Consider the following 111,009-nt stretch of genomic DNA (forward strand, 5'->3'; position numbering starts at 1 on the left):
ACATTTGTATTAAGCGCTATATACAAATTAAATATTATTATTATTAAATACACTGTATTCTACTATATACTTAATTGCAAATGCTATTTTTATCAAATGTTGTCAAATGTAAAGATAACACCGATTCCTGCCTAAATGTAAATCGTATGGTTACAAACATGGAACCAAAAAGGATGTTTAATAGATATTTAATATTTGCTTAATTTTGTATCTAATGTACACACTGCCTGTGGATAAATTTGATATGATAATAATTACAATAATGGACATATTAAAATATAGATGAATCTTTATTCAAGACAATTTGTTACTTTCTAGAAAGAATTTTTTTTTTTTCTTCTTCAGAATAACTATCATATCTTTTGAACAGCATTTGCTTTTGGGAATTTGCAGTGTTTTTTTTTAAAATAATTTATGTAGCGGGCTAGTAAAGGTTGATTATTATAAAGTACTGCTTTTTCTTACTCTATTCAGGCAATCGCATTTGTTACTGTAAATGATCGTATTTGTGCTACTAATTGAATAAATGCCAAATTTTTCAAATATGTATGATCATGCCTTGAATATTTACACTTCTATGTGTGTGTGTGTGTGTGTGTGTGTGGGAGGGGTTTGTGGAAGGGTATGAGGTGTGGGGTGGGCGTGTGCATGCACATGTTGGTAAGTGAGTGAGTGAGAGTACCTGCAGAGTCATTGTTTTGATACATGGAACTCATTCATATAAAAGCTTCAATAGGTTAGTTTGGAAGAAAAAAAATCATATTCACCAACTATGTTATGTAAAATTTTAGAGATACTTCTGCTGTAGCATGCTCGAAATCTACAAGTAGGCTCTTTCAAAGATTGTTAGTGATTAATATAGGTCTAACTGTACATGAGGTGACCAATGTTTTCCTGTGGTTTGAACTAATAGTTTATACTAACATTTGTTGTTTTCTGTATGGAAGTCAAATAACCACATACTGATTATTCAGGCAAACGTGAGTTGTATAAGAACCTTGAAGAGTTAACTTTTCAAATTCTAATAAATTGAAACATCGATTTATTATCGATCCCACAGTGAATGATGCGGCTTTAATCAAATCACATTCAAGAATATTATGTGTTCTGTAATGTGATAAGATGAGATGAACACTAGTCATATAATTATTCTCTTCATTGTGTGAGGTGATTAATTAGTCAGTCACGGAACAAAAGTGACTGGATTACTTTTGATTTTGAGAAAGGGCTATACAGACACTTCATGATTTTAGACTTCATGATTACGAACAGAATGATCATAATTCCTGTCGATCTATCCCATCATGATGATCTCAGACGGAGTAGAAACATGAGCTTCAGTAGATTTTCGTAATAACGAGATAAACCTTTTGGATGATATTGCGATTCTAACATGTGAAAGGTTATTCGAAATTGTTTTGATTTTTTAAAAATGTTCATCTATTTCCATCAGTATTAATTAATGAATTAATTAATTTGTTTGTTTATTAATTTTTTTATAAATTTATTCTTTTTATCTATTATTTATTCAATCATTTATATTTCCGTATGGTATTTCCACTGAAGTCAACGAGGAAGAGAATTGATGGGTCCGTTTCTTAAAGCCTCACTGCACTACTTGTAGCTACTTACTCCCACTATATAGAAAACACTGCCTAAGCGGTGCCCGTTGGTCCCCCAGGATCCTCTCTTTCTCATGTTAATTGAGAGCTGAATTACTAATAGTTTTGTTTAAACTCCTCTCTGAACTAATCTGACTCGACAATCGAGTAGAAGTCGGTTGTATTAGTTGAATCAAGGACAAATCAAATGAAAGGTACATCGAAATATATCAAAAATGGGGGGAAAGTGATGAAAAAGTTGCGATAAGTCGATCACTCTATAGGGGAAAAGCCGCCTCTGAGCACAAAGCTTTAATGTTCGTGTCTTTATTTCTCTATCTGCGTTATTTTCTTGTTTTGTTTTGTTTTCCTTTTGATGTCTTCCTTCACTTCCTTCTCTATGATTGTGTTTAGTAAAATGTTCCCTTTAGGTCACCTTTTCCCGTTTTTTCTCGAGTCTCTTTCAGGACATTGCATTTGTATAATTGTACCTCCTCTCTCTCTCTCTCTCTCTCTCTCTCTCTCTCCCTCTCCCTCTCTCTCTCTCTCTATCTCTCTCTCCCTCCCCCTCTCTCTCTCTCTCTCTCTCTCTTTCACGCGCACTTATTGGCACCGTTTGTAAAAAGTTGGTCTTAGTGGAAGCAGACAAATCCGGGGGTGGTATATTACTGTTTACAGAAATCGAACAAAGAAGAAAGTCATAAACATTGACATTCGAGATGAAAAAAAACTTTCTCCTTGTCATTTTGGTCCTGATGTGTAATGCGTAGGCCCTACACGGAGAACTGTATAAGTTGTATTCACAAAATAAAAGAATTACATTTTTTCACGAATGATGTCATTGCCTTAAATGTTCTTAATTTGTAATGGGCGATAAACTTTTACTTTTAAATATGTCCCCTCGTGAATAAAAATGTTCCATTATTCTAAAATCCAGAAGAAAAAAAATCATTTAAAAATACTGTTCAATTGTTTACTTTGGATAGACCTATATATATTATATACCAGGCTACACAACCCAATTCTAACTCTAATCCGATATGTTTGTAGGAACATACCTCCACAGATTATGTTTAAGACGCAATTACATGTATAGATACCCAACCTCCTCAGTATATTTATATTTATCTCACTTGTTAATTCGTTCGATCACCTTTAATTACAATGTTAACTATTGTTCTGAATAAGATTAGTTTATAAAACAACATTCGATCCTCTGTTAATTTGTGTTTGTGCTTAATCATATGTTAAACCTTGTTTATTAACTGTTAATGTCTACATTTTTGTAAATTCATTAGTAAATGTTAATCTGTATAATTATGTTACACCAGTGAAAATCAAATATCCAGAAATGGACAATAAATACTAAAATTGAATTGAATTGTTACATCACCCTTTCCAGCCATACAATCAGATGAGGCGAGTTGGCTCAGTCGGTAAAGCGTCTGCCTGTCAAACCAAAGATCTCGGGTTCGAATCCAACCCAGGCGGATGACTGAAGCCTGCGTTGTGTGTTAACGTGCACATCCCCTTGTTTTATAGACGCAGTGGAAAACACTCCGTCCCTCAGATAGGGCGCTAAATGGAGGCCCCGTGTAGAGGAGTGTCACCACCTTTGCATGTTAAGGACCTACTGCACTATTCGTATAAGAATAGGGGGGAAAGACCCGCGGGTACAGTGATTCAGTTCGCTTTTCGCCCCGCAGTCAGGTGACGCCAAATACTTAACAACAATACTTAATAACAATGACTTATGGTGGGAATCCCCATGGATGATCTGTACACGATGATTGTGATATATCACTTGTATTGAGTAGTCAATGGTTCATTTTGCTGGAATAACTGACAGAAGTGCCAGTGCATGGTAGAGAGTTCTGATTTTATACAATTTATCATCGTCTTGATCTTCAGGGTGCATTCGTCGAGGTAGTCCTGCTGATAGACTACCATCACATCGTGCATTGTCTCTTTATAGATTGATCAGGTGTGTTGATTCTTTCAAAATGGCTGCTAGCACTAGTTTTGGAGAACGGTAAGCCAATCAATAATTTAAGCCAGTATATGATTCGGCTTCCAACTCTCTCTCTCTCTCTCTCTCTCTCTCTCTCGCTCTATCTATTTCTCTCTCTCTCGCTTTCTCCTTCCCTTCTCCCCCTTCTCCTCCCCCTTCTCCTCCCCTTCGTGTTGCCTTCTTTTTTTGGTGTCTTTATTATTATTATTATTATTAGTAGTAGTAGTAGTAGTAGTAGTAGTAGTTGTTGTTGTTGTTGTAGTAGTATTTGTGGTTGCATTGTCTCTCTGTCTTTCCTTTTCCCTGCTTCTCTTTCTTTTTCTTCCCCCCCCCTCTCTCTCTCTCTCTCTCTCTCTCTCCCTTCCTCTATCCCGCTCCCTCTATTTACAGGTCTATATTATGATACAATAGTGGCACAATCACAACATAAATAATGAGTTGTTTAATGATTTCATATAGCCTCCCCGCTCCCCCTCTGTGTTTCTCTTTCTTAAACATTTGTTATACCATGTACTAGCCTATGCGACATGGTGCAGTCATTGTAATACCTTATTCACACACTCAATATTGTTGTCGGTGAGCCATGGTGACTGATAATCGCAAATATGTATCACAGTATGCGTAATGACATTCATAAAGGTCTATAATACAACTTTATTATTTCATAGCCACTCGACGACAATAGACTCAATCGAACGGTTCCCTGTGCATGATCACTAAAATGTTGAGTTTTTCTTTTCAAATACTGCCGAATGTATAAATTCCATTGTCTATTTTTAAAGTTGTCTATTTTCGTGTTTTCCCCCCATTTTTATAACAGAATTGAAGAGAATGGCGATGAGATGCAATCATTGGCTAGTACGGACTCCGAGGTACGTCCAATATAATGTTTGTATTCATGCTTCATGCTTAGACAAAATGAATCATGTGTCAAATGCGCAGGTGAACGTAGTTATGTATTGCTTGTTTCTCCCACATATGACTTTGCGATTATTTGAAAGCATTTTCCGTGCCCCTCAAAGAATGATTTTTGATTCATGAAGATCAGCAAAATCGTACTTCAAAGAAAATATAAGAGAGTAAGATTTTAAAGAAAATATCGTTGTCATTCACCGTTTTTTTTTTTTTTTAAATTCCCTAAATATTTTCTCATATATATTTCCCTCATAGACAACAAAAACAAATTAAGGTAAAGATGTTTCGTGAATGAAGGAGCTAAGATCTGGAACATTTTGCAAGAAAATAACACATTGTGTCACCTTATTTTCATTTAAAACGTTTCTCAACAAATGCAATTTCCCGCTATCACTAACGGGATCTGTAAAGCTAATAATTTAAAGTCTAGTAAATGACTCTTTTCACCCTTCTCCCCCTCCCCCTCTATTCCGCCCTTCTTACTCCCCCTACGATTTATGTACGTATATTTCTCTTTGATTTTCTGATTTAGATATTTACATTATGTTTCTTATTTTTATGTTGTATATTTGGTTTATCTGTGATTGTATTGTTTCATTTTGTTTTAAATGTGAGTGGACCCCTATGAAAAGAAAAAAAACACAACTCTCGTGCTGATCTGGGGCATGTTTAACTGAAGTATAGGATTTCCCGGCCAAATTCGCGAGTTTGTCATTCAAATTAATTTGTCTTGCGTTCAAATTCGACGGTTTTAGTGCAGTCAGGTATATCTCGGGTTTATAATTCCCTTTTCTAGTTTTCAAATCTATGGAAATTTCGTTAGAATCTACGTATGTTTCATTCAAATTAATGAACAATGTGCTTCTTTCGCTATTTGGTCATTCGATTTGGCGCAACACGATTTTCTGACAACGCGACGGTGTACTTTTAGCATTCTAATTCATTTGTAGCATTCAAATTAGCACGTTGTGCACTTAAATTGATGGTCAATATACATTTCACGTTTATTACACACTTTTTATAGCTCATTCTTTTTCTTTCAAGATTGTTTTTTCATGTATATTTCATCACATTTCATTTTCTTGCATTTATACACCTGTACTTATTAGATTTATCTGATATTCATCAGCATTTAAGTTTGATTGTTAAGAAGAACCTGATGGTATATTTGTAAATGTTCATGTAAGGAAGTTGTTTGTCTTATGTTTCATCATAAATTTATCATAATTTCATCATAATTTCATTATGGAATAAGGCAACAATATTGTGACTGGGGTAGGGACTAGAGTCAACAATTTGAACATGATTCATTATTTAGCCATGTCTTTAGCCATCGATCTGCTGGCGGGCAAGTAAACTATGAAACTCTTTAAGAAAAACAGAGGGGTGTGCTGGGTATAAGAGACGATGTGAATTACTTTTGTAAAATTCCGAGTCTGTAGTAAAAAGGGGCGATTGAGGGTACCCACACCTTTCCCGGGTATATGAACATGTCCTTGCAGAAATGCCATTTCCCTTGATTTCGCCCCTTCTTTACTTTATGTCTGACTACACCCATCTGCATTGTCCTGAAAATAAATAAATGGAATAACAGCTTAGACCCCAATGGCAAATCATGCATTTTATCTGCATTATTTAAAAACTGTAAAAGTTTGTTGCAATTCTTCCCCCTAACATTCCTAACTTGAATACAAATATTACGAATACGAATGACAGGTGTTAATTTGAATGATAAAAATTACGCTTCGACAAGTGAATATTAATTTGAATGCTAGTTGAGCAGTTTCTAAATTGAATGACAGATCTATGAAACCCTTCGACCAAAATCCTAAATTAAATACAAAAACTGGAAAATTGAATGATAATTGGCATGGCAAAGCCGATCTGCGCTAACTTAAATGCAAAGTAAATGAATTCGAATGACAAACAGGAGAATTTGGCCGGGAAATCCTATACTAAACGGTATACTTACAGTCTTTCACACACAGCTAAAATTCATCGTATCCAGAGATGATTAGTATAAACATGTTTAACTCAACGGTTTTAAACACCTTTAAAGAAAAAATTTCCCTGTGTGAACATCGTTTATACGATGTTCGGATAAATACGAAGTCGCGATTCATACGCCCCTCAGCCTAGAATTTAAAGGGCTTTAAACTAATCAGCTATATATACGACATCATTCACACACAGAAATTTCGGTGCGATCGTTAATCGTTTCGTGATTAACTACTGCTCGTAAAATGCGCAGTAGTGCCATTGCGCATTGAAGGTAAGGTCATATCAAACAAAGCACACGCTCCATCCAGTTTAAACACGTCTGAAATATGTTTAAACACGAATAACCTTTCACACACAAAATGTCAAGCTCTCTAGATCCGAACTTCGTATCTGCAGCCTGCTTTGAGGGGCGTATGAATCGCGACTTCGTATCTATCCGAACATCGTATAAACGATGTTCACACAGGGAAAATTTTCTTTAAAGGTGTTTAAAACTGTTGAGTTAAACATGTTTATACCAAAATCCCTAGATACATGCATTTTAGCTGAGTGTAAAAAGGCTGCCTCAAAGCAGGCTGCAGATACGGAGTTCGTATCTAGAGAGCTTGACATTTTGTGTGTGAACGGTTTAAACGTGTTTAAACTGGATGGAGCGTGTGCTTTGTTTGATATGACCTGACCTTCAATGCGCAATGGCACTACTGCGCATTTTAAGAGCAGTAGTTAATCACGAAACGATTAACGATCGCACCGAAATTTCTGTGTGTGAATGATGTCGTATGTACAGCTGATTGGTTTAAAGCCCTTTAAACTAATCATGTTTATAGAATTTAAGCTGTGTGTGAAAAGGCTGTTAGTCGAACAGAACTTGGGATCACTGCGATGCGGCGTACACTAACACGGGAGCTTACTTACAATGAGTTATTATCATGTGTGCTTACACCACCGGTAAAAGGATATTTAGGGAGGGGTGCGATCGGTATGTCTCCCCCTCAAAATCACATTTGGCATACCTGAAATACGTATAGGCCTGTTTATTTGCAGGATTGTGCCCCTCCCCCTTACTTGCCGAGGGGTCGACGAAACGAGGGAGGGTCACCTCCCTGCCCCCCCCCCCCACACACACACATCGGGGATGATTTCTGCCTTTGAGTTTAAACAAAGATCCTTAATCTATAATTGGGTACTTCTTATCTTAGGATTATTTCTTGACTGCCCTATACTATAAAAAACGTTGTAGGAGCAAACGCTACGGGTAATGATTTTCAAAGATTATCATGATAGCAAATGAAATATTATTTTGTATTATCTATAGATCCATATACTGTAAGGAGAGAGATGTATTGAAAGTTAATTTTCTCTCTCTTTCTCTCTTTCATTTTTGCTTCTCAGTGTGCCTGCAACTTAGCTAGTCTTGGGCGAGGGAACAAAAATTTCTGTACCCATCTTCCATTTGAGGAGGTTAAAGACAGCGAATTTTTTCTACTGCTTTGTAGTCTGATAATCCATATAATACTTGTTATTTTACGTAGCAACCGCCGCCGCCGCCTGCTCCCACGCCGGATCGGATTATCAAAGCCTTCAAAGATGAGATCAAATCAAGCATTCAAAACAATATTTCACAACTCTTGATGACCGTAACATCCGGGATGTATGTTGGCATGGCGACCCCTGAAGACGGTGCAGTGTACTGGCTCACCCGCTTCCTTAGTGGCTTCATTTTCATCAACGCCTTAATCCTGCTTGTCTTGATAGGAGTCCGAACATGGGTATAAGGTTTTCATTTAGTAGTTGAACAACAAATATTCCTAACAATCGGTATGCTAAAACACGACACGGATTAAATCAATGATGATAATAACGATGCTGAGGTTGATAGTAGTGGTAGTTCCAGTAGTAGTAGTAGTAGGATTAGTGGTGGTGGTTGTAGTAGTAGTAGTAGTAGTAGTAGTAGCAGTAGTACATAATAATGATCATTATGATAACAATAATAATAATGATAATAATTATGATGACAAATTATAATGATTGTAATGATGATAGGGATGATAGCCATAATGATAAAACACCAATAATGATAATTGTCATGTTCGGCCATTAATTTTGTTCCCTAACAATTTTTACACTATACAACATAAATGTATATTGTCTTCGAAACTACTATTGTATTCAAAGTAGTTTATTTTGACTAAAACTGGGAGCGTGACAGAATATAAGAAGCAGGCTCGTTCGCAGGGGGGGGGGGGGGGGGGGGTTTGGGGGGTTACCCCCCCCCTTTGGTAATTTAATGTATGTAAACCCCCCTAAAAAAAAACCTAAAACATCCCCCCCTCTTATATATATATATATATATATATATATATATATTTTTTTTTTTTTTTTTTTTTTTTTTTTTTTTTTTTTTTATAATTACAAAAAAAAAAAAAAAAAAAAAAAAAAAAAAAAAAAAAAAAAAATTATTCCCACGACCGACCTAAAAAAGATGACCTTACCCCCCCCCCAACTGAGCAAAATGTCAAATTTCCAAAAAAAAAATTTGGGACCCAAAAAAAAAAAGTGACCTCTTACACCCCGGCTGAGTCGTTGACCGATTTATAAATGTTAACCACCCCCCCCCCCCCTTGAAAAAAATCCTGCGTACGCGCCTGATAAGAAGACTACTATTACTTCTACGATGATGATGATTGTTATTATAATTATAATAATAATCATATTGCTCCGGTTGTCTCATATTCGCTCGCTGGACGTATATAGCAGACGACAATCGGCGGATTAGACGACACTTGGTAGTGAATTTGTATGTGAGATTGCTTTGCTAAACAAAAATACAAGAACATTTTCCATATCTTTAAACTATTATTGATATCTGATAATTAAACAGTTATTAAAATAAACCTACCAAATAAATACAATGAAATACTTGACTTAAAGTAGGGGAGTTTGATGTGGTGCACAATAATATTGCACCCCTCTGTAAATAGTCGAATAGTCCATGGCGATCATGAATATTCATGTTTTTGCTTACCTCGGCAAAATGTTTGCTTATCGATCTTCAATGGAAAAATTACGGTGGGGGGGGGGGGTGGTTGAAATGGACACAATGAACTGATCAGAACTGATCAATTATAATTCATGCTTCTTATCCTTCGTGTGCTTGACCTAAAACCTTACAATCGCTTGGAAAACTGAGTCCAAAGTTCGACTTGTTTCACATGTGTATTATAGGCAATGGCGAGCTTGCAACCTATTTTGATCAAATTACGGTGGGTGAACTTTCAAAAGTCAATTGAACATGAGGGTTCCAATGAAAGAGCTAGTGATAACGTACGTCGGGGTGGATGTGCTTTTCGTTTAGACATTTTTTTTTTTTTTTTTTTTTTTTTTTAACGATTTTTTGGGTAAAATTCCATAGGGGCTAACATTTAGGCTGCTGACTCTGACGATAGGGGGCGTTGTAAAATGAGACTTAATGGAGCTATATAAATAATGAAAAATAATCATCTACGTTACTCAAACCCCTTTATTTCATTCTTGTTATTATCAGGCTTTTAAGACAAAGGATGGACAATGCCCGGCCAGGCCAGTGGAGAAGGCAAGTAAACTGCAGAAGTCCTACTGGTATCTCAGTGTCTTACTAATTGTTCTTCAGGTTCTCTTCACGATTGTGACCAGTGTGAGTGTAAGTCAATTCAAGGATGAGGATCCTAAAAATGATACATCAACGGTCACCATGGTAACAAGCACGATTGGCGAGTATGTCGTGAATAACACTTTGGGATGATGTAAACCTTGCAGAGTTAATTAATTAGCAAAATACCTAGAATTTGTATTCGTTTATATTATGTACCACTTTTTCTATTAAAAAAAAGATCTGAAACTTCGAGGTTTAAGCGAAGTCAAATAGGACTACTTCCTCCCCGTGTATCCGTGTGACAGCATAAAATGGTTACCTAAACAAAAAGTGTACCGTCACCAAATTCGCATATTGTATCATAGTGATTTTGACAAAATAATCTGCAGCCATCACGAAAAACAGAGCGACTCTCCACTCGGTCTCCCTATTTCCCTTTTTATAACACCTTCTTTTTATCCGATCAATTATCAGCGACAACAAAACAAAATTGCCGGTCGAATTTTAGGCCTTTGACATGAAATATCCGTCACAAAATCTGCCTGGCGACCTGAAAAAATAATGGTGACGGTACAAATCCGCCATTTTAGCAAGGAACCGTATATGCTGTCTCATTGGCCATTATTTCTGCCAGAATCTCTACAGGACACATTTGTATTCCATTTTTAATGATTTTCTGCCTTGTGGATGTTAACAAATGAACTGCCATTATTACCTCTTATGCAATAGTGATTCCAGTCGCACTGTCATGACTGATTGTGCCTTAAATATAAACTTGAGTTCTGGTATAAACAAAAGAAAATTAATCTTCACAGAATCAAACGAAACTTACACTGAATGTTCAAGATTACAAAAAAATGTCATATGCCAAACAATTTTGGTAGAAAATGTATACTGGCTGAGTAATGAGAATAGAAAGATAAGGAAATCAAGGTAAGTAACCCTGACTTTTTTTGATCCATTCTACACCTTTTCTGTTACAATGCAATCGCATGGCAGAACTCGACTTTATCTTTAACCTATAGCAGCTAAGTGCCACCATTTAGTGACTCTCTTTGTGTAAACAATCCGATCATGAATGCTCTGAATTACAAACTTAAGCAAAAAATGCGAAAATCATTGGAAAAATTCAGTCCATTTATGTTGCTGTCCATTATGCCGTTTATGAATAAGAGCGATTCAATCAAAAGTAATCATTTGAGGCTTTAAAATGGCAATGCAAGATGACAATTATAACCACTATACTTTCATGTATAAATTGGCAATTTCTTGTTAAATTGTTGTAATTTTCATTCACAATGATTGATTAAATATAACTTTTTTTTCTTAACTATGACACCTTGTACTCGTTTGTCCAGCATTTGATAACGGTAAGCAGTATGTTGAGAAATATTATTATTACAATAGACCTAACATTATCAAATTTCATCAGTTATTCAATATAAATTTTGTTTAAGAGTTAAAGAATTTTTCTAAATTTTGTAAAATCACAGCGTCGAAGTTTGGATTTTTTTCTCAAAGCAATAGACCCTTGGTATTCATGTACATGTTTATATTTATGTTTATATCTTTTTGTAGAGTAGTATATGCTGTTAGCACTGGAAAAATCATATGTAGAGTTTATAGTTTTACTTAAGTTTGTGTTGTTGCTGTTGTTGTTGAAATCAATTTATTGTGTGTTGTTTGCTGCCAAAAAAAAATTCTTTATTAAGATTTTGTTTTGACTGCCTAAGTTGTAAAATATCTTTGTACCATTAATTTTGTCTGTATTTCAACTTTTCATGCAAACAAAAACATTCATCAATTTGAGGAGGAAAAGCTGACTTATTCATACCTTCAGAATAATCCAAACTGCTAAATGTGTTAACATTCTACCTTTATACATTGACGCTGCGTCTCTCTCCAAATACACTGTATTCTATATGTACTGAAATACAAATGTTTTACTCAATGTTATCAATATATCACCGATTCCTGCCTAACTGATAATCGTATATGGTTGCAAACATGGAAACACAGAAGACGTTTAATTTATATCAAATATTTGGTTAATTGTGTATCTAATGTACACAATGCCTGTGGATAAATTGTATATAATAATAGACAAATTAAAATTTAGATGAATCTTTATTCAAGATAATTTGATATTTTCAGAAAATAGCAGATTTTCTTCAGAATAACGAATCTTTTCAACATTACATTATAGCATTTGCTCTTGTGAATTTGCAGTGTTTTTTAATCAGTTTATGGAGCGGGTGATAGTAAAGGTTGATTGTTGTAAAGGACTGCTTTATCTTACTCTATGCCATTAAGGCGATCGCATGTGTTACTGTGAATGTTCGTATTTGTGCTACTAATTGAATAAATGCCGAGTTTTTCTAATATGTATGATCATGCCTTTAACATTTTCACTTCTATGTGTGTGTGTGTGAGTGTGTGTGTGTGTGTGTGTGCGAGCGTGCGTGCGTGTTTGTGTGTGAGTGAGGGTGCATGCAGAGTCAATGTGTTGATACATGGGACTCAATCATATAAAAGCTTCAATAGGTTAGTTTGAAGAAAAAAAATTATATTCACCAAATATGTTATGTAAACTTTTAGAGACGGTTCTGCTGTAGTATACTCGAATTCTACAAGTAGGCTCTTGCAAAGATTGTCAGTGATTAATATAGGTCTAACATCATATGCAAAATGAGGTGACTGATGTTTTCCTGTGGTTTGAATGATTAGTTTATACTGACATTTGTTGTTTATTATATGGAAGGTCAAATAATCAAAGACTGATTATTCAGGCAAACGTGAGTTTTGTAGGAAGAAGAGTTTACTAATCGGATTCTGATATTTTGAAACATAGATTGATTATCGATTCTACAGTGGATGATGCGGCTTCAATCAAAGCACATTCAGACATAGTGTGTGATCTTTACTGTGAAAATAAATTATTTAAACCCCCCCCCCCACCCCCCCCCCAAACAAAAAAAAAACCGCACAGAATTTAAAACTTCCTTAAACCACTCAACTTGAATTGAAGAGTAATAAACACTATGAATATGACTGACAAAGAAAGCGGACAAAATATACAGTTCCTGAGGTAGACAAAGGAACATTCCTTCACTGCTATTATGTAAACATGTGTAGAACAGGTGTCACATGCATTTTCACCATTTTACATAATAGCAGTGAAGGGATGTTCCTTTGTCTACCTGAGGAACTGTATATTTTGTCCGCTTTCTTTGTCTGTCATATTCATAGTGAAAAAAGAGAGGAGAATATAATATAGGAGGTGCAAGAGAAAAGGACAACGAAATAAAAAATAACATCAGGAAGAAAGGAGAGAAATGGGTTATACTTTATAGAGTGCGTTATTTGTATGATTCAATTCAATTCAATTCAATTCAAGGTTTTATTTCGAAAAAACACAAGAGTACATTAATGCACATGCTGCAGCTTAAAAGCTGAAATGTATGTGTTTACAATGATCAAGGATACATATGAATAGAAAAGAATATCCATTAACAAACATATCTACATTATCGTACAACGAAACCATGACGGATAAAATACTGGTCTGGTTAAAAAGACAACTGTTCAAATACACAAATAAAAAAGATTGGGTTTGAAGAGAAAAACTTAAAACAATCAGCGAGTATTAAGAAGATCAATAAAATATGGTATTGCACTTTGTTTAAAACGAGAGGTTCTGCATTTATATTGACTATACTTGTGTTTATTTCGTAATGACATGCCAACAATTTTTCGTTCAGGAATCCAGCCTTTGTATTGTGGGTTATTAATTACAGATTCAGCAAAAACAATACATAATTTTCACGCCTTATTTGTAATTGTTCAAGCTGGCATCGCTTCAAGGCGTCTTCATAATTATTATAACTTTTCCCTAAAGTGATTTTACAATTTACATACCCTTTTCTGCATTCTTTCTAAACAATGTATGTGTTCTAAGGTAAGACCTCCATTAAAAACAGGTGCACAATACTCTAAAACAGGACGAATGTATCTAACATATATTTGAATTAAGTCAGGAATTGGTAATTTATATTGCTTAACCATTCTAAACATGTATAGTTTTCTATTGCACTTTTTTAAAACTTCATTTATGTGAGTGTCCCATTTCAAAATTTTGATGGATGTAGACTCCCAGAATTATTACAGATTTTACATATGACAATTGTGAGTCACCAATACTAAAAGTCTCATGAATAGATGGATTTTTCATAAATATAATTCTCATTGCAAAACATTTCTTAGGGTTTAGTTTTATGTGATTACTTTCTGTCCATTCCAATAAATTATCTAATACATGTTGTAATATTGATTGTTTCTGTAAAGTTCGATCATCAACATATTTAAAATATGATGAGACTATATGTTTATTCATCCTACTTAAGTTGCTGAGAGGAAATGTAATATATTTAATTATGTCTGGGATAGCGTTTCAAAACTTGAACCTTGAGTAGCGGATGTTATTTTGTAATACTATGGCTCTCTGCCTAGGTAAATTGGTTTGTTTTTCGGGTCTTGTTCCTTTTTTGTAAATAATATAATTTAGATGAAAGAGCTAACAGAATTCCCCTGGGAGTAAGTTGTTAGTACATAATTTATGTACACACGTATACATATGCTTATTGGTGTTTGTTAATATCGGTAAGTGTTATGTGTAATTTGTCTACACATATGGTCGTAATGACAGCGGGGCGAAGTATACCTGCAGTTATACGAATTATTTTGTTTCGTAGAGTGATTAATTTGTTATGAAAATGTATCCCCTTCTATTAAAGAGATAGTTGAGTTGTGTTGCAGTGGGCGCTATACAAAATAATTTTGTGTGAGATAATGAAAAACGGAATGTCATATTTGAAAAAAACATACAATTTAAATGACAGAATTATCTTTGTTTGATCAAAATCGGTTCAGAGACGGCTGAAATATCCATAAATATAACGATTTCTATTATGTAGAGCCTCACAAAAATTCGATAATTTGAACCAGTCGTTGAAAAGGCGAGGTAGTGCCTGATACGTTTTATTCCAGCCAGTGTCGATGTTCGCCTTTGTTGGCTTTTTCGTGTTCGTTATAATACGCACAACCAGCCGTTCAGTGTATTGTTATTATTAATTAATTAATTAACGGTCACCGTATGTCTTTAAAAGTGGAGCTGAATTGGTATGATCGTATTGGTTAATTTTTACACATTTTGGGGTCCAAAAATTACCTTCATAGCAATTTTAGGTTCTTAAAGAGCACTAGGGATGCCATAAGATAAGAATAAGAGCAATTACCATGTACTTTGAAGGCATTTGAAACAAGAACTCAACTATCCCTTTAAGTATATATTGGTTAGTTACTTTGTTTTTCAATTTGTTCGTAGTTTATAGGACAAAATTTGTTTCTAAGCTCCATGTGCATCCTGATGTTTATTTTATGAGTAAGTTTGAATGTAACGCAAGTGAAGTGCTTCATGATACTGAAGATGACTTAACAAGTCAACCATATGTTTATTTCAATAACATGCTCATCAACTAATTACATTTTCATATTAGGGGGCTTTGTAATCTTAATTGGTTAGCCTGCTAGCACACGGCGTGGAGGTCATTTTATATATCTGTCGCTGTTTATTGCTTACTGCCCTTGTAATATCTGAGTAACGTAGATCATGACTTAAACAATATTCACAATTTTTTTCCTCCACAGGGATTTTATTGATTTTCATTTTCATCAAATTAACAAATATATTCAAGGTAATTTACATTTATAACATGAATAGAATTGACCACTCAAGATACAAGTATTTGTTGAACAAAAATTAATATTAGCAGAGCGAAAAGGAGGAGGTCGGTAATTTACAAATTGTTCTGGCAAATTAAGCATGCTTATTAAGGTACGTTCCAAAACATAGTATGAAAACAATTGAACTTATCATTAGGGATCTGAATATACAAAATATATCAAGGCATCTGGCAGGGAATTAAAAAAAAAATATTAGTCTCAATAAACATTTGCTACCCATACTCCTCTGTGTCTCTGCATTGACAGACTGATGTGGCCTTGCATACATTATCTTGTAGCTCAATATTACAAGACGGAATATCATGAACAGAGGATGATATATGTATATATACAATTTATAAATATTTAATTGATGGTAGCGGGGGAGCATTATGTTGCTACAGAGACACAAATTCCTATGCAATTTCGTTGCCATACGTTCATTGGAATTGGACGAGCTGATGCATAGGCGGTCTATCCAATGAGCGTGTATTTGCATCTTGCACTTTCATCATATTAAGTTGAGCAATGATAATATTTCATTTTGCCAAAACACGTCTGTCATTGTTCGACGAACACTGAGTTCACGCATCGCGGGTGCGATACAATGCGATTTCCCAGAGAGGTTATTAACACCAGAAGATACTGGATATTCCCTATGGACCGAAAGTACGGTAGATTTATCTAATTTGGTGCCGGTTTGGGGGAGCTGGTTTTCACTGAGGCTGAATACAGCATGGAAGGAAGTACAGATGGGTAAGCAGATAGTTTTGGTTAATATTGCGAATTTGAATCTACATCTTTATGTATATGGCAGATGTCTACCAGTAAATTAAACACAATTAGTATTCCTTGATCGATGTCTCTATGTGTATGTGTTTATGTTTATAATGTACAGTATGCAAGTATAAATAAAATTCTCTCTGTCATTCCACCTTCTCGCCATCCCATCTTCCTCTCTCTCTCTCTCTCTCTCTCTCCCTTTCTCTTTCTTTCTCTCTTTCTCCCTCTCTTTCTCTCTCTCTCTCTCTCTCTCTCTCTCTCTCGATCTCTTCCTCTATCCCACTCCCTCTATTTAAAGGTATCTATTATGATACAATAGTGGCACAATCACAACATAAATAATGAGTTGTTTAATGATTTCATACAGCCTCCCCGCTCCCCCTCTGTGTTTCTCTTTCTAAACCATTTGTTATACCGTGTACTAGCCTATGCGACATGGTGCAGTCATTGTAATACCTTATTCACGCACCCAATATTGTTGTCGACGAGCCATGGTGATGATAATCGCAAATATGTATCAGAGTATACGTAATGGCATTCATAAAAGATCTATAATACAACGTTCATTATTTCATAGCCATTCGACTACGATAGACTCAATCGAACGGTTCCCAGTGCATGATCACTTCAAACACTGCCGAATGTATAAATCCCCCTATCTCTTTTTAAAATTGTATATTTTCGTGTTTTTCCCCCCATTTGATCTTGTAACAGAGATGAACGCGAGATCATGGCTATTACGAACTCCAGGGTAGGTCGAACATAGTGTTTGTATCCATGCTTCATGCTTAGATAACATGTATTTGTATTTTGTATTGTATTGTATTTATTAAACTTCATGGATGTACATCAATATTCTGTGTGTAAACATATAAATCAATTTACAATGTAATGTAACAAAACTTGAATCATGATTGTGTCAAATGCATAGGTGAACTTAGTTATGTTTTGTTTGTTTCTCCCGTATATGACTATGTGATTATTTGAAAGCATTTTCCGTGCCCCTTAAAGAATGATTTTTGATTTATGAAGATCTTCAAAATCGTATTTGTAAAATGTAAGAGAGTAAGATTTAAAATAAAACATCGTTGACATTCACCGGTTATTTTATTAATTTTCCCCAAATATTTTCTCATATGTATTTTCCTCATATATAGACAACAAAAACAAATCTAGGTAAAGACGTTTCGTGTATGAAGGAGCAAAGATCTGGAACATCTTGCAAGAAAATAACACATTGTGTCATCTTAGTTTCATTTAAACGTTTCCTTTAATACAAATGCAATTTCCGGCTATCACTAACGGAATCTTTAAAGCTAATAACTTAAATGTCTAGTAAATGACCCCCTTCGCCCTTCTCCGCCCTCCCCCTCTATTCCGCCCTTCTTACCCCCTACGATTTACGTATATTTCTCTTTAATTTTCTGATTTTGATATTTACATTATGTTTCTTGATTTTTATGTTGTACATTTGGTTTATCTGTGAACGTATTGTTTCATTTTGTTTTAAATTTGAGTAGACTCCTATGAAAAGAAAAAAAAGCCAGCACTCGTGCTGATCTGGGGCACCCACCCCCCCCCCTTCTGAAAAATATCTTGCCAGTTGCCAGCTTTATGTCCCAAAAGCAATCTTAGCAATGATTGTTGCTGTATTTGAACAATTATTATTCGCAATTTCTGCTCTTTAATACAACCATGACATGGAGTAGCAACTTACTCTGTCAGGACTCATGATAATTCTTCTTATTGTTCATCGTCTCTACAATGCTATTTGATTGGTAGGCTATAATGTTAGGCTTCCTGGGAGAATTTCAATTGTTGTAAACAATATTTTGGCTGGTAGACCCACTGGTTCTCGCTATTAACAACGATGTATGATAGTATTATTCGTATTGTTTATCGTCTCTACAATGCTATTTGAATGGTAGGCTTTAATGTTAGGCTTCATGGGAGAAGTTTCAAACAATTGTTGTTTTAAGTTGTTTCAATTACAAGATCGAGCACGCGATCCTATTCCAGTGGCGGATCCAGGAATTTCTTACCGGGGGGGGGGGGGGGGGGGGGGGGGGGGGGCAAGAGGACATGTATTTATTTTTTGGTGCCAAAAAAAATCGCAGTAGTGAGCACTAATTTTTTTTTCGGCCGGGGGGGGGGGGGGGGGGCACGTACCCCCTGTGCCCCCTGGATCCGTCCCTGTATTCTACTGGGTGCAGGCCACCGTGGACAAAATGGGATGGACGTGAGACAACGCGGGCGGACGGAATGGGCGAACATGACAGGCTGTGATTGCTGTGGTTGCCGGGCCAGATTTTTTAAACTGTTAAAAGATTTGCCAAGGCAGTCACGGTGTAGATATAATCGTCTATAATTTAGATATCAAAAACTTGTATAAAACAATTAACCATCTTATGAATTTACCTAAAGAGTTTTGCCTTTCGCAAGAAAAAAAAAACTCGTTCTCGACAAAGCCCTCTGGCCATCCGTTCGCCCTGAAAATGATCAGATCGGCCATCATCCAGTAAAGCATAAAATCTTTTTTTTTTTGTACTGCCTTGTGAGATAATTCATATAATACTTGTTCTTTTACGTAGCAACAAGCACCTGATCTAACGGATCGGATTACAACATCCTTCAAAGATGCAATCTATTCCAGCAGTACTTCGCAACTCTTGATGACCATAACATCCGGGATGTTCGCTGTCAAGACGACCCCTAAAGACGGCATAGTAGTGTTCAGGCTATCCCTCTTGTTTAGTATCTTAATTTTCGTCAACGTCAGCATCTTGATTTGCTTGATATTAGTCCGAAAAAAGGTATGAAGGTTTTCATTTAGTAGTAAAACAAAAATATATATTCCTAACTTATAGGTCTGATAACATATGACATAGATTCAATCAATAATAATAATAATGATGATGAGGTTGATAGTAGTGGTAGTAGTATTAGTAGAAGTAGTAGTAGTAGTAGTAGTAGTAGAAGTAGTAGTAGTAGTAGTAGTAGTAGTAGAAGTCGTAGTAGTAGTAGTAGTAGTAGTGGTAGTAGTAATACTAGTATTAATAATGATAATGATAATAATACTACTACTAATAATACTGATAATAATAGTAATCATACTTATTATAATAATACTAATTAAAATAAATATATGAAAAATAATACAAATAATGATAATGATAACAATTATTTTTATGATAATTATGGTAACAATACTGACAAAAACAACAATAAAGATGATTATCATGTTGGCAATATATTACCCAACATTGTTGTAACACTATATAAAAGTAGCCTATGTTGTGCGGTGGTGTTGATGATGATAATGATAATAAGAATAAGAATAAGAATAAGAATATGAATAAGAATAAGAATAGGAATATTAATAATATTAATAATGATAATGATAATAATAATAATAATAATGATTGTTGATATTATAATAGTAATAATAAATGTTATTAAAACTCCTTTATTTCATCCTTGTTATGATCAGGCTTTTAAGGCAAAGGATGGAGAATACCAGGACAGGACAATGGAGAAGGCAAGAACATTGCAGAAGGTCTACCGGTGGCTCAGTATCTCACTAATTGTCCTTCAGGTTCTCTTCACGATTGTGACCGGGGTGAGTGTTAGCGGAGTCATGGAGGAGGACCATAAAAATGATACATCAACGGTCACCATAGCAACAAGCACGATTGGCGAGTACGTCGTGAACAACACGTCGGGATGATGTAAACCTTGCAGAGTTATTTACTTAGCAAAATACCCAGAATATGTATTAGTTACCATTTTATTGAAACTTCGAGGTTTTATCGAACTAAAATAAGACTATATCCTCTCTGTGTATCCATGTGACAGTATAGTATTAATGACTGCTTTGAGAGAAATAGTTGTTTTTATTCGCTCAAGGGAAGGTTAGAATTATGCTATTGCCCGAGGCGTGCCGAGGGCAATAACCCAATTGTAACCTTCCCGAGAGCGTATAAAAACAACTATTTCTCGAATATTAAAGCAGTCATTAATACTTTTATATGCCGAAAAAATTATGACACCACCTTGGCCTTTTTCTAGTTTATCTGCACGGTTGTTTTTTATGATTGTTTCTTTGAGAGTAGACTAGATCTAGATCAGTACTAGTCTAAGCAAGATATTTTTACAATTTTGGGGGTGGGCCGGCCCTGTGGGGAATATGGAGAAAAACCTGCGCTTTCATATGACACCTCACTTATTGAGTATCACCTTCAGGATCACGAGCAATATTAGTTTGAATCTCTGGTAATTAAAACATCGACCAATCTAGCATGATCGAATGCGCAATGGCCAATGGAAATGCATAGGGATGTGTGTAATCTCTACGGATCTGCATCTGTCCGTGATGTACAAATCACTACAATCACCAGCATCTGGTTGTCGCGTACTAGAATCTAGATCTAGGGCTACTGAAAAAATTATGGAAGATTTCACGTACCCTTTTTGGTGTTCTTGCTGTCAGCATGTCTCGCATTTGATCCTCATCCAGAAGTCAAAATCTTGGGAGCGTTTCTAATTCAGCCATTTTGGCCTAGTACAGTCGGTCGTCTGCGCTGGCGCAGCTACTAGGGAGTCGGGCTAACTCGCCCCACGGGACATCTCGCCCTAGCGAGATATCCCGACATGATTTATCGATCGAGAGATACCAGTAGTCTGCTAATTAACGGCCAGGATGAAAGAATGTGAACAAATATCAGCCATATCGTCTAAAATGTACAATGAGCACAAACATATACACATTGGTATCTCTCGATCGATGAATCGTGTCGGGACATCTCGACCCAGTCTTTGATGCTGGGGCGAGATGTCCCGTGGGGCGAGTTAGCCCGGATTCGCTGCTAGTTGTATTACAAAATTGGTCAAATATAGCGACCAATTCTTCGCACACGTACGGTATCCTCGATCGCTCAGACCATTTTTTAACATGTAAACCTATGGGGTAACCATGGAGACTGAACTATTTTCCCAATAACCATGGTTACTGGGATTTTAGAACTATTCTAACCATGGTTACTGGGAATTTTACGGAAATAGTTGAAGTTTATGAATGCAATTTCGACCAATCAGATGGCTGGATTTCTTAAGTGAGGTATATAACATAAAATAGTCCTCTGAAAATGGATTTGTACCGTCACTAAATTGTATTATAGTGACTTTTATGAAATAGTCTGACGCCATCACGAAAAACAGAGCGATTCTCCACTCCCTACTTCCCATCAACGACAAAAAAAATATTACTAGGCGAATTTTAAGCTTTTGACAAGAAATAACCCTCACAAAATCAACCTGGTGACCTTGTGACGGTACAAATCCACAGTACAGCAAGGAACTGTATGTGCTGTCTCATTGGCCATTATTTCTGCCAGAATCTCACCATGACATATTTTTATTCCCATTTGGAATGATTTTCTGCCTTGTGGATGTTAAAGATGTAACTGACATTATTACCTCTTATACAATAGTGATTCTAGTCGCACTGTCATGACTGATTGTGCCTTAAAGATAAACTTGAGTTCTGGTATTAAAAAAAAGAAAATGCATTTTCACAGAATCAAACGAAACTTACACTGAATGTTCAAGATTACAAATAAATGTCATATGCCAAACAATTTTGGTAGAAAATGTATACTGGCTGAGCAATGAGCATAGAAAGTTAAGGAAATAAAGGTAAGTAACCCTGACTTTTTTGTGTAGTTCCATATACATCTTTCTGTGTACAAGGTTACTTTACCGAGACTAGGCCAAATTTATTATGATTTTGATGACTCCAAAACCTTGCAGTACACACCAATATTTACATGCTACATGATCAACTTTTTTGATCCATTCCACACCTTTTCTGTTACAATGCAATCGCATGGCAGAACTCGACTTTATCTTTAACCTATAGCAGCTAAGTGCCACCATTTAGTGACTCTTTGTGTAAACAATCCGATCATGAATGCTCTGAATTACAAACTGAAGCAAAAAATGCGAAAATCATTGGAAAAATTCAGTCCATTTATGTAGCTGTTAATTATGCCGTTCATGAATAAGAGAGATTTAATCAAAATTAATCATTGGAGTCTCTAAATTGGCAAAGCAGGGTTAAAATTATAACCGCTATACTTTCATGTATACATTTGCAATTTCTTGTTGAATTGTTGTAATTTTCATTCACAATAATTGATTTAATATACATTTTTTTTAAACCATGACACCTTGTACTCGTAGGTCCAGCCTTTGATAACATTCATAAGCAGCATTATTACAGTAGACCTAACATTATCAAATTTCATCAGTTCTTCAATATAAATTTTGTTTAACAGTTAAAGAATCTTTATAAATTGTGTAAAATCACAACGTTGAAGTTTGGATAAATACAAGTAGTTTCTTTTTTCTTCTCAAAGCAATAGACCCTTGGTATTTACATGTATATTTTTTGTATAGCGTAGTATATGCTCTTAGCACTGAACAAAAATCCTATATAGAGTGTATAGTTGTACTTGAGTTTTTGTTGATGCTGTTGTTGTTGGAATCTTGCTATCAATGTATTGTATGTTGTTTGCTGCCAAAAAAAAAATTCTTTAGTAAGATATTTCGTTTTTACTGCCCAAGTTGTAAAATATGTTTGTACCATTTCTCTGTATTTCAACCTTAAATACATGTAGTTTTTTTTTCTCAAAGCAATATACCCTTGGTATTCATGTACATGTATATATTTATGTTTATATTTTTTTGTAGCGTAGTATACGTGCTGTTAGCACTGACAAAATCCTATAGAGAGTTTACAGTTTTACTTAAGTTTTTGTTGTCGCTGTTGTTCATCAATTCGAGGAGGAAAGGCTGACTCATTCATACCTTCAGAATAATCCAAACCGCTATATGGGTTAGCATTCTGCCGTTATACATTGACACTGCGTTTCTCTCCAAATACACTGTATTCTATATGTACTGAAGTACAAATGTTTTACTCAATGTAATGAGATGTAAATATAGCACCGATTCCTGCCTAAATGATATTCGTATATATGGTTGCACACATGAAAACACAGAAGATTTTTAATATATAATAAATATTAGGTTAATTGTGTATCTAATGTACACACTGCATGTGGATAAATTGTATATAATAATAATGATAATAACAGACAAATTAAAATTTAGATGAATCTTTATTCAAGATAATTTGATATTTTCAGAAAATAGCAGATTTTCTTCAGAATAACGAATCTTTTGAACATTACATTACAGCATTTGCTCTTGTGAATTTGCAGTGTTTTTTAATCAATTTATGGAGCGGGTGATAGTAAAGGTTGATTGTTGTAAAGGACTGCTTTATCTTACTCTATATGCCATTAAGGCGATCGCATGTGTTACTGTGAATGTTCGTATTTGTGCTACTAATGGAATAAATGCCGAGTTTTTCAAATATGTATGACCATTCCTTTAATATTTTCACTTCTATGCGTGTGTGTGAGTGTGTGTGTGTGCGTGCGTGCGTGTGTGTTTGTGTGTGAGTGAGGGTGCATGCAGAGTCATTGTGTTGATACATGGGACTCAATCATATAAAAGCTTCAATAGGTTAGTTTGAAGAAAAAAAATTATATTCACCAAATATGTTATGTAAACTTTTAGAGACGGTTCTGCTGTAGTATACTCGAATTCTACAAGTAGGCTCTTGCAAAGATTGTCAGTGATTAATATAGGTCTAACATCATATGCAAAATGAGGTGACTGATGTTTTCCTGTGGTTTGAATGATTAGTTTATACTGACATTTGTTGTTTACTATATGGAAGGTCAAATAATCAAAGACTGATTATTCAGGTAAACGTGAGTTTTGTAGGAAGAAGAGTTTACTAATCGGATTCTGATATTTTGAAACATAGATTGATTATCGATTCTACAGTGGATGATGCGGCTTCAATCAAAGCACATTCAGACATAGTGTGTGATCTTTACTGCGAAAATAAATTATTTAAACCCCCCCCACCCCACCCCCCCCCCCCCCCAAAAAAAAAAAACCGCACAGAATTTAAAACTTCCTTAAACCACTCAACTTGAATTGAAGAGTAATAAACACTATGAATATGACTGACAAAGAAAGCGGACAAAATATACAGTTCCTGAGGTAGACAAAGGAACATCCCTTCACTGCTATTATGTAAACATGTGTAGAATAGGTGTCACATGCATTTTCACCATTTTACATAATAGCAGTGAAGGGATGTTCCTTTGTCTACCTGAGGAACTGTCTATTTTGTCCGCTTTCTTTGTCTGTCATATTCATAGTGAAAAAAGAGAGGAGAATATAATATAGGAGGTGCAAGAGAAAAGGACAACGAAATAAAAAATAACATCAGGAAGAAAGGAGAGAAATGAGTTATACTTTATAGAGTGCGTTATTTGTATGATTCAATTCAATTCAATTCAATTCAAGGTTTTATTTCGAAAAAACACAAGAGTACATTAATGCACATGCTGCAGCTTAAAAGCTGAAATGTATGTGTTTACAATGATCAAGGATACATATGAATAGAAAAGAATATCCATTAACAAACATATCTACATTATCGTACAACGAAACCATGACGGATAAAATACTGGTCTGGTTAAAAAGACAACTGTTCAAATACACAAATAAAAAAGATTGGGTTTGAAGAGAAAAACTTAAAACAATCAGCGAGTATTAAGAAGATCAATAAAATATGGTATTGCACTTTGTTTAAAACGAGAGGTTCTGCATTTATATTGACTATACTTGTGTTTATTTCGTAATGACATGCCAACAATTTTTCGTTCAGGAATCCAGCCTTTGTATTGTGGGTTATTAATTACAGATTCAGCAAAAACAATACATAATTTTCACGCCTTATTTGTAATTGTTCAAGCTGGCATCGCTTCAAGGCGTCTTCATAATTATTATAACTTTTCCCTAAAGTGATTTTACATACCCTTTTCTGCATTCTTTCTAAACAATGTATGTGTTCTAAGGTAAGACCTCCATTAAAAACAGGTGCACAATACTCTAAAACAGGACGAATGTATCTAACATATATTTGAATTAAGTCAGGAATTGGTAATTTATATTGCTTAACCATTCTAAACATGTATAGTTTTCTATTGCACTTTTTTAAAACTTCATTTATGTGAGTGTCCCATTTCAAAATTTGATGGATGTAGACTCCCAGAATTATTACAGATTTTACATATGACAATTGTGAGTCACCAATACTAAAAGTCTCATGAATAGATGGATTTTTCATAAATGTAATTCTCATTGCAAAACATTTCTTAGGGTTTAGTTTTATGTGATTACTTTCTGTCCATTCTAATAAATTATCTAATACATGTTGTAATATTGATTGTTTCTGTAAAGTTCGATCATCAACATATTTAAAATATGATGAGACTATATGTTTATTCATCCTACTTAAGTTGCTGAGAGGAAATGTAATATATTTAATTATGTCTGGGATAGCGTTTCAAAACTTGAACCTTGAGTAGCGGATGTTATTTTGTAATACTATGGCTCTCTGCCTAGGTAAATTGGTTTGTTTTTCGGGTCTTGTTCCTTTTTTGTAAATAATATAATTTAGATGAAAGAGCTAACAGAATTCCCCTGGGAGTAAGTTGTTAGTACATAATTTATGTACACACGTATACATATGCTTATTGGTGTTTGTTAATATCGGTAAGTGTTATGTGTAATTTGTCTACACATATGGTCGTAATGACAGCGGGGCGAAGTATACCTGCAGTTATACGAATTATTTTGTTTCGTAGAGTGATTAATTTGTTATGAAAATGTATCCCCTTCTATTAAAGAGATAGTTGAGTTGTGTTGCAGTGGGCGCTATACAAAATAATTTTGTGTGAGATAATGAAAAACGGAATGTCATATTTGAAAAAAACATACAATTTAAATGACAGAATTATCTTTGTTTGATCAAAATCGGTTCAGAGACGGCTGAAATATCCATAAATATAACGATTTCTATTATGTAGAGCCTCACGAAAATTCGATAATTTGAACCAGTCGTTGAAAAGGCGAGGTAGTGCCTGATACGTTTTATTCCAGCCAGTGTCGATGTTCGCCTTTGTTGGCTTTTTCGTGTTCGATATAATACGCACAACCAGCCGTTCAGTGTATTGTTATTATTAATTAATTAATTAACGGTCACCGTATGTCTTTAAAAGTGGAGCTGAATTGGTATGATCGTATTGGTTAATTTTTACACATTTTGGGGTCCAAAAATTACCTTCATAGCAATTTTAGGTTCTTAAAGAGCACTAGGGATGCCATAAGATAAGAATAAGAGCAATTACCATGTACTTTGAAGGCATTTGAAACAAGAACTCAACTATCCCTTTAAGTATATATTGGTTAGTTACTTTGTTTTTCAATTTGTTCGTAGTTTATAGGACAAAATTTGTTTCTAAGCTCCATGTGCATCCTGATGTTTATTTTATGAGTAAGTTTGAATGTAACGCAAGTGAAGTGCTTCATGATACTGAAGATGACTTAACAAGTCAACCATATGTTTATTTCAATAACATGCTCATCAACTAATTACATTTTCATATTAGGGGGCTTTGTAATCTTAATTGATTAGCCTGCTAGCACACGGCGTGGAGGTCATTTTATATATCTGTCGCTGTTTATTGCTTACTGCCCTTGTAATATCTGAGTAACGTAGATCATGACTTAAACAATATTCACAATTTTTTTCCTCCACAGGGATTTTATTGATATTCATTTTCATCAAATTAAAAAATATATTCAAGGTAAGTTACATTTATAACATGAATAGAATTGACCACTCAAGATACAAGTATTTGTTGAACAAAAATTAATATTAGCAGAGCGAAAAGGAGGAGGTCGGTAATTTACAAATTGTTCTGGCAAATTAAGCATGCTTATTAAGGTACGTTCCAAAACATAGTATGAAAACAATTGAACTTATCATTAGGGATCTGAATATACAAAATATATCAAGGCATCTGGCAGGGAATTAAAAAAAATATATTAGTCTCAATAAACATTTGCTACCCATACTCCTCTGTGTCTCTGCATTGACAGACTGATGTGGCCTTGCATACATTATGTTGTAGCTCAATATTACAAGACGGAATATCATGAACAGAGGATGATATATGTATATATACAATTTATAAATATTTAATTGATGGTAGCGGGGGAGCATTATGTTGCTACAGAGACACGAATTCCTATGCAATTTCGTTGCCATACGTTCATTGGAATTGGACAAGCTGCTGATTAGGCGGCCTATCCAATGAGCGTGTATTTGCATCTTGCACTTTCATCATAAGTTGAGCAATGATAATATTTCATTTTGCCAAAACATCTCTGTCATTGTTCGACGAACAATGAGTTCACGCATCGCGGGTGCGATACAATGCGATTTCCCAGGGAGGTTATATAATTAACTCCAGAAGATACTGGATATTCCCTATGGACCGAAAGTACGGTAGATTTATCTAATTTGGTGGCGGTTTTGGGGAGCTGGTTTTCACTGAGGCTGAATACAACATGGAAGGAAGTACAGATGGGTAAGCAGACAGTTTTGGTTAATATTGCGAATTTGAATCTTCATCTTTATGTATATGGCAGGTGTCTATCAGTAACCGTAAATTAAACACAATTAGTATTCTTTGATCGATGTCCCTATGTGTATGTGTTTATGTTTATAATGTACAGTATGTAAGTATAAATACAATTCTCTCTGTCATTCCACCTTCTCGCCATCCCATCTTTTTTTTTTCTCTCTCTCTCTCTCTCTTTCTCTCTCTCTCTCTCCCTCTATCTCTCTCTCTCTCTCTATATCTATACACAACACACCCACACGCATCACTTTTTTTTATAACTTTTTTTTTATTCCTCTAATAATGTAATACAAACATAAAATAAAATAAACACACACACACACACACACAACACACCCACACGCACACACACACGCAACCCCCACACGCACGCATTCCTCACACGCACCCCCCCCCCACACATATATCACGCTTATTCACCCTCTTTACCTGTCATTTCTGGCGCCTTTTATTTTCAGTAGCATTATTTTGTTTTCTCTTTTTTCCTGTTGTACCACTTGATTTATATTTAATTACTCATAATAGTTTAGGGACAAGCCTTTGATAGGCCTTTGGCCTTTGTTTGTCCCCTCACATTTTGATACTTCTCTTCTGCTGTGTTATTTGTTGGAATTTACTTTGTATTGTGTATGTTTGTAATTGTGATTTTGATCAAAATGTGCAAATAAAATGAATTGAATTAAAATGAATTGAATTATCACAACCCCTTGAACAAACAGCTTGCACGTTTTACGTTGTCACGTTTCTTTTTAAATTATCCCAGTATTAATCTTTCACCTCATTGCTCTCCCTCTCTATTCATAGTAGAGCTTTTAACACAAGGCCTCCCGATAGAGCGTCGCAAAATACGATGGGGCTGGGAGTATTTGTAATTTATAAAGCCACGGAATCTGGATGGATTTACACCAATTTAACCTTTTTTTTAATAGCTCGATCATACACAATTTCTAATCTGTTACAATTTTTCCAAGTATAACTATCCAGAGATATAAGCCTAATGTATGGTATAAACTAAAGTAGCGTATCCAATACTATAAACCCCTTTTAGTGTTACATTCTGTAGCTTCGGGTCTCCCAATAGGCCATTTTTGTAATGTAATCAAATTTAATCTGCAACAATTTGTTAAGTGCCTCGAAACTAATTATTTCATTCACCTGTAACGAATAACTGTATACATTACAATTAGATGCAGTGTTATTAGGTATAGGATAAGCCATAATGTGTGTCCTACCTAGCAACACAATAACGTATGCATTTGCATTCTGACTATTAAAATACATCTTTATGAAAGATTGGTCGAGGCTTGTCCGACATAGCAACACGTAATGCATGCAGAATGGATTCCAAGTATTGTAGTTCATTTATTGATAATATTATGAATGAATAGCCCGTCACTAGGTCCGCAGAAAAGAAATATCCATAAATTTGAATATGTTAGTAAACCGGTCTATTTATTTGGTCTATTTGGTATTTACCTTTGAATTATTACTTACCTTCAGAAAACCATTTACAAGGCAGTGTATATATTTTTTCATGAATATTGTAATCATTTTGACCCCCCCCCCCCCCACTCTCTCTCGCTCTCTCTCTCTCGCTCTCTCTCTCATCGTGCATGTGTACGCGTGTATATACATGGGTGTGGTTTGTATGAAAATATTCAACTTTAAGCTGTGTGAGTAAAACATAATTCATATTAATGATGAAAATCACACTATTCCACTTCTAAGGTTGCCATTCCAGATACAATATACATCATGTGATGTTTCCATGTTGAAAATGTTTAGAAAAATGATGTGGACAAAACTGTAACAATAATTATTCAGATCTCAATAAGGTGTAATTTTGAAGTGAAAAATGGCAGTTTATAATGCAAACGATAAAAAACATTTGTTTTATTTTTATAACTGCACATGATTTGAATGTAATGTTTCTCCTTCTATTACTCTCTTACGCAGTCAAGACAATGGCACTCCGTTGTCAGCAGTACTCGTATTGACGGTAAGTCCCACATGTTAACATTTAGCATGTCGGTGGTGTAATGGGGCCATTCCGAGGGAGGGGGCACCAATAATTCAAGGATCGCTTGTTGTGGGTTTTGCGTTTACAGGCATGAAGGGACGCATGGCCGAATGTTTTGCGATGCTAGAGGATTTGGAGCAATAGACCCCAATGCCCTCATTTTTTAACAGACAGAATGAGCAGTTTAAGCAGGTATTGAAGATTGATGCAATAGCTGGTCATGGATAAATCAGTCATGAATGGTATGCCTTTATGGAAACATGTCTTTACGGAAACAACAGCATAACATTTCGTAAAATCATTTTGTAAAAATGTTCAGAATCTCAAGCCTGATCGACAATCCTGTTACAATATATTGGATTATTTCGATCATTATTTTATTCGTTTTAATTGGGTGGCTTAATTATTTTCTTTCTACAATGATGCCGTTTTTTTTCCAAAAATGTAATTTAGTGAGTTATACGACACTGTCCAAGTTTTTAAAAATATATTCAAAACTGGATCAACTACTCTACCAGTCTACCCAACCCCAAAACTAACTCTAAACCTATAACATACACTATAATATCACCAATAACCCTAACCCAACTTTGAGGAATTAAAGCTTGGACCAAATATCATCGAAACATTATTTCGGAGCTTGTTTGTTTTATTTCCGAAAATCATCATAAAAACAATAACTCCATATAACAAAATCAAAGACATATATAACAATAATATAATGATAAAAACGGTTGGATAGTCCATTTCAGAGCGATTAACCTAATGGCTCTGTTCTTCTATGGATATTAATAATAATATGATAAGTAATGATACAACAAAATAGTAAAGCTTCAGAATACACTGTACATGTACTAAACTAAATTAAATTAAACATAAAACAACAAACACAAACAATCTTTAAGATCTATTCAAATATCCCCTCCCATCCCTAATGTAACCAAATACGATCACACCCTTATCACCCACCCTGTTAACAATCGATTTAATTAGTTTTTAAATATTTTACACAATATATAAATGCTCTAATTTAGTCTGTTATTACATTGATTATGTTCACGGCAAAAGCCAATGATTTCGATCGACTGGTTTTGCACAATACAGCTGATTGCGGGGTGGGTTCGAAGTGCAATCCTGTAATACACGTTGGTATTGTTCCCGCTATTCACCAACATAAACGGGTCCCGTATGGTTATACTTGTATTGTATGTTATGCTATAGGAGTCCACTGGGCCAGCGCCAGTGCTGTTGGTGCCAGTTTGCGCCAATGCAATTTACTGTGGCGCCTAGTGTCGCCAATTAGGTGCGTAGTGGCGTGTAGTGGCTCAAACTGCCTCCCAACTGGCTCGTGGTGGCCCGTAACGGCACCAAATTTGAATGTGGCGGCAAGAAAATTTCAAAATGTTTGAAATTTTCGTCGCGCCACTTGCATCGAGCAATCAGCGCCAAGTGTCCGCCAAGTGGCACCAAATGGCGCGAACATATCGCCCTTTGGCGCAAACAATCCGCCTATTGGAATCCACTGGAATGTAATGGCGCCAAGTGGCACCTCGTTTGCGCCACTAATCATCATCACCATCTTCTGATGGAGCAGCATCATCACTCCAACATTATCAAAAGCCTCAGACATATAAAAATTGTAAATATTTAATAGAGATGTTGTTCATACAGCAGCTGAGGAGGGTCTGAACCAGGTAGCCGATGACCGGTATTTATATAGTCGGCAAGTAGCGCCAAGCGGCGGCAAGTTCAAACCAATTTGGCGACCTTTGGCACAAACTAATCACCAAGTGGCGCAAAGTAGCGGTCTATTGGCGCGAATGGCGCCAACAAGGTGAATTTTGGAATCAAATGGCCGTGTAATGGCGCGAACTGGCGCAAACTGGCGCAACATTTTGGAGCAAGCCGGGTGGCGATTTTTTTTTCCGTACTCGAGAGAGCAAAAATCCCATGTGCGCATGCGCGTGGACTTATGATTTCTCTGCTACTTCCCATACGAAATGTATTCGCATGTACTGTGCACGATTCGCGTTCTACGAGTAAACGATGGCATAGTAGTCTTCAAACACAGACTCTGATTTGCCAGTTTGACAAATCAATATGCGTATGTGTCGCGATGTGCTTATTCAAGTCTGTGTAGTTGTATGATTCAGACCCAGTAGTGCATATGGAAATACATTGCAACTTGTATAGAATGGTATAGTAGTCTGCAAGCACAGACGCTAATCTGACAGTTTGACAACATACTAGTAGTGTGCTGAGAAGTACTTTATTCAAGTCGCCAACTTGTATAGAATGGTATAGTAGTCTGCAAGCACAGACGCTAATCTGACAGTTTGACAACATACTAGTAGTGTGCTGAGAAGTACTTTATTCAAGTCTGCGTAGATGTATGATTCAGACCCTACTGGTGCGTGCGTTAGAAATGCATCTCAATGTGTAGAGTGTAGTATAGTAGTCTGCAAGGACATAATAATATATTGTGTATTGATGAGTAGTGATTTTATGCAAGTTTGTGTAGTTTAATGATTCCAGACCCCATGGTAGGCCTATGTATTGTGCCACTGCTCTCTCACACTCTTTCTCTCTCTCTCTCTCTCTCTCTCTCTCCATATCTCTCTCTCTTTCTCTCTCTCTCTCTCTCTCTCTAGCCCTCCCTCCAGTATGCTCGCACTCTCTGTATTACTTTTATTTATAATCATGGTCTGCTGAGAGCCAGAAGGATGTTAACTCTTAACACAACGAATGCCCTTCTGGCTCTGAACAAACCCACACACCATGAGGTCATATTAGCGTCTGTGCTTGCAGACTACTATGCCACTCTGCAAGTTGAGATGCCTTTCCAATACACGCACCAGTAGGGTCTGAATCATAAAACTACACATATTTGAATATAAAGCACTACTCAAGACACTATGTTGTCAAACTGTCCGATTAGCGTCTGTGCTTGCAGACTACTATACCATGCTATTCAATTTGGGATGCATTTCTGTAAGCACTAAAATGTCTGAATCATACAACTACTCAGACTTGAATACTAGTACTATTGCTACGCACGATATATGCGTAATTGTTTTGTCAAACTGGCAAATCAGAGTCTGTGTTTGAAGACTACTATGCCATCGTTTACTCGTAGAACGCGAATCGTGCACAGTAGATGCGAATACATGTACATTTCGTATGGGAAGTAGCAGAGAAATCACAAGTCCACGCGCATGCGCACATGGGGTATTTGCCCTCTCGAGTACGGAAAAAAAATTCGCAGCCGGGTGGCATTTGGCGCACGCCATTATGGCACCCATGCAGTTTATTCCACTTGGCGACACATGCCGAGCGGACATTAATTCGGCGCCACAGCGAGCCACTACGCACCAATCACATAATCTTTGGCGCGAACTGGCACCAACTGGTGCGGGCCCAGTGGACTCCTAGCATTGTAAATTAACCATAACATTATTCTTGCTAATTTTGGTTCAATGGCTTCTATTGGTAAATCAATAATGATAAATCAAAATCGATTTTAGCAACTGTCCACCAAAAAAGTATATTCTAATCTCAATTGCATTAACTTCATCACATAGATTACCAACAGTTTATATTGTCTTTATAGCTGAACATTCACGATAGTGTGATTACTATTCCAATTTCTTCTCCACAGATCTTGTTCAGCTCTTCATTAAAATAAATTGTTATATCAAACTTGCCAACAACATCTTACTGCACTGTCATTGAAGAAACATTCGTTTACAAGCTACTCGAAACAAAAATTATGAATAGGAGGATGCGCTAAGGCCTATTTGCCCTTGACTCCTTAATGCAGAAATTATTGAAATCGCGAGCAGCGACTCTGCGAATGAATTTTCCTCATACTCTGCCATTTGGAAAATCACATTCTTAACTTGTATTCGTTCCGCAGTACTAGTATCTTTAATAACCATAGCTATCCCCATTACTTGAATATTGAAAAGTATCTTTAATTCAGATTAAATCCGTTCCTTACCAGGATGACGCTAAGGAGCAGGATGACGCTAAGAAACAACCAAGTGATCAAGGACCGTTAGTCAGACTCAAGTGCGCTACCGAAGCCTACACCATAGAAAACAGCACATGCTGCATGAATAATGTCGCTCACTTCCTGATGACGGGTTGGTTGACAGTACTCATTGCCATAGAAACCAGGGAAGATAGCAGGATATACGTGGCAGCTCTCATCTTTCACCTCTTCACCTGGGTCGTAACCGTCATTATGATCAGTATGATTGTCATCAGAAGGAGGGTCTGTGCTGGAAAGGTACTGATAACACGAACATTAAAGGCCCGCTGTACGTATTGTAGCTACTTGCTCCCTCCATATAGAAAACAATACCTAATCGGTGACCATTGGTGCCCCATGATCCTCTTTTTCTGATTTTAATTGAGAGCTGAGTTGATGAGATAACCACCTGTCCAGTGACATTGCAGGGCGGTCTAATCCCTCCTATAAACTAGTACAGATAAGCTTTAAGATTTTCAGGAAAAGATTAAAAATATTATATGTGAAAAAATAAATGCATCCATATTCCATGAATAATACATCTTTACCGTTGCAAATTTTCATTGATTTCTCTATCTAACGGTCATACAGGTACTCAGATCCGTTGATGAAGAGTGGCCAGAGGAAACGATGAATAAAGCAAAGATGCTTCAAAGGATCTCTTTTCGTCTCAGCATGACACTTGTATTTATTCACGTCATCTCTATGGTGGCAACGTCAGTTCATATCAGTGGTATACTAGGGAACAAACCAAGCAGTAGCTGTGCTCTTACCACGGGGTCCGGTCCCGATGGGAATCACCTTGCAAACAGTACACCAGACGCTTAAAGGTTACTTGCAAATTGTACGTCAGACGCTTAAAGGTTACTTGCAAACAGTATGTCAGACGCTTAATTTAACGATTACTTGCAAACACTTCGTCAGACGCTTAAAGGTTACTGTCTTGCAAACAGTTACTGTATGTCAGACGCTTAAAGGTTACTGTCTTGCAAACAGTATGTCAGACGCTTAAAGGTTACTTGCAGACAGAGCATCAGCCCCTTAAAGTTTACTTGCAAACAGTACGTATGACGCTTAGACCTTACTTGCAAACAGTATGTCAAACGCTTAAAGGTTACTTGCAAATTGTACGTCAGACGCTTAAAGGTTACTTGCAAACAGTATGTCAGACGCTTAACGATTTCTTGCAAATTATAAGTCAGACGCTTAAAGATTACTTGCAAATAGCACGTCTGACGTTGAAAGTTTATTTGCAAACAGTACGTATGACGCTTAAATGTGTTATGGGGTGATACTATTTCATCACACATGATTGTAAACGGATATAAAGTGCAGATGAATCTGTTTTCTTCTCATTCATTCTCATGGAATAATTTCAGTAGATGCTAGTGGACGCAGTCTTCTCCTTAAAGGTGTGTGGATATGAACATTACATTTGCGTATATAGACCTACTTACAAATGTTATGATTGCATTCAATGTGAAATAATGATATTTACTCCGGGCTAATCTCGATTAGCATGTTGCTATTTTGTTTAGCTCGCTCTAGTTACCAAATCATAATTATATACGTATATTGTATCGACAGTAAAATTCAATGAATGTACATTTTAGTGATTTGGTAATAAATTCAAACTCAACTCAACTCAAACAGATAATAGAGTGTGCGCCGTGCCTTCATAAGAGCAGTTTGTAATTTCGCACCACTTATAGGAAGGGTCATAAATTTTGATGCAGTCTTGACAAGCGCCAACAACAAGAAGGATAATGGTTAAATTTATTGTGTAGGTTTTTTTCGTCTGCAGCAGCTGATAAAAGATTAAATCAACAGGTCTGTTGTTTACAGGTATTAAATTATTGGATAATGCCCACACTTTTCTTTAATTACAAGATATTAGGAGATTGGTCACCCCGTGAACGTATTAAACCTGCTTTAGGGACTCGATGAAACACCTTAATCACAGTTCTGCAAAGACAACACTGAGAAGTTATTATCCTATGGAGAACATATAAACTGGATATTGTTATTGCCAGGCATTTCTCAATTTTTTGTTTTGTTTCTTATTGTTTCAAACGATGTCAAGGACTTTGCAATAAATCTACTCATATATCATTATCATTATCAATATCATTGGCCTAGAACACCGCATATCAAACCTGTGATTCTTATATTTTACCTATTATATGTTCTGAGTCATCTTTCTATAAGAAATATGATGACATATTGAAATGCCAGTAGAGTGGATTTCTTGTAAATATTTTCGTTTGTATTTTTTATATTTCATACCTATTTATTAATATTTTTGTATCCTATTGATCATCTCAGTATTTCTTTGCAAGTGTGCAGTAAAAAGATTTTATTTATTTTTGCTTTCTGTTTTTTTTTACACAATAAACGTCACTGAAAAGATATAGGGGAAATTTTCACGAGGTGATTTAAAAGTAACCTTTGTTAGATGTGGAGTGACTAATGACTCAATATGTTGGAGAATTCTTATCACTAGGCACCTCCTGTATAATGTGTATAAATTGAAATATTTTAGAACTCTTGAGATTTTTTCAGTTGGCATATGTTTATTCAAGACATACAGACATTCTCAACATAATGATAAAAAAGTATGATAATGATAATAATAATGATAATAATAATTTGTTTTATCCAGGGAAGCCTCATCAGCATCAATGCTGTTCTTCCTGAGGGCCCTGTAATCTTTATAACCCCAGAAATGTCCAGGGGGGTGTTTCATAAAGCTGTTCGTAAGTTACGCACGACTTTACGCACGACTATTATGTTCTTGTGCTACATGTAAATGATTGAGAATCTGATTAGCACCCAAGAACATGTTCCAGTCGTGCGTAAAGTCGTGCGTAACTTACGAACAGCTTTATGAAACACCCCCCCCCCCCCCCCAGGTACCCATTAACACCTGGGTGGAAAGTGGCATTTATGGATTAATGTCTTTCCAGAGGACTTTAGTGCCAACTGCCAGGAGAGACATCAGTGACGTATCTACGAGGGGGACGAGGGAGCGGGGGCTGGGGGCACGTGCCCCGGGCGGCACTTTAAGGGGGTGTAAAAAAGGGAACGAAAAATTGAAAAGGGGAGATAAGGAAGCAACTTATCATAATTACATGTCGAAGATGCATGGTAATTTGCATTAGATATTATTTTCTGCGGGTTTAAAATGCAAATAAATCTGAATCTATGCCGCTTCGCTCCGTAACATATTGTTTCAGGATGTCGTATTTTCAGGTCCAAATATAGGATTAAACGTAAAAAATTAAATCTGAACTTTCGGTTTCCCTTATAAAATGCTTATCAGTTGTTGTCTGTTTGTATGTTTATATGTTATTTTCAACGATGATCTGGAATAATATTATAAAATGAACTTTCACTGGTTTTAATCATTGTTTGTGATTACTATTTATTACTACGTAGATGATAATCTCTAACTGAGTATAGCTCCTCATTTTGTAATTATTTTGTATATTTGATGAATTTTTAATAATTCATTTATATTTGTTTCTTATATGTTAAATGGTATATTTGTTATTTGCATATTTGATGAATTTTCAATAATTGCTTTGTTACTTTTGTATATTATATCGAAGATCATGCAAAATTATGGATTCTATTTCATTAAATCTAAATTTGAATTTGAATTAGCATACAATATTATATGCTTGTCTTCGTGGCTAAAATCGTGGTTAAAATCTCTCTCTTTGTCTATCTCTCAAAAACTACAGTACTGTTATATCTTTTATCGCCATTTCGAAGAAATATCGGTAGGACGACAACCTGAAAAATGACAGACTGAAAATTATAATGTTATAAATATAGGGGTCTTGCCTCAGTGAAGGAATTCCTTGAGAAGTATACATTATAATTCCAAATGAGTTTCATAAGAAAGAGACAAAAGCATAGAACTTTGAAAATATGAAAACAGAGAGATTCAGAGAGATATATAGAGAGAAGGAAAAAATCGGAGAGAGAAAGAGAGAGAGAGAGAGAGATAAAGAGCGACTAAGCACCCATAGGCCGTAACCTAATTCTCACAAATTCACAGTTGCAATAGTCAACATCAAACCAATGGCGTATTTGAGGGAGTGACAAGGGGAGCAATTTCCCCCTCCTGCTAGATTTCCCACCAAAATTAGAAAATTTGTCCCCCACCCCCCATCCAAAACAAAAACAAAAACAAACAAACAATTCCATTCTATTATAAGCAGGTCAGGAATTAGTGTACACCAAGAAATGTACGAGTACCCTAATGATCACAAATAGATTTGATGTGCAATTTGATTCAAGTCATCAGAATTCGGGGCGATTGTTGTTACTTTAATGTATTGATAATGGATGGTTGTGTTTAAGTGACGATGACCCGCTGACGGGAGTTTACTTAATACTAGGTCACTATAATGAAAATGTCTGCAGACTTGGACTACGAAGGTGCATAAGAGCATAGAGAGGGAAAGGGGAGAGAGAGAGAGAGAGAGAGAGAGAGAGAGAGAACATGGGGAGGGTAGTGGTTCGCAAGGAATAAGAAAACTATCTCGAAATAATGTTTGTTTTATAGTACGAGAGGGAGAGAGAGGGGGAGAGAGGGAGGGGGAGATGAAGGGACAGGGATAGCCACGGGGTGGTGGTTCGTAGGGAGTAAGAGAGCCAGCATGAAATATTTTTGTTTCATAGTACGAAAGAGATATATTGAAAAGGTTTTAGTGAGGTAAGAATAAGCGAGATAGAGGGAGAGAGAGAGAGAGAGAGAGAACGTGAAAGAGAGGGAAGGGGGGCTGGGAAAGACATACACATTCACTGAAACACAGTTTAAATTAGTTTCTAATCAAAATTTTAAAAGCTTTTAGACTAATTCATAACGAAGATTGAGTGATTCACTGAGGCTACAGCCTACAGGCCGACAGTCCACCAGACAGACAATCAGTGGACTTTTAAATTTGCACGTCGACATAATGGTAAGGCATTCTAGTCTCAAACAAACCAACACCATTAAACCGAGTGCCAACACCATTAAACCATGCCCCAAATTTAGTAATCTTCTTTTGTGTATCGAAAGACCGAGGTTTCCCGGGGTTATTTAGGAAAATGGAAATTTAATACTGGTAAGATGCTAGAAAACATCACTAAATCTGAGATCGAAATATATCTCATTGATGAAACCATCTAAAGGCATATTATGAGTTTGTTGATAACGCCATCTTCGACGGCTTGCACCAAGTGTGTAGGACTTCTTCGTATGCTATCCGTGTAGGATCGACCTGGCGGCGCAGATTCTGGACTAGATCACTGAAATTCTGAAATATTTGCCGTCATCATGTCTGCAAAAAAAGAGAATAAATCTTTCGGAATGTGGAATACACAAACACCATCGTATTCTAAAGAAACCCAAGAGTTATTAAAAGGTAAATATCAACGTTAATCGAGTGTAGGGCCTCAATTTATTTAGAACGATATTTTTTCCAACGCACCAAAAACAAAACGCAAAAACAAGTTGTCATGGAAATGCCAAGCGATTTTTCCTTTTCAGTTGCGAAATGAAATGCACACCCGACGTTTCTAGTAATGTGTTTCCACCTCAGGGTCTTGTTGAATTGGAAATATTTGTTGTGGTAAATTTTAGTGAGGTGTAGACCTATCTCTCGTCGAAAAGCCTCGGTAGATTTTCAACTTTGAAGATAATTTTATTGGCCAGGCCCCACTCATTGTAAATGGTGTTAGCCTACTAATACTATTATGTTAGTGCAGATCCCACACGTCGTGTGCACACATAGCTGCATTACTATCCTGGCTGTGTATTAAAACCTGTTCTATTGATTCGCAACATTTCAAACCCCACTGTACAAAACTCAACTGATTTCACTCAAAATCGGAAATAGTAACAATTGATAACACCTAAACAGCAGTAAAATACAATTTTGTTCAACTTAGTTACTTACCGATGCTAGCTAGACGGAATAATTTGAAAATTCAAATCGTGAGTCTACTGTCATACTTGCTTACAGCCGCATCGGCATGATTGTGTGCATTTGTGTATTATGTGTGTATTGACTATTCATGTGTGCAAATGCTGCGTATTGTAGTGCAGCGGTCAATACGAGGTCAATAGACAATACGCATTAGCATTGACTCTATGCTGCTGGAGTGTTCACAGCAGCATTATTTTTCTATACTCTGTGTATAATAAATAAAATTGAGATTCTATTAAAACACTCTCTATTGATTCTCAAAACTCTCAAACACCACTGTAAAAAACTCGCCAGTATTCACCCAAAATCGACATGTTATTGACAACTTATGACAACTAAATATCAGTAAAATAGAGTCTACAATCAATTCAACCGACCGATGTTCAAAGATATACTTTGAAAATCTGAAAAAATAATCTATCATCATCAATCCCGGCAAAGTGCCACTTCATATTCAGTGTGTGTATTCTTAGCCAGTGTGTGTATACTTGGTCAAAGCACTAGAGGTCCAATGCTTGAATCTCTGAGATAACTTGACCAAAACAATCGGCCGCTAAAAACATTTGTTCCTATTGCAAACACAAAAAAGGTCCCAATTGTGAGATTTATAAGTTATTTGCTTGCAGAGATCGAGTCCTCTCTTTTCTAACAGACATATCCCATATCTTGTTGTTCTTTTTGCCATAGTAATGATGAAAGAATCAAAACTGAACAATTTCCAGGCAAGACAACTGCAGAAAACAATGAAAGGTAAGTCTACACTGATCTTTTTATTTGCAGCAAACAAAAAAAAACATTTAAAGGAAACAGGTAACTAATTCTGCTGCATCCAATTGTGCTATACATGTAGATGATGAATGCGTAATTGCCATGAGCTTAGAAGTGGACAATCAAGTTCTTTCTGTTTTGTGGGTCATTATTCCCCATTCAGGTTCAAATAATTCCAACACTGTTTGTCAGTGGTTTATTAGCGAGAAAAAAAATATCAAAAAGTTACCACAATTAATTAAAAATCCTGACAAAATGCATCGGCTTAACAGTGTGAGACAGTGTAGCACAAAACAATTGCAAATTCTTCTTTAAAAAAAAAATCAAATATTATTTTTTTTTCTTCTCCCCTTCCTAACATGATGAATAATATAATCTAATCCTAAGCCAAATTGAATTGGAATTTACGTTTTCAGATGGAGCTGCCCTCCCATTAGCATGTAACCCAACAACCAGTGCCAGACCAGCGCAGCCTCTTCTTCCTCAGAAGCCAAGCATCCGTGTGAATCCAAAGGGATACGGCAAGGGAGTACGCACCAAGGAGGATATAGAGGACTCCGGGGCCTATGAGAGAGACATGTACACGGGTGGTGGAGTAACAAGTAAGTTGGGACACCTTAAATAGAGTCTGTGAAAGTAGGAAAGGGATAGGTTATAGGGCATATCGTATGTCTGGAGCCAGGAGGATGTGACCTCATATGCTTTAAAGCCCCACTGCACTACTTGTAGCTTGCGCCCTCTACATACATGTAGCAAACAATGGTTAAGCGGTACCCGTTGGTCCCCCCTTTTAGTTATGTTAATTGAGAGCTGATTCGATGAGATAACCACCAATCAGTGACCAATCAGTGACCTCGCCAAACTAGTACAGACAGGCTTTAACACCTGTAGAGTTAACACCCTTCTGGCTCTGAACAGACAATATATAATGTAATGAAGCACAGAGTGTGAAATTTTATATGAACGTTAATAATATATTATTATAATTTCATGAAGGACTACCATTATCTTGAATGATATCTGCTTATGATATGTATTTACCAAGGCCATGTTTCAAAGCATTTCTCAAACCAGTGATGTTATTTTGAATAAATAAGGCATAGCGGTGCCGGTATAGCTTATATCAATTTCTGATATGCAGAAAGTAACTGAAATCAGTAAATTTTGTTTTGTAAATTAGAATCGATTTCTATTTTTCAATACATTTGTATAAACACATTTTTCTGTAGGCTTGGTGTCTACATCCATGTAAAAGGCAATCATGAATTATGTTCTTGTGAAAGATTGATTAGAAGAATGCTAATTACATTAATAATGCATCACAAATATAATTTGACATTTGTTGTAGAGTAAAAGTATATAAGTGTTGTTACATGTATTCCATTTGCCTTACATACAAACCTACAGGAGTGATATTGTGCATGGCTATTTGACATATATGGTTATAGTAGACAGAGTATTTAATTAGTTAAACATATTTATTTTTGTGTGTGCAGAGTCATTAGACAAGGAGAAAGAAAGATTACAGAACTACATGGCTTACGGTGAAGACATCCCTCCCATCTCTGAAGAGCGTAAACGGGAGGTCCTGAAAACCCCTGAACCTGAACCAATGATTGATAGATTCGCAGACTGTAAGTATAGCTTGGTGAAAGAAACTGGGCAGCGTTTCATGAAACCGTCATAAGTATAAGTTCACCGACATCCCATTGGAACCTGTGTTAAACCTAACGCACGTATTTCCATGGGATGTCGGTGAACTTGTACTTATGACGGTTTCGTGAGAAGCTGCCCAGTATGCCAGTAATTGGAAAAGGTCGTTCTTGTAGCCCATAAGTATTAGTGTGTACTGTGAAGTTGTGGAGTCATCAAAGTGATAAGAAATTGTCCCAGTCTTGAAAAAATTAAGTCATGTGTACTGTACACAGAAATGTGTATATGGGACTACAGAAGATGTGACATTAGATTGTGGTCCAGAATAGTATGGGTTTTAGCTGTTACTTGTCAGATATAGAGTATGAGGGCAATTGAGAAGCCGTCCTATTCAGGGGACATTATCATAATTAGAATGGAAGAGCTCACAAATTATTTGTCCATCTTTCCCAGAACTCATGCAACTAGCTTCTCTTTGTTCATTCATTCATTCATTCATTCATTCATTTTATTGCACTAGCAGCATAACAATGAAAACAGATGAATTTTAAAATGACAAGATGCATATGAGAATTTGTGGGAGATAGTGGTTTGCAAATTATTTGATATGAACCTTAATAAAGAGTTTGTATATAGTTATCTATCAGTTTTATCATGGACTTCCATTATCACGTACAGATGATGTAATAATAATAATAATAATCCGTTTTTTTATATAGCGCTCAATACACCGATCCAACGATGTGCCTAAGCACTTTACAGATATATTATGTATGGACTATTTTATCCAAGGCTATGTTTTTACATAAGTTTACCCACTGAAAAAGAAAAGATACATGTAAATCATCTGTACAGCCTACCTGTATGCTAATCTCTGTACCTCTGTTCATATATTTTCTTCATTTTCAGGCATGTACATGGACAATTGAATACCAGTTATGTATCTTTTTCACAGACAGTGATTTGTTACTGTATTGCATATATATGTCAATGCCCTGAACTAGGTTTTGATTACCAGGAGCTTATGGTTTAGAGTAGAAACTAACCTTTGTGTACTTGTATCTATTTTCTGAAATTTCTACCAATTTCAGTGGAAGCGGAGATTCAAGAGAGGGTGGAGTTTCTCGAGGACATGAAGAAGATGGGCAAGGAGAGGCAATACAAAGCCATCATCGGTACTGAGATATCTATGGTATGTTACTATCAGACAGTGATGATAATATAGAAATATCGACTGCTACGAAAGGACTGGCTGTTTTAATACGCTCAAGGGGTGATAGCAGCAGAGGCAAATTTCCCCGAGAGCCAGTATAGAAACAGCCAGTCCTCAAGTATTAAAGCAGTCGATTTTATTATTTTCCCGGTAAGTGGAATTTCGAGGGATTTTACTCTTGGACTATTAAATGGTTTGGGCATTTTTTGTTTCTTTATGGGAATGGCTAAAATCACGACTGCAATTTCGACCAATCAGATGGCTGGATTTCTTAAGTGAGGTGAGGAGTGAGGATGATAGCGATGATGATGATCATGATTGCGATGGTGATGATAATGATGGTGATGATGGTAATGATAATGATGATAGTGATGGCAATGGTGATGGTGATGGTGCTGCTGCTGATGATGATAGTGATGATGATGATGATGAGAAAGATGATGAGAGTGATGATGATAGTGATGATGATAGTGATGATGATGATTGTGATGATATAGTGATGATGATGATTGTGATGATATAGTGATGATGATGATGATGATGAGAAAGATGATGAGAGTGATGATGATAGTGATGATGATGATTGTGATGATATAGTGATGATGATGATTGTGATGATATAGTGATGATGATGATTATGATGATATAGTGATGATGATGATGATGAGAAAGATGATGAGAGTGATGATGATAAAGTGATGATGATGATTGTGATGATATAGTGATGATGATGATGAGAAAGATGATGAGAGTGATGATGATAATGATGATGATGATTGTGATGATATAGTGATGATGATGATTGTGATGATATAGTGATGATGATGATTGTGATGATATAGTGATGATTATGATTGTGATGATATAGTGATGATGATAATGATGAGAAAGATGATGAGAGTGATGATGATAGTGATGATGATGATTGTGATGATATAGTGATGATGATGATGATGATGATGATGATGATGATGGTGATGATGATGGTGATGATGATGATGATGATGAGAAAGATGATGAGAGTGATGATAGTGCTGGTGATGATGATGATGACGAGATAGTGATGATTATGATGGTGATATAATGATGGCACTAATAGTGATGAGGAAGTTGGAGGATGATATTGATAGTAACATCTTTGATATCGGAATATTAGAAAAACATCGTTGAAAATTAAGACTATAAATTAAAACTATAAACTTGAAATAAAAGCGCTAACACTCCTTGGTCACATGAATCAGTAGAAATACAGCAAATGCCATACAGTAAATTAAGAAAGTCTTTCCATTGAAGATTTTTGATGCAAACCGTATAATTCTTAACTTGACCTTGATTTTTACAGAAAATCCGAGAAATGGAGGTCATTGACAAACAGAGGACACAACAACTGAAAAAGGCGATGGCGGCGAAGGAAGCAGCACAAGGAAGCTGAGAGGTACCAGCTCATTCTACCCGCTCTGATTAGTTTATGATATTGTCCATTATATATTTGTACAGATGACCAGTGATATATTAAACATTCTTATTCATGTATTCAAACAAATACCAGTTTGAAAAAAGAGGGATTAGCTGAGACTGCTTATGTTGCACCTTTAGACTTAGGAAGTTCTTAAGGTATGTTGACCAAAGAGAAACCATGTTCCATTTAGATGCTGCTTGCTTGTAAGTGTCGGCTTGCATGGTGATGTAGATATACAGTAGGCTTGCGGGTCCAAGAAAGATTACCGAGTCCTTTTCAGGACTCCTCAACCCTCTCTCTCTCACATGGGGCACCCGCAAGCCTACCGTACATGTTCCATTTGTTCAAAAGATCAGCTACAAAGTCTGGTTTGGAATTTATTTGTTCATATTTCGTTTTATATTGATATGGAAGGCAGTTCACAGAAAGGAGGAAAAATACTTTTGTGATATGGAAGTCGGTCTACATCCTTACATAATGCAAGTGAATAAGCTCACCTCTCGATACTTGATGAAATATGTGCATACTTAGCATATACATTCGCATAGATTTCTATTAAATTTAGAATATTGTGAAATAGGTATTTTAGTAACTTTATGATTTTATGAACAATTTCATGTAATATATAATAGATATAGGTAATTGTGTCCCCCCTTTTGTGTAGACATGTATACGATTTGAAAATATTCAAATGAAGGCTTCATTTATGTTTCTTTGTAACTTTGTGGTAATTGTTGAATGATATTGCATGTTTTACTGGTGTATTTACTTGTGCAGATAGAGGTACCGTAGGTGAATAGTCAAGATTTGTCATTAAGTATGGATCAGTTCTGTGACTTCCAGCTACATGGCTTGTGCGACTGGCAGGTTCAATATTAGATATTCTGCTGAGAACTTGAGCGGGGTTTCACAAAACCGTCATAAGTACAAGTTCACCTCTAACCCATTGAAATGTGTGTATTGAATTCAACACGCGTTTCAATGGGATGTCGATGAACTTGTTCTTATAACGGTCTTGTGAAACAATGCCCAGAAAGCTGTAAATTCTTTTGTGAAAAGATCCAAGATTCTGGCTGGTATGAGTGGAAATGTGTTATTCAAATGCTCACATTTTCCTTTTTTACAAAAAAAAAAATCATCATCCCTCTCTGTCGTTCCTTTGTGGATAGAAAACATATACAGCCTTAGGCATTTCTACACCATTCATTGCTATTATTTGTTTAGACTGTAGTCATGGAGACTGGGGAAACATGCTCACACGTGCAGGGCTCATCAATGTGCTTGTCATGCAAACACTTGATTCGCACCATCTATTGTGGTGCCGCTTCGACCTCTTTACATAGTATAAATGCATTTTCTTATTGTAAATGTATATTTCCTCATTTTTAAAAGATGTTTTATTAGAAAATGTGCCCTCCAATCATTGTTCCATCTACAATTGATTGGAATTGTCTAATTATTGATGATTTAAATTAACTGCATATATCGTTGTAAGCATTCTGAATGTCACAAGAAAAATGTATTTATTGCTAGTGATATTTTGTAAATTTGGTATTTAATGAAAAATAAAAATGATGTGAAACTGTATTTTTGTTTACTGCATGTACTTATTAAGTTACTGCAGATGACAAACATTTGTTTTCTTTGAATGAGTAAATCTTTGAGAAGTAAAAGATATGTTTGAGTATTCATATAACTACTAGGGCGCTTTAGTAACGAGACGGTACGCACAGGAGACGGTAATGCGAGCGAAAAAAACAAACTGCGCATGCGCGATTCTGAATTATCTCCGTCCCGTCGATTTTCGGAACGGTACTCGGCCAACATAGCGTTCGTTCCCTAAACAGGACGTAAGAGAGAGAGCTGACAAATAATTTGTTTCTAGATCTAACAATGCAGGGCCCTACTGAAGATAAAAACAGGGAATCTACTAGTGTTTCCAATGTCTGTTCGGTATCTATACCTCAATCTACAATAAATTGATGGTTTGGCCGTTTAGGCCTACTTTGGGGGCCCTTTTTCATCGTTATGCATGACGTGCTGCACGCTGCGCACTATAGCCCACCGCCGGGTCTATTGCCCCAGGTGTGCAGTTCAGCGCGGCTTTGCGTCCCCGTCGCCTTTAGCAGACAGCGAAAGCGCTTAAACATCACGACGGTAACAAGAGTGCGAGACCCGTCACAGTTGGTTAAACACTCCGTCTCCTGTGCGTACCGTCTCGTTACTAAAGCGCCCTACTGTCCCTCGGAGAGGACCTAAAGCCGTCGGCCGTCTGGTTGCTTACTTACAAGCATTTATGCTTTCTGTAGCAGTCGGGTAAAATAACCACCATCACCATATGTATTCCAACAGTATCCAAATCATCACAGCCACATCAGAGTTTAATCTTTTATATATATATATTTATATGCGAACTTTTAATTAGAAGTCCAGTATATTTGCCATGTACACAAACAGAGATATGAAATCAGTTACCATTGCAGATAGATTGGGAGTATAAAATTCATACAATCATAATACATACTTACAGCATTCGCACAATACATTAGACTAGGCAGAAATTTGTTGACCCTTAAACAGATGAAATGCCATCGGGGCAAGATATAATGCTTTATTAAAAGCATGCATTAAGAAATACAGATGATTACTAGCATTAAGAATATGCCATGGAAGTTTAGTAAACCCAAATCGTTTCATAATATTTGAATTATGAGTTATTTTGATATCTAATGTACGACGAGTGATAACTACCTTTATTTAGTATTACAGATATTAGCCCTAATAAACAACATTGTCAAAATGTGATGGAAATAAATAGCCTTTACTCTTCACATTCATCCGTTAATCACATAAAACCCTCAAGACTAAAATTACACAAAAACGAATTACACAGCATAGATGCATAAAAAGAAAATGAAACGGAACCATAATAAAATACATATTATTTTAAAAAGCATGAAAGCTACTGAAGACAAAGCTTTAAAATACCTAAGAATCTCAAATATATAATAAGTTTAAAATACAAGACATCAAAATTGACAGAGGCAATTTATCTATTGTATAAACAAGGCAACATCACGTTTAATGTGTTCACTGTATTTTGGTAACTTTGAAATAAAATAAAACACTAAGCAAGCTGTACAAATATTTGTAAAATGTCATTTAACTTTCTATGCATATAAGAAAACAAGGCAACTCATAATTTATGACAGCATATGCCTGTACGATAATAAATAGAAAATGTTTTAAGTCACAGAACAAATGCTTTCTACCACTGAAGCATATAATTATGATTAGAATATATAAAAATCATAATGTAAATGTATAATGAAAATGTTATTGCATTCTTTTCTCTTTTTCTTTTAAAAACAGATACATATAGTCAATTTGACAATAAGGCAAAGAAAGGGGTACACAACAAGGTTATCTACTTCACTCATTTGAAACATAGCTTCATGTTGTGATAACTTCTTGCACTGAAAGAAGAAATTAGATTATGTCAATTGCAGCATTACTGTGACATATCTTTGGCCTAACCGTATAAAATATGCAGATGTGCAATGCCTGACCACAATTTGGCAATTATACCCTGGACTGTTTGAATTTTAAAAAAGTGTGTATTATCCTGATTCCAGTATTGAGATGTTTTCCACAAAGTAGCAAACGGTCAAAGGTCATTGGTTCGAGTCACAGCAAGGCATTAAACTATTGTCTTTTGACAAGACCTAATCAACATTTGTCACTCTCGACTCAGGTGTAGAAAATGGGTACCTCTTGGAAGGAAGTCCTGTCGCTAACGCCAAGAAAATTTTGGGGTGCTATGAGCACTTGAGGTGAGGTGAGTATGAGTGAAATACAAGATACGCAGAACAAATTATTTGTTTTATAATTGAAGAAGAAAACTGAATAAAAGCAGCCACTAGAAGAAAACAAATTGTTGATAATTTTTTAAAACAGCTATTCTTCTTTAGTCCCATACAGGCCTTCCCTTGTTACCACGAGTGCATGATGCTATCACACTCCATCTCACTCGTACCCTGCTTTGTTGGACAAGATTTTCTCTAAAAGCAGCAAATCTAGTTTAGATATACATTCAGTTGTTTCAGTAGTGCCTTCAAAGAAAAACAAATCTTTTCTGTAGCTTATGCACCTCATACAAACTTTCATAGGGGAGAAGAAGTAAATCCTGTCTAAATATAATAAACAGCTTATGTGCCTTGAGATGCATGACCTTTTTTCTATGATGCTGACAGAATTAAAACGCTGTGGCATGATGAAATATAATGTATGACAAAAAAAATTAAAATACTTCAAATATGTAGCTCCCTCTTGTGATAACACAACGTACAGTCATGTACCAGGTAGGTACATTGGGTGAAACCCAACTGACTTGAATAAACTTGAATAAAATCGACGCCTTTTTCACAAAAATGAGTTGATGGTAATTAAATGGTCACTTAAAGAGAAGGTCTGGCTTATAATCATTTAAAATATGTCACCACTTACATAACGTCTACAGAGTACAATAGTGGTTAGTATTAACAAGTTAAAAGAAATTCTTAATATCTATACAGCTCTTACTACAAGTATCATCCACTTTGTACATTTACATCAATATTATATTAAATTCTAAAGCTGACAAGAAAGTCTTGCATAAAACGAAACAGAATTCAACTGCAGATATGCAACCCTGCACATACATGTATACAAGATTAAAAGTTCATGAAACATTTCTAATATATAGGTGACAAACGAGCAGCGAATGTCCCATTTCAACGATTGATTTCAGATAGGAGAACAGAATGGACACACCTCTTGTTGAAAAGACACGTAACAATGGATAAAACAATGGAAGCACATACAAGATAAAGCTATTAAACAAAGGCATCATTTTCATCATCGAAAGGCCTGTGACACATGATGTATGAACAAGAATTAAGACTCTATTAATTAAAGAGCGATGACAACTTCACAGGTAATCATTTATCTTTTAAATAACTAGCAAAGACTCAACTTGTTATTACATATACCGCATACACATGAAATATTCATATTGCGAGAATGAGTGCATTTATACTGCTTCGTCTGCACTTTTTTCATCAAATTCTCAAACGTATTGCATGAACACAATTTGGTCGTTATAATATATTAATTTGGGAAATTGTGCATGTCTCTTTTCAAAGGATACTTGCTATAGCATAGACAACAAGGCTTGTAGCTCACTTTACAAATACAAGATCATCAACCTAAATTCTTGAATAACTTCCTCATTTTTAAGTCGACATAGGAAAGATGCCTACGTAATACTAAATAAACATAATCCTCATATATATTGAAATAGCAGCAAAAGTTAAGACACATATATCAGTATCGGTTAATACCTTGCATTTTCATGGGGCTAAATATACAGTTATTATGATATACATGTAGCTTCGCTTCGCGGAATAATACAAGTCACTTTTCCTTCGGCATAAGATGGAGTTGTTTACAAACAATCGCATCAAATTCTATAAAAAAACTCAAACATAGCTTGCTATGACATTAGTTCTCTCATTTGAAATTTTATTTCTTTAATTACTAATTCAAGATTAAGGCATCATTATATTCCATATTAGAAATACCAACTCACCCAACATTTGTATAAATATGAACCCCTTTATAATTTTACTGTCAACGACAGAAATGTGTCATTATTAGGGATTAAATGCAAGTTCCAAACTACTTGCTCCTTGCATTTTGCTCTATTGCAGTACGTAAATATGGTTCATTAAAAAATCTTGGGGATGCACATGTCTGCAATGGCTGTAAACTTCTTCAATAGTATAGTTCAATGGTGATCCTCTTCAAGAGTGTTATAATCTCTTTAACACTGCATCTGGTGGGTAATGTAAGGCTACAGCAAGGTGAGATGAGAAGAGATGGGGTATCCACCAGTCTTCACTTGATGAGACCCAGCTTGTGCTTTTTCTTGTGCTTCTTATCTTTCTTCTTGTCACCTGTAATAATAAAATTTAAAAAATGATAACAATATGAAGGATAAAATAAATAATCACTTTCAGTACAAATTTCACTGCTTATATCCAATTATATCCAATTATTTCCTACCTCCTTTCTCTGCTTTTTATCACCATCACCAACCATCATCTTCATTTTCATCTTCATCATCATCAACACAACACAACAAAAAAACACTACTACCATCACCATCACCAACCATCATCTTCATTTTCATCTTCATCATCATCAACACAACACAACAAAAAAACACTACTACCATCACCATCACCAACCATCATCTTCATCATCATCAACACAACAGTGGCGTACCTGGGATACTCCGTCAGGGGGGGCAAGCGACCGAAACAAACAAAAAAGGCGATGCTAATTTTCACTTCTGGCGAGCGAGCGAGCAAAACAAAATCTTTAAGTAACGTTTGGTATATAAACTGGTATTGTTGCAAGTTGGGGATGGGAACATTTACTTGTTAGCGACGTTAATTTAATTTTTTTGCAAACGAGTGTAGCGAGCAAGAAAAAAATCACTTCTTTTTTAAGAATTGCCACTTAAACTTGGTTCAATTGTCCCATGCAGGGCGCGGGAACAATATTGTGTTTAGGGTGATTTTATACCCATTTTAGCTAGCGAGCGAAAATACATCTTTCTCTCTATGAATTGCTGTATAAAATTTGTTTCATTGTTGCAGGTAGGGGGCGGGCACAATCGTGTTTAAGGCAATGTCAATCCCATTTTGGTGGGCAGGCAACCCCCTACATTTCTCTTTTTAATGATATTGTAGCAGGTTAGTGGTGGGCACATAATTCCACGAGCTAGCGAGCGAAAAAAAAATCACTTCTCTTTTATAGGGAAAATATGGTACATAAAACTTGGGTTCATTGTTCCATGTCAGGGACGTGATTATTAAAAGCGGTGTTATTTCTATTTTGGCGAGCGAGCGTAGCGAGCGAGCAAAAAAAATCACTTCTCTTTTATAGGGAAAATATGGTATATAAACTTGGGTTCATTGTTCCATGTCAGGGACGTGATTATTAAAAGCGGTGTTATTTCTATTTTGGCGAGTGAGCGTAGCGAGCGAGCAAAATTTTTGTAATGATAATTGGTTCATAAATTTCAGATTTTTTTGTTGCAGGGCAGAGCTTACACAATCATGTCTAAGGTGATGTTAATTCCATTTTGGCGAGCACGAACACCTCAAAACTTCTTTGAATAACGTTTGGTACATAATTATTAACTGGTTGTTGCAGGTTGGGGCGGGAACGTTAGCGGTGTCAATTCCATTTTGGCGAGCGAGCATATCGAGCAAGCAATAAAAAAAAAAAATTCTCTTTTAATAAAAATTAATAAATAAACTTGTTTTTATTGGTGCAGGTCAGGATGGACGCAATCGCGTTTAACGCGATTCAATTCCTTTTTGGCGAGAGGGCGAAAAAACTCTCCCATTTTTAATGATATTGTTGCAGGTCAAGGGTGGACACAATTTTTTCCAAAGCAATGTCTATTCATTTTATTCGCGAGCGAGTGTAGCGAGCGAGAAAAATGAATTAGTCTCTTTTAGTAACATTTGGTACATATATTGTGTGTTATTGTTGCCATGGTTGCAGGTTGGGGCCCGTCGGGGCAGGCACAATTGTATTCTAGGCAATACTAATCCTTTCTTTTTTCAGGGGGACGAGCAAGTGAAAACATTTAATACAAAATAGGCTACCAAGCAGTTCGCGCCAGCGAAGAGTTTCGAATTTGTTATATCACTTATATTTTCCTATTTTCATTTGTTTTAATTTTTCAGGGCCGTATGCGGAATATTTTTCTGGTGGGGGAGGGGGAAGATGCGTTAAAAGTTTTCGAAGAATCTCAAAAGCAAAAGGAGTGAAGGGAGTTCGAGCGACCGAACTGGTCATGAGGGTACTTTTGCATTTTCAAAAGTAGAATTGAAGGATTTGGTAATTAAAGGCGTACACTACATTTTCAGGAAAAAAACTGTACGTTTTCAAAATATCTGGGGTCAACTGCCCCCCCCCCCCCCCCCCGCTCTTGGTGCTTACGGCCATGGTTTTTTTTTTTTTTTTAAATTTCCCCATTTTTATTCCTTTCCTTTTCTTTTCCCTTTTTCTTCCTTTTCTCTTCTTCTTCCTTTTTTCTTTCCTTTTTTCTCTTTCTTTCCTTTTTTCTTCCCTTTTCCTTTTTTTTTTCTTTCCTTTCCTTTCTTTTCTTTTCTTTCCCCTTTTTCTTTTTTTCCCCTGGAGCCCGTCAGGGGGGGCACTCTGCCCCCCTGCCCCCCCCCATAGGTACGCCAGTGCAACACAACAAAGCACAACACAACAACAACCACCACCACCACCACCATCATCAACCATCAACTTCATAGTGTCCACTGTCATTACATTCATCATCACGATCTCATCTCCATATCACCACTATCGCCATTACCACAACTGCTTGCTACTCACCTCCAGCACCCATCATGGCTTCTATGTCTCTACCCTCGGCCTCCTCTCTCAGTCTGTCATCATTAGCAACCTAAGACCTCATTCCCACCACCCCGCCATCATAAATACATTCAGCACCACTTTCCTCATATTCCCATCTCATTACCAGTAAATGTACCAAAACCCTTAATTTTTTCCCCATTTCTAGTATATTCATATCCATTACCCATCATCATCTGCCTACTCCCCCATTAATCACCACCACTGCTGTCGCAACCACCACCACCATCACCACCACGACTAACATCACCCCACCACCACACCACTATCTCGCACATATCACTATCACCTAAATATCTTCATCCTTGCTACTCCTTTCCAGCACCCATCATGGCCCCTATCCCTTGCCTCCTATCTCAGTCTACAACTCCTATAACCACTACTACTCATACAAACAACACCACCATCATCATCATGTCTCCCCAGCACATGACTATCTCCCACCTCACTAATCACTTCCAGTTCCCATCATTGCTTCTATATCTCTATCCTCCGCCTCCTCTCTCAACCTATCCTCCTTCAATCTCTCCAAGGTCTGGTTTCTCCACCTTTATCGATCATCATCATCACCATCATCATCATTATCATCATCACCATCACCACCATCATCATCATCATCATCATCATCATCATCACCATCGTCACCATCACCATCAACATCATCATCATCACCATCATCACCATCACCATCATCATCATCATCACCATCATCATCACCATCATCACCATCATCATCACCATCATCATCATCACCATCATCGTCATCATCATCATCATCATCACCATCATCATCGTCACCATCATCATCATCTGCATCATCATCATCACCTTCATCATCATCATCACCATCATCATCACCATCATCATCATCACCATCATCATCATCATCACCATCATCATCACCATCATCATCATCACCATCATCATCACCATCATCATCATCACCATCATCATCACCATCATCATCATCATCATCATCATCACCATTATCATCACCATCATCATCATCATCATCACCATCATCATCATCACCATCATCATCACCATCATCATCACCATCATCATCATCACCATCATCATCATCACCATCATCATCATCACCATCATCATCACCATCATCATCATCGCCATCATCATCATCATCATCATCACCATCATCATCCCCCACTATCATCTTACACATACCATCACACACCGTAATCTTCACCACCATGCTACTCACTTCCGGTCCCGATCATTGCTTCTATCTCTCTATCCTCCATCTCCTCCCTCAACCTGTCCTCTTCCAGCCTCTCAACGATCTGGTTCCTCTTCTGGACCACCTCCATCAGCATCTCAAGGAGCTGCTCCTCCCTCGTGGCGTCGGCATCGATCCTCTCGTGCTCCTGCTTTTGGAGGATCACCCGGAGCTCAAACTCAATCTCGGCATGCTGGAGCTCTAGCTCCTGCTGTTGGGCCCTGAAGGGACACAAAGAGAGAAAAATCATCAATATTCTGGAGCGTACCGCCAGTGAACAAAAGCATACATGAGCAGGTTACTTGCGACCGACAAGTTTAAAGAGAGCTCTGTAAAATATGCTCCAAATATTCCATTGCCTATCGGATAATGATACTTTCAATAAACTTCTTAAAAACTTAACAGTTCACTGCAATAGAATCATCAGGGTAAAGCATGAACAAGGATTTCAGGCACATTCAGAAGTTAACACAGATCTCAAATTCTCTTTGAATCTTTAATCAGGAAACAGCTATATTTGATAAATTGATACACAAAAACATAAGTTCAAAGGTTCATTATTTCTTGTGCTTTTGTGTATTTTCTGTGACCTTTGACATTTGACCTCGTGACCCCAAAATCTAATCAGTTCATTGGCTCTGCAAGATACCGGTACATACATGACTCAAGTTTGGCGGGAATCCATCAATTGGTTCTTGAGATAACGCGATCCCAAGAATGGGACGTACGGACAACCCGAAAACAAACATAAAAATAATAATGATAACATTAATCTACACACTCTCTTTCGTAATTCTTGAAAGAGTTGATAATAATAAATATGCATTTTATTTGCACGAAGACATCAAAACCCAACTGTGAATACTTCACAATGTATCCCATTGCCATTTACATTGTATGGACACATGATCAGAGCAGGGACTAGCCTCTTTGACACTTGAACAGGTAATGAATCACATCAACACAATATTGGCAACAACATTTACCCCATCAATCATGATGAATATGGTACATGTCTAACAATGACAGAATGAACATCGCAAGCCAGGACTCAACTAAGGTCATCCAAGTGTCAAACTTTTAAATTCCAACACTCTGCACTTTACCTTTGAAAGTACAGTGAAACCTGTCTATAAAGACCACCTAAGGGAGATGAGAAAGTGGTCTTTAAAGGCAGGTGGTCTTTGTTTACAGGTGCCGATATAGTACATGTTTCAATGAGAAACCATTTTCAAGGGAAACAAAAAATGTGGTCTTTGTAGACAGGTGGTCACTAAAGCAGGTTTGACTGTATTTTGGTTTAACTAATTTCAATTAAATGGTCAAATACATGATTGTTTAAATGTATTTATCTGATGATAATGAACTTGATAGCATAGTGAATACACAGTGTGACTGTGAGACAAAATTTACACAACAGCAACATGTATATTTAAGAGGGAATTTCAGGAAAGACTATAAAATCACTAAATACATGGATGATGACGAATCTCAACAATTAGAACTGCTCACAAACAAAATGTTCCTAGCACAAAATCAAAAGATATTGAAATGCCATACTTAAATACGCTAAGAATGTCTTAGCTCTTGCAAGCTGTATGTAAGAGACCAGGGGACATGATGGAATCTTCATAATTCATAATTGAGAACATTTTTTTCCCTTTAGTTGAAAGCAGATAAAAGGACATAAATTTCTGATGAACAGATTTCCAAGTCTTAAAAGCTCTGCTCCAGACTGGTTATGACCATCTTCTTCCAAATAAAAACAAGAAAATCATGACTAACTCCACATCAGCTCATAAGATATTAATCATTGTGGTAACCACCATGTGGTCTTTTAATCGATAGCCTTTCAAGGAAATCCTACATGACAGTCACGGTTTTTAGTTGAACGGAAGCGATGAAAGTGTCCCCAGAGTTATCTAAGGATTAAATAAGTTACGTCATTATTGTTTTATGACTCAGCACCCTAAATCCTTTCAAGGGTTCATATATTGCGTAAATTGGGGTGGAACAAGATTAAGAGCCTGCCTGAACAAATCTACGAGAAAATTCATCCTTCACCATGTCACTAATGCAACCACTACAGCCACCTCCCCCCCCCCCCCAAAAAAAAAATGAAGAAAAAGAACATCAACAAAACAAAAGACCAAACAAATCTGAGATTGATTAATCAAAATAGACATCCGAGCATATTAAGTAAAACTTTTCAAAATGTACTTCCCACTTTAAATTTGTCTAGCATTTGATTATTTCAATGCTTCAAACTCTATACTTTGGCTTTCATGAGAGACTCGTTGGTTTGTTAAAAGCCCCAAAAAATCCAACAGAAAAGCTCTATTATCAACTGGCATTTGTGACTCAAAATTGTAATAGTTGGATGCAGCAGATGTGTTTATTGATTGTCTATGGGAGATAACGCCCTGTGTTCCTAAGAGGGATGACACTTTTGTTTAGGAAGAGAGTGGAATAGTGATACACTTGACAACTAACTGACTCAGAGACAACAAAAGTGTACAAACACTGCTTGGGCAGTGTGATTGTGTGATCTGAGATTAGAGAAGGCTGTGCCATGACCAATAACACATGTTCTTTTGAAACTGGACCGGTCAGCAAGACACACTGAATCATTAGAAATGTAATTGATTTAAGTTACGATTCTTTAATTAGAGGTCAGGAGTAATGGAATGTCATGTGCTCAAGGGGTTTATATTTATGTCAGGTCATATCTAGGACTGCTTTCTCCCATTTTAATGTTATTTGTCCACTACATAATACTTTGAAACCCATTTCAACCATGAATTCTGACTATACGTTAAACTACTTCTTGAATTAGATTGTCCAACTCCCTTCAAACTTTAAGAGGTCAAGAGATACTCCACACTGTATACATGGCACTAATTACATTATAAAAGCATATTAGTTTGATCAAAGCTTTTCTATAGTACTTACAACTTTAACTTTGTCGATAACATGTCGGATAAAATGCTTTGGGGTTGCTTTTTATCGGCAGTATTTAAAAAAAAGTCTGTGATGACAAAGATTAGACATAGAGGGAGCCCTTTTACTTACTGTGCGATGAGTTCTCCTTCTCTCCGAACTAGTTTGTTCTTCTGATTGACCACATCAAACCATTCAGCAAGGAGAGTATCATCATGGGCAGCATCATCTGAAATGAAATGTATCACAAAATATGAAATTTGAATATAAATTCTTGTATAAAAATCTTGTGCAGGAGCGGTTCTAGAGTAATGTTTATCTTTAACAAAAATATGTTTATTATTATTTTATTCTATTTATCATTATCATTGTTATAATCATTATCATCATATTTTTTTGTGGGGGGGGGGGGGGGCAATTCAGGGAAGCTTTGGGGATTGTTGCATTCATTTTCTACATGTGCCTCACAATTTTTTTTTTTAGGGGGACTTGAAGAAATTTTAAGGAGGCTTGAGCTTCCTCCCCTCTTCCTCGTTATAGCAAACATTTCTTGGAAACCATATTGACTGAATAGAAAAATACAGTGTTACATGCATGTTAAACTTTGTAAATAGTGTAAATAGTTCACTACAAAACTTTAGGAATTTTATTTGTCATATATTATATATTTGAAAGGTGTTGTAACGATTCAAGCTCTATTTGCTTATGTTTCATCACCTTTCAGAAAGCTCACTATCTTTCTGTTTCTTGTCTTTGTAGTCTTGATCGAGCAGTGTTAGTTTCGATTCTGTTTTCTATCATGAGCATAATGCAACCTTTAACTTGAGACATGACCATGATGGCTATAACCAGAACCAGAACCAAGCTGCTAATTAGGTTAACTTTGCTATTTTCAGGTTGACATTTGAATGTGTATGAGACATGGATACTTCATTTTAAAACATATGTCCTTTACATTGAATTCCTTTCATGCAAAATAATTAGTATGCTCATATTCATTACGCAGTAGGAAATGTCAAATTGCATGCCCTTTGGTATAGTTATAAATATGTTAGTTTTTGACAACATATGTATCAGAGCAATGAAAATATGAACAGGGCATTAATTTTAGCAATTAATATTGTACTTTTTTTGTTAAGTTGTTTTATACATGTACATAAAGGTGTATCCAAAAGAAGTATAAGTATTTTCCCCATAATTCAGACATTTGCAATCACTATACTTGGCCAAAATATACTTTTCTAAATAACTTCTTCTAACATCAAATAGACCAACAGTCTTGAAAGGGGTTATTTTGGAATTAAAATTAAGTAAATGTAAGTGAGCTAGTTCTGCAGGATAAATTTACAGCACCTCAGTATGAGAAAAATTTATTTGTCCTAATTTATGTTTCTTGAGAATGTGACATATTAAAGCTCACATCCAAAGGTATTCAACAAAGACCCTAATTCAACCAGTCCACCTTAAATTCATTCTTGAGTTACAATTTTTTTTTTTTAAATTAAAAAAAATTAAAGGGGTATGACTAATTTAGTTGTTGACTGTACATACAGGTTCATTCGCTTCTTTCAATTGTTATGCATTATAAAAATTAAAAAATCTAAAGTCCTGAATGTCTTGTAGACTCACCATCTGTATCTTGTCTGAGGTTCGTCTCCAGTTCCACACCTCTCTCCTCTAGCTCCCTCTGTCTCTTCTCAATGTTTATCAGCTCCTGCTGGATCAGGGACGTCTCGATGTGGTCCTTACCAACCTGCAGAATGGAGTAATTAGCAAGAGAAATATTTGTTACGTTGTCCGGTAAAATGCCAGTTAATAGTTGCAGTCTGAGCATGAGCAGATAAAGGTCATTGCAGACCAAATTGTGAATACATGGAGACAAAATACTGGATCATGCTCATGAAAGTTTTGTAATCATTATTCATTTATGCACAAGCAGTGCACTCCATGATACACAGGTGGAAGAATTCTTTCAAAAGGGAAAACACCAGGAGTGATTATTTCAAAATGTACAAAGTGGGACCTCATCATGTTTTGAAGATCTGTGGATATTCGGGGTCATTTGGGACATGTGCTAACCATGAACTGGTCTATTTGTAAAGACAGTAGGAAACAAAAAACAAAATATATAGTAACAGAAGAGAGTTATCAATTCTCAACATGGAAGAGTCTGTATTTGAAGATGACTTGATGTCATGAAATCTGAAGTTTTTATTAAAATTATCACAATACAAAACTGAAGCCACATCATTGCAAAAGAATGATTATCAAATGATGACCAAATCAAGAAGCATCATAATCATTAACACACTTGAAAATGTCAATTTGCTATATGGTAGGAATATCCAAGAGCCATTAGATTAAAGCAAGTTTACAACATTTCTGGCCCTTTTACATCAATATTCATGTGCATGGCATGCATTGGAGCATCATAAGGCGTACAAAAAAAGATGTTGTATTGTCCTTTGCGACCGACCCAAAAATCTTAAAATCTAGTCTATGGGTATTAAAGCATTAAAAACTGAGATATATCAGCCCAAGGAGGGATGAAAAAAGGAAGAAGATTTCTGACCGACCGACCCATGTTTTGGCACCTAAAGGGCAATACAACATCTTTTTTTTTTTAGGCCTAATCATTAACACACTTGAAAATGTCAATTTGCTGTATGGTAAAGCAAGTTTACAAGTTCATGTGTATGTCATGCATTAGGGGCCTCTTCTCTTGATCATCAACTTTGTCCGATATTCTATGATCTGGCGAATGTTCCCCATGTTGACCTTTTAAAAACTGACAGCAGGAAACATGACAGGCTATTTTCAAACCTTCGTTTGGACAAGTAAGACACCAATAATGTCTACATAGCCTCAGTTCTTGGTTTCCACTATGTCTGTTAAACACAATAGAAATACAAAATATTTGAAGAATGAATTAAAAGTTACCTCTCTCTTGATGGCCGGAGGGGCGGGCGCTTTCCTCTTTCCTTGTGAGTGTGCTCTGGATGGCGGGGCAAACTTGGGTCGCTCAGGCTATCGGAGGTAAAGGTCAAATGTCAATTAATTACACTGTGAAATATTATCAGCACAATGCTGTAATTACCTTCAGGTATTAAAAAAGACTGCAGAAACTAATTTGGATTTAGCGATCTCCACAGTTTTTGGGAATCATTTGAACTTTCACATCTTACTTTTCAATTCTTGAAATAGTAGATGCAGGAAATCATAAAAATCGCAATAAATGAATAAGTAAATGAAACCCTGTAACAAACAAACAAATTGTGTCAAAATTACATCAATGGAAAGAGCTGTCTGACTTCCTGTAAAATCCAAATTTCAAGCAAAAATGAAATGAAGCAAAAGTTCTTTAGAAAAAAAAGAATACAAAAAGAGTTGTGATCCGCTTTGCTTACAATAATTTCATACCGGTAGATAGTATAGAAGTCATGGCAGTCATAGTAGCAATCGTAAAAAGTAGTTCCTGCTATTCCAACCATTGCGCTCGTTGAAATTGAAATGAAATTGTTTCATAACAGATCCACTTAGGCTGCATGGTTTAAGCTGAGCTCAAAATATTAAAAAATCTCTTTTCCATACCCTCCCTCTTATGTCATCAAAACTAAAAGAATTGAACTAAGAAACTAAGAATTAAGAGATGTATAGATATGTTTATCTCGAAATGAGTCACTGGATTAATCCAAAAGAAATAGATCGTTTTTCCTCTGAAAAGATCCTAACAAAAAACTTGCATACATAAAATCAGATAGCTGTAATGATATCCTTACAGGATTAAAGATAAGAGCTTTGAAGAAAAAGCAAAATCATTGTCTTTATTTACTTGAGATTATTCTCAATTACTTCAGAAATTTCGTTTCTGTTTCATTTTTTAGTTCAATGTAGAGTTATAGTGCTGTAAGCCATGAGCCCAGGGCAAGCGCATGTGGAAATCAATGGTACATCGTTGCTGTGACTGATTAATCGCTGTCATATATTAAGGAGATTGGGCGTGATTTAATCGGCTGCTGATTTCATTCGGATAAGCCAATGGCCGCAAGTGTTTCCTGAATGGCCATGTAGTCTGTCTGACCAAACTTAAAACTAAATAGGCATGATGAAATATGACGAATATCCAATATTTCATTTCCAATATTAAAGCTGCTCATCTACACATAAACATTATTTATTCAACAATAATTGTTTATGTAATTAATAATTCTTTATTCAACATAAATGTTAAATGATTTGAACAATATGCCGCCGACTTGTACTACCTGAACTCAGTGGACAAGTACCCACACACAACTACCCCCCTTAGAATTATTAACCCCCCCCCCCCCTGAAAATTCATGTGTAAACCCTCAGAGAATTATCTACCAGACACTGGGGGTGTGGGAGGGGGGGGGGGTGTATTAGAGATTGCAGAGTTCTTGAATTTGCACCCATTTGACCAAAATTGATTAATTACTTCCTGTAAATGAAAGCAATCTCTAACCCACAACCATGACAGTGAAAACGATACGTGAACTAACCAAAGTTGCTTCAGCTGCTATGACTGAATGGGAAAGGAAATAAAAGATTGGCTACGTGCAGAATATACTTTTACGCTCACAAGCTCTTTCAAGCCCTTTGAGGATTTGCTAGAGTAAATGTGAGATCATCTTGAAACAATTTTCATGAATCTCTTGGTTTTCTACCACAGCTCTTTTTGAAGTTTTAGTTTCATGATACAAAGTGAACATAATAGTGTATCTCACTGATGCGGTAAAAATATGAAAATATATTGATATACTAAAACACATGTTTAAGAACACGTATTATCATTCTGCACTTGTTTATCCTTTTCTGAGTTTATTTTTTTTTTAATTTTTATTTCTGCATTTTTTCCATATGAAATATAACTGAATAACAAAGAACATATAAATGTAAGGTATAATACAACATAAATAAACAATAATTTCTTCATGTCAAAATTTTTTTTTTACATAATATATGTACATATAATAACGAAACTTAATATGTCCATAACATATAATCATAAATTTGAAGTATTAACTATTCTGTTGGAAAAGTGCAGGAGACCGCAATCATAAGCATAGCTTGACAAGTATGGCGGCCTCAAAATGAAAGAGACTTACCGTTACCAAAAACTTCTCTGTGATGATGAATTGTGATTTGGCCATCTTTATGCTTTGAAATGCACTTGAAAGCTTTACATGCATCATGGCATGCATTCAAATTGCAAACTGATAATGTTGTGTTTCCAGCAGAAGGCTGTTAGCAGGGGCATACTGAATAGTTTAATGTATTAGGAATTCCTCTGCTTACACCCTTCTGTCAGGGCACACAATAAGAAACATGAAACTGAAGGAAAAAAAATGAGACACTGAAAGAGAGAAACTGCCACTCATGAGAGAGAGAAAGAGAGAGAGGGGGAGAGACAGAGAGAATGAATAATAGAGAGATGACAAGACAGAGTGAAGAGAGTGAGAGAGAGAGAGAAAGAGAGACAGACTGAAGAGAGTGAGAGTGAAAGAGAAAGAAAGGAGAAATTTATTACTAAGTTTCTTCATGTTTTTATTTCCGGGTATAATATGTATCTTTTCACATTATTATGTTACCTACAAGTACAGGAACAACTACTGAAAAATGTATTTTCTTAATAGAATATAAATAAATGGCAAAACAAAATCCCATGTCAAAGGCACTGACAGTGGATAGGACAGCACAATCATGGAATTTCGCCAAATATACTATTCCTTGCCGCCAATCACCAATTACAAATGCACAATGCATCAAGTGCAACGGGTGGGACTACTGCAATCAATCAAACCTTGGACGAACCAATGGTCTGTACAATTCTTGCTCTGATTCCCTACTGGAATCAGCTCCAAGACAGGTGCTCCATTTATAAAAAACACTTCACCAATGAGAGGTAATTGTTGATATAATGCATGTATGTACTATACCGAAGCATCTTAATCATACCAAGGGGTGCTGAGAGCCACTGTAACAACGTAGAAGCAAAAAAGGTCACCATCAAGAGTATGGTAACATCATCTTGTAACAACATCAATAGGATAGCAAACCCAACAGTAAGTTTACGCATATGTATACAGGACATCAAAGAAGAAACAAAAAAAGATTAAGAACCCCCCCCCCCCCCCCCCCCAATCTCTGGAAAGAAGGTATGAAACGGGTATATGTATGGTCATTTTCAAATATTGTTGTACCTCCTTCTGCATTAAAATACAGAACAGAGGGAAGAAAATTTTCAAACAAATACATGTACCTGTAGCCTGGCTGTATTACAATTGTGTAATAGTCAAAAGATATCGACTTCAGAGGGCAAAAAGTGCATCTTCTTCACTTTTTTTTATCATCAAAATGGCTCTCAAAAGTGACACACAGCCACACTTCCTGTGTGACAGTTTAACCGCAAGATATTCTATTTCCCCCCTGCCTTCTCCCATTCATCAAATTTGAATTTAAAAAATATGTTAAACAGGTGGCAACAATCTAGCTCCTAACGTACCACTCATATCAAGTCTAGAAGCAGCATTCTAGGAGATAAGTATTCTTCAGAGCTTCTTCATACACATACTGTGTTATCTTCTTCTTGTATATAATGGTGCCATATTCCGCAATAGCTATAACCAAACCAAACTTGAACATGACATACAATTATCTGGACCTACTATATCTTCTTCTTATAATATGGTGCCATATTTATCTATAGCCAGTCCTAACTTGAACATGACGTACATCTTCATTATCTGGACCTACTTATCTTCTTCTTCTTATAATATGGTGCCATATTTATCTATAGCCAGTCTTAACTTGAACATGACATACTTCTTCATTATCTGGACCTACTACATTGGTTATAATAGCAGACTGACAAAAATATGATGCACAAATATACACATCTGTCCATTTTTGTTCAATTTTCCTCCTAAAACCTCCTCACATAAAAAGTAAAGTAGCCACGTCAATTAGGGCCTCAATGAATCTTTCATTCCTATCAGGAATGATCATATTTAACAGTCAACGACAGAGAATGTGACATCCCAGAGTTCAAGAAAGATAATATCCTTAGAAACATATTTGCCTCGCCTACTTCCACCAACTGACGTTAAAAACAATTACTCCACTTCCTACTCCGGCCCAGAAGGCTGCCAGCAAGGGGCTTCACCAACCCAGAAATGTATGACTAAGTCGAGGAAGAGAAGGAATTGCCACGGCTAGATTCAAAGGTAATGAATAAGAAGACATCGGATTTTCAGTAACACCGTGTATGCTTTATATGCAATGTTGTTGTACTGGAGAATGGTGTGATTCAGTGTTGTAACCAAGACCAAAGGTCCCCATAATGGGACAAGGTGGAAAACACTGACTTCATTCAATAAGGGCTAGATCTCACGGTCAAGACGAAGACCAAGACATTAAAAACCAAGAGACTGTGACTAGACTCACTCCACAAGACTTTAGATACATATCACTTTTTAGTCAACCTCTTTTGAGATGGTTTAATTTCTTCTATCATGCATTTGCAAACTTAGAGTTCGATCTCAAGTTTCATAATATAGTATTCCAAGCTACATGGACTATGAAAACAGTCAATCTTTATGTATTTCTCACATTTTTACCTTTAAGTAATATTGTACCTGCGCACTACACCATCATGTTATAATTCTTTTTGGACATGACGAACAGTGACATGCCGCAACATCAACAGACCTCTAGATAGAACTAAAGATGATTCACGATACCACCAGGGACCGAATGTGGCTGGATGGAACCATTTCTCATCGTCTTGAATGATTGGAACACGGCGTCTTGACATTAACAGACCAAGCAAGACGTCGGAGACCAGATTGGGAGAACTTAGACAGACACTAGCAAAGGTGACTAAGAGCTCCAGGAATAACAGGAAGCAAAGGAAGACAGAGTAGATGAAGAAAAAAAATGTAAAGGAATAAAAAGAAAATTCCTATAATACCATTATAAGAAGAAAAAAAAACTTGCAGAAGAAATGAATGAAAGGGAGAAAAATAAAAAAAATTGAGATTAACAAAAAGAAAGAGAATATAATGAAAAGTAAAAAGCAAGATTTCAACACTTTCAAAACATCTGCAGATGTCTTTCCAATAGGAACTTCAAAAACATTAACAAATAGACAGACAGTGCAAAAAATATTACACTTGTCATCAACAAAGTTGGAACCCCAACATAATCTAATTGAAAAAGATATCAAAACAACTGCCTCATAAGATTTCCTACATCTCCACAGACTCTGATGGAGTTGTCCAGACACCATTTCCGGCCTACTCATACTCAACCTCGTATGTTACACCACATAAAAATGCTCCTCCTACGGTACCCCCCGATTCAAAGCCCTTCCCTCTTCCCAATGTCTAATCCAATTTCACGTCTCTGCCTCCAATATCCCGCGAGAGGTCCTTAAAATAACCTTAGGACTCCCCTTACCTCAATCTCGTAGCAGAAGTAGCTTGGTTTACCAATATCAAAATTGGCCAGAATGTCTTCAAAATGAAAAGGCTCGTACAGGAAAAAAGGCATTTCCTTTTCGTCGTACCACATCTTAAGCACAATTAAAATAATCAAGTTATCTCCACAAATTAAAACACACTGCCAGTGGAAGGAAAAGTTTCACAAATTTTGGGGAAAATATGTATAAATTGAGTTTGTGAAAGTTGCCTGTCAAATCTACTGTCAAAACACAATCTATGTTACAATCAAACCTGAATTAGAATTCTGCGATGTTAGGCAGGAAAAGGGATTAATAGACGAACAAAAAAGAGAGAAACTTGGGCCAAATTCAAATGTACTTCTAGCCACAAATGAATGAATGAATGTCAGTCACATGTTTAAGCGTGGAGTTTGTGTATTTGCATATAATCCACTATCTGTATGCCAATATTTTTACAACCAGATGAATGTTTAGATTGGTTTAGACAGTCGGTGGCTATAGAAAAAAAGATAGTTTAATGAATGGGGAATTATCGACCTGTCATTAATAATTACATTTTCATTTTATGAAAAATGGATCACTTTAAGTACATTTCTGTTCTACTCTCTCTTATTTCAAGTTAATTAAGGATAATCTAATTTCAATGCTTGCCCTAATGTCATTTTCATTTACACTGACAGGTGTTATGATCGAATTCCGATCTTTCTTCAGACTTTGATATTTGACCTTTGACCTGATATATTAACACAAGTCATAACAAACAGTCATTGAGAGACTGTTTTGATTGACAATGCTTGGCAAGGCATTGATGGTGAATCCAATGCCAAAGTGTGGTGTCCATGGCTTAATTACCGGAATGCAACAACTGATTAAACTCACTTAATTTGCTAATGAGTAGTGTGGTTTGTGCAGTCGGAGTTTTTACATGCCAAGAACTTTGAAAAGGGTACGGTATGCCAACTATGCTATGGGACTAATTACATCAATAACAGCAACTCTGACAGATGATAATTACTGGCAACTGTCAGAATATATAAAACAAATAATTTGTGGTGTACAAGCAGATTGATTATCTGGCCCTACAGTGGCGAAGTTATTGCAAATTATACACCATAAAGAATTCTGAAGACTTGCCAAATAACAGAGTTGTGATCAATTTCATCAATGAATTCTGTACACTTTATCTAACGTACAAAGTCGTGATCAATTTCAATATGTCTATAAACTGTAAGTTCCAATCAATAAGACTTGAATTGCAACTTTATCTTGTTCACAAGAATAAAATCATTAAGGGTATTTGCCCCGAGTGCTTTCTTCATAAAATGGCGAGTATCACGACAGCCTTTTAAGGCCATTTTTGTCCACCATTAGAGACTAAGATAAATACATGCATAATAAATGCAGCATGCTTCATGCATTTTTCACTAATATCGAATGATATCTAATATTGAATGCTGTGTTTTTTCTGGAGATTTAATCAAGTTCCTACGACAGGAGTGCCCTAGTGTTTTAAATGTAATTGATCTCATTAAAAACTGTTAGATAACTTTAATAGAATGGAGAGACTTGGGATATTCGATTTGTTTTGATAAACAGAAATATAACGGATGCAAGCAAGATGCACAGTCATTATTAAAGGATGCACTGTGAAAAGAATATAACTTTTTTTTTAAAGTATAATCAAAACGAAGAAACTTTTGTCAACTGACTTTGGGTCATTGTTATCAGTTGTAGGAAGAAAATTAAAGAAGGTTATATTCCTGATTTTTTTTTTTAATCTCAAAATGTTATCATGCATGTGTACCTGTTTCTCATTGTATTGTCAAAATAAAAAATGTCCTTGTGTATAGAATAAATATCTTTAATATTCTAAACATATTGAAACTTGTCCCGTGATTCTGGAGAAAGATAAAGGAAAGGAGTAGCAATTTTCTAATACTAAAATCACACCCCCGGAAAAACCGATCCGAATTAATTTCAGCTTATCAATTATGATGGACATGTTTGTCCCCGGATCCAAGCTGATTCTCTGTAACTTATATCAAAATCATAGGGTTACGCATGCACGCATACCATCCTTGTTCCTACATAATGCTTAGTTCTATGCATTCATCCTCCATCCAGCGCTTGCACACGTTCCTAGCGTGCACTTCTTCATCAAGGCACCGTGCAAACGCACCTGGTCCTCTACGGTAGATGTACGACTGACGGTTATATCCGAGCGCCGACTGTGGCGCCGGTGGTACCGCTTCTTTCTTGGTGCAGGCACGGGTGACTGGTCATCATCATCACTCAATGCTGCACTCCTCCTCGATATCGGTCTCATTTTCAGCTCGGTAACCACATCGTCCTCCTTCTCAACCTCCTCCCCATCAGAGAGAAGAGGTTTTGATTCCTTGCTCCGACTCAACGACCCCGTCTTCTCTTTCTTCAGTTCCATCTTCCCGGTGGCCTGCGCCAGTTTCATCTTGTCTTCCAATTCTTTCATCTTCATATCGTCCACCGCTTGTTTCTCAGACTCAAAGTCAAGATTTAAGAATTCCATTACATTCTTCATGATGTCTTCAAGGTCATCTGTCTCTGCGCTAGACTGGACTATAGAGCCTATCTTTGGCCCTGAAGACATCTTACTCTCCGTCAAATCATTACCCACTACACCCTTTTGCTTAGGCTTCAAAGGCAGTATATTCAGAGAGAGGTCTTTAGGTTTTACCTCGTCTTTTTCTTCCCCATCTCCCACACTTGAACTTACCACGTCCTCTCTTTCATTTTTGAGCGAAAGTTCCTGCACCTCATCCCTTCGTTCATCTCTTTTCGCATATCTTCTTACTTTTGGCTTATTCTCTTTCTCTTCTAAAACATTAAGTGAGACGCTCTCTGTATTGTCCTTAATTTCCACATTCTTTAAAAGTTCCTCCGACACCCCCTCTACTTTAACAACATTAACACTAGCCTTTCCATCCCTTAGTTCCTTACCCTCACGTGACACTTTAGAGTATATATCCCGAGATTCTTCCTTGTTAGCAACCCCTGTACCTAACACAACCTTGCTTTCTTTTCCATATTTCTGTACTCGTTGTGCTTCTTCTTTTTTCTCTCTCAAGAAATCAAAATCTTTCTTGATCTTAACCCATACAGGCTCATCCTCCATTTCATCATCCCCATCCCTATCCCTGTCATCGACCTCCTCTGGTTTCTTAACCTTTCTCAGCTCTACTTTTCTAAAATCAGCTGGTGGTTTCTTAACCTTTTTAAGTTCTATGTTCTTAAGATCAACCTGTTTCAAAGGCATACCCGCGAATGGCAACCTTTGACCAAATTTCTCTACCTTTTTCACCCTTGGTGACGGCACTGGCTCGATCTTTGTGCCGTTTGCTGTTGGTCCAGTCCTGGGTTGGGGTACCGGTGTTGGCGTCGACTCTCCATCCTTGGTCTTTGCAGGTCGATTAGGGAGCTCTCCATCGGAGGCTGCTCTTGGAGGAACAACCTGGGGAGGCAGCGGTGCTTTGTAGCTCTTGCGTGATCTGGGTGGAGCCGTTACGCCTCCTGGACTACCACCAGGGGGTCGTGGAGGTGCAGACCTTTTCTTCTTCAGTGTTTCCCTGTCCCTCTTCAGCTCATCAAGGATCTGCGATCTAGTCTTGACAGAGTAGGAACCAGAGCTCAGGATCGTCGGTGGGGGTGGTCTCTCTGGCCTCTTTGAATGTGAGAAGGATGCGGCCCTTATATTATCACTTTTGAGTCTCAAACTGAAGGGAGTTTCTCGAGTAGGCGACCCAGTAAAAGGATTGACACTCTCATCGCTAATGTGACTTTCATTTCCTTCATCCTCATCCTCACCGAATGGATTCAAGTTGTTGTCATAACCATCATCATCCTCATCACTCCCAAATGGATTTGTTGACTGTCTCTTGCCAGTTTCCTCCGTCTCTTCTTCATCCTCATCTCCAAATGGGTTCAAGGAATCATCATAATTATCATCTGTAGTTTTCTTTCCTGATGGGCCTTCCACTTGACTCACATTTTCTTTCAACTTATTTTCTGAGTCTTTATCTCTTTCTGTTCTCTCATCTATCTCAAGTGTGGCGGGCTGAGTTGGTACCTTACTTTCCTTTTCAACGGTCTTATCATTTGTTTCAACACTAACATCTTCTGTCTTTTTTGCTTCACTGTTCTCATCTTGAAATGAGTCAGATAACTCTGCCTTGGTATCCCACAATGCACTATCACCAGTACTTCCTTCCTCCACCGATTTGTTTGTTACATCATTGGTGCCAATCTCTAAATCAGTTTTCTCTTGGTCTTTGGTGATAGTCTGATTGACGGTGTTCAATGTTTCTTCCTCCTTGTCTTTTTCCTTGTTAGCTACACTTATATCCTCATTCTGATCAACACCGACTTCCACAGGTTCTTCTGATGTTGGTGATTTCTCTATACCAGCATCTCCACCCACCTCTTTGATTTCTTCAGCAGTTGAAACGTCGACCTTAGCCGTTGTCTCCTCTGCTGATGTTGTATCATCTGTATCCCTAAAAGTCTTGTTAAAAGTGCCACTAATATTGTCTAGATCACTACTCTCGAATCCCAAGGAATCGCCCTCCTTGAGACTCCTGACATCGGAAGACGACTTGGATTCATCATCCGTTGAGAACAAGCTTGATTCTCTATTCTCTCTTGCCTTGGAGTCCTCACTACTGCTCTCTGTTGTTGATAACCCTGTGGAACTTTCTTGGGTTCCTTTTCCAGTGGGTACCTGACCGTTCTCTTTTGGTTTTGTTATAACCCTAGGAAGAGGTACAGGTCTGGCAGGTGATTCTGCAGGACTCTTGTTGAGGGCCTCCTGTGACGCTGCCATGTCTGCATCTTTCTGGGTGGCCAGGGAGGTGACAGACCCGTTGAAGGGGTGTCGTTCAAGCTGTGGACTACCAACTGGACTACCCGATGCATTAAACCTTGCCCTGGCTGCGGACTTCATCAAGTGGGGATGCATTGAAACAGCACCAGGAAACGGTGGCTTGGTTCTTTCTGGTGCTTGCGGCATACTAGGCTTTGAATTCCCCATGACGGGTTCTGCAGGAGTGGTCGACTTGGGGGGTAGCTGTGGAGGTGGCTGATTCGGCCTCTTTGGAGAAGCCTTGGCTGTCCGGTTCTGCCATATCGTTCCTCCTTCCTCATCCACTCCGGCCAGTCTGGCACCAGCCCGACTGGTCGGGTTCATGCGTAAGTTCCATATATCTCCATTATCACTGTGGCACATACATTCAAACTTCTTGGGATCCTTGGTGAGCTTATAGGAGTCCGGGCGCAACGTACTCCTGCACTTGGTACACCTGAAGCAGTTGCGGTGGAAGAGTCGACCATCCACCACCTGTCTCTCCACCAGGTAGACTCTCTTGCTACAGATCTCACACTTGTCGCTCTTCAGGGAGATCTTGGCCGGAAGGGGTCCACTTTGGGCCTGCAATCAAAGAAAATAGGGGGAAGAAATTGTTAGGCAACTGTAAGAAGAAAAATCAATCCATAATCATTCAGAAAAGTAGGTGAGTGCTGCCACTGAGATGAACAATTAATTCATAGCATTACAGAAACAGCACCGATTACACACTGTGACTATTGTGCTTAAAATTAAAAATTTTCATGGACATTATTCATAAATCTTTTTTATGCTTATTTAAAGGTATTCTTTTCAGTGAATATTCTAATTTTTTAAAGCATTAATTGTATAATTGTACTGAAATTAACATTATTTTCTACATATTAATTGTTTAATTCTATATATTAATTGCTTACAGGTGTGTAAAAAAAAAAAAAAGGCAAGAAAATGAATACAATTAAATATATGAAGGAGCTTAATACTCTATGAATGATTTTGAAAGGTTATATGTTTTAGGAATCTCTCTGCCGAGAATGAAAAGATACAAAACTAAAGAACTTTCTATAACTCCTCAAATCAGCAGTTCTTGGAAAAACAATCTAAAAATATTTTCAATGGTCCTAAAATTATAAAGTGATGTTAATCTACCTTTTTTCTTCAATATATGTAACGTTTATGACTGATTTGGAAAGAAGGTAGATACACTGCTCTGATGTATTGGCCTAATGTTTATTAAATACTAGAGCCTTCAGAAAGTCGATATGTTAGTAGTTTTCTCATAGAAATACATAGAATATCACCAGAAGTTAGAAACTTGTTTGAAAAAAAAAAGATATCATATCTCATGAGTTAGACTAAACATAAAAATAAGCAATTAATTGTAATATTAGTTTGGAAGGAAAGAAAAAGATCATCATAATGGTCCAAAATATTTATTTTAAAAAAGGTGGATAACTGAATACCAAAGTAATGATATGAGTATTCTGATTCAACCAGTAAAACTCAAATTTTATGAATGGCATGCCCAAAAGAATTACAAATTAGGAAATTTAAAACAATAAACATGTATGTCACCCGAATGTAAACCAAACTTCTGGTGTGATACAAAGAAGTTGAAGGAAAAATGGCCAAGTCTCAATAAGGAATGTTTACAAAATTTAATGGATTCTAAAAACAATTATATTTTATTTGGTGTTACTCTACTGTTACTTCAAATTTAGTATATACCGGTAGACAGAAAAAAAACATCATATTTTGTAACATTTTTTTTCAAAATTCTCAAAGAAAATATAGAATTGCATAGTGTGTGAAACATTTGCGAAGTCAATTTATATCACTAGCACAGAATAATAATTTGCAATAGTTCAGAATATGCTTGATGATACTGAATTAGAATTGACACTCTATGAGAAGTTGGCCTGAGGAGGAGCAGAAAAATCAAAGAAAGAACTTATGAACTGTATGATTAAAAGCTGCAATTATCACTAAAATATGGTCATGATGTGTGCTATAGAACATGAAGAAAACTCACATTTGTTTTGGTTTTTTCTGAACATAATTTTTCCACTTTAGTGATACAACAGAATTGTCCCGATGATCTACTTGTGCAGAGCTGCCTCCCACAACTGAACAAAAATCCTATTCTTTTCCCAAAAAAATCCTATGTTTGATCGATAAGTACTTTCTTTTTGTTGGACTGTGTTCGTCAACATTTTGAAGAATTATGCATGAGTACATTTTACAAAGATTTTGTTGAATATGCAATAGTTTGTCATGAATGGTCATTCAATAAACTAATGAGCGGCATGTAAATAGATTTTTATGGACCATTGGTTGAATATGTATGATTTTGTCATGACTGGTGTGTTCGATGAACCAATGAACATTCCTAAATTGCCGATGTGAGATGCTTGTAGGATACTTTACAGAAGAGAATGGGCAATTTGCTATTGAAAATGGCACAAACACACAAAATACACAAGAATGTTCAAATTTTGGATTATTAATATTTTTAAAAATCTTTTAAATGATATTTATTATTTACTTCTAAAAAATTGTACGTAATACGATTAAATCGTACTAGTTGGCAGCTCTGCTTGTGGTACTATACTTTTACATATCCTCCCACAAAAGAAATTTTCTTCCATCATGAGAATTTAGAAGTACCTACATTATCAATTAAAAAAGAAAAAAAGAATAAAGAGAAGAGTAACCCATCTATAACATTACACATCATGAGACCAATCCCCATTTCATTAGTGAAATTTTAACATGGTGTACTCAATAAAAAAAACTTTAGAAGAAAAACTTGAGAAATAGGCCCACAAGATATGATAAAGGAAGAGGATACAAAAACAATCAGATTCTATGATGCTGCTTGCAAGCACTGTTCTTTTTGAATTTTTTTCTTCAAAATCTCACCTCATCTTGTTTAGGTAGATGCGACACAAAGTTAGGTTGGAACTGACGGAGAGAAAATCGTTTAAGGCAAATTCTAGTACTCAAAACTGTTGTTACAATGTAAAAAATCACTGTAACACCTCATTAAAATGGTCTACAATAGTGAAGAGATTTCTTTTTGTTTTGCCTAAGGAAGATAATTTTAAAAGTTCATGTCATTTCATATTTTTTTCCTTTGTACATGTAGAGTAACTTCATACAAAGACATTTAAAAAAACATAGTGAAAAGCCTTATCCAAGGGCAGATTAATAAGGCTTTGTTCGCAATTAAAAACATCTAAATGAATATAAGAATCTGTCTGTGTATACCTGTTGGAGGAGAAATATTTATCGAACTTTAGAAGTATAAAACGTCAACCTAGATTTCATAATTCTTCATAAATAACAACGTCTGCTAAGAGCCATAACATTAATATCTATCTGTCTCTCTGCAGATGACACACTTTTTAGCCCATCAGAGCCAAATTGTAATCCAAACATATGTTAACCCCTCTCCTGCAGAAACGATGTGGCTCCTGCACTTATTTCATAGGAAAATGAGATAATGGTATTCAAGGGGTTAACCTTAAAAAAGATGAAGGCTTAGATTACGTGTGGTACAAGGGTGTTACAGGTCATCCTCATCGGAACAGACTGGTTTACTAACATATTCAAATTTATGGATATTTCTTTCCTGGGGACCTCAGTGACAAGGTATTCAATTAAAATTTTATGCGCACTTTTAAAACCAAAGGCTGTTCCAGAAAACCAAAGCTTATTCTTGACAACCTGAAGGTTCGCCCGGCATTGCAACAAATTATGTTCGCAGACTGGATTCAAAGTATTGTAGTACATTCATTAATAACAACAACAAAAATATTTAAAAACCTGTTATTAATGAATGAACTACAGTGTACATTATTTGTTGCTATGTCAGGCAAGCCCTTAAGCTGTCAAAAACAACCTTTGATTAAAAAGTAGGCATAAAATAATAAACCCGTCTGTATTGCTAGCTTGAAAAATGGTGAAGTACTTACGGCTTTGTTCTCCTTATCTTTAGCCTTCTTGAAGCTCCTCCTGCGGATCTCCTTGCCCTTGTCAGAGACCTCAACATCTTTACCTGAAGCTATGTAGATAAAAGACAGGAGTGAAGAGAGAAGAATAGAAAGAAAGAAACAAACAAACAAAGAAGGGAGGAGGGAAGGAAAGAAGGAAAGAAAGTAAGGGGAAAGTGAAAAGAAAGAAGGAAGATTGGATAGTATGGAAGATGGATATAACAAAGTGATGGCAGAGATGAAAGCAAGAGAGAGGCAAAGATATTAGTAAGATATTGGTAGATTGAGAGAGACAGAGAGAGAGACAGAGACAGAGACAGAGAGACAGAGACAGAAAGAGGGAGGAAGAGAGCATGGGAGGGGTACACAAGGAACAGAAAATAAGATGTAACATAGATGTTAAGGAAAGAGAATGAAAAAAAGGAATAGAATTGAAGGATGGAATACCAGAACAAGGGAAGAAATTCAAATGGAAGAAGGGATAAAAAGAAAAAGGTGAAAATGATTAATTGATTTTATCACAAATATATTGTAGTATAAGAATTAGCTAAATATCCAGAGATGACGTCTGTAAAATGTCCATAACCTTTTCCTTTCTCAGTTAATCAGAAGCAGAAGCCTCTTAATCTCATTGATTGGCATAAGAAATGTTGCAATCTTTATTTTAAAACAACTCAAGTTTCTTGAACTTCTGTGGAAGGTAAAAATTAATCTGTAGGCTTGAGCTCTAGGGCACTCGATGATCTTACACGTACTAGGTTATTAAATATTTTGATCCCTTTCAAGTCTTTCAAGGTGTTATGGATTACAATGTTTGTACTAAAGCTTGTAAATCAAGCTGACTTTTCTTTAACCCTTTATATTCCAATTGCAAAACATTTGACAGTGTCTACCTGTATTGTAAGCAAAAAAAATTACAATTTCCAATATGGGTACTCATACTAATATTTTAAAAAAAGAAGACATATACATATATAATTCAAAGTGAATTATGGAATGATGTTCATAATCTACAACCATATACATCTACAAACTATGTAAATGTTGGCTTGAATGTCTCTGAAAATTGAACCTATCTAATATGAATGGGTGATGTGGTGTTTTCAAACACAATACAACACGATCTACATCACTAGACATGTTATATACAAGTGAACACACAAGAGTTTCAAGATGTGCAGTACCTGACAATTGTGAAACAGTGAAAAGAATAGGTTAGCATTCTTAGCAACTTGGCATGTTAGGTTTAAGAAGGTTAAAAATGTTATTTTTTCAATTTACTACATCTTTTCACTCTATAATTCAGTTGCAAACTAAGTTAAATTTAAACAATCTCTAACCTGTTAATGCAATATCCATACACTGTACTTCACCCCATTGCCCTATTGCAGCATAAGAAAATATCAATAATTTGTGCGTGTTCAGTTATACCGGGTATCATTGCAATCATCTAGGAATTCTACGACATTTTTCTTGTTATTCAAGTAAACATCTGACTAAAAGTAACTAGAATGGCCACTAAACTTCACCTACTAAATCCACATTACTAAATGACAAGAAAAAACTGCATTAAAAGGAGCAAAATCAAAGGAGATAAGAACAGTGCACTCCTCATTTTGTTAACTTATAAAACATAAATCTACCAGTAAGGAAACCTATTGTTCAGCACAACTCTGTCCTCCCCCCCCCCCCCCATCTCAATATTGCCTATTTTAATTGCCAATCATTTACCCCCAAAAATGTTTGTGCCACAACCTACAACAGTTTTTTTTAAGGAGATTTATCGTATCAGGTGTGAATGGGGTACAGCCTCATTATTTTGTTTTGGTAATCATTCACATCATCATTTACAATAGGGTAATTAATGCACAGCAGGGATGAATCAGTGTACTAGATGATGTGCAACTGTCTATACTAATTACACTGAAGGTCCTAACGAGCAATCATCACCATAACAAAAGGTAGAGCTCATCTAGAACATAGCCATGCTCCGAAACAGATTAATAGATGGAAAAGCACAAACAGATGTGAGATATCATGAAAATGAAATGCTTTAATCTTAGGGAAATTCAAAGGTTTGCTATTGATCAGGCCACCAATCAAGGGTTCTACACATAGCTAAATATTTTCGCCATACGGTAAAATTGTATTATTTCGTTAGGATCCTAGATTGAGATTTAGATAGCAAGATAGCGATTAGTTTCTGAGCCTCAATGCATTAACTAGCTGCCTCTGGTTCTTAGTTTCTCACATAGTCACTGAGCTTTATTCTTTCAATCCAAGCTGTCAAAACTTCTTTTTCATTTTCTTGGCGGTAGAGGTAATAATCACGCTAAATCTTCAGGATGCTCTCAATTTGTTCAGATCTTTAGTTTTGGTTTAACGCTTCAAGGTGAGTTTAGACTGTTCAGTGATTGTAATCAATACCTTCACGATTACTTGTTGATTGAGTGAGTGAGCTAGGAGAGCTTCATGCAGGATTATGAAGGATATAGTTCAGAGGTAGTCATGAATGTTTCATTTCCTTTGTGCTGTGCACATGAATCTAACTCTCAGGAAGAGAAACATGGATAAAGTTGTGGATCTATTTCTTTTCAAACAACATTCAGCCGAACTATCACTCTAGGATGTTACAATACATGTATACAGTCTTGAAATTGAAAGCCAGAAGGGCATGATCTCTATGTACTACAGTGAAACCTGCTCTAGTGACCACCTGTATAGAAAACCACCTGTCTACAAAGACCACATTTTTTTAATTTCCCTTGAAAATGGTTTCTCAACATTTACTGAAGGAACCTGTACATAAAGACCAACTGCCTATAAAGACCACTTTTCTTGACTCCCTTAGGTAGTCTTTATAGACAGGTTTCAATGTACCCTTTTGGCTCTCAGCAGCAATTTCATATTTCAAATAATCTTCTAAGTAATATCTAAAAAATTATATGATGGGAATTGATGAAAATACATGAAAAATCAGTTGATTCCCAATGAAATGTGCTATAAAATTGTATTGATGGATGAAATGAATAAATAAAGGAACACTTACACTGAGTTTCAAATGAGAATTATAATGTGCTTACATAATGTTTTGTTATTCAACTGTCAGCTATGAAGTTGAAAAAATAAATAAATGAGTGAATAGGTGAAGCAGTTAGTAAATATGGAAAAGTGGTGCATGTTATCATAAAGAACAAATAAGAATAAAAAGAAACATAACATGTAAATCAAAGGAAAGAATTGAAAAAAGAATGTCTACTTATTTATTTCAATATTTTACATTTCAAGTGTTCTCCTATACAGTGTTCCAACGATATCCTCTATGCCAGAAAAATTCTTAACCTCAACTTTGGCCAAATCGGTACAATCAAACATCCAAACATATCAAACACACAGACACATCTACCTCCTAATAATATCTGACCTATTAACTTATAAATAACTGTATTAAAAACAGAAATAAATACAGAGCAACCTACCGCCAGTAAGAGAGACACTTATCTACTAGATGCAGTCATACATGCTCGGCAGTACTCAGTATATGAATGCTAAGCCGACGACAACAGAGCTCTGTTGCTTGGTTTAGAAGATATCATTAGGCCTGTTTTCATCAGCTCGAGATTACCAAATATCCCGCTATTTAAATTATCCCGATCGCATATTATCCAGTTAATTTGCATCTTCATCAGACCGAAGTTGCAATTAGCAGGATATTTGGTCGAGATAATCATCCCAGATATCTTGGGCTAGTTCGCAAATATCCCGCTATATGTCCGGTGCGTCTTCACCGGCCTGAAGACTCGTGCTATGCGCGAACGATAAGCAAAATAACTCGAGCTAATTTCTCAAGCTTGAGTTTCAAGTTTCGAGGTCAAGTCTCAAGCTGATGAATTCTCGATTTGAAACTTCAGGATTGTTTCCCAAATCAGAATTAGCAGGCTATTTGGCAATCTCGAGCTGATGAAAACAGGCCTATTGTACCGATTACGTTCATTGATGTCTCCTTGACCATGGGACATACCAGAGATTGCTTGGAGGTCACCTGAACATAACGGACACCTTACAGATGGATGAACTTGACATCTGAGAGGTCATATCAAATGTACTGGAATAGAGTGCCCCACCCTCTACAATCACATACACAACAAACCAACAACAATGAAGAAATGTTTGATAATGACTAATTGGCTGGGATATGGAAATCATTAAGTATAAGTGGGATATGTTCAAATTGACTGCTAAATTCCTTGTGAAACTGGTTGATAGATATATATTACAACATACAACCCACTAAAATCATTGATTTTGAGTATCTATCTACATGTGTACTATTAAACATAACATATTTGGTGATTTACGGGTAAATGATTTCTTCACTAAATAAAAAGATATCATTCTGAGGCAATCTCCAAGCTGTAAAGTTGAAAAGGAGAGTAGAATAAACTTGAAATATCTTTCCCCTCATGATGCAATGATGACTAACTATCAGTACAAATTTCCCCCGACACATTCGGCGATGAAAATTGAAACACCTCTCAAAAACACTTGTCTGCCTCTTATTGAGTAGGATTATAGCAGCTGCCTGTTAAGAATTCATCTCTTTTATGATTTTATCAAAGTTTGCGTGTGAAATTTCTGTCTTTAGCAATAGTCACACACACCTTGTTGACATTTTGCCAAAGACCAAGTCACTCTTTCACTGGCATGGTCATTGTTAAAGAAAGAGGAGGGGTAGGAATGGGATTTATCAGACAGCAGAGGGCAAGGGGAAGAGGAGGGGGCAGATTCTAATATCATGTGTTAAACCCCAAAGGGGCATAACATGATGATTGATGTTGATGTTTGATGATTGTTTTACACGACTGCTACGGAAGCATGTATATGCTGGTAAGTAAGCAACCAGGGGACCGAAGGCTTTAGGTCCTCTCCAATAAACTTGGTAATGAGGATTAATGCCTTACCAAAGCCAAAGAGCATGAACTTATTGACTTGGTTTTAAATTGAGATCTCTCAGTTACGAGACCACTGCTCTACCACCGGGCCATCACGCCTCGTCCTCTGTTATAAGATATCAGAATAAATAGCTCTACTGCTCTCAGTACCGTATGGTGAGCGTCTTTTATGCCTCCTTCCCCAACCCCATAGAAGCATAATTAGATTCTCCTTCTTACTTCTCCTTTATCCCTTACCTTACCATGCCATTTTCTTTAGACAAGTATAGCCCCCTCCACCTCCCCTCTAAGCCCTTCTCGATCCATCACTTTTCCTAATTTACCCTACAGTTGCATATATCACTGGTCAGATCATATGTTTCACAAGTGCACCTTGAGAAACCACCAACTGAGAGAGAGCTAGAAGGGCATTGATTCATATAATTCTACAGAGAATTAAATCAATTAATGGCTTTCTCGCTCTCAGCAGATGTTACTATCCATTCAAGGCATGGAATATAGGATATCATAATGACCAACAAAAGGAAATGCTTTGGGGCCAAGCAGTCTGGAAAACAATAGGTGAGGTGTAGGACAAAGTTTCAGAGAATGAAGCCGATGCCAAAATATGATAATTTTAAAAAAAATCCTGGACAAAGAGAGCTTTTAATCATCAGAGCAGCAACAATCTCTTATCGAAACTGAATCATTTGCATTGACCTGGTAATTTCACAAAATGTCTAGCAACTTATAGAAAAATTGATATATTTCCAAATCCATACCTCTCTTTCTCTTTTGTGTTTTGCAATGTGAAACATAAATTCAATAAAAGGAAATCAAACTACTTGTTTTTAATTTTCACCTTGGTCCAAGCTAAAAAATAAAAAAAATCCTCTTGAATATTACTGTAAAACACTCAGCGAAATGAGAACCGGTAACACTTTCGCACATTTAAGAGACAATGACAGAGAGCAGGAGAGAGAGAGAGAGAGAGAGAGAGAGAGAGAAAGAGAGAGAGAGAGAAAGAGAGAGAGAGAGAGAGGGGGGGTGGGACAGAAACACAGTAACATAAAATTCATAACTTTTTATGAAAGAGCAGATATCAAGAGAAGAAAAGGCAAAATAAAGATACAGACATAAAGTCTACCGATGAAGAGACAGAAAGACCGTAATATAAATTGGAAAAAGGGATATGAAAAAGGGCAAGCATCAAAGAATAAAGTAAGATTACCGAGAGGAATTAATAGAGGAAAGGGGTAATTATCAGCTTCAATAAAACAAGCGAAATGACCAATCTAGGATGTCTCACTAAAGATTACACTGCTTTGTTCAATATTTAATCTCTCATAATGGCAAGGCTGTCCAGACATATGACTTGCATTTTTAACTCTTGTTGAGCCAGACTTTCCCTATGTTGAGATTTTTTACCAAAATGTGATTGTTGCTTCCTTTCAAATATTAGCATTTATTTTCCATGGCAATGCACAATACACGGTTTTGTTTATGAAGAATAAAGGAAAAAATTCAGCCCTCTTTAATAAAACTACAAATTGTTAGTATATTATATGAGCAATGCAATGTTATATTAATGATATTTCATTTCTTTTCTATTTTTCAAAATTCAAAAAGAAGAAAAAAACATTGAAAGTCATCATTCCATATGTAGCCATTCCTTTTTGAAACATCACATTCTTTATCTAACATCTTACTCTGAAATATAAAAACAAATTTACTAAACTCCAACTGCATTTATCTTATAAAGTATACTGCTCCCCAAAAAGGCCTTTAAAAAAATGTTGTATTGCCCTTTAGGTTCCAAACATGGGTCGGTCTGTCCTTCTTTGGGCTGATATTTCTAAGTTTTGAATGCTTTAACACATTTTTTTTCTAATAAAATGGTAAAAAATAAAATAATTTTGGGTCGGTCACAAAGGGCAATACAACATCTTCTTTTTTTTTAAGGCCTAATAGTAATTTCTTAAAGAGACAGACAGAGACAGACACACAGAAAGACAAACAGGCAGAAAAGGGAATGTCCGGCTGCTGGCATGAAAAAGAAATGCATGGACAAAGATTAGCCAAACAAAGTTTGTACTTCTCAGAAAGGAGTAATTGGGGGAGGGGCAGGACACCCCCTCAAAACCAATGAATTGCATTCTGGGTAATCAGCCAAACCAAAATGGTAAACTAACCCTGACTGAGATAAAATTTCCATGGCCAAGTCTAGGGTCAATTAGCAGCCAAGGGAAAACGAACGGATGACTTTCAGAAAGAAGGTCGTCTACATCGACAAAACGATCATAGTACATGTATCAGATCATGGGCTGATGCTGGAATTACATGGACTAAAAATATTTGGCTCAAAGGCTAGAGCAGGCTCCGGTGGGGGGGGGGGGGTGACGGCCGACGTGGGTGTGCCGCTGAAGCTCATTTTTTAAAAAAAATTGGTGTTTGCATGGTAAAAACCCTGACATTTTTCAACATTTTCAAAATTCTGAAAAAGCAGACCAATTTAGGTGTATTTTTGATAAATATAGGACCCATTTTTAAAGATTTTTTATGAAAAAGTTACCCATTAGAGTGGCACATCCCTGTATGTCTTAATATGTGAGTAACGTGCCCAGGGAGCTAGCTATAGCTGGTTTACCTTTGATTTTAGAGTAGCTAATCTGAATTGACATGCCCTCACACACCCAATGTTTTATTTAGAATCTAAGAACACTTGAAAGACAATGAACACTTTTGAAATAGGAAATACAAGGAAAGAAGAACTTTGTTTGGCATTTGACTCCTAATCTTTCACAGGGTTCATTACCAGTACCGGTAACTTAATAATCAAATTTTTCTTTTCTCTCCTTGTAGCGAAATTATAACTCCATTCCATTATCATTAAGAGATTTTTAAAAAGTTCTTTCTGATCATACACTTCCCAACAAAAAGGAGCTGATGGCATAGTGAGTCACCTCTCCACTCCTTCTCTTGATGACATTTATCGTAAGTAAACTTTTACAGATTACAGATAATACTCATCATCTCACAAGACAGGTTACAGGAATTAAAAGCAAGGCAAGAAGTATACAATGTTTTATCCATTGCACCCCGATCTTTATCTAGCTCCATAAAACAATACTCACAGGACTTGTGGTGTGATCAATACATGCTTTGTGAATAGAACCCAATTTTGCAGCAATATTCTGACAATACGGCTACTAAATTTCCTTTTTATCAAAGCTATCAATAATTTAAAACAAACATTCAAAATAAAACATTACCACAAAGACAGGTAGACACACGACAAACATATCTGAGGTTCACTGAAATTGGATTCAGATTCTCAATACTCAAATTAAGGTAAAAGTTTCCAAAATTTAGGACAGCTGTTTTTTAAACCTAATTTCTTACTGAATTCGGGAAAAGAAGGTCACTTATACAGACACTACCGGTACTTACTTTCACCTAAATCCTCATATTTATCTATCTTGCCACATGGAAAGATTCTTCTTTTTTGGTTGTGGAAAGGATGATCATAAATCCTTACACTTCGGAATCAATTCTTTTACTTCTCCTTTTTAAAAGTAAATTTCAATGTCGATTGGAGGTTAACATAATCTCAATGAAAGTGAATATGCTAAGCTAGATACACTTGAATGTAGGTCAAATAAACAAGGTAGAAAACTTATAGGGATTTGTAGTGCTTTGCTAGAAAATAGAAATTGCACCCAAAACAAACTTTGATGGTCCTACTTTTTTGCAAGAAAACGAAGGATTGACTAAAAGAAATATGCAGTTATTCAACAGTTTTCCTTTTGCGAAGGTCTTACTGAAGGACTGTCATCATAGTTTGTCATCAATCTTAGGCACCTTGTTTTCTATGTTTCCTATTATGTGCAGCATGTTCAGATACAATACTGCAAACATTAATAATGCTAGAAAAATTAAGCTAAAAAAAACCCATATCAGATCAAATTCATTTCCAAGGTAAAAGGAATTAAAATAAACAGAACATTGATGTAACTTTCCTTAATGATCTTGATTAATCTGGTGATGAATCTGATGAAGGTCTAGCATTTCTGACAAATACTTAAATTTTAGGTGACGTCAAGATAAGATTTTACATTTGATGTTTTCAAGGCAAACCTACATCTTGTTTAATCTAAAGATCTGTCAGATAAGATGAGATAAGTTAATCATTCATGACTATGCTTCCAACTACTGAAATGTGCCTAAAATAAGTGACATTTGTGGCATAACATTGGTGTTGAACTTCTGAATTATGTTCAAAAGGTTTAAACATTCCAATTACCAAACACATCAACAAACAACTGACACTGACAGCAAAGTGAAACATTGATTAAATGGCAGATATGTACATAACTACATGTAGGTATATTAAGTAGAGAGAAAGACAGATAGTCTGAATGTTATGAAAGGTTAGAAAGGACCCAGAGGAAATTAGAATGTTAAGAGATGTAAATAACACAAATATTTTTTTGTTTTAATGAATTGATGAATTGGCCGACTCTGTGATGGTATGAACTTTGTACATTGTACAGTGTGATCGTTTTAAGGAACATTTCAAAAACTTAATAACAAACTATGAATATGATTAGAATTTTTATTTCATAACAATTGTAGAAAACACATACCAGATATCTAATGAGAAGGTTAATGTATTAGTCCCATGATAAACCCAACTGGACCCTGTTTCATAAAACTTGTTATTAACAACTGCCACAAATCTGCTTGCAGCCAATCAAATGTTTCGATATCAGGAACTTTTGACAATTATTGTAATTGAAAACAATGTTTATGAAACAGGACCCTGTCTAATATCACTTCACCTATACCAAGTTAATCTATTATCCATACTTGGGCAGATTTTCCAAATGTTATATTCTAATCATCCTTTTAAATGTAATGGCCGATTGGGATACTCTTTATTCTGTAAGATCATCTTAAGTCTTGAATATATCGACTGTTAAGAGCTAGAAGGGCATTAACTCTGTATTAAAGTGTATGAGTTAACACCCTTCTGGCTCCGGACAGCGTGCACTGTAGCCCTTTTGTTAGAAATATTATAATACCAAATGGAAACAATACCAAATAGAAACTAGACCAAGAGGATAAAAGACTACATATGATACTATAGCCAAACTGGAAGGTTGGAGGCTAAGGAATTAGACGAAAATTATAATGAGACCACTTAAAGTAGACAAAGTTAGTGTAGTAAAAGTATGATAGAGAAAAGACGGGGTTGGACCAAATTGCAATACCACATTTGATTATATACACGATTAGTAAGCTGGCATAAATATCCCAAAGTATAAGACCGTTACATTTGCTGAGGGCCAAAAGGGTGTTAAACTTTGTGTAAAATGTGAAAGTTAATGCCCTTCTGGCTCTAAGCAGATCAGTGATTAAAGCTTTAAATAGGCCTGTCTCCATCAGCTCGAGACTTGACTTCTTATACTTAAAACTCGAGCTTGATAAATTAGCTCAAGATATTTTGCGCAGCGTTCGCGCATAGCGCGAGTCTTCGGGCTGGTTATGACGCACCGAACAAATAGCGGGATATTTTGCAAACTAGCCCAAGATATCGTGGGGTGATTTTCTCGACCAAATATCACGCTGATTGCAACTTCGGGCTGATGAAGACGCAAATTAACTGGATAATTTGCGATCGGGATAGTTCAAATAGCCGGATATTTGGCAATCTTGAGCTGATGAGAACAGGCCTAATGAGATGGTTTAATAGTGATGGTATGAGGCATGAAGCAAGTGCGTAAAGAATGTTTGTTTGTTTTCATTCATGAAAGACTTACGATCGGATTCATGGATGGAGGGCAAAGGAGGCGGGCCACCTGTAAACATGCAAATTTATTCAGATTATAAAGTTAAATGGCAGCCAGAGGAGGGAAAAAGGATATGTTACATTTTGCAGCATCAACCATATGACACGAGCAAATGACATCTGAGCATTAACTCCACCAACAAAAAACACCTGATGATTATTAAAAACATATTTATAAATAAAATGAGATATTGACTGTTCGGCCCTCTACCTCATTAAGTGATTTGCAAAGCATACTAATGCCACTTCAAATATATATATGTTTACAGTATAAGTGGAAAAATCATGCTAGATATTTGCTCCAGTACAGGCTGAAGAAGTGTACTGCCAAACACTTACTTTACATGCTGGAGTAGAACCTAAAAATATTAGATATTTGGCAATATTTCTGCCAAATATATGCACTATCAATGACTGAATAAATTTGTAAGTGGGCTAATGAATTCTTTGAGCCAAATTTTAAAAAGGAAACATGCATTTCAACAAGAATATAATAATGACTTTAGCTTCAAAATAAACCATAAACTAAACATGATGTAAAGAAAATACAGCTGCTATCACGCTGCATACTTTTTCAAATCATAAATTGTAGAACACAATTTTATTTGGTAAAATTTTAACTTTTTAAGTACATGTTATATGAGCAGAAATTGGAAAGGAAAGGAATAGGAAATTTAAAAAATCCTGCCAGCAAAAATACATGTAAGTATGGATACATGTTTGTTGTGAGATGAGTGACCTATTTTACAATGAAAATAAATATAGAATTCAAAATTTCTAATCTATATATGTACATGTAGGTAGTCATTTACAAATTTACATTTACTTTGTGTATGTAGTACTTATAAATTCAAAGATCTTATCATACTGTATGACAAAAGTCCATACCACGGGATTAACATGGGATTAAGCATTTAATCCCATCCTGAGATAATATATCCAAACCAGTAAAACACACCTAGTAAGCCGAGATGATCGCAGGGTATATGAAAAGTATATGAAAACGCAACATGGGCTATCAATGTCGGTGTCAATTACATTTAATTAACTAAAAAATTGCTGAGTATTAAAACACGTCAGAGGTTTTATCGCACTACTACTGTTGAATCTTAAACATGCAGGTAAATGTAATTAGAATGATAACTGGAGATTGAGTGGGCTGGGGTGTGGGGGGGGGGGGGGGGGAAGGGGGAGCAGGGTGAAGCATGAGCACAGTGGGGATCAGGGATTAGAAGTAATGGATTAGGGGAGGGGACTCTCATGCCCCCTGGTTTTCAAAACCAAATTTGAAACATTTAATGCATATACAGAATATGTTTAGTTTCATTTTGCTTGTCAAAGATTTGCAATTTTTTTTTTTTTTTTTTTTTTTTTGGGGGGGGGGGGGGGGTCTTTGTGAACCTGTGCCCTACCCCCTCATCCTAAGTCTTTCTAGCCTACAATCTTATGAAATATTAGACATGGTATTGTTAGATCCCTGTACTCACCAAACGCTCTTCTTAAATCCAATTTTCTAAAATCCATTCTGATCGTAAAAACGAGTGCGGAATCCTCTTCATCCATCCTTGAGCCTTATTTTCCAATTCACTTTCAGAAAAACTTTGTGTATACATACTATCGGACCAAAGATGATGGTCAAGACTGTCCATAAGAGAAGTCTGATGGAGCAGCTTCAAAGACTTGGTAAATCCTGTCTGAAAACATAGCTTGGACAGTGAAGAACTAGCAAACAATCACTTCGACAGTAACAGAAAACAATATTTCACCACCTGTCTTTCTTTTGAGTTTTGTTTATTTTTTCTGAAGTAGTGGTCACCTTGGATGAAGATCAAATCTCTTCATTAACTCTTGATTAACATCAAGTTCCAGCCAAACACTCATTCACATTGATAATCAGGTAAGTTTCCGGATCATCATGTGCTGACAGCCGCTGTTCTTGCCAGAAACCTCTTACTATTGTTCACAAACACATGTTCACCAAGCGGTGCGATGAGTTTCTGCACGTGACACATCCTCCATTTAAAAGAAGTAACTCTGTCACGATCTTCCATGGGTAACTTGACCTACAAACAATTAGCTTTTCTCAGCCCCTTAATTCCCCAAAGTTTCCTGTCAAACTTCCACAAGAAAGGAAGTAGCTAAAACAAACTTTGAAAGGCATTTCCATGATCTTCTCAATAAAAAGCTAAGTTTGAAGTCTGATATCAGTACCCCCTCGCAACAGTCGTAGACAGAGACGCTCGCATAAGCCGAGAATAACCACGATGATTGGAAATGAGGAAGGGGAAGAGAGGAAACCAGCTCGTAGACGACTGCCAAAGCTTGGCCCTGGATTGGTGCATCGTCAGTCAATCCTCAAGCTTCGATAACCCCCCTCAATCCATTGACAGTTCCCACATAGAACCCTCTTTCCGTGCCAAGCTGAGAGACCATATTCAAGTCGGGAAGGAGTCAGGAGATATAGTTTGAACTAGATCTGAATTCCCCCCTCCCCTCCAATGCCTGTTACTTAATGACGGCGTTGTTGCTAAATATTAATACCATGTCAGGTGACTCAGTACGTTTTGCATTGCATCAGCATGAGTGGGCTCGTATTGCCGTGGTAACCGAGGGGTATGGGGTGGTTTGATCATAATTCCCCTTCTCGAGGTCACTTCCTTCTGCAAGCCACAGAGTATTCCCCTGAAAACTTTGATACATTTTCTGTAAGTTTCTGGTTTTTTGCAGGCTGAGAAGATTCCAGAGACAATGTAATCCCCTACTACGTCATCTGCCTTCTACTAAAAAGCAGCGATTACTAATCAATCAAGAATTAAACAGCTGGATAGAACTTCTGAATATCGTACAACTCATCAATAATAATAATATTCTGACTTCATGAAGTGCGTAAAACATCAACAATGTCTCTATTAAAGCGCTTTAATATTATTCTCCATTTCTTGGGGAGCATACCAGCCCGGTGCCATTTTTACAAAGGCTCACAATGCTGAGCAAACTACATTAACGTTCGCATCCTACAGGGTACCCATTTCACACCTGGGTGGAGAGAGGCAAATGTAGATTGATGTCTTGCCAAGGGGCGTTAGTGCCGGGCTGGGATTTGAACCTCCTACCTTGTGAACTACAGCCTGGTGACTTATCCACTAGACCACAACACCTCTACAATAGAAGTCAGAGACATCATCAGAAGGCATTCAGGTTCCCCACGGCATACAGAGAGTTTGTGACAAAGACTAAGTATACGCCTGTAGAGTAGGCAATGCCACAAATGCCTATATTGTAGCTGGGCAAACTCCTACATTGTATACCGAGTTACAACTATATTTGCTGTTTTCATAGGCTATAAAATTGTATAAATAATACAGAGTCTGCAGATTGGGATTATAGTACAAATTATTGTGGGAATTTAATAATTTGTTTACAAACATCCTTGTTCATATGTACAGATCCACAGTATTCTTCAGTCCCCAAACAATCTTCAATATTTTTATTTGCTACTCTAAACTAGGTCTCAAATAGCAACACACAAATAAATATTTATACTTGTTGTTTTCAGTTGGATTTTAGTTCCTGTTTACGGGAATTTTTTTTTATATAACTCCAAATTATGTTAATTCTCAGCTTATTGACCAATACTACATGTAACCCTTCCCTTGTCCCAATCAGTGACCAACATGTTCTAAGTTGCAGAAAGTTCTAATCATTGTTTACCCGCTTCCCCTCCCCCTTCCGCCTCCTTCTCAGTAATTCACTGGATCCCAAACTAAATTATTGATAAACTTCATCAAAACAAGTCTGAGACATGATATCATCATTGTTTTTCTTCAGTCTTCACATTTGTAATTTATGAAATCTAGGATCGTCTGGGAGATAATTTGCTGTTGCAATCTGTCTCAGAATGGCAATAAGAGCAAGACATAACAAGATAGCATGAGGATGACATTTCACACTGTATCTCTGCATACAAAAGTTTAAGGCCAGGCAGATGGCTTGAACTAGTCTGGGAACTGTCTTTGAAAAGTTACTAAATCACTCAAGTTTATGTTATTATTTCCTTTATCTCTCCTTGATAAAATGAAGAGAGAACAACCAATCCATATTAGTCTTTTATAGAGTCTAAAACTTTCAGTTGACGATTCTTGTGCAATTTTTTTTACAGCAAGAAATTACAATGTTATATTGATATGCAAAGGAATATAGCAACAATTTGGTCTGATTTGTATGCTGCCCTCTTTGGTGAATGCATTGTAATGCTGGGATTTGTTCTTGTAAGCAAGCAATTCAATTTCTGTCATGTTGATATCTGATCTGATGCATTGATCAAAATAAAGCTTCTAGACGTGATCTCATGAAGTAAAACAGAATGTTTACAAATATTTCAATTATATGCCCCCAGTATTCATTTTTTATAGAAGTACATGTACGGTACATGTAGCTGCCAAAGTGGCGGTGACTGGTCTTTGAACAAGGCACCTACAATGTACATTACATCCATCAAATATGATTTGGAGGTGTAATTGCTCTTTGCCTCTGCTGATCATACTAGCTTTTGAGTCTGAACTTAATCCTAACTCCACCCTTTCAGCAGTGAACATGAAAGGGATATCAGGTAACCCCCAAGACACACCTGTCATAAGGAAAGAGTGCAGGTAAGTTCCTTCCTCTGACTGGGGTATATTACTTGGTCGCCCCTATGGATCAGTCCAGTACAGGATTCACTGAAGGAAAGTTCTGGACTGAATGTAACCTTAACTCTTATCAGCATTGAACATGAAAGGGGTACCAGGTAACCCCCATGAGACACCTGTTATGAGGATAGAGCCCAGGTAAGTCTCTTCCTCTCTACTGGGGTATATTATTTGGTAGCCCCTATGAATCACTCCGGTTCAGAATTCACTGAAGGAGAGTTCTGGACTGAACCCAACCTTAACCCTTCCCAGTCTTCAGAGAATATGGAAGAGGTGTCAGGTAACCCCCTGGAGACACCTGCTTATCATGAAGTGTCTGGGTAAGTCGCTTCCTTTCTATTAGGGTACATGGGTAGCCCCTACATTGTTATGGGTCAGTCCAGTCAAGGATTCAGTGCAGTGAAACTCTGGACTGAACCCGACCTAAACCATTTTTCAGTGTTCAGTGAAAACTAAATTGGTATCAGGTATTAAACCCCAAGAGACACCTGTTCTAGAGAAAGGGCCCAGGTATTTAGTTATTTCCCCTTTAATGGGGCACAGTGGTACATGTAGGCTGGTAGACCCTAATATGTATTATTCCAGTCTAGGATTCAGGGCAGTGGAGCTCAGGATTGAGTCCACATTTAACCCTTTTCAGCAGTACACATGAAAGGGGTATCAGGTAACCCCCAAGACACACCCCTGTTATGAGGAAATATGGGCGGCTAAGAGGGCCAGAATAAATAACGGAAAACAAACAAACAATGACAGAAATAAACAAAGATTCAGAAATAGACATGAAGATAATGCAAAAATAAAGACAACATCACAATTTAAGCCTCACCACAAAAATAAAACAACTATCGAAATAAATATAACTCAGGAATAAAGACAACCACAGAATTAAAGATGAATGCGGAAATAAAGACTAACCACAGAAATAAAGACAACCACAGAAATAAATATAACTCAGGAATAAAGACAACCACAGATTAAAGATAAATGCAGAAATAAAGACAAAACCACAGAAATAAAGACAACCACAGAAATAAAGACAACCACAGAAATAAAGACAACCACAGAAATAAAGACAACCACGGAAATAAAGACAACCACAGAATCAAAGATATCTGCAGAAATAAAGATAACCACAGAATTAAAGACAACTGCAGAAATAAGGACGACCACGGAATTGAAGAAAGCTTAATTCGGAGACAAATTAAGACAACCACAGAACGGAAGTTTAGAAAGGTAGGCCTATATAACGACTGAAATTAAGTCTACTATAAAAACGTTATGCCCGCTCCGAAAATTAAACTATCAAGTAGAAATATACGATCAAAAACGCAAACAAACTGACAATAAGAGGACAAGAGAGGGTGTCCTAACGCAAAAATTAACGGAGCGGGCGCACATGCACACGGCTAGCTAGCTGTTCGATTCCACTGACCTCTATAGAGGTCAGTGTTCGATTCACGTTTTGCTCGCATGTACACAGACTATGCCTGTAATCTATCAATGTACAGCGCTGTGAAGTTCGGATATTCATATTCACATTCAACTTGCGAAGTTGGTTGGATATTCGACATGCATATTCGAGAAATTCGATATTTGTTATTCAAATAGTCTGACGGCTTTAGCGGGGCAGGCAGCTATTCCAAAGGTCTAACACGGTCAGGGCAACCCAAACTGCTTCGCTGCCCTGGCCCATGGGGTTTAAGGGTGTGCAATTCAAGACTATTCACGGGCAAGGAATTAAAAAAGAAAGAAATATCCTCCATGAGTATCGAGAGCTATAGGAAATGCCTCATTTCTTTAGCGGGGCAGGCAGCTAACCAAAAGGGTCAAGTACAATCCGGGCAACCAAGAAATACTTCGCTTGTCCTGGCCCATAATAGGATGTCGAAATCTAGGCTATTCATGGGCAAGCAATTAAAAACAATTGAAATATACTCCAATGGTATAGAGGGCTATAGAAAATGGCTCACGGCTTTAACAGGGCAGGCAGCTAGCCCAAAGGGTCAAGTAATATTCGGGCAACCGAAGCTTTTACATTCATTAAATATGGAGAAAGAAGACGGTTCGTTGTACCGTTCTCGACTTGAATCCTTGTCTAAATTCAGTTCCCCCATCTCCTCCGCGAAGCGTGGAAGATTTGTTTTTTGATACTTTTTGTTGTTGTGACACTCTGGCAGTTAACTTTTCTTTCTTTCTTGCTCTCTTTAATATACTTTTTCAAAAAAAGCGGAGGGGGGGGGGGGGGGGGAGGGAGCTCGAGGCTCCCGATCCCCGTCATTCCGCAGGGCCTGACATGACTGTAGGCATCTCAAGAAGCATTTTCTGCCTGGCTGTAAATTTAGGAATTTGTCATTTTACTGAACAAACGCATTAAAAAGTATAATTTACTAAAAATCTCGGAAAATTATGTCATTTCAGCATTATGTGTAAACCACCGTTATGGAATTAGAAGTAAACCACGTTTGAATTTTATTTCCCCCGAGCCCCCTCCCTGATCAGTACGCCAGTGCCCCCCTGTCCGATCTACACTTTGTTGCAACTGATCTCCCCTACCTTTCTTCTTTCTCTTTTTTTTCCTTTCCCTTTCTCCCCTCTTTCCCTTTCCCCTCCCTTCCTTCTCCCTCTTTGTGGTTCGCTTGGGGGGGGGGGGGGGAGGCAAGGTCCTTTCGGCCCCTACCCTTCTCCACACGTTGCTGGCGGGATTAATCACAACTGATCTATCTCCCCTTCTTTTCACCCTTTTTTTTCTTCTTCCTCTTTTTTGGTCCCTTTTAGCTCTCTTTTTCCTTCCTTCTCTCTCTTTTTTTTTTAACGGGGGCGGGGGAGGCAAGGGCCTTTTGCACCACCCCCATCTCGATCAGCAACTTATTGGCGGGAAAATTGCAACTGATATCCCCCTTCTTTTCTTCTGCTTCCTCAATTTTCCTTCCCTTTATCTCCTCTTTTCCTTTTTCTTTCCATTTCCTTCCTTCTCTCTTATTTTTTTTATTAGAGGGAGGCAAAGCCCTTTCGCCCCCCCATCTCCTTCTTCCCCCTTTTCTTTTCTTCTTCCTCTTCTTTCTTTCACTCTCTCTCCTCTTTCCCTTTCCCTTCTTTTCCTTCTCTCTCTCTCTCTCCCTCACTCTCTCTATCCTTTTTTTGCGTGGGGGGGGGGCAAGGCCCGCTCGCGCCTGCATCTACCTATTATATACTAACGTTAGTCCTTAATAATGGATCTAGATGATTGCTTTACCTGGTTTGAGTGACTGGTAAACATGTTTTTCGCAATAAATTAATTGGTCTAACCGTGAAAACCGTCTAATTTTACTTTCGATTTTCAAACAGTAACAGTTATGACCTAAAATAGGCCTAAGGCCAAGGGCTGTACTCTACATTTCAAAAACAAAAATTAACGTTAACATTAGACTTATCTTAAAATGTTGTTTCTCTGTTATAGAAGTGGGAAAGGAAAACCTTTTTTCTCAAAAAACAGGGGGTGGCGGGCCCCCATACCACCCCCCCCCACCCCCTGTATCCGCCATTTCTCTATACTCGTGGAGTATATTTCATGTTTTGGGGAATTCCTTGCCCGTAAATAGTATTGAATTGCACACCCTTAATCCCCATGGGCCAGGGCAAGCGAAGTATTTTGGGTTGCAGGCTGACCGTACGAGACATGTGGGGCTAGCATATGAATGTCGAATATCCATCCGACTTCATAGCGCTACATGGATAGATTAGAGGCATAGTCTGTGTACAGCTAGCTAGCCGTGTGCATGTGCGCCCGCTCCGTTAATTTTTGCGTTAGGACACCCTCTCTTGTCCTCTTATTGTCAGTTTGTTTGCGTTTTTGATCGTATATTTCTACTTGATAGTTTAATTTTCGGAGCGGGCATAACGTTTTTATAGTAGACTTAATTTCAGTCGTTATATAGGCCTACCTTTCTAAACTTCCGTTCTGTGGTTGTCTTTGTCTCCGAAGCTTTCTTCAAATCCGTGGTCATCTTTATTTCTGCAGTTGTCTTTATTTCTGTGGTTGTCTTTATTTCTGTGATTGTCTTTATTTCTGTGGTTGTCTTTATTTCTGTGGTTGTCTTTATTTCTGTGGTTGTCTTTATTTCTGTGGTTGTCTTTATTTCTGCATGGTTGTCTTTATTTCCGTGGTTGTCTTTATTTCTGTGGTTGTCTTTATTTCTGTGGTTGTCTTTATTTCTGTGGTTGTCTTTATTTCTGCATGGTTGTCTTTATTTCTGTGGTTGTCTTTATTTCTGTGGTTGTCTTTATTTCTGTGGTTGTCTTTATTTCTGTGGTTGTCTTTATTTCTGTGGTTTTGTCTTTATTTCTGCATTTATCTTTAATTCTGTGGTTGTCTTTATTCCTGAGTTATATTTATTTCTGTGGTTGTATTTATTTCTGTGGTTAGTCTTTATTTCCGCATTCATCTTTAATTCTGTGGTTGTCTTTATTCCTGAGTTATATTTATTTCGATAGTTGTTTTATTTTTGTGGTGAGGCTTAAATTGTGATGTTGTCTTTATTTTTGCATTATCTTCATGTCTATTTCTGAATCTTTGTTTATTTCTGTCATTTTTTGTTTGTTTTCCGTTATTTATTCTGGCCCTCTTAGCCGCCCATAAGGAAAGGCCCAGGTCAGTTTCTTCCTCTCTACTGGGGTATGGTGGAAGCCCCTATGAATCAGTCCAGGATCCGTTGTTTGGTCTACGGATAGGAGGCCAGGGAGTGAATATTACTCATTTCCTACAGGTAACACCCTTGAGAAAGTCTTCCATCACTCGCTACCTATTTTACAGGTAACACCGATTCAAATGTGATAAACATCAGTTTCCAGATCTGCATCTCAGTACTCTGAAAAAACTGATGCTATCATTAAAGGTTTCATAACCATGAAAGAGCCATACACTTTAAAGCCCATCTGTATTAGTTTACAGGAGGGATTAGACCACCCTGTAAGGTCACTGGACAGGTGGTTATCTCATCAAATCAGCTCTCAGTTAACATAAGAAAAAGAGGATCATGGGGGACCAACGGTCACTGATTAGGCATTGTTTGCTATATAGAGGGAGCAAGTAGCTACAAGTATTACAGTGGAGCTTTAACATGACATAAAAGAACTTCATGCAATCCACAATCAGATTCATATTTGGACAAACCTCCTCCAAAATTTAAGAAACTGTAAAGTAGGTTTTCATCCACCACAGAAATAAATACACCGAAGCCACCTCTTAAAGAAGCATACTATAAATAAGAAGTTCATATAAATATTCGCAGCTGTTCTTTGACTACAGCACGTTATTGGAAATCTGCCATGTACCCAGTACGAAAAAAGGGTAAGAAAATTGCTAGATTCCTGACATTTTTCATAATTCATATCCAATCATCAAACAGTTTTATTTTTAAAGGAATGATTTCCCACAGTATTACTGAACTTTGAAGGATAGGAAACTTGAATTAATACATCAGTTGAAACAAGAGAAATGAATTGGGACAATCTCCAGGCCATAAATACACTGGGGGCAATGCAAGTCATTTAGTATTGATCACACATCAAGGTATTACAAGATTTTGTGTTTAATCAATTTTTGGAGATCTTTCAACAAATCAATTAAGGGGAGAGACTCCAATGCCCCGGGGCAATCAGGTCAGTGCAGATTGGTCTAACGTGATTGAAACAAGGAAGAGGGATTGACGTGAATGACAGTGATATGTCCATTAGGGATTCGGTCTGGAGGTGATTCATAAGATGTTATGAATTTATAATTGCTAGATTGTTCTGTAATCTGTCAGTACTGTAGAATGTTGCATTTCATTGAAGAATTGTAATGCCTTTGATGTATTCAAGCACATAGTTGATGCATAAAATGCACTGTAAGGCTTGGAAAAAATACAGCAACAATATCTTGAATGAGTGCTGATATCATAACCAAAATCAGCCAAGAGAGGGCAGCAAAGCACTAAGTGAAAAGTAAACATCTAGCAAGTGATGTAGAAAATTCCAACTCTAAAAGGTTGTCAAGAAGACCCTCCATTTTAAACTAAATCATAGGGCCCCCGTTTAAATAAACTAGGGACATGTAGTCCTGATATGATATTTTTTGTCAAGTTCAGCACATTGATCAAGATACATGTAGTAGGCAAAGAAGCAACAAATCTGTTATCTGGAAAAATGGAAATACTGATGTCTATGAATTCTTCAGTAGCGTTTCCTTACTGCTTGTATTATGTGATATATATTAAACATACAGGTATATATGTATTGCTGATAAACATATAGGCTACAAGTACTTTACTTGCAGTTTCATATCTTTTACCATACCACCATAAATCTTTCAGTGTAAAATAAAGGTGTGCCTGTTCATATGCATTCCATGGGAAATGTATTGTGATCATGAAAGGTAACCCCATCACCTGCTGAAAGCCCACATGCCATTTGTGATAGAAAACAATACTGTAATGCTGTTCTAGTCTATGCTCAGTTCTGCTCAAATTGTACTGGACAGTACGTGCAATCAACAAATCTACTGCAATTATCCTTGAAGCAAGGCTTTTCATTGTTACATTCTCTGTTTACTTACGGTAAATAAATACATAAATAGCCCACCAAACGAGGGCACCATATTCTGTAATTGATCACTGTGAAAATGTTATATACATTTGTATACTGTAACGCGAAATCATGGCTAACTTAAAGTTCAGACTTTGAGAAGGTACTTAACCAGGGCATTGTTTCACAAAGATTAAAGGTAAAGACCAGTATTGGAAACACCCTAATTTCAAAAAATGAAATGGAAGCTCTCATTACCAATCATGTGAAAGAATATGTTTTGACTTATACATGATAAAAATTTTGCCGGGAAACCACCTACTAATTCATATATTTGGTAAATTTGTTTCTCTCATGGTCTGTGAGAGATATAGGGTAGTCCCATATACATCTTTCTGTGTATAGTGCTTGTAACTTTACAAAGAAAGGGCCAAATTTCTTATCATTTTGATGATTCCAGAACCTTGCAGATGCTAGATGCTAGATGATCAACCTTTTCTGATCGATTCCACAACGTTTCTTTCACAATGCAATCGCATGACCATAACTGGTCTTTACCTTTAAGATCGACTTAAGTTGGACTTAACTATGGCAGGCCGTTCATGCCACTGTTTGCTCTCACCATTATGTTCTTTAGATAATATATTTTCCTTCAATAATGAATTATCAAAAAATATAAATTCTATAGATTTGTGACCATGATTTGTACGTCCCTTGAGAGACCAATGCCAGTAAATAGTGAGAGCAAATGGTGAGAGCAAACAGTGGCATGAATGGCCTGCCATAGTTAAGTCCAAATTAAAGTCCAACTTAGTTTTTGTGAAACACCCCAAAGGTCTGATACTTTGTTCCTATAACCAGAGGTTTCCAAATCAAAACCCAGACTTGGAGCCTTGTCAGATACATGGTAGGTCTATGGTTGGTATACCCAGATGTCACTACTCATCGGTAACTGAGACAAATCTGCAAAATGCAATTAATGATAAGAAAAAAATGCAACAACTTGGGCATTTTGTGGCCCTATTATAATCAAGTGCTTACCAGATTCCTTGTTCTTGAAGAAGTTGTAGTACTGTGATAGATAGGTGAGGATGCTCAGTTTATCTGGTGATGCCATGGACACCATGTCTTCAGGATCAAGTAAGGCTGGTATACCAAGCTCCCGCTCCGCTACCTCAAAGGCCTGTCAAGAAGAAAGAACAAAAATTGTAATACTGTGACATACATGTATGTATTGGTGACTACATAGAAGATACTTTGTTTGTTAGGTGATGCCATCGACACCATGTCTTCAGGATCAAATAAGGCTGGTATACCAAGCTCCCGCTCCGCTACCTCAAAGGCCTGTCAAAAAGAAAGAAACAAATTGTAATACTGTGACATATGTATTGGTGACTACATTGAGGATACTTTGTTTATTAGGTGTTGCCATCGACACCATGTCTTCAGGATCAAGTAAGACTGGTATGCCAAGTTACCACTCCGCTACCTCAAAGGCCTGTCGACAAGAAACAAAAGACGTTGTAATACTGGGACACATGTACACAAAGATAAGTCAGGATGCTTAGTTTATCAGGTGATGCCTTTGAGACCATGTCTTCAGGATGATGTAAAGCAAGTCTACCAATATACTGCTCTGCTACCTCAAAGGTCGGTCAACAACATAAAAGACACGTCAAGCTTTGCTGCTTGCTAGGAGAAAGAGAATGGGGGACACAAAAATCATTCTTTAGGCATTGCTCAAGATATTTTGTTATCGAGATTGAAATGTGTGATGATGTTGTATGAAATTATGTACATATGTACAAATCATCCTCGGAGGAAAGGAAGACAGACAGGAATTTCATAGTTACGAAGATATGATGAGCTAAAGGTGGGTATTTGTACCATGGGGTAATTGTCATAGAACTTTCAAAATCAACAGCAATGAAAATCAATTGGAGACTATTCAAACTACTTGTAGAAGTAAATATCAAAGTCACAGGGCTCAACACTAACTCTTCTGGAAGGGGGACTGGGTTTAACTTTTTAGTGTCTGTACGTACATGTATAAGCCCTACAGGGGTGTATGTAAGGATTTGGAAATTTGGGGGTCCAGACTTGATTTCGAGCACCCATACATACATGGGACATGTTAGTGCCGAGCAGGGTATAAGAAAAGTAGCAAAGCTTTACATGTATGTGTTTCAATGGTTCAAGTTTAAGTTTTTATAAACTAACTGTGTTACCATTTCATTATCCCTGATAGAGGCCTACATGACAAGTAAACATAATCAACTTGAGCATGTAATATTTGCCACACTTCTGTATTTATCCTTGAGGCGTCGCACCAATATAAACATGTCTGCGTCATCCATGACAGCAATACACTGATTAAGAAATTCTGTTAAAGCCTTATCTCTAAGACTTAAGGTTCAAGGTAGAATATTTTTTTAATTTTCATGTATGATTAGTGTTCCATTTACAGTTTCAAACTTTGTTCGGTTAATCAGTATTTATTACAGTACATTAAGTTTGTGGGAGATTCACCCCTTCTTGGAATTCATATTACCGTAGTCTGGCTTCAATGGAGAAAGAATTTTTAACCCACAATCAAATCAGTGCACTGTAAATTGATTTTTGATCTCAACTCTCTTCTCATAGACAAAGGAGAATAATTAAATATATTTTCAATCATCAAAACAGCTAATAAATGAGCCATTTTTTGGCAATGTACACTGTAATCAAATGTAATGCACACATCTTTCTAAGGTGCCTCCTTATGAACTAATTCATTCACCTTTTTGCTATACCTGTAGTCAGAAAGCAATTAACATTATCATGTGAAGTAGGGCAAGTCATGTACAAATGTAATGTTTGTCTGATTCAGCAACAGCCAAAAACTAATGTATGCAATTTGCATTCTGACTAGTGAGATACATGTACAATAACATGTGAATTGAATAGATCGTTGCTAGGTATTAAAAACAGGTCTACTGCATATAACTTTGAATACATTTTGAAAATGGTTGAATACCTTCAATTTCAGGTGAGCATGGAAGAAAGGCTATACACAAGGTCTTGTTTGTATGGTGTATGAAATTCTTAGGAGTTCATTAAAGGCCACACAAAGAAAGGCATGGTACTGAGAGTGATCCTTCAACGACAATACTTCCTTTTCAGATGTCAATCAAATCTTTTTGTTGTTGATCCGTGCAAAGCACTATGATGAATTTTGCTACTATAAATCACATTTATTAAAAATAGCGGGTTTGTAATTTGAGGCAAAAGGGTACAAGATGTTGCAAACTACTATTGCAAACTACAGTGTAAGTACATGTACATTGTATGTACACACTTGAAATCGAGTGTAATACATACATGTACACTGTACCGGTACTTCACTTTCAATTTCACTTACCAGTTTAAAGTTCTAGTTTAAATTTTAGTTAGTATTGACTTTAGAAATAACGAATAGAAGCAAAATTAAACTTGTAACATTTTTTTAGGTTGGCCACTTATAAAGGGCACTTCCTTTTATTAGATGTATTATATTCGTTGATGTAACAATGTACAGTTCTATGAATGTATGTTATATTTTTTTAATTGCTTTGGAGAAATAAAAGTGAATTGAATTGAACATCAGATGATGATGAAGAGTGAAACATGTCAAAGTACCGGCTTTGTTTGGTGACTGACAACCTAATGAAACCGAAAACAGTCAAGACGCCCTTACATACATGTACAGTATGTACTGTTCATTATACCTATTGTACAGAGAATCTTAAAAACAGCTTTGTTTCAAGTTTATCAATATGAGAGAAGTTTGACCATTTGCTGTATGCTTTGTATGCTTTCAATATTAAGACTATTAAACTGACCATTAACAAACATATAATTTCCCCTTGTAGGGATAAAAGTACATGTAAATGCACTGTTATGCATTAAGTAGATTGTTTAAAAAGATTAATGACAGACTGAACTTTGAAACAAAGAACTTCATTTCTAAGTAACGAAGACTTTAAATTGACTCTAGAGTGTTCATTAATATTAATTGATCAATCTATCTACATGTATCTATCTGTCTGTCATACAAAGTAGCACAGAAGGGGGCAAAGTACAAGTACATGTGCATGTACAACCAGAAGATATTGTCTGTTTGGAGCCAGAAGGGCATTAACTCATGTACTTTATCACAGAGTAAACGCCCTTCTGGCTCTGAACATACCATATCATCTTCATCATAACTGCAATGTTTACGTTATGACTGGTTTACAAGGAATTTGTGCTATGAACATTCAAAGAGTAGTATCTCTTTGGAACATTGGAGAGTTTACTTGTAGCCTTGTATGTTGTAGGTACTGTATGTAGGGCGTTCCTCCAACTCTAAGGTCAAGCCTTTGCAGGGGATGATGACTACTATGACCCTGAACATGACCTTTGACTTGTCACCCCTGTGATATATAGCACTCAAAACACAGAGAGAATAGAGGCTATAAAAACCTACTGAACATGCTACATGAAGATCGTTATACTATTTCAAGATAGATCAAGAGTTCAAGACACACCCTGTATCCCCTTATATTAAAGTTGTATAGATATAGACCCTTAAAGATGAACAAACAAAAATATCTAAAAGTCTGTACATGTAGTCTGACCTGAACAGAAATTGAATCTGAAATTTTATCCAAATCTGAAATCTTGAAGAAGAAAAATTGTATCTGAGATACAACTTCTACCTGTACATGCACATGTATGTAGATGAGTTTGTGAGTATCTTCAAATGGCCAATGTTTTTTTCTTTTTCTTCTTTTCCTTAAAGCTACGAGTTCAAAACAATGCTATGCACTTGGAAAATCACATCTATAGAAATTAGAAGAGCAATTTATAAGCTACACTCTACATGTACTTGTAAGCTTGCAATTATCTACATTTTAGTACTAATCCATCAATTATCATTCGTCCATGGATATGATTTGTCCCTAGTAGAGTGGGCAATAAATGTACATGCACCATCAACATCTATTTCTACTCAAATTGCACGACAGGGAACACATATCATTTTCAAGGTCATGTTGTAGACAATAGACTTGATAAATAAAATGGGTCAATGGAAGCTAATGTGGATGATATGCAATGCTAAGCTCTATGAACTGTATTCACTTCCCTTGTATACTCCATGGTATACAATGCAGTATTAGTCTTGAGTTGTTCTACTTGTCTGAAATGAAACTGTATGAAATTGATATTTAATAAAAGGTCAAGGGAAAATCAGGAGGCGGCACATACATGAATGTATTACAAATAATGTCAAATAAAGAGCACAGCACGATACCTGTACATCGCTTTCACAATATACATGTACCACTACTTTTTTTCCCCAAATCTTACAAGGAGTGTTTACAGCAAACTTGTAGTCATTAGGCCAAATAAAAAAAAAAACATGTTTAGCGTCCTGTTTTTTGGAAAAATAGGAAGGAGGAGGCCCTTTTTTTTTCTTTCAAAATGGCCGCTCAAAATGGCCGCTCTGCACATTTTCCCTGTCAGTCAGGCTATTTTTCAAGATGGCCGCCGACACTTTTTTTTTTTTTTTTTTTTTTTTAAATCAGAAATAGATCCATTTTAGCAGTGTATTTCATGTTTTTTCCTTTAAAAAAAAAAAAAAAAAAAAAAATTCCAAAAAAATTCCAAAAAAAGAAAAAAGAAAAAAGGAGGCAGCCCCCAAAAAGGAAGCGGGCGGGACGCTAAACATGTATATTTTTTTACATGGCCTTATGTAAATTATACAAGTATGCACCAAATGTAGCCTGCAATTCTGTACCACCAGTTGTTTGGGAGGCGAGCACATCCCCCACAAAAAACAAATGTACATTACATGTAGAATACTTCAAATACATAAAATATTAGCAATACATGTATGTTGTGTGCCCCCAGAATCTCTCACAAATTTTTTGACCCAAAATTAGCACATCAAAAGATCATTTTGCTTTTAAGGGTTTTCTCCAGATTTCTTCCTTCTTGGAAGAGGATCCGGGATCTCCCCATGTTAATCTTCATACTCGGTTTAATTGCCGAATTAAGTGCTTTATTGGACTTGGGCATGAACTGCTGCTTCTTCTCGAGCATATGGCACCAATGAAACAAAGTACTTAACAAACACTTAGTATATTTATAGCAGCTGTCCATATCACAGCTATATAATGTACAATGTACATGTAGCTCCTCATTAATTAGCGTTTTTTATGATCAGCTCAAGCCATAAAACTAAAAGATGAATGTCTGTTGTGCAGGATCCAGACTGGATAGCTAATGAACAATGTATTAATGTACAATTATATGTAGCACACTGTAACAATATAAAAGAAATGTCTTTTTCACAAGAAGAACAGAGAGGGTGAAGGAATTATTTATTAATTAATATCAATCTATTATCCTTCGTTGCAAGCAGGGATAAATAATTTCTGAGGGCTATACAATTACATGTACATTGTACATATACTGTATATACAGCACTTCTAAATTGAACTATTAGTTTCAATATACATGTAAAACCTAATAAGGCTGCTTGGCTAATAACAACTTTGAACTTGGATAAACAATCAGGCCCATTCCAAAGAGATTTGTAATACCGGTACTAATTTATCAGCAGATTTTAGTATGGCAGTTTAGTTTGACCTCACCATTTTATTGATATTATTATTTCCCTATTACATGTTTATTATCCTCAATGTGGTCACAATGTGGTCCCCATATGGCTCTACATGATGTTAACAAATTATCTAACCACAAAATAAATCAATACAATTTTGATTTGAGTTGGCTCTGTTTTATATGGTGACAAGTAATCTACACAAAGACCAAACCACAGCAGCTTGTAATTTGATTCAAAGGGATTACATTACCATACTTTTCCAGGTATATGTAAAATGTGCAAGTAAAGTGTGTAATGAAAGTGATATGGTATGCACTAATAAGGTGTGCACTTAAAGAATGAGGAAATCTCTCATACTAAATACAGAACAGAAACCATAGGTCTTCATGTAGTGTTTGGTAAGACAAGTGGATTGTCCTGATACTGCATCTTCTCCATACATTGTATGCTGTAATGAAAGCACACTAATAATATCAAGTGGAACTTGATAATTAAGGTTCCTGGTTTGAAAGTAACTGGGATTGCATTGCATTATACATGTACTAAAGAGTACTCAAGAGTACTAAAATGCGATAGTACAGTAAATGAAGTTATGCATGTATAAATCAAACAAGATGACTTAAAAGTATTAAAAGAAATTCATATAACATTGAATATGGAATTACAAAGTTCTTTTATTTTTACTTATTAGCCGCTTTCGTGTTGATATGCTTTGGTTAGATGTTGTCAACCCCCCCCCCCCCCCAAGAAAAAAAATGTATCTTTTCATTAAAAAAAAAAAAAAAAGCTAAGAGCAATAGGACTGGGTCTTACTGAAGTGACAATTATATTGTTCACTGTAGCCAAGGTAACAACATCTAAAAATAGCCTGCTTGGCTGCTTATTGTAAAAGGATACTGTAGTAAAATGTTATTATTCATACAGGCAGTTCACATTCTGTAGTATATATATCTTCAATATTACACCAGGAAATAATTCATGACCATAGGGTTCTGTAACTTGGAAGAAGCCTCAATGAATCAGAAACTTTTTTAAAACTGATCTTTCTTTGCTTCACAGTATGTTTGTCCACCTGCTTCATCATAATGTACATCTATTTCTATTTTATTTTATTATTAATCTACTTCTTTTTAAATATTTTTGTTGTTGTTCTTGTAAAGGTGATCTGTGTTAAACAAGCTGTACTTTTTTACGGACCACCTATTTTCTACATTTTCAATGTCTTCTTAACTGTCTTGTTATTGTCCATGAATTTATTCTTGTTGACGATGAACTTGTTGTTACTGTTCATGAATGTATTGTTCTCATGTCAGTGGAAAGAAATAAATGAATCTTGAATCTGGTTCATGTGGGTTAATAGCTGTAATACATGTACCGGTAGGTCAAATTTCTCTTTCTCAATCTCAATGCTATATTTATGTACATGTAAATGTACCTCATACCCCCCCCCCCCCCCACACCTTCCAATGACATGGGGGAAATGATACTGCACATTTTTCTTTTCAATAAAAGGTATTTTCCAAAGATAAGCTAGTAGAAATCTCTACAGTCCACTGCCCACCCTTGAGTATTGAATTACAAAACATGTTGCCTGGATCAGGAAATCAGCTACTGAACAAACTAGATACTGTAGGAGACATAAAGAAACCAAAGTTCAAACCTCAAAAGTGACTGGGATTTGTCATATCCTGGACAGCCCCTCCAATCGTCTGCAGGCTCAACATTCATTGCGCCTGCCTCACAACATGCATGTTACATGAGCACATCGCTAGTCTATGGATAATGTTGATTTCTTTAAACATATATAAAGTGCATAGGTATTGAAATTCCTGGAAAATCCACCCATGCGTCAACATCTAAAGAGTACTATAAAGATTTTTTAAACCCTGATTGCTTTAAACTTCAATTAAAAATTAATAGTAAGTGATTGGATCAAGAAACCTTAAAGGTAAAGACCAGTCATGGTCATGCGATTGCATTGTGAAAGAAACGTTGTGGAATCGATCAGAAAAGGTTGATCATCTAGCATCTAGCATCTGCAAGGTTCTGGAATCATCAAAATGATAAGAAATTTGGCCCATTCTTCGTAAAGTTACAAGCACTATACACAGAAAGATGTATATGGGACTAACCTATATCTCTCACAGACCATGAGAGAAACAAATTTACCAAATATATGAATTAGTAGGCGGTTTGCCGGCAAATTTTTTATCATTATGTATTAGTCAAAACATATTCTTTCACATGATTGGTAATGAGAGCTTCCATTTCATTTTTTGAAATTGGGGCGTTTCCGATACTGGTCTTTACCTTTAAGTGAGAAAATTATGAAGTTTCTGAATCTATTTTGGTCTGTACTGAATAATTTCAAGTTTATTTTTCATTCAAGGTTTTGTTTCTCGAATAGGGCATAAATATATACTGTTGTGACATGAAACAAATTGTGAAATGACAAAATTGTCAAGGACGGTTCTTTTTTTAATGCAAGAAACTTTAACACGTTGCAAATATTTAATGTCTAAGCCGATTCTGATTTAATTATTTCATGTGCAACATTTACAAACACATCATGCAAGTGAAAGCTAGATTCTGTTTTTTCAGTGCGGTTGGGGGTGAGGGGTGGGGCGGGGGTCATTAGTCCCTTACATGAAACTTGGATAACTACACTACGTAGGCAATTTAGCATACCGGTACATATAAAGCATACGTTCTGAAAATAATTACATTATTCAGGTAAATACTCAAGCAAATTGGCTCAAGAACTTTTAATGAAGGGACATGTACTTGCCCTAGTCGGCAAATGTTACCAGGAGTTGGTGTAGACAGAACCTAGTAAACATGCAAACCCAGTAGTAGTACTGCATGTACATGTAGGTTTAAATAGAACCATTGGCACCGTTTTTGAGCTATTTAGACAGGATCCTTGAGGCACGTGGCAAGAAAGGAAACATTCATTAAAAGCATCGCAGGCACCGCAGCAAGACCGGAAGACCGAATCAGGCCTCTACGTCGATGGCCGTAATTCGGCGTGATATCTCGTCCCGTTTAGGGTCACTTGGACGTAAGAGGTGGGTGTAGGATTTTGACAAGAGAGCGATCAACTGTCTAAAGTGAGGAAGGAATCATTATAATTGGATCTGGGAATTAATGCGCAGCCAATGTCAAAGTAGCCTAAAGCCTAAAAGCCTGAAAGGTCACTCTGTCTCTGTATACAAAATGAGAGTGGAGCAATTGTGTTTTGAAAGAAACTGTCTAGAAGATATTCTGACCTGCTGATTAGTCACTACCACAGAAGAGCGGAACTAAAAGTTTTGGAACCATTAAAATGATAAAAATTACAAGTAGGAACTCTTGCTCCATACACACTGTATCACCATCACTTCACAGGACTGAAGACAGACATGAACTTTAAACTGTGTGACTACAATCATTTGACATGTACGTACAAGATTGTACTTCTAGTAACATTTGAAATGTACAAAAGCATTTCAAGGGGCAGGAGCATTCCTTCTCTAATACATCTACAATGTCCATGTATTCTGTAGACATATTAATATGACAAGACGTCTTCCTAAGTTTGAAAGCAATGAATGAGGATCTTGGATATATTCTTTCCATGTGTACAGTATGTACAATGTATTCTATGTTTGGCCATGAAATGCTGTGTGGTTGAGCAAGCACAGTACCGGTATGTACAATAAATTGTAAAACCAGCAGCTTTTGTGGCATGAAACTATCACACATTGGAGGGCAATTTCCATAGCAAGAATCTGTTGTGAATTGCAAATATTTGGAGTTGCGGCAATTGTGGTGTTACAGGTCTATTATTGATGATAAAGAAAGCAATCCTTGAATAACCTCACCTGTAAGTATACCTAATGATAATCCACTCACAGAAAAGGTCTGCAAAAAGGAAATTGATTGCTTGCAACAGGTATGTAAGCCTTCCTAAGTCATGAGGCTTAGAGGGAAAGTAAAACTTAGATAAACAATGAAAAAAATAAGAAGAACATGATATCATGCCAGAAACAATGACAAGCTATTATGATAGGGGATAACAAATAGTGAAAGTTGAACAGCGCACCGAACAACAAGACACAGTCGCGTCCGGTCCCTGTTTAAAAAAACTTGTTATCAATATTAAACAAGTTAGGATACCTGTTATAAGCTACTAAAATCATGGTTTTTCATTGGCTGAGAGCAAATTTCACACAGAAACTTAGTATTTGTTATTGATAACAGGTTTCTTGTAACAGGGCCCTGGTGCAGAAAACAGCTTCTGTCTTTAGATATATATAGATCAGCCCAAAAGATTGTTGAATGCTTGTCCTTGCAGGATACTTTGAACCCCTTTTTCTTTGAGGGCAGCACCTAAAGATAAGGTATGTCTGTCAAGAACATTTAACTGAGAAAAAACAACAGTCCTGCATTTACATTGCTGCTGATTCATGTAAGGAAACATACAGTACATGCACTAATAATGGAGCAAAGGTACTTACCAACGTGCAATTCTCTCTGATATTTTTCTTTGAAAGGGAATTGAAGTCTCTGTTGATATGAAAATGAAGAAAAAAAGATGACATAAGTATATCAATCAAACATTACATGTACATGTACATTTACATGTGAAATTAATTTGCAGACGTGTTTATGAATATTTGTGACAAATCATTTCCCCCAAAATGTTGACCATATGATGGTACAGAAGGCAAGTCCTTCCTAAGACATCAAGAATCTTAAATATATATTCGTAGTTGGCAACCTTCCATATCATTACATCCCAGGGCCCCGTCGGACCCCCTCCCACCCCTTCACCATTTCCTTACACCCCTCATTCCCCCCCCCTTCCCCCACTATCCCATCCCATCTCCGACTGCTTATATTTATCAACGTCCACACAACATCCTTAAAAAATACAGTTTCCTCATGTTCATGTTTCATTAGCTTTTCCTCAACTTGACTCACGGCCTCAGGGAGGAAGTTCCCCCATTATTCCTGCTCTAATTTTAGATTTCAAATGCATGATGGCCAGATTAATCTGCAGGTGTTCAGGGTATCATTGACTTCTTAAAAATCCCTCCCTTTTCCTTCCTTCTTTTAGCAAAGAAAACAACAGAAATGTTATGTTGAAAAGGGGGAGACTCGACCACACATAGTGTAATCTTTTTTAAATTCTAGTGATAATTCATGTGTATAATTATGTACATATTCCACAATGACATTACAATACATGGTTAGTCTTCCCCACTTCAAGACTAAAACATAGCCTTTGCTGATGTACATATTTACATGTACATGTATTTATTAAAGTTATGAACATGTCAGAGGACTGAATGTTGTGGAACTGTGTTGGGTAACGAATAGAGACCTTGTAAAAAAAAAAAAATTTTAATCATCCAGGCTAAATAAACAACAAATGTTGAGTTTTAAAGTTACAGAGAAATAAGTAAATACTCTAGGTTTCCTATGTGGCAACCAAATTACATGTAAAGAGTGATCTTGAGTATATCTCTGAAGGATCGAGTGTGGGTACATCATCAATTTGATAGAATTTTTTAAAATTATACACTTACATTAACTCTGGTCTGAAGTGGTGTATGACGGCGCAGAAGGCAAGTCCATCCTTCCACGACTTTGTCATGTTCTCAACCTTGACGTTGGGGTATCCAGCCGTGACCTTGACGCACCATGACTGCAATGCTTTCGTTCCTTTCAGAGCCATCTTGGTTGATTCCAAGTTCAATCCAATTGATCAAATAAGTCACGCACAATGTTAAATTTCAAAACATGAACTTTGTGACCGTCATGCACAAATGGTTCCACACATACCAGTAGTTTTGCAAGTAGCACATCAACATGTAACTTTGTAAGAGGAGCTTCGATCCGTTGTTTATTAATTTCTTATCATTGCACAACAACTTGGCGAATACGAGTTGTAATTTGACTCATGAAAACTTGTTCCATCAGCATCAGCACCATCAGCATTTGACGTCAGTTGTTCTTAGGTAATCCTTGATAATAATCCAACGAGTCGCACTGAGATCCTGGTATGGGTCAACAAAACCCTCCTTTTGACATAAAAAACATATGATCATACACACATGTCCTGCTCTTCAAGTGAGTTGGGATGATCTATGAAAGGTTGATCTTGAAAGGCCTACAATATATGTATTAAGATTTCCAGTGCATGTGTACATGTAAGCATCAAATGGCAATGTGTCACTAGGGGTGAGATTATCTTTTATCGCCGGCGATTTGATTTGGCATGGGGGAGTACACACTCTCTCAAAAGAGGCTAAAAATAAATTTCACTCTGTCCTCCCTTTCTGGCTGAGTCGGTTGATGACACGTGATGGGTGATTTGCCCAATACCTTTATCCCCTTAATAGGGATACCTCACACAAGCTCATCTCTGCACGACGTGGGTGGAGATTAATGAAGGGAGAATCAACACCTCTCTCCCACTTAGAAATTTAAGATGATGAATCAATTACAAGTTAATCGTTTTAGGTACATGTATCTGTCGAGTATATGAAAGGTCGTTTATAAAAACAGTCCTCTTCAAACGGTGAAGTCACGAAGATACAACGCTACCTACATGTACATGTACATGTATTATCTCAATCTCTTTGGAAAATCACAGTAACGTATACGAAGATGGCAAATGTACATGTATAAACGAAGATGGCAATTTACATACAAGTTGTGTTGCTCCTTGAGTTGACTACTGTAGGTTTAATGTGGTTGACTACTTTCCAATCAAGACAAAATCTTCACAATGTCACAGAGAATGTAAACACAGATTCTCATTTGCTGGCCACCCATCTGTCACCTCTGCCACTCT

At 36.5% G+C, this 111,009-nt stretch overlaps 2 protein-coding genes across 3 annotated transcripts; one reads left to right on the plus strand and one right to left on the minus strand.

Moving 5' to 3' along the window:
- Positions 1 to 39,659: 39,659 nt before the first annotated feature.
- LOC589223 (UPF0193 protein EVG1 homolog) lies at positions 39,660 to 47,076 on the plus strand. Its single transcript, XM_030984102.1, has 6 exons — positions 39,660 to 39,832; positions 41,084 to 41,146; positions 41,581 to 41,766; positions 42,661 to 42,798; positions 43,909 to 44,009; positions 45,373 to 47,076. The coding sequence occupies exons 1-6, from the start codon at positions 39,745 to 39,747 to the stop codon at positions 45,460 to 45,462; spliced, it is 666 nt and encodes a 221-aa protein (XP_030839962.1). The 5' UTR covers positions 39,660 to 39,744; the 3' UTR covers positions 45,463 to 47,076.
- A 793-nt stretch (positions 47,077 to 47,869) lies between these two features.
- Positions 47,870 to 110,677, minus strand: LOC763573 (MICAL-like protein 1). Of its 2 annotated transcripts, XM_030984103.1 has the most exons (11): positions 109,739 to 110,677; positions 108,665 to 108,713; positions 98,576 to 98,717; positions 86,278 to 86,316; positions 75,507 to 75,595; positions 69,985 to 72,114; positions 61,112 to 61,198; positions 59,801 to 59,924; positions 58,304 to 58,400; positions 55,217 to 55,452; positions 47,870 to 51,485 (listed from the first exon to the last, which is right to left on the minus strand). In XM_030984103.1, exons 1-11 carry the CDS (start codon positions 109,885 to 109,887, stop codon positions 51,427 to 51,429), a joined length of 3,201 nt encoding a protein of 1,066 aa, XP_030839963.1. In that variant the 5' UTR covers positions 109,888 to 110,677; the 3' UTR covers positions 47,870 to 51,426. The 2 variants fall into 2 exon arrangements, with proteins under 2 accessions (XP_030839963.1, XP_030839964.1); XM_030984104.1 differs by lacking the exon at positions 86,278 to 86,316.
- Positions 110,678 to 111,009: the final 332 nt, after the last annotated feature.

The sequence above is a fragment of the Strongylocentrotus purpuratus genome, unplaced genomic scaffold (genome assembly GCF_000002235.5).
Source record: "Strongylocentrotus purpuratus isolate Spur 01 unplaced genomic scaffold, Spur_5.0 spur5_scaffold_14, whole genome shotgun sequence".
In the NCBI taxonomy this organism is placed as follows: Eukaryota; Metazoa; Echinodermata; class Echinoidea; order Camarodonta; family Strongylocentrotidae; genus Strongylocentrotus; species Strongylocentrotus purpuratus.

Coding starts and splice junctions, on each gene's coding strand:
- LOC589223 (XM_030984102.1), top strand. CDS start 39,745: ATGTCTGCAAAAAAAGAGAATAAATCTTTCGGAATGTGGAATACACAA. Junction 41,147..41,580: donor ACTGCAGAAAACAATGAAAG/GTAAGTCTACAC, acceptor TTACGTTTTCAG/ATGGAGCTGCCCTCCCATTA. Junction 44,010..45,372: donor TCGGTACTGAGATATCTATG/GTATGTTACTAT, acceptor TGATTTTTACAG/AAAATCCGAGAAATGGAGGT.
- LOC763573 (XM_030984103.1), bottom strand. CDS start 109,887: ATGGCTCTGAAAGGAACGAAAGCATTGCAGTCATGGTGCGTCAAGGTC. Junction 75,596..86,277: donor CTCCATCCATGAATCCGATC/GTAAGTCTTTCA, acceptor TTATCTACATAG/CTTCAGGTAAAGATGTTGAG. Junction 55,453..58,303: donor GAAGGAGAACTCATCGCACA/GTAAGTAAAAGG, acceptor GTGTCCCTTCAG/GGCCCAACAGCAGGAGCTAG.